General features: G+C 37.5%; 6 protein-coding genes across 55 annotated transcripts in view; 2 read left to right on the forward strand and 4 right to left on the reverse strand.

Moving 5' to 3' along the window:
- Window positions 1–1,128: 1,128 nt before the first annotated feature.
- Window positions 1,129–73,838, reverse strand: LOC139140420 (catenin delta-2-like). Of its 50 annotated transcripts, none has more exons than XM_070709651.1 (23): window positions 73,721–73,838; window positions 68,929–69,027; window positions 34,126–34,315; window positions 32,692–32,804; window positions 31,992–32,105; window positions 31,441–31,505; window positions 30,492–30,539; window positions 25,356–25,516; window positions 22,071–22,187; window positions 20,056–20,539; window positions 19,445–19,588; window positions 16,658–16,675; window positions 15,897–16,035; window positions 14,713–14,950; window positions 13,448–13,602; window positions 12,592–12,709; window positions 10,179–10,360; window positions 9,252–9,432; window positions 8,760–8,910; window positions 8,008–8,240; window positions 6,095–6,386; window positions 5,492–5,667; window positions 1,129–4,106 (listed from the first exon to the last, which is right to left on the reverse strand). In XM_070709651.1, exons 3-23 carry the CDS (start codon window positions 34,243–34,245, stop codon window positions 3,936–3,938), a joined length of 3,420 nt encoding a protein of 1,139 aa, XP_070565752.1. In that variant the 5' UTR covers window positions 34,246–34,315; window positions 68,929–69,027; window positions 73,721–73,838; the 3' UTR covers window positions 1,129–3,935. The 50 variants fall into 50 exon arrangements, with proteins under 50 accessions (XP_070565752.1, XP_070565745.1, XP_070565757.1 ...); XM_070709644.1 differs by lacking the exon at window positions 16,658–16,675 and adding an exon at window positions 16,987–17,109; XM_070709656.1 differs by lacking the exons at window positions 16,658–16,675; window positions 31,992–32,105 and adding exons at window positions 16,987–17,109; window positions 33,875–33,963.
- An 8,344-nt stretch (window positions 73,839–82,182) lies between these two features.
- LOC139141231 (catenin delta-2-like) lies at window positions 82,183–98,499 on the reverse strand. Its single transcript, XM_070710855.1, has 10 exons — window positions 98,308–98,499; window positions 94,090–94,237; window positions 90,566–90,841; window positions 89,353–89,502; window positions 87,683–87,809; window positions 86,345–86,505; window positions 86,037–86,229; window positions 85,591–85,741; window positions 84,931–85,160; window positions 82,183–83,684 (listed from the first exon to the last, which is right to left on the reverse strand). The coding sequence occupies exons 1-10, from the start codon at window positions 98,324–98,326 to the stop codon at window positions 83,145–83,147; spliced, it is 1,995 nt and encodes a 664-aa protein (XP_070566956.1). The 5' UTR covers window positions 98,327–98,499; the 3' UTR covers window positions 82,183–83,144.
- An 806-nt stretch (window positions 98,500–99,305) lies between these two features.
- On the reverse strand, window positions 99,306–108,902 carry LOC139140427 (tRNA (cytosine(38)-C(5))-methyltransferase-like). Its single transcript, XM_070709702.1, has 11 exons — window positions 108,753–108,902; window positions 108,466–108,575; window positions 107,160–107,236; window positions 106,173–106,244; window positions 105,652–105,717; window positions 105,454–105,499; window positions 104,784–104,891; window positions 103,821–104,320; window positions 102,950–103,007; window positions 102,273–102,408; window positions 99,306–99,854 (listed from the first exon to the last, which is right to left on the reverse strand). Exons 1-11 carry the CDS (start codon window positions 108,811–108,813, stop codon window positions 99,736–99,738), a joined length of 1,353 nt encoding a protein of 450 aa, XP_070565803.1. The 5' UTR covers window positions 108,814–108,902; the 3' UTR covers window positions 99,306–99,735.
- Window positions 108,903–108,924: 22 nt separating this feature from the next.
- Window positions 108,925–118,536, forward strand: LOC139140428 (glucose-6-phosphate exchanger SLC37A4-like). Its single transcript, XM_070709703.1, has 9 exons — window positions 108,925–109,298; window positions 110,845–111,077; window positions 111,434–111,569; window positions 112,397–112,513; window positions 113,337–113,492; window positions 114,185–114,270; window positions 115,074–115,187; window positions 115,634–115,772; window positions 116,829–118,536. Exons 1-9 carry the CDS (start codon window positions 109,145–109,147, stop codon window positions 116,993–116,995), a joined length of 1,302 nt encoding a protein of 433 aa, XP_070565804.1. The 5' UTR covers window positions 108,925–109,144; the 3' UTR covers window positions 116,996–118,536.
- On the reverse strand, window positions 118,533–128,967 carry LOC139140425 (nucleolar MIF4G domain-containing protein 1-like). The gene is made up of 16 exons (XM_070709700.1): window positions 128,829–128,967; window positions 126,358–126,618; window positions 125,875–126,003; window positions 125,422–125,566; window positions 124,163–124,958; window positions 123,839–123,909; window positions 123,373–123,501; window positions 122,820–122,944; window positions 122,408–122,501; window positions 122,071–122,173; window positions 121,752–121,876; window positions 121,338–121,469; window positions 120,998–121,116; window positions 120,361–120,525; window positions 119,862–119,993; window positions 118,533–119,283 (listed from the first exon to the last, which is right to left on the reverse strand). The coding sequence occupies exons 2-16, from the start codon at window positions 126,568–126,570 to the stop codon at window positions 118,999–119,001; spliced, it is 2,763 nt and encodes a 920-aa protein (XP_070565801.1). The 5' UTR covers window positions 126,571–126,618; window positions 128,829–128,967; the 3' UTR covers window positions 118,533–118,998.
- A 20-nt stretch (window positions 128,968–128,987) lies between these two features.
- LOC139140426 (general transcription and DNA repair factor IIH helicase/translocase subunit XPB-like) overlaps window positions 128,988–130,033 on the forward strand; it is a 20,077-nt gene continuing 19,031 nt past the window's right edge. The window contains exon 1 of the mRNA XM_070709701.1: window positions 128,988–129,289. Within this exon, the coding sequence (XP_070565802.1) occupies window positions 129,259–129,289 (31 nt within the window). The 5' untranslated portion in view covers window positions 128,988–129,258. The remainder of the gene's footprint in view (window positions 129,290–130,033) is intronic.

Raw genomic sequence — 130,033 nt, forward strand, 5'->3', positions numbered from 1 at the left:
CAATTTACCAATTTTTGTCATAAAGTTATGACAATCGTTGTAAACCACGCGCCTCTTTGCGGCAACAGCTTAGCGCTACCCGTTAAGTTATGTAGGTCAGCGGAGCGGAAATCATGGTCTAGCTCACGAGAATGGTTGTGACAAGCTGAATACATGATAGTGGCCTGCTAGCTGTAGGGGGTGAAAACTAAAGGCTAGTGAATCCAGCTGATAGAATTTCCAATTGACGCATTAATGGAACAAATAACAGCTCAGATGTATAGAGTTTGTCTTAGATCAATTTTTAGCTACTATAGACGCCACAGAAGCTATTGGGATGGGCATCTGTCCGGTGTCAGTCTGTATGTATGTATGTCCGTTTGTGAGGATGTCCGTCCACTAAAATATCTTGAGAACTGCATTACTTACAGATTTGATATTTGTTTGTGTGGATGCAAAATATGATTATGAGAAACTGTCTTATTTTATTTTTTGATATTGTTGAAAATATGCAAATTGGCCAAAAAAAGGCATTTTTGGTAAAGAAAACTTCATAACCGCTGGTCAGACAGCTTTGATATTTGGTATACAGGTCCCTACAGATGACTAAACTTAGATTTTTCAATTGTGATTGAATATGCAAATTTGTATTTTTAAGGAATTTTTTTGTCATTTTTGGTCAAAAATTTATTTCATCAAAACTGTTTGTCTGACGGCTTTGATATTTGGTATACAGGTTCATAGTAATGATCAAAATATGTTATATTCAAATGATGATATATGCAATTTTGTATTTTGGGGCAATTTTTGCCTTATATGGTCAAAAAAATTATTTCTCAAAAAGTACTCATCTGATAGCTTTGATATTTAGAATACAGGTTCCTACAGATGAACTAAATATGATATATTGAAACTTTGATGAAATCTGCAATTTTGTATTTTTGGCGCAATTTTTAGCCATTTTTGGGAAATTGAGAAAAGAAGAGAAAATGAACACGTATCTATGTTTTCGGCTGCATGTGAAAGGTTAGAGTTCCCTAGCAGCTCTAGTTGACATATACGGGTGGGGAAGGCAGTGATGTGGACTTTGGACAAATCAACACTGTAAAACCAGTAACCAAGATGGCGATAAACGTGATTCACACACAATTTTTTTACTAATCTCAAGAAGCATTTTTAATTGAAAACACACAAATAATCTTGACTTTAGTTTACATGATGTTGAATCTAGCATTGGAACCAAAAAATCTCACAAAGATAACAAGTACTTAAAAGACAACTTGGAGAGAAAATATAACAATAAAACTGATATAAGGAATATTTTCAAATAAAATGAGGAAAACAAAGCAGCCATTTACACAAGACAATAATCGGTTTGTTGGTAAAAAAATCTCACAGGCAACTATAGTAGTTGGAATATAATAATAAACTGTCGAACGTTGAACATCAAGAATTTTCTTAATGTAAAAATAAACTTACAGTACTATGATTCTGCTAAATTATTATAAGTTCTGTAGTCTAAATGCACGTATCAATAACAGCTGATTGAGCTGCAGTAGTATTTAAAACACTTTTTTTAAGACTTGGTCTTTGACAAGCGTGTGTAAAATTTGTCAAAAAACTACAAAGTTTATAAATCTTCAGATAACACCCTTAAAAATGCAATTTTCCAGAACATTTAATTTATTTGACGCTTGTACTACCATATTTTTTTTTAAAAAAACTTTGTGTGCAGTATTTAACAGAAGTGTTGTTAACAAGTGAAAATTATCTATTGCTCTTGGGTTCCTTTTTAATGCAGAATTCTATACAACTTTCCCCCTTTTTTTTGATTTGATTGAATCCAATAAAAGAAAATAAGAGTGAATTCCGTAAAAAGAGTTCAAAATGTTGCTACATCTCACTCGCTAGCTTTCCAAGGTGTCCCCATGAACATACACATGGCCATGTCTTCAGAGTGCTGTTGAAATCTGCATCTGTCAGTTATCTGGCACAGTTCAATGAAGATGTATTTGGTGAAGTCATTTTTTTTTAATAGAGTAAAAGTAGTGTCATTTTCTACACAGGTCAAAAGGCTTTTATTGTTAGGTATATGATCTCCTTATTCAGTCAATATCCTTGTTGTTCAAAGTCTCCCCATGACGGCAAACAACCTATCATTCTTGTGAAAATCCCACACTCCGTATCCACAGGTCTTTCCAACAGCATAACCACACGGTTTGGTCATTTCCTGGTTGGAAATTTTCTTCCGCTGAATATTAAAGACCTTCTTTGTTAAGTCTGTCTCTCCGGGGTCTATCGAAGAAAAATCTGCCTGTCTACAGATCGATGTCACACACAGTCACTGTCCTGCTGTTTATCCTGTGATGCGTACCACACCATCACACTATCTTTGACCGAACATGAATAAGCAGTCTTCCTTTCTGTGTACATTCCCCGCTATAAGGATTACCGGTATATTCCTCATCATAGGTACTAGGTAAGGTCCAGTTTGAATGAACTGAAGAACTCTAGATGTTTGGAAAGGTCTCTCCTCCATCATAGCAAAGTAGACACAGAATGTGTGTAATGTATCACACATCATTTAGAAACAGCAAGTTTTTATATACTGTAAGTTATCGTAATCCATGGCATGGTCAGAGGCACATTTTCAAGACGTCAGCAGGATCCCATGATTCACAAACACACAGCATATGCTTCTACATGACAACACACATTTTCCTTGGAGCAGCTATGTTTAGCAAGACTCATGGGTGCCTCACACAAAGTTCACAGCAAGACTGATTGCATGGTCTTCGTCATCTTCTCAAAGCATGGCTGCAAAGAACAGTGCATTCACTGGCACGAAATGTCCAAAAGCATACTAAAATTGCAGAGAAATACGATGGTTATTGTACGCCAAAGTATGGCTCACCAGCCATCTGCAGCAGTATAACTGTGACTGACAGCCTGGATAGAAACACTTTGATATGGCCAGGTCAGAGAACAGAGCATGCTCACTACGGTTTCACCAAAATGTCCTCAATTGACCTTTGCACGGGTGTGTCAACTGGAGGTCAAAAAATGGGAACATTGCTCTGATCTGGTCGGGCAAAGGCCGTTGAACAATCCATACTGAGTCAAGCAGAGGAAGGAAAAATTAAAGGCAGTGCCAAGGTGACAACAGTGATGAATGTACTAAAAATGTAAAAGAAGAAATATCAAAACTCGGTATACTTGTTGATACTACGAAACACCCTCTCAACATGCAACAAAATGTCAACATGCAATGAAAGTAGTCAAGTTACAATACTGATATGTCTTGCCTATGTTTTCATTTGTGCTTTTTAAATTTGAATCTTCGTTTGACTTTGTTTGTTTGTTCACTGTGTGGTGACTGACAATTTTTTAAATCTGCCTAACAAAATTGTTGTTTGGTTCAGTTGGCAAAATGCAACTCAGAACTTTTAAAGGCACAACTCGGAAACTCAATCCCCCATATTTCACTATGCCCTATACACTGCCATGTAAATTATTACAAACGGTTTGATTTGTGACTTTAAGCTGAACAAGTTTATGGCACAGACAAGAGAAGAATGTACTCCATTTAAACTAACGAAGAGAAACAAAAATATTTGCACGACTCTGTTTACATGTGGACATGTTTTGTGTAGCTGATAACAAGTAACTTGGAAAAAGCCATCCAAAATAGCCTTTTTTTAAGAAATGTACAAAATTTGAAATATTACGACCTAAGTCGTGCTAAAACCTTTCATTTGATTTCATTTGATTTGATTTGCCCAAAAATCATTGCTTTTCTACGTTTTTGGTTTCCTTTCTAACAGATAAAATTTTCCTTTCTGGTTCACAAGTGGTTTTGAACATAGGTACAGAGCCATCTTTTTTTTTGCAGGTTTTTTCTGTTGTTTCTTCAAGCTACAACGATCGCGCATTTGGTCGATATTTGTAAGATAATTTTACACCCAAGAATCGGCTGCTTGTTGTCCACTGTCGTCTAGCGCTATCCCCTGCGATGTATTTTGACTGTCGTGGGGATCTTCGTAATCTCGACGCCTCCTGGTGCTTTTCTTGTCACGATCTACTTGGGCATACACTGGTTCACGGCTATCAACTTGTTGCTGTGGTTCCTGGTGGGAAAATGATAGAAAAAAATATATTATACCTTAAATGGTTGTGGACTTGTGGACTAGTATCTAATATTGTACAGTAAACCTCATTCACATTGAACTTGGAGCTAACTTTGAATCATAAATGCAGCTAAAGGAAAGTTAGTCAGACTCCAAGAGTCTTTCAACTCTTGGCCAGTCTATAGCTGATGTGTACAAATTGTGAACCTTGCGGAGAAAATTGAATTTGTTCTGGCTTATTGGAATCCATTTCTCACTAAGGTAAACACAGGAAATGGTTACCGTTTGGAATTAAAAATATCTGAAAAGTTAAGTTTGTTTGCTTTGATTACCTGTGATTTTGATATTTTGATTACGAAAAATGAATAGTGTTATGATTTCTTGAGCAGACTGCAGGCGAAACTTTCAGACTTTCAATTTTTGTATCATCAGGGTTTGTTATAACCCTAGGGCAAATACTGACAGATACGGGCAGATACCAGCTCTCAAAGCTATGTAAATTTGTTGAACTGGGTTGGACTACGACAGACATTATATATCAGAATCTGTTGATATCTGGTTGACCTTGTCTATACAACAGTTTGGGTTTTGCAGAACACTCATGTGTCTCTGTTGAAATCAAGACTGGTCCTTGTAAACCTCCTCACTGGGTGCTGAGTGATGCTTTCTTCAAAGAAGACAGACCTTGGATACACTGATGCATCTTAGCTGTAAACTAGAAGATGTTTTAAGGTAGAACAGGCCTCAAAGACCGATATTTAGACTCTCAAATTTGTACCATCTTTTCTAATTTACCACTTGTGGGAGCTAAATTTAAAGTTCTTGGAGTAAGAAAGCTCTTCAGCATCTTAGCCTTTTTTGAAGATCAAAAATAATATTTTCCCCTCATAGAGTTAACACAGGGATGGCAGCCCTTTTGAATTTCACACATCAGTAAATGTTAGGTAATTTGTTTCTCTAGTACCAAGCTTTACACGGTGATCCCTGATTATCATTGCCAATTTGGTGGGAGAATGGTTGAAAGTGTCATGGAGTTTGAGCAAACGTTTACATCTCTCACTTTCGAGGCGTCTACTACCTTAAACCTGGTTTTTGTTCAAATCAAACAAATTTTGATATATTGGTGCAAGTCTGTTGACCTATGTATGGTAGGTACTCTCAAACTGACTTTGTTGATAACTTGCCGATCCTTTTCCAAAATAATTTGGTTTAGCAGAACAGTGACAGGTACCAGGGATTTGATTTGTTGATGTTATGATAATCCGTTAATACTGGAAAATTTAGGGTTTATTTATGTCTGTTTACTGAAAATACAGTCACTGGATCTAGCATTTTGCAGCAAGTGATATGAACTGTCTGTGCGTAGCTGGGTATCATCAACTCACCCTTGACATTCCGTGCATGGGTACAGCGCCTGGTGGGGGACGTCTGCTGTAGCTCGCATTACTAGCCTGGCTGTCCAATGTAGAGTACGGTCCAGGACTGGCAAGACTGACTTCAGTCATGGGGATGTCATCCCGGTATAAACCTTGACCTTGGTCACCATAGCGATCCCTCTCAGCTGTACCAACACAAAGAGGAAACAATATGGATGTATGCCCTGTTATGCCAAACATTACAAAGTCATTCTGTAGCCAGTATGAAGTTGCCAGTTGGTCTGATCTGTACCTTGAATTAAAATGATCTTGATCTGTACAATCTGGCTGTTCAATTTGAAACAAACCAACAGTATATGACTGGAGCACCCATTCATTTCAAGAATTTGGGCAAAAGTCTGCAATGACAGATAAATCATACTCTGTGTTTAAATCTTCATGATTCGTCGTGGTTACATACTGTTGTTTTCAAAAAAACTTTCTAAACCTGGCAAATGGGCATTTCTTTCCCATTTGGATATTCTATGAATTCATATATGTCAGAGGTGATCAGTTACACATGTCAAGCCCTATTCCATCAATTCCTTCAAGAAACTGTAACAAAATACTTACCTGTGCCATATCTACCGTCATCGTAAGTCTGCGGACTTTGACCCGTATAGACTGACCCCTGACCTTCTGACCTCTTTGGCAGTGTAGTGTCATCATATTCTAAGCCATGTCCTGGTGATGTGGGTGAAGTGAATGACTGGCTGGGGCCAGTGGTGCTGCCAGGAGTGCCTGATGCCGGATGTGGTGTTGGTCGTGTTGAGGTCTTGACACTGGGTGTAAAATGCCCAGCGTTCCAACCGTCCTTCTTGTACAGCACTCTTAAGTCTTTAAAAGCCCACATCGTTACAAGCACCTGTTGATGAGAGAAAATTTCAAAGTCAGAAGAGAATGAGATACAAAAGGATGAATGCCACTTGTCATTGCTTTATATTGAGATATTAAAAGACACCTAGTTTCCTCGTATCAATGAAGAAATCAATGTTCACTCAAAACTGTCTAAAACACTGCATTGATAAAGTTTACCTTTTCCCAACATCAATATACCTAATTTTGCTGCATACAGGTCAAAACAGCCAATTGAAAACATTTTGGATGTATCAGAAGGGTTAGGGCAACTCATTGATATTCAACATGTTCCATGGAACCATTGTAATTTCAAAGGTGAATAATAAAAACACAGCGTGTTCAAATTCCATTGTTCTCTATTATTATTCACAAGCGACCTAGCGGCCGATATAGCTCCGCTGTGTTTATGTAGAGAATAACTATTTTTGACACATGTTGATGAAGAGGTGGAAAATCTTTGATAGCTCAATGCAGTGGCCACAGAAAGTGGCTAAAATAAGCTGCAAAAATACACATTGAAGATTTCATCATACTTTGAATATATCACATCGGATCATCCCTAAGAACATGTCAACCAAAGCTATCTGATGAGTAGATTTGTGAGAATAAAATTTTCTGACCAAAAATGGCAACAATTGCCCCAAAAAATAAAAATTGCAGATTTCATCATAATTTCAAAAGATCAAATTTAGTTCATCTGTAGGAACCTGTATACCAAATTTCAAAGCTATCAGATGAGTAGTTTTGGAAATACACATTTTTTGACCAAAAATGGCAAAAATTGCCCCAAAAGTACAAAATTACAGATTTCATCAGAAATTCAATATATATTACTTAGTTCATCTATAGAAACCTGTATACCAAATTTCAAAACTATCAGACCAGTACTTTTTGATAAATACATTTTTTGACCAAAAATGGCAAAAATTGCCTTAAAAATGCAAATTTACATATTTCTGCACAATTTGAACAAATCTGAAATAGATCATCCCTAGGGACATATGTACCAAATATCAAAGCTATCTGACCGGTACTTTTAAAGAAGAAGATTTTTAAAGATTTTTTTACCAAAAATGACAAAAATTGCCTTAAAAATACAAATATGCAAATTTCACCATGATTTGAACAAATCTGACTCAAGTCACCCTAAGTAAACTGCATATCAAATTTCAAAGCAATCGTTCAAGCGGTTTGAGAGAAGAAGATTTTTTTACCAAAAACACCAAAAAATGCCCCAAAAATACAAATATGCAAATTTCACCGCGATTTGAACAAACTTAAGTGAGGTCACCCCAAGTGAACTGCATATCAAATTTCAAAGCAATCGGACTTGCGCTTTCAGAGAAGAAGGCAATTGTTGACAGACGACGGACGACGACGGACGACGACGACGGACGACGACGGAGAATCAGCCTATTTGATAAGCTCCGCGTCGCTGACAGCGGAGCTAAAAATGAAACTACACTTGTACATATGTATGTGTGTGTATGTGTGTGTGTCTCTGTATGTGTATGTATATATGTATGTATACATGTACACACACATTATAAAGGCTAAAAAACTGTGGCTATACAGGAGTTGTAAATTTTTAAAAATGTTTTTGAGTGATGGAGGGACAGACTGCTTACTTGATTAGCTGCACGGACAATTTTCATTTCATATTTGTCTCTTGACTTGGACATGGTGACTAATTTTTCAATGCCACTGGCATCACGTAATGACTTGGCGTTTTCCATGTTTCTGAGAATGACTTCATGCAGACAGTTCAACACTGCCACAATGGTGCTAGGGGAATACTTGGTCGCTTGCTCTCCTGGTCCGCCGGGTAAACAGAACACCAGGTCACGCATGGCATACTTGCCTGGGTTTTTGGAAAAAAGTCAATAGGAAAGATTGATGAGAGCATGCACGCAGCAAAATTTTACAAACAACAACAAGAATCATAATTTACATTACAGTTTCTATTTAGTAGCTGAGAAAGTGCTATAATATTGCAAGAAATATGCAGTGCATAATTCACCAAATTTTTAAAACTTTCAGTCTTGCACAGGTCATACTTCAGTAGCATTTAAGATTTTTGATGATCTCTGATAAAAATTCTGGTTCAAATAGCAACCAACGGCGTAAAAACTGATACAAATTGAGTTTTGAAGTGGCTAATTCATCACAGGCACTCTGAAACTAAAGAAAATTGTGTTGTACGGAAGCATGCACTTTTCTCATTTTTGTTGGCAATAACCTGTTAACTTCCATACAAGTACACACTGCATCTCCCTTTACCATGTTTGTCAATTCCTTTACCAAGGAAAGTTTCAAACGAAGGTAGAACAAACAGTCATACTAAAACAATTACAAGCCTCAAAATACACGTGACTCTTACCTATAAGTTCCTTATTTCTTGGGTCAATGGAAAGATTCCGGAGTGCCTTTGACACGGCACATACCACTCTATCATTATCCATTCGTAGTAATTCCACTAATACTGGCAGTCCTTTATCCTTCCGGACATTAGCACGGATGTACACTGACCACTGCATGGAAAGAGAATACCTATTACTTATACATATCATTTACTGCAGTTTTCATTCATATCAAGAGAAATTAGTCCTCTAATTGGTTAATTAGATGAGGAGCTCTAAACTTCTATGTTCTTGTGTCTTTTCTTAATAAGATATCTCAACTATTTCAATGTCTGCACACTGTCCTTAAGTGACCTTTTCCAATGGTTCAATGTCCCTATGCCTTGTCCTTACGTGACCTTGCCCCATTTCATTTCCAAAATGGTGGACACATTGGTCGATTGCACTGCAGTGGATGCAATCATAACTTTTAAAACACTATTCTGGTGTACAATATAGAGCGATTGCCTCACCTTCCAATCTGCAGCTGCTAAGTTCTGTATCGTACCCGCTGCTGACTCTAAGGTGTCAGGGTTGGAACATTCTGACAGCAGAGATAGGTAAGGCCTGCACACATCTGGTTGCCACAGCAACTCCATGCCAACAGCAGGTTCTGTCCTCTGTGGGGGATTGTTGGGATCCACAGCTATTTTGCTGTTGAATGAACACACAAGAAAGCCATCAAGCATACACACAAAAAAGTGCAAGAAAAGTTCAACTCTGGTGTGGTCAATTTCAAAGATACATGTGAAAGTTAATTATTGTAAATCACCAGGGAACCCTTTTGTGTTTTGAAAATCACTTAACCAGATCAGAAATTAGTGCTGCTAGTGTTGATGTACAACCGCCTAACCATGAATATTTAGCATCCCTGGCATTATAAAGAATACACGGAAGAGCAGGAAGATTTTAATCAGGCCCCTAAAGGGTCAAAAGCTGTAACTTTTGCTACATTTTACAATTTCATTCTGTGTATCTACCCATTACACACCATATATCTGCCTATCACAACACATCTGTATCCAAAATGGTGTGGGAAAAAATGTTCTCACAAGCATATGGCTTTACTTTCGCACCCTATGCTTCACTTCCGAAACAAATGTTACTTCTAAAACAAATGTATTACTTCTAAGTTTAGCATTATGTAAGTATGCATATCAACTGATGGGTCATTATCAATGGAAAATATTGCCACTGACCAAAATCATGCACTATCTTGTATACAATTTCTGGTAATAATTTGCATATTTCCATATGTTGACAAGTTGAGCACTTCCCATTACACCATGTTTGAAGTAGAACAAGAAACTGCATTCAACAAATTCAGCAAAGACGATGGAAATACAGCTGCAAGAGATTTAAATGTCCCGTTGATGAAAGTAATCAGTAAAAATATCTACCCTGCATATTGGTCCTTCTTTTTCTTGCTGCCGCCGCCTCCAAAACATGATGTGTCATTTGGTTTCTTGTTTTGCTGTTTGGGTTGGTTGGCTTTGCCCTGGAGTTCATTGTCTGGGTGCCTCACTTCAACAGGCATACGGTATGAAAGATTCCTCAGTATACACATACAGTTTTCAACAGCCTAGAAATTCAAAAACAGCACAGATCAGTAGTTTTTCTCCATGAAAAATTCACCAGTAAGTGTGATCATGGGTAAAGTTTTATGAATGTATCATGCTGAAATAAGTTGAAATGTGAATATTGATTATGTTGATTATTTATCTATAACAATGTCTTGAGAAGACATACATTCTGATCTTTGGTGTTTATTAACATTGTGTTGTGTGTGTTTACATATATTTATATTAATGTGTACATGAACACACATGCATAATATATATATATATATATATATATATATATATATATATATATATATAATATATAATATATATATATATATATATATATATATATATATATATATATGAATGTGTGTGTGTGTGTGTGCGTGCATACAGTAATTATGTAGTTATATATATCCATAAATCAATACAAAATTTCTATATCTGTAAAACCCTGAAAACATACATCACACTTTACATAAAGATTTTATATCTAACTTACAAGTATCAGTGTAATAATAAAGTACACACAATACTTCTGCTTTGAATTGTTTCACAAATATAACAGGAAGCTATATCAAAGAGCATAGCATATAAAAGCTTCCGGATCCAATAATCTGTGTGGAGCATGATAAACATATCATGCCCACAACAAAAGTATGATTGAAACTAAATATGAACATCAAAGAACACTCAATTATCGTGTTTTCATTTTATGACAAGAAAAGGAAATGTCCAATGATAGAAATTTTAAATTGTTGTGAGCATTATATAAACACCAGGCAGCTTTATGTGGTGATCTGGTTGAGGGTAAGCAGAACTGTTCTGTTCAGACATGTAGAAATGAAATTCCATTTTAATTCAAGGTCAAAGGAAAATGCCATACATTTTACTGAGCAACAAGACAGGTCAACCTTTTGCAGGCCAGGGTTGATGGGCTCGGTCAATGTATCAAAGGCCAATGCTGTAGACATAGCATATTGTCACATAGACCACATACAGCCACCACACTATTTCTCTGTTGCTATGGCTGATCATGATGACGATAAATTTTGTACCACTACCTCCTACTCGGTTCTCAGGAAACTCTTGATGTAACTCTTACATATAGGTTTCATATTGTATTGCGTGAAGACCCTACAAAGTGCAGAGCATGCTACAGGAGGCGGCCTGATAACTCCATGGGTTTGTGATTACTTTGATGATAAAATTTCAAACCCTAAATACTTTCATATCAAATTCCAAATCTGAACTAGGTCAACAACAGGTTAACAATGTGATTCCATTGATGACAGAGAGATAAACTGATGTCTTTTCTTTCAACTCACTGACAAACATATTAACACAGTTGACACCAGAGCAGAGAACTTGAATTTTTTGTGGTGCATGATGCATGGAGAAAAATTCTGAACAGTGTTCACAATTGTGTAGCAGAGTACATCTATAGAATCCAGAGTCAAGTTATATATCAGTTCAAGGAAACAAAACAGTGCCAATGTGTGGGCACACATATACATCCAACTCTTTCTGTTTATCGATATAGTGTTGCAACCATTGAACCTATTTGAGTATTACAAGCACATTTTCTCAGGTCATACCAACAATGGGGTAGGTACATCTGATGACTGAGATTCAGAAAACTTCTCAATGTTTTTTTAATGACAGCTGCAAATGTTTCTTAATAATGCTTTCTTAGGTATGTCCCCTTATCTTAAAATGCTGACATTGTGAAATTGCGTTACTTTCAATCAAGTTTCACACACACATTCTCTACATACAAGCTTGAAATAAGGGTATAATCATCTCATTTGCATTCCATAATAACCTGATACACCTAAAACTCAATATCTGAAACAATCTGCGCTATGCCGGGTCATGGAATAGGTTCATCACACAAGTTATGTGAATTCTTAGGCTAACTGCAATGGCAGGCAGTGGTGTTGATTACATTGACTGTAAACAATGTGTGTTCCAGCAGTTTGATAACCTTTGACCTCAGCAAACCAATACAAAATAACACACCCTAACCCTAGCAGCTGTCAATCACTGGACTGAACACCTGCCAGACGCGACCTGACCAACAACCAAAACCTTCAGTCTGCAATTTTATTGGCCAAAGTTGATACCACAAGCGGGGTCAAAACTCTTGCTTCACAGTTTCTTGACCTGATGCAACATCGTTACATCTGAGAAATACTGGTGTTAAGACACAGCTGGTAGGTATAAATAAATCTTGTATGACGCCTACCTTATTATCCATATCATTTTTGCCGATGGCGGATCGGATAACAAACATAAGAGAGTCCACAAGGCCTTCACATTCCCTCATCTTGGTTCTTGCTTCAGGCCCAGCTGAACTCACATTCCTACAAGTGGACGCAAACACAGATCATATATTACAAGTGTATAAATATACGGTGTCTGCTACCGCTGTGATGGACTATCTGCCTTCTCAATGTGACAATGTTTTGATTCTCCCCGGATGTAAATACAGGATAAAATGAGCATTTAAAGCTATGAATCTAAAACTTTTTTCCACTTTTCTGAGTAACAACTAGATGTATATTTTAGCATAAAGCTACATATCTCAGGCGCCAGTAGAATAACTACTAACTGCTATCTGTCAGATGAATATTTGACTTTTCCAAGGCTGTCTGACCTGTTTATCAATTCTGATCTGTTTGCCATGCAAAAGTTTTTTGATGAAATCAAGGAAATAAGACAGGTTTGTGAGATGGTTTTGAGAATTGAAAATGTAATTTGCATGGGACAGTTAATTCTTAAAAATTTAATTTGCATGGGACAGTGAAGTAGAGGAAGTATTCCATATCTACACACTGTACCACATTACAATATGACGACAGCTATGTCACAACACTACACAAAATAATGGTTTATTCCATAATGCAAGCTTATAACACAAAGGAACAGATGGGAGACTGCACAAAATGAAAAAAAAAAAATCCACATATACAAGATACTCTGCTGATAATTTTTGTGCCTCAAAGCGGTAAACAGCTTTCACAATTTGTACTTGCATAGGTGTTCAGATAGATAGATGCAACCACGTACTAACATTACATTGCATTGATCTTCTGACTTACCTAAGACAGCCTGTAGTGTTTCTAAATACAGTGGACAGTGGTACATCTCTAGCTTTGGTGTCCTCATCCACATTTCTATCCCAGCCTGATTCTGGTATGATCACCACGTTTGTCATCACAGCCAACCCATCGTCTATAATTGGCTTCTTTAGAGACTATGGATCAAGACAAAGAATACAGAGATCAAAAAACGGCCTCTGAGTACATTGGGTCTAAGGTCAAATTTTTCAACACTGAGGAAATGGACAAACAGTAATTATGTGATAGGTCAGTCAAATTCCAGAGTTGGTCAAAACAGCAATTATTCACAAATTTATTTACTATTTGGGTTGGGTCAGAATGGAGTGGGAATAATCCCATTCTTTCAGTCTTGCACAGACGTGCTCTGAACAGACTTATTGTACATAGTTGGAATGAAAGGTGGACAGCTCTAATATCTTTTGAACGTGAAGACTGAATGTCTGTACTGTGCCAACCACTGACATGTCTGCTTGAACTGAAAGCAGAGTCAAAATTTTGAGGACGTCTCTCTTTAGATGTAAGCGTTTACCAAACACTGTATTTGCCCAGTTCGTATCAGACTGATATGCGAAGAATTCAGTATTCAAGTTTCAACAGAGTACTGTACAGTGCTGTTATCATTGTTTTGACCAAAAAGTACTCTGGTATCTTCTCTGTTGTTATTAGTGAGTTACGCTCATAGATAAACATATGATGTTAGTTGTATATATACTACACCACAAAATTCATTCCGACTATATGTTACAGGCGTTTGTTTTTTGCATTTTATATATTTTTTGCTTTTTATTTTTATTGCAAAGCCATGGAAAAAGTCACAATTTAAAAGTAAATACACATGCGATGATCTAAACTTTTGTCTTAAATAATGGGTGTTTGTTCACTGTCATTCTTTTTTAAACTTTTAATTCCCAAAACAAAAATAGAAGACTTTTTAATATTATTACTGTGCAACATTAAAAATCCAAATTTACCGTTTGCTGATACGTACACAACAACCCAAATAATAAATCACATCGGACAACTCTTGAGATCACAAGAAGCTTGTAACAAAATAAAACCAAACACTTGCGTTTTTGATGGCAGATAAGCATAACCTTATCACTCCTCTGATTTTTTTCTTTACAGATGTCAAACTCTGCCACAGAAATAACGACTGCACCAAAATACGGTGATGCAGAGGTTAACAAGGACACAATAAATAATACAAGTTGTTTTCACACCTGGCTTAAACTTGCATAACCTACCTCCGCCGACGACAAATTCCAAAGTACCCCGGTAACGAGTTCCCTAACATCGACGTCTGGAGTGCTTCGCAGCAGCCTGATGAGGGCAGGTATGCCGCCTGCATTCTTGATAGCCACTTTGTTTTCTTCGTTCTGTTTTCCATAGGAAATATTCCGCAGTGCGCCGCAGGCACTGCGATGAATTTCTGGTATAGGGTGTGAGAGGAGCTCCACAAGTGGAGGAATGCCATCAAGACCCCTGTATCAAATCATAAATGTGAGAGCACTGTATCAGTTGCCAGGTGACATCACGTCAGTTCTGAGAATAATTTTCGACATGAGTTTCCCCCTTTTTTTACAATCTGTTGATTATTTTTATGGATACAAATAAATCAGTCTGACATGCTCCTGGTAGCAATCAAAATTTAACTGAATTACGTTTCTAAATTGACCCAAACCACAAACAAACAGAACAGACTGCTGAATTTATTACTGTTTGGTACAATGATGTAAAGCTACATGTAGATGACTGTCCGTTAAACTTACACACTTATTACGAAAGAAAAATTCACGGCAAATGATTCTCACGCACTGAAAACATAACCAGTGCAAATTATATGAATATATCAAAAATCTAACATATAGAAGAAGATACACGGGACACTATTGTATGTTCTAACCTTCCTCATTAGCAAGCTTTGGTTTCTTCATCCAATATCACATGTTAATTTACCTTGCATAATATTTTGCAACTATCAAAATCCAACACTTTCAAAACTTTGCTGTAATGTGGAGAAATGTTCACTGACGACAAAAATTGTGAAGAATAATTTATCCATTTGGTAAGGGCTAATTGTCTCAGTGACTAACGATCTTTAGATTCACTTTGGTTTCTTTTCCTACATAACCAAACAGTGTATTTTTCACTTTGCCTATGCTCAAGTTTTCCTAATCCCAGCATGTCAATTCACCATGTATCATGAGAGACTTTATCTCATTTTTTTTTTCTCAAATTCAAGATTTTATCTCATTTTTTGTTTTTCCCAAATTCAATATTTGCATCAAAGAATGTCAATTCACTGTACCACGCAAAGATTTTGATTTCATTTCTGTTACAGACAGTGAATTCATTTCTTCATCCTGTGAGCAGTAAATATACCAACATTCACTGTCAAGAAAGCAAATGAATGTACGGCACTACTTACCTTGTCTTGTTTTTGATAGGATCATCCTTGAATGTGAGATGCTGCAGGTAGGCTGCCGCATTGGCAACAATAGCATTGTTATTGTGGCCTAGATAATCAATAACTTCTTGGAGATCAGGGGAACGCCATTTCATGTCTCCTAAAAATGAACGACAAAAATAGAAACTGGTGATCGCGGGTACAAGGGCTATCATTGTTGGCCCGGAATGTGAATACCCACTTGTCTACCTACAAGGGAATTTTCTTAAGGATCAAAGACTTCTCAGAACTTCTATTGATGATGACCACAAAAAACCCACAACCAGTGAGTGAAATAAACACCATAACATGCTATGTGAATGAGATGTGCATAGGGCAGCACTGTTTTCCTGCAAAGCTTTCATATCTCATTTGCTTATCAAACTCATGCATTTTTCACACCGCTGAAAAGCAATTGAACACTCAACTGTTTAATTGGAATCACTTTAGTCATTTGAATGTTTTGTCTACCCTTTAGCCAGACTTGGAGCAAGCTTGGCAGGAACACCAACACAACCCTTTCAATGCTTTGTCAGACCAAAACCTTTCATACACCATGAAAACTAACAAAATTATACCATGCTTTTGTTGCTTTTGTTCTATTTAAGAAGTTAATCATATTATCCTTCTGACTGAAACATGAATTGTTGACAGATATAAACAAGTCTTATCAAACCTTCATTTCATAATGAGAGCATAAACATTTCAATGGTATAATATCTGGTTTAACACCAAGGCATTACCTGGCCAAGATACTGGTACTGCAGCATGGAAGAAACAGCATTTTAATAGCTGATGGATAATGTACATATCACCCAGTGAAAATTAATAACTTTTCACATGCAACAGAGGAAACCCAAGTAATGTTTGGTTATGGAAAGACCATTCCCTTCAATTATTTTGACTGAAGTTGATGAAAATGATCAGAATGCCATGAATTCAGTCAATGATTTCATTCCATTCTACCACAACCAAGTGTACGTGATCTGAAACACCACATTTTCCCATGACAAGACATAAATGTGTCTTAACAGTGAGCGTCATGGTTGCATGATCCTTTTTTTTTTTGTACCTCTGTTTCTACTGTCCATGCTGGACGGCCCGGAGGCATAAGAATCTCTCCTTGCTGGGGGCTCGTCAAATTCTGAGCCTGGTAACACTGGCGCACGTTGCCTTGGCTGACTTCTGCTCAGCTCTAATAGTAATGCCACCCAAATCAGAAGGTTCAGTCACATCAGCCATAGGAGAGAAGGGTGGGAGAAGGTGAACCAGTTGAAGATATCATTGGGGTTGATAGAAAGAGCATATAAAGAGAAGGAAAATTATTGGGAGGGAAAAAGATAAGCATGAGAATAATACCGATGACATGGAGCAGAGACAGGTATGCTTTATTTCTCTTGGAAGGAGAAATTTTCATGTAAGAGTGATTAATTTAGAAAGAAGATTGCTAAAAGATTGCTACAGGCTGAGATGAACCACATGCCCATACTTACAGAGACACACACAGACACACAGACACACACACACACACCTAAATCCAACTGATACACATACGCAACACATCAGTGGTTACACATCACAGCACACACTTTTGGAATATCTGGCCTCACTCATATCACTGCCTCAGCACAAAGATGAACACTTTCAGCCACAATACATACACACAGCACCATTAGAATATGGAATGCAAACTATGTGCAACTAGTCATCGTTGATGACACAGTCCCCACTTGTTAATGGGTACTTTGATTACAGGTCCTCAGAGAGGATAGAGTCCTCTTCATTGGGTCTGTGATAAAATACTTTTGAATAAATTCGCTTGATACATGTCTGAGCTGTAGTTCAGGACATGAAAAAATCGTAATAAATGGCCACATGGCGGCCTTATTGGATCGTATCACAGAACAAATCTATGTGCATATGTATGACAGACATTCAGCTCTATGGGTTTGCTCAGAATTAGATATACGCATAATTAATGAGGTACAGTATGAAGCATCATAAGGTGTCCCATCATACCATACCGTATATGAGTTATGGACAAATATGTATATTTGAGGTCAAAGGTCATCGAGGTCATGTGACATTTTGTCAAAATAATCGTAGTGCTAAGTTATCCCTATATACCAAAAATCAGACCTCTAGCTCTATTGACTTGCTCAAAATTAGATATGCACATAATTAATGAGGTACAATATGTGGCGTCACAAGGTGTCCCATCATACCATATATGAAGGGTGTAGCACTTGTGGTTACTGAGTTATGGACAAATATGTATATTTGAGGTCAAAGGTCACCAAGGTCACATGACATTTTGAAAAAAAAATTGTATTGCTAAGTTATCCCTATATACCAAAAATCAGACCTCTAGCTCTATTGGCTCGCTCAAAATTAGATATGCGCATAATTGATGAGGTACAATATGTGGCATCATAAGCTGTCCCATCATACCATATATGAAGGGTGTAGCACTTGTGGTTACTGAGTTATAGACAAATATGTATATTTGAGGTCAAAGGTCACCAAGGTCACATGACATTTTGTCAAAAAAATTGTATTGCTAAGTTATCGCTATATACCAAAATTAGACCTCTAGCTCTACTGGCTTGCTCAAATTAGATATGTGCATAATTAATGAGGTACAATATGTGGCTTCATAAGCTGTCCCATCATACCATATATGAAGGGTGTAGCACTTGTGGTTACCGAGTTATGGACATATATATATATTTGAGGTCAAAGGTCACCAAGGTCACGTGACATTTTGTCAAAATATCTGAGATATCTGCGTGAACGGATGGACTCACGGACGGACATGACCCAATCTATAAGCCCCCTGGACTTCATCCGTGGGGACTAAAAACTCTGTCACTGCATCCTTTTTGCAATATGAATACGATGAGAAACTAAATTTTTATTTTTCTTGGCCTTATACATGGGAGTCTATGGACTGCCTTATACATGGGAGTCTATGGAGACTGCCTTATACATGGGAGTCTATGGAGGTGAAAACTAAAAAGTCCTCTAACACGGCCAAATTTGATCGCATTGTGAAACAAATCGGCGTGCATCTGTATGGGGTAGGGTACTATCCTTGTGCAAAGTTTGAAAGAAATTGACCTGGGCATCTCTGAGATATCTGCGTGAACGGACGGACGGACGGACGCACACACGGACGGACGCACGCACGGACGCACGCACGGACATGACCAAACCTATAAGTCCCCCCGGACGGTGTCCGTGGGGACTAACTACTTCACATGATACTTTCATCATTTTCTTTCCCTTTACCATCTTCTGACTGCCAGGTTCATCTCCCTCATCCCTATTGAGAACTCACTGAGCAACTAGAAAGAGAGCAGTGCTGTTGATGTTGGGAATGATACTTTGAAGAATAATCTTTCTATGCAGATATACAGTGAATCTCACAATATATGTCCATACACTCTTATAATGACCTGTCCACAGAGCCACCACAAGTCACCATTGTTTTCATATACAGTCTCTGAGGAACACCTGATGATTCTTACCAGATTCAGTTGGAGTTGCAGGTCTCCTCAGAGGGTCCTGACTACCTGGAGTGTCAATTGAAGCCATAGGTGCTCTCTGCATTGGCGGTGTCTCATGTGCAGGTTGATACCTCTGCTGTTGATAAGGCTCACTCTCAGGCGACCCTACAGGAACAGAAATAAAACAATGAGATATTGGTACCAGGTCATATTAGAGAAGCACACTTTGCTATTTCGTGAGTTAAGCTGATACATAGTCCCTACAGTACAACTACCAGTAGTACATATAAATTTACATTTGAAAATATAACTGAATGTTTAAAACTTTTCAAGTACCTCAAAAACATTAAGACGTGCGTCTGAAGAGATTAGTCACTGAACCCGCAGTTTCATTTCATGTACACAGGTCACTCTATGGTATACAGTGTAAAAGTACAGGGTGCTAAACGGCATTCCAGCAGATTTGGTATTGGTAATATTAATATAACAGGAGTGAGGAATTTGATTTTATGAATATTAACTGAAATAGAGAATGATGAGAGTAATGATGTCACGTGAAAGATTTAATGTGATTAACAACATTGAATGAGAAAGAAATGATCGTTTACTGTTTAAAATGCATACAAACTTACTGTATCGGTCATCGTTTGGTGGCTGCCCATAAGGCTGTGAACCATATCTGTCAGCACTTGGCATGGTACCATAACGGTCACTGCTTTGCGGAGACGGCTGGTCTCTGTACCTATCATCTGGGTACCCATACCGGTCACTTCCATGGGGTGAGGCTTGGGGCGGCTCATGTTGAGGTCCTAAGTACCCACTGCCGTGAGGGGAATGCGGTGACGGCTGCCCGTACCCATAGCCACCTGAAGGTGGCGGTTCATCACCGTACCTGCCATCATTTGCAGGAGGTGGGTTGCGATACTCTGGGTGGGAAACATCATCGTAATCCCTCAGGTCTTCATATGGCTGATAGTTTGTGGGTTGGGGCGGACGCGCCGGGGAATACGGTTGCGATGCCGGAGAAGCAGGGTATCTGTCTATGCTTCTGGGGATGGATCCTGTAGACCCGGGATGTGGTTGCCTTGTTGAGTGAACCGTTTTGGTTACGGTGATCTAAAATTTAACATTACATGGTAAAAGATCATCATTATTTGCACTATTGCAGACGCCACACAGTTTTACAGAAATATACTCAACAGTGGCTTACAATAGATGCTTATTGTTTCAAATGATGTCAAAAGGATATTAAACAGCAATCAATCATGTTGGAAACTTCATAAACATCTGTTAATACTTTGGGAATGGAAAGTGTATTTTGTGTGTGTGTGTGTGTGTGTGTGTGTGTGTGTGTATATATATATATTCATATTATGTATATGTGTGTATATGTGTGTATCTCTGTGTGTGTTCATGTGTTCATTGTATAATATAAACAAGTAGCGCTGATAGAGAAGTATGAAAATATGGAAAAGCACAGTGAATGTGAAATGACAAATACAACATTAATTTTGACCGGGAAAATCTTCAAAGTAACATATTGAAAATTGTTATGAGACATACGAGGCGCACCTTTAAAATTACAAGAACAGACAGTTACTAAGTACTAATTGTACTGATACAGGATGTTTTTTAACACCTTCATTAATCCCATCGAGTACCCTTATGAAAATGATAGTGGCCTTTCCATCCTGATGTCACCTGCTTACCAAATGACTACAATGCTGAAATGTGTGTTGGAATGTATGTTGCTCCAATTGGTTAATGAGTGATGATATCACACACCATGTGACTACCATGTGACTACACTGGTCATTGGCCAGCCAGTGTTGGAAATGATATGGCCTTATGTTTCATACTGCAAAGCTTGGTTAGATATGTTACTGAAAGCAAAGGAAAGACTGCAAAGGGAGGGTGTGCAAACCTATACTATGTGGAAAAGCCACCTACTTGAACTCTGTTGGTTAGCTTTGGATTCAATACTGGAAGTTATTTACATCATTAAGGTTCCTGAACCATGCCACTTCTTTGTCAACATAGCACTGCTCTCTCTCTCTCTCTCTATTTCATACACTATGTACAATTAATTTCTTAATAATCCTTTCATAATTTACCTTAAATATACAATCACTGCGTATTGTGGGCCATGCATGTATGTTGAGAGCAGTGCTTTGTGAAATTGAGACGTGAAAAAAGCAAAAGTTGTCATCTTTCAACCTCCTTCTCTATCTACTCAAACCTGTGCATACTTTGTTCATATAATTCATACTATAAATTATATCATAAATATATTAATGGTAGTTTTATTTTCACATTTATTTATAGCTACATGCTGGTATAGACAAAATACAATTACAACTGATGACTCAGCGAGTTTCATTTGGCCAGAGGAGATTACATTATTTTCAACATATTATTAAATATCTAAAATTATGCTAAAAGATGACAACTTTGTTTTGTGGAAAATAACTTCCAGTCTGAAACCAAAATCAAAACTCAGCAGCTCGGGAAAGTACCTTCACCAGAAAACCAGAAAAAGCAGACGACAGGAAAAGACAAGTGATATTAGCAGGCCATGAAATGCTATGGCAATCTGGCAAGGAGACAGTTTCTTGAAAGGGAGGGAGGGGCAGATAAGTTTCCCAACCTGCGGATCGTCAGAACGACCTGAGTCACTGTATGATGGGGCTCCCTCTGCCATATCACCGGAATCAGCAAAATCAAAACTGTCAGCAAAAGTCGGAGAGTAAGGTTCCGGCTGGGCCTGCTCATCATGACATTGTGCATTGGTCATGGAGACAACAAAATTGACATGCAAACAAAAGAGAATCAAATTAACAGCATGCAATGTTTTCTCTTTTTTTCCTGTTTGGTTTCTTGAGGGAATGGTTTTCTGGGCATATTGTATGGCTTAATCTTTTCAAATAAGATTAAATTGTTGTTCATGTGGCTGTACAAGTCCCTGAATTCCATGTAATTTATTTTCACATGTAAAATGGATCTTCTCATTCAGAGTATCACTTTTGCAGGTTTCCACTTTCAATTTTTAATATTTCATTTTCCATTTCAGAGTTTCAATGAAGGATGGTTTTGTTTTGTTAAAGTCCTGTATCATTTCAGTACAAAAAACCTGCACAGGCAACTTCCCGATGGAATACCATCCCAACGCAAGTACCGCATCCATCCAGCAGATTTCCTGAGATGATATGGAATACTCAGGGTGAGCCTTCTTCTCAGAGGTGTTCACTGACAAACAAATCACACTTAGTTTCAACATGTGTCTGACAAAGCAGAGCTCATCCATTTTTGATCCGTTTTGGTTTTCTATACCCAGGCCTATGCTACAGTGGAGTCAAATTCAATATGTGTTCATTTTTCACGCCAAGGGTTAAAAATTTTTGTGTAGTCATTTCCCAGTACAGGATCCAAAATCTTACTCCTGGTAACCTAATAATTTTGTAAACTTGCAGATGTGAACTGCCTTAACCCCTCTATATCTGTCCACCCACACGGTGACTAAAAGGCCTCTGCCCACAACGAGGTGAACTCATTCTGTTTATTGATTTGATGGCCAAGAGTTGAGATTTTGTCATCGAAATTTCCATGAACTGATATAAAACTATATTCTTGGCAACTCAACAATGTGAAACACTCGCAAAAAATGACCTGGTTTAACCTTTAAATGAGTCCTCCTACATCCACTGAAAACAAAAGAATTACAGAAAACTAAAGCGTTTGCAATTTGAAGAGTTAGAATAGCCACCAATGTGAACATTGAATATTTTGGAAAAGATACTTTTAGTCATCGATATATTCACAGTAGCCTTGCATTTTGGCTTTTAGGATGCAAAATTGCTTTTTGCCAATTAAGCCACACAAATATGCAGAGAAAACCCTCCCTTAGAAGTTAAATTCTTGCATCTCATTATATTTAAGTGTGCACATTCAATGATAACATTTGGTAATATCTGTAATACAAGGTGTTACAGCAGTATCATTCATTAAATTTATAGTATACATGCCATGTGTGCATAGTTGGGCAGGGATGGCAGGGAGAAAAAAGCAAGCTGATTTACTATCATAATGCCGTTCTCTCTTCTCTGAAAATCAAACTATTTATCAAAGCAGCTAGCTTTTCTTTATTGATCGATTCTTCGTCTGCTGTCTGTTAAAAATATCAGTTCTTTTCGATACAAACTTATGCTACCAAAACATTCAAACAAGAAAATACACTTTATTTTCCTATAACAACATTCTCATATCTTTGTGCATCCATGTTTGGCATCAAGAGATCACTGAGGTGAAAAACTTAACCCTTTGAGTGCTGTATTTTTTCCCACCAAAATTTTAGTGCAACATTTTACCAACTTTTATGAACTTTTCTCTCATTTTTTTGATAATTTTGGGCCAAATGAACACAACATTTCATTGGCCACAGTTTTTTATCAAAATTTTGGCAAAAATCTGACAAAAATTGACTGAGGTATATCTTTATAAGGGCGACAAAATTAGACTTTGGCACTCAAAGGGTTAATAGTTTGAATTTGAAGTGCGTTGCTTTCATCTCAAAACACTTCCCATTACCTGACAGAAACTATTTTTTCATTTCTATGGAATCAAAATTCCTGGAAATATATCCTTGATCAATATCATTGGATTACGTTCAGACAATGAATTAAGTTCTTTGACTTTACACTGCAATGAACTCTTGATGCTGTGCATAGCACATGGTCTGTAGTAACTCAAAATGATAAATCTGTGAATGGTTTCCTTTTTCATGTATTTCCTTATAACTGTGCAGAACAAGCCACACTTTTTACATATTGTGCAAATATTCATCTGTTCTGGAGTTTTACGCTCAGACCACTTGACTTCTTGTAATATTGTAACATCAAGTTCCAAACACATGCTGCCACTCTACTTTTGTGAAATTTTAGCTACTAGTAGAAAAGTACCAGCAATATCATCGTTGGAAATATATCAATCAGCAATTCATGTACGCTTACAAAGTAAAACTTAGAGTTATGTAAAAAAATAACCTTTATAACCTTGTTACACAGCTATGTGTAAATAGATATAATGCTAAAAAGACCCACTGTTGGACGCTTTTTGGAGGTTGAAAAGTGTGTACGTGCTAATAATGTAGGATTTGCATAAATCAAAATGAAAAATGCCTACAGGGTCAGATGATTTTGTCTTATACAAACAAAGTATGACAGCTGAATGTAGCTGCCTTTTCTCTAGGGCCTACGAGGACATGTGATGAATAGTGTATTTCTGTATTTTCAACACTGTACACGTAGCCTGTTTTACTACAGTCAGTCTTTGTTATTGGCTTCACAATTTCACTTTGGCATATTGCTACCAAAATAGAGAATCACAAAAAAGAAATTTCACAGAAATACATCAAGGTCCAGCTTGACATCAGCAACCTATGCAAAACAACCATCTTAGTTTTTGAGAAATGTAATATTCCAGTGGAAAATTTCTTCTAAAATCCTGCTGGCATGTATATTTGTATATGAAAACTAGTTTGGTGAAGTACATATGAAGATTTGAAAGTCTAGCTAAGTAGGTATTTCACACACAACAAAATAGGAACATATTATTCAGGGATAGTTAAAGCACAAGAACATGTTATAAAAGATACATTTACTTCAGCTTTTTGTTTTTTGTTTTTGATTTTAGTTTGATATTTTTTTCCAAGTCTTAGGTAAAAAAACAATTATTGCAACATTTCTCCTGCGAGAATTCTTTACACAAAAAAATAATATTCTCTATCCTGTTATCTACAGTATGATAAAATGATCTGAACTTGCCATTCATTCTTTCACATCAGATGGCATCGAGTTTAAAACAACTTCTTTGAAATCTTGTTTCACTGAACTCACACAAGCTGAGAACTGCCAGAACATTGCAATCTTCCACATACCTGTGTTCTTGTAGCCGGCCTGGGTCCCGCTAAGGGCGGGTTGTTACTGTGTGTACTGTGAATGGACATGTGGGATGAGTGGGGGGAATGGGTATGGTTGACTGTGGGTCCGTTTGTTGCTGGAGAATAACTGCGTGCGTAACTCCCTCCGTGACCTGGATCTGAAGCAACAAATACAGCAAACCCTAATGTCAGTGAGCTTTCAACACCAGGGCATAATCTATATTTTTTACCCCAATGAACATACTGTTTATCTGATTGGACAGAAAAGGTTGAAATCACACTGTAAATGGACTTGTATCATGTAATTTCTATAAATATTTTTCATATTTTTTCATATAGTTATATTAGTAATAGTTATGGGACATAAAACATGGAGATAGTGATAAGCTAACATAATCTATTATTCTGTAACCATAAACCCAAACACAATATTTTATGTACTGCAAAGACTTCAAATATATTTTTATTCTTCTTTGGCTTCACATCTTGTCAAACTTATCATTTACACGCGAGAATATCACGAATCCTGGTTCCTAAGAAAAGTGAAAAGGTCACAATAATAGTACATGAGTGTTCCTGGTGTAGACTGACAGCATCATGTAACCATAGATACCGGTATTTCTAACATTGTGGGCTTCAGAACACCACAACATCCCCTAGAATTCCTCCCATGTTGATATCTATAATTTGAAACTCAGGTGAAACACTCAGCAAGGAGTAGTGTACAGAAAATAATGCATGCATGGATAAAAACACGGGTTCCACTGAGAAATACGACAGCAACTTGATAAACGTGTAATCCATATCTTGTTGTGACAGGTGCAACATTTTACATGCATCATGGTTACTGCTGGACAACAATGATGCTAGCAGCAAACTGGCTGTCTAGCTGTCTCTAAGTTGGACTGGCCATCCATCCAGATTACCGTTACACATATACTGCATGAAACGGTTGACATATTAACACAGTAATCAAGGACAGTGAAAGTCCCTCCTGTTAAGGAAGACAGAATGTCAGGAAACTATTTGGAGAAAGAAAGAGTGTCAGGAAACTATTTGGAGAAACCTAAACTCTACATCTTTCATGGTTTATCACATCACAGCTTGTGTGCTTAAAAGGTTGGCTATTTATCATCAAAGTTTCCTTAGAAATTACGCACACTGGTATGTACACTTAATTAGAAGCCGTGATTTATGACTATCGTTTTCAAGGCATCCCTTATCACAACTCCACATCACATGACATGATGAATCACTGAACTGACTTTTTACATTACATTTTCAAATCAATCTTAAACATAGACTTTAAGTGAAAATGTCTGAGACACGATATTTGAGTTGGGCGGACTATATACTGCCTTGAAATGTTAAAAAAGAGTAAATATACTATGAATGAACAGTTACTTATGTAAACTGAAACAATCAAATTACACAGCTGACTGGATATAAGGAAAGAACACACAGGAAGATTGCTTAGTGGCTGTCTGTGTACAAACTTCTGCCATAGACAATGAAGCCGAACACCAATGTCTATGTTTCTGCAAATTCAACTGTCTTATCACCATACATCCACATTAGATCATTTCCTACCGTAGTCTAAAAATATGATACTTTCAATCATTCAATTCAATAAAGTCTGGTCTCACTTCCATTTTTCTTTCAGAACATTGTCACTCAAAGTTTCACTTTCTGAGATGCACTGATATCAAAGTTTCATGGTGAAATCTGTGATGTTTGGTGAAGACGGAGCAAGTTGAAACTGCTACAGTTATAGTAGGCACGTCAGCAGAAATGACAGATACACGATGAGACAGAACACAGAATACTGGAGGAAAGAATAGCCGTACAGAAACCATGCAGAGAGAAATCTTATATGGTAGACTAGAGTTACACAAAACATTTTGTTAGTACATACACAGACACAGAACACAGGGTTTACTGGTTTTATTAGAAACTATTACATGGTAACAATTTCCATTATCACAACTATTACAGCCTATGATGAACATGTTTGATGTTCATTGTCATGAACAAAAGAACTGTTGTCTTCGGCCATGACGTAAGATGTATCTTGAGATACTGTTCACATGAAAATTGATGAGGAATTTTTTGAGCTAGTCTGAAAAGTCAAATTTATGCTCAGCGGATGTATGCAGCCAATCATGAAACGGTGAATCTAAGGTTTTGCCGCTGGTCTTTTTTTTCTCAGAAACATGAATGTGCTTGAGCACATGCATTTTATTTGTACAAGCACAAGCAACGTTTTCCAATTATTTTTAATCTAAATTTTTGAAGTACATGTATTAATGTCTAAAGCTCTCGTTGCATCAGAATTCCAAGATACATTTTGAGGGCCAGTAGCTGTAACTTTTGATTTGTTTCTCTATTTTTTGTACTGTACATCCATTTGCAAGTTCATGTTCTACTCCCCAAAGCATTTGAAACACCGACTATTTAGCTTGTCAGAACAGCGTCTATGCACGTATTAGTGCACTGTTGTCATTTACATTGGATTTCCAGTCTTGGCAGAATTCACTTGTCAACAAGAACAATGCAGTTTATATAAGTACAGGCTGAGATCACAAGCAAAATACTGTAATTTTTTTTATGTTATCATTCTTTGGCGAGTAGAACGAGAAACTATAATTGATATTGGAAAAAAAGCGACCTAGCGGCCGATATAGCTCCGCTGTGTTTATGTACAGAATAACTATTTTTGACACATGTTGATGAAGGTGGAAATCTTTGATAACTCAATGCAGTGGCCAGAAAAAAGTGGCTAAAATAAGCTGCAAAAATACAAAATTGAAGATTTCATCATACTTTGAATATATCACATCCGATCATCCCTAAGAACATGTCAACCAAAGCTATCTGATGAGTAGTTTTTTGAGAATAAAATATTCTGACCAAAATGGCAACAATTGCCCCCAAAAATAAAATTGCAGATTTCATCATAATTTCAAATATCACACTTAGTTCATATATAGAAACCTGTATACCAAATTTCAAAGCTGTTAGACCAGTACTTTTTGAGAAACGCATTTTTTGACCAAAAATGGGAAAAATTGCCCCAAAAATTCAAAATTGCAGATGTCATCATTATTTCTATAAATATCATTTAGTTCATCTATGGAAACTTGTATACCAAATTTCAAAGCTATCAGATAAGTAGTTTTGGAAATACACATTTTTTGACCAAAAATGGCAAAAATTGCCCAAAAAATACAAAATTACAGATCTCATCAGAAATTCAATATATATTACTAAGCTTATCTGTAGAAACCTGTATACCAAATTTCAAAGCTATCAGACCAGTACTTTTTGAGAAACACATTTTTTGACCAAAAATGGCAAAAATTGCCCCAAAAATTCAAAATTGCAGATGTCATCATTATTTCAACAAATATCATTTAGTTCATCTATGGAAACCTGTATACCAAATTTCAAAGCTATCAGATAAGTATTTTTGGAAATACACATTTTTTGACCAAAAATGGCAAAAATTGCCCAAAAAATACAAAATTACAGATTTCATCAGAAATTCAATATATATTACTAACTTATCTGTAGAAACCTGTATACCAAATTTCAAAGCTATCAGACCAGTACTTTTTGAGAAACACATTTTTTGACCAAAAATGGCAAAAATTGCCCCAAAATTACAAAATTGCAGATTTCATCATTATTTCAATAAATATCATTTAGTTCATCTGTAGAAACCTGTATACCAAATTTCAAAGCTATCAGATGAGTATTTTTGGAAATACACATTTTTTGACCAAAAATGGCAAAAATTGCCCCAAAAATACAAAATTACAGATTTCATCAGAAATTCAATATATATTACTAAGCTTATCTGTAGAAACCTGTATACCAAATTTCAAAGCTATCAGACCAGTACTTTTTGAGAAACACATTTTTTGACCAAAAATGGCAAAAATTGCCCCAAAATTACAAAATTGCAGATTTCATCAGAAATTCAATATATATTACTTAGTTCATCTATAGAAACCTGTTTACCAAATTTCAAAACTATCAGACCAGTACTTTTTGAGAAATACATTTTTTGACCAAAAATGGCAAAAATTGCCTTAAAAATGCAAATTTGCATATTTCTGCACAATTTGAACAAATCTGAAATAGATCATCCCTAGGGACATATGTACCAAATATAAAAGCTATCTGACCAGTAGTTTTGAAGAAGAAGATTTTTAAAGATTTTTTACAAAAATGACAAAAATTGCCTTAAAAATACAAATATGCAAATTTCACCACCATTTGAACAAATCTGATTTAAGTCACCCTAAGCAAACTGCATATCAAATTTCAAAGCAATCGGACAAGCGGTTTCAGAGAAGAAGATTTTTTTACCAAAAACACCAAAAAATGCCCCAAAAATACAAATATGCAAATTTCACCATGATTTGAACAAACTGAAGTGAGGTCACCCCAAGTGAACTGCATATAAAATTTCAAAGCAATTGGACTGGTGGTTTCAGAGGAGAAGGCAATTGTTGACGGACGACGACGGACGACGACGACGGACGATGACGGATAATCAACCTATTTGATAAGCTCCGCGTCGCTGACAGCGGAGCTAAAAAAATAGTGAAAAAATTACAAAAAGGTTCCGCTACTGGCCCTGAAAGAACCTAAATCTGTTTTCCAAGTTGACGCCTACATCTTACAATTTATCATGTAGTTGGTCATAATTTTCAGTCAAGTACTCATGGTTTGAAAAGTGCTTGAGAGTTGTACAGAAAAGTATACAAAATGTTGACAGTTCACTCAACCATAGGAGTGCAAAAGCTAAACAAGGCACAAGTATGCTTGAAAGTAGCCATTTTGTATCTCACACTGGACTTCCACCAAGAATAAACCTCTAGAATGTTATATATTTTGAAAATGGTAGTTTTGTTCACTATTACTTTGAATAGTATACAAATGCCATACAACCCTCAAATACACTGAAAACCAGTACTTTGTCATTAAGTCATTCCTGAGAAGTCCATACAGAGACATCTTCACACGAACACATCCATGACATTACTTTTACTTTTACTATAACTTCTGTTGTACACTGAGGATACCACCTTGAGGAGTTTTGTTGAAGATAATATTCTAGCTCACCTGCATAATAAGGGTTACTGTAAGGGTCCTGGTACATTCTGTAATTTTCTATAGTGTAATAATAACAGTAGAAGGGACATCGGAGGTTCAGTTAACTTTTTCTTGCACATTTTGGATCAATCACTTACAATTTACTTTGGTGTTCTCCTTTATTTGGCTACACGTAACATGCATTGTCTGTGACTGATGTGAGAGATGCTGGTAATGATGTCACAGCAACAGTTGACTGGTGAACTTTGAACTCCTTTTTGTCACCGATAGTTTGTGTCTCAATACACTGGTTGGAACACTGATTGGATAAGGGTTGAATGCAGGGTAAACACTGATGTGCCATGTGTGAGCAAAATTTATATACAGGTTTGGGTGATCAAAAAACCAACTGTTGCTAAGTGTGGACAAACTAGCAGCATTCTCTCTGTACAGATATCGCCTTACCTCTCACCAGGTGTGCAACCTTGCTAAATCAGGGATTTGACACACATGACAAGAGGGAAGGTTTCATACAAGGACAAGCGTGAAGAGAAAGACTTGGGGGCAACATTTTACAATTTACTGAATACTGATACCACTGAAAACAACACATCATGCATGACACTTTATCATTGTTACAGTAATTCTGTTCCAGTCCTTGGATACAGGGTTTCTACCATTTCATCAGCTTCTCATGGCGGGGGAAACTAAGTCATGCTATACACCAACTCCAGAAAACAGTGCTGTTAGATTTACCAATCACCAGGAAGGAAAGACGGCAAGTCAAAACCTTTTCCCTTCGAGGGAAAAGCAGTCAAAGTACAATTTCAAGCCCAAACAACGATATGAGTGCCTCTTTTTTTTTTCAAAAGGTGGAGGGACAGAAACAAGCAAGGTAGAAACATAGTATCCGGAAAGGAACTGAAAATTACACTGAACATGCATTTCCTGCAGAGTGGGGGAAAACCGTTCCACTTACCGTGCTGAAGTGTTTGTAAAGGATCTTCAGCGTGGTCCATCAGCGCCCTGTCTTGAAGTACTTTACTGCAACACAATGTGAGAAATATAAAACTCCTTAGTTTACTGCTGGACAGTGTAATACCCTGGCTCTGTATTAGTTGATGTTACATGCAAGGACGAAAAAACATGAATCATTAATTTGGAAGTTACTCTTGCCTGTAAGTTGGAAAAGAAAGTCTATAAGTTTGTTACAGACTGATCACCCCTTAAGACCATCATGGAATGAGCCCTGACAATTGGAAGGCTATACTTATTCCATGTGATGAGGGGTGTGAAGGTCCTTGTTTTAATGGAATTAATGATGACAGTTTAGGCCGGTGCTCTATGGTGCAGGGTTATAGGTGCTGGAGAGTATCAGGAAGGAAGGAAGCAGCTTAGGGGGGACGGGATCCACTCTGAGCAAAAAGGACGATGAGCTAAAGTTTTTTGAAGGTATCCTGACTGAGGCTGAAAAAAAGGAGAAACGACAGACGTTGAAATCACAGAAGCAAAATGAACAACTGGACTTACAGGCAAGAGTCTACCAGTTGAGATCCACTCATTTTGCTGTCTGTATCACTCTCATCAGCTAAGTGACTCTCATTCTGGGCAGAGTGACGCCATTGAAAAGACTCATCGGTCGAACTGTAGCCAAGGTGCACAAACACACAGATGGGGGAAAATATACAAAACAATTATAATGAATGACAGGGGGAGAATTGAAGGCAAAAAGAAACTAAAAAAAGGCTCCTGTCACAGCCTCAGCATTCTGAAACCCTCAAAGCTCAGGCAAACAGGAAGAAAAGCAAGTTTTTAAACACTGGCACGGTCACATGCATTTTGGTATACTATTAGCAAAACTATGGTACGGTAATTATTTTTTTGACAAAAACATAACATGCTTGATTAGATAATGTAGCCACATATTAGGCACATGAAACTGAATCCTTCCTTAACAAACATCCAAAACTCAACTGCTGAACAAAGTTCACTCACAAAATAATAATACATTGCACAATAGGACGACCTAACATATCTATTAGTATTACCCACACTGGTAATGTCACAGTCACGTCACGTGTAACAGGACACATGTTTACATACACACTACATTTTACATCTTATAGTCACATTGGTACACATCAGCCTTCCATGTACAGACAGAATTGAGGACGGGATCACCAGGCTGAAACCCTGGGACAGCTATTTTTTGATTCTCTGTCTTTCTTACCTAATACTGCTCATACTAGCCGTCTCAGAACCTAATTTGACCTTCTCCAGCTGGTTGGCGACACTCTGCCGCTCTGCCTCTAATTCCCGAGTTAGCTTCTCAAATTGTGCCTCCTGAAGTTGAAATTATCTTGTCAAATATGCAATCTTGCTCTCACATCTAAAAACCCATCACACAAAAAATGACCATTTATGACTGGAAAACCTAGTGTTTGATAAGATTAGTTCTTCACCATTCATTTATAACAAGTTTCACAAATTTGGAAACCAAACATTTTTTATAAATTACAGCCACATTCAAAATATTTGTATTGGATACTTTCGTTGATACAGGTCACTTTTGTTGATGGGTTACAATCTCCTACACAATTCAACTCTGCATGGTTGGGTTCAGACACATTCACAGCCACTTAGCCATGTCAGTCAGTGTTAACAACTGCAAAATGAGTGGATTTCCCTTTCTATAAAACAACACAATCCAGGCATGGAATCGATGATCATCGTGTTCTCCAGCCCAGGCACGGCTGTTCACACCAGGCAGCCATGCATATTTACAAAGTTAGAATCGCTTTATAGCTAGAAACTTCCCCAAAAACAAGTCAATGAGTTATGAGTTATTCGATGAATTTCAAGTTTCCATATCTCTGAATGATAAAAATGTCAGCCTAAAGTTAGAAAGTTAAAAATAATTTTATTCGCCGTGGTCAAGATCACACTGTTAAAGAAAGCTTGATTATGCTTCCTATGTGACATACAAATCTAGAATTAGGGGTTAGTGATAAAAAGAATAGGAACTGAACACTAAGATAGGTTCTTTCACTAATATCTGCAAGTTCTAAGTATGCAAGCGCTTGTCATCACTTCCAACACTGGATTATTCCAAAGAAAACATGCCAGTTTGCCGTCAGTCAGTCGTAGTTTTCAATAGCAGTGTTCTGATCACATCTGCTGGGAATGATTACCAGTGCTTGCATGCCTTGCGAAAATCTACGAGACAACGTTTAAGATTAAAGATCATCATCTGTGTCCAACGACACCATCCTCTTTCAGGGAATGCACAGGCTCTTGCAGCATGGCAGGTATCGTGCGGTGAGGTAGCAAGTTTTTTGGGGGGGCATGCAGTGCACGATGATGACGGCTCTGGTGTAGATAAGCATAGGTATAAAGGACAGTGAGATACTGACCACGTTGTATGGCTGTCTCTTGTGTGAGCTATAGACAAGGAGAGGTCGCGTTGTTTCAGTGGTGTAGTAACGTGTTTCAGAAGTCATGGCTAAGTGAAAGCAAAGACACTGAAAATCAATGACTGCACCAAAGAAAGAGACGTCATTTATGTCAACAAGTGAAAGCGACAGAAAAAGCAGAGAAAAATAACGTGATGAGGACTCAATGGCACTTACAACAGGAGAAGGAAGATAAATTTTCAGTAACACACCTGCTCTTTCACCGACTGCAGGATACTGGCGGCACTTTCGGGATCGGAATTGATGTCGTGACTGGCTTGCCTGAAGGCGTACATTAATGTGCGATCTTCGCCATTATGTCCTTCTGGCATTATAATGGGATAATCTGAACGGTGACCCGCACCCTACAATCACACAGAACGTTGACCCACGGACAGCTATCTGCAAGAGACAAAAGGTCATTTAAGGTCAATGTTTCTGAAATCACAGTCAATACAAAGTGTTAGCCTGTTGCTTCAATGATATATTAGTCCTCTTTCTCAAAGGGGTTTACTCGTCACAACTGTGACCCAAATTTAGTCAGAAATGAACTCATAAAGCAATGAAGTGCTATCTCCCACAAGTTCCACATGATTTCCCGTTATCCATCCATTCTTCTCAGAACTCTCAATATGGATGAATATTGGTAATCCATCGGCAGCAACAATACATCACAACAGTACAGCACCAGACAATGTGTATTATTTTGAGCTTTGTGGTATTTTTGGAGACGTCTTGGACAGAAAATAGATGTGTTGAACAAGATTCAACCAGGTTAAAAGAGGATCTACCAGCCCATAACTCCATTGACCCATGCTTCATGATTTTACCCCCACATGCTTTTTCTGTAAATTTATAAAACCGCACTATTATCAACAGTGGGTTTGTTCCAACCGTGGGTGGTAGAAATGGTTAGGCCACGACATACTGACCACTTCTTTGCAACGCTTCTCATGTTATCTGCTGGCAGAAGGTACTCCATAACACTCTGCTCTGAAACTAGATTGTATGACTTAACCATGGGGACAAAGAACTGTTTGTTTAAAAACATGTCACCCCTTCATTTATCATAAGCATCGTTTGAGCATTTCCAGATGATGATGTCATCCATATGTAACTAAGGTATACCATAATCCGCGACAAATGCCACATGTTGTATATCCAATGTACCAATTTAATGAGTCAGAGAACTAAATTAAACTTTTAAATCGCTGACAATCAGGAATCTAAGTTTGCAAGCCTACAGCCTAGTTGTAGATCAGATGTATATCAAAATGTTACAATAGAGAAAAAATATAAAGAGTGAAAATGAGCAGGAACATGAAAAAGAAAGGGAGTGTGTCAGTCTGATGTAAGGACAATGAGTTGCAAATCAAAGTTTATACCTTTAGAAACAAACAATGTCTTTCAACAGCTGTCTATCACATGTACTCAATACGACTTCACTAGACTGTCTCACTTCCGACTGACACCAGGTCAAAACACACATGCTGCTCTGCGAACTTTCCACATCATCATCAACAGCGTACTGACAACAAACTTTGTAACACAGAAAAGTTTCTCAAGCAAGGATGGGCCCATGTTGAACCATTTCTGGTCAGGAGGGCAAAGCTTTGATTGAACTCTAAATATATTCAGTGTTTGTCCATGGATAAGAATTTCTCCTCTCAGTCACTGTACCATGAATAAACATAGCTGATTGCAAGTTGTAATAGCAACAACAGTTTCCAGATGCATACCTTTCTGTATTTACAAACTACTCTTCATAAGGCCCTCTATACTCTTGCCATAAATTTCCCCTTCATCTATTTTCAGCCTGGTGAATAAGCACCATCTCATTTAACTTCAGTTGGATGGACGAGCCTCCATACCGTAGCACAAACAGATAAGCAAATCAGCTAGTGAGTGTGGTCACTTATCATCCTATATATCACCATGACCTTTGACCATTGTGACCTCAAAAAGGACACACAGAATTGACCAGGTGGTCATTGTCCTGTTTATTCAAACACAAGCATCATCAGTACTTGCGTCCCCTTGTAAATCTTTCATGACAAAAGTTTTAGCTTGGCATTAATATGTATGCACACCTATGCGTTGGAATTCACACCAAATAGCTCTTAACCCAGGGTCAGCCATAAACATACCTTTGGCTGATATTTGTTTACCTGGTAATGCCCACCAAAGATGCCAAGATCATATTCCACAACAGTCACGGTCAATATTAATAGATAATCTGAAGATTTCAGAACATGACAAACGTAATCAGTTTTTGTTCATTCCATTTCAATAAGACACCTCTGAGGACAACACCAGAACAAGAAACAGAGCTTGCTGCACAGACTACCTCACAAAGATCTGACCAAGCCATGCACACACACACAAACACACACAACAAAGGATGTGCTGTGCTCTGCTCTGCTGAACTGAAAAGAAACCGTTTCAAGTCTAAAGTACGCTGCCTTACCTCTAATCTGTTGCTGCAGCAATGTCCACAGTGTAAAACTTCAAATCTTTACAACAAAATTTCCCTCAAGTTAACTAGGTTCAGACCATCGTTAGACAGAGAAATATTTAGAAATTCACAGGGCAGTTACTACCTGTGGACTCTGCGGACAACTACAGCTGGTATTGTATATTGAGTTGAAAAAGAGGCATTGCCCACATAGTTTTGGGATGACTCATCAACAATGGCTGCGCCCAGACAAAACAAGTTGAACAGGTAACCCACGCTTTCCATTCACACAGCGCCAACCTAGCCTACTTAGAATTCAGCAACAGCAACCTGTATTTGAGTTTAGACAGCATGTCATAAATAACAACACTATACATGTTAACAAAATGCAGGCAGTGAACAAATATCGACTGGTACTGATATCACAACAGACGTTTTGATCACTCCAATGGGTAAATGCCCGCAGTGCACAGTTGGAAGAATCTATTATTGAGGGCGGGGGTTACCGTGTAGAGTTGTGGGGGCTGACATACTTTATCAACTAAAACATGAATAACTTAGATCAAAAACAGGAAATATAGAATGAATGTTTGCTTTTTATAATAAGATGCATAAAATTGGATGTAATTTGGACATAACATGGTTATAACATCCTACTGGACACTTGACAGATATGGTTTTGATTGAAAGGTATCTAATGATGAAGCAATGACCAACTATGATAAACAGGCATGGGTCATGTCCTTCCCTAGGGTCAAGTCACCTTAATACAAAACTTCCTGACTATTACAAGGTTACATCAATGCCTGGACATCTCCATTTGTCCAAAACCACCACAACAATTAATGTCATACCCTGTGGGGGTGGGCTGCTACCCAGTCCCACTCACTGAAATGACATCATAACATGTGTATGCACACATACACACAAATCATGACATGGTGGGCGTGTGTACCTATGACCTCCCTGCCATTCATGTCATTTGAATATTGTGTCAAAATGGCATTGACTAATCTTTCACTTTTGTTCAGCAATTTGTAATCTCTCTTTCAAGTTGCATGTTTGATAAAATGAAATTATTTCAGTATCATAACATGTCGGAAGTACGTGTATTTAGAAATAACTGAACGATGAAAGTCGTTGACAACAAGTGTCATTTTTTCTTTTTGACAAACACATGAATCTATGACAAACAACTGTTTAACAGACTTTTCACTCAAAAACTAAGAAGCTGCAACACAATTTTCAGGAATGAGTTATGGAGAACATGTCTCTGCCTAGCATAAAATTTGTGGCATGATAATTTTGGACTTTTGAAATAAACACTAATTGGTTCACGTTTGTGTTAGAAATGATTCCACACATTGTGTAACTTATATACATGCTGTCATTGACACTTGTATATCACAGTGGTTTCACCTTTCACAATGATACATCCTACGATTGTGAAACAATACCCTTGTAGTACTTGTTCCACATTCAATTTCATGTCATCACACAGCGTGATTTTACCAAATATATAAATGTCGCTCATCAAACACAGCAAACAAATTTTGATGTGGTCTGATTACAACATGGCAATTTAACAAATGCAGTTGTAAACATAATTGTCAATGTCACACTAATCACGGTCAATTGTTGATTTGAAAGTCGGCATAGGTCACCAGTCGGCATATAGTCACTCAATAAATCTAGATTCACAATGCCAGCTTTAACACTGAAACATTGATTCCATTGTATCTTGCAGGAAGCAACACTATTAAACCACTGACATAGACCTCAAACAAAACTTCCGACTATGTTTCCACTCAAGATTTCCACATTGCACTTAAGTGACCCAAACTGTTGGGAGTCAAGGCAAACGTTATTAAAAATAGCCCTGTGTTTGGTATTTTGCACTCCAGAAACATGGCATTCTCTTTAAATGCAATATAAATGGATCCAGAATGCCAGATGTCATCTATTGAATTCATGGAAGACATGCAGAGTTTCCACCCTGCGGGATGTCCTTGCAAATAGCTGGTTATTTTCACTCCATTGAAGTATACTGGTATGTACAGAAGTACACAGTACATGCATAGTAATATGCCACCAAGACCTGAATCTAGTGTTCAAGTCACACAAAGTCCACCTCAGCAGTCGTAAAGACGAGTGGTTGATGTCTGATAGAATGCATCTACTCCATAATTCCTTGTTTCGGAGACAGAGTCAACATGGATTATCCCAGACAAAATTGGAACAGCACTAACCTTTGGTTGATGAGAGGTCACCTTCACACTACAGGCTGCAGATAAACTTTATAAAGTACCTAATATTCACTTGTTGACGTAATACTTGCTATGCCTGGTATGCATCAATGGAATTCCAACAAGACAATACAGCAATCAGGATTCACTGCAAATCACTTTACATTCTTTATCTTATCACAGGAGACCAGAAATATCATCAATTTTTCTCAGTTTTCCTTCAACAATCTAGGCTGTTAGCAAAAGATCTGCTTCAATGACACCAGTTTGGCAAAAGCACTCTGACATATCCTGTGTGGCTTGTGACAAAGCAATAACTTTCATGATCATTTCCACCTCCCACACGCAAATCCTTCCTGGGCAGTAGTCCATTGAGCACACACTATGACGACAGAAACACACAACACACTCAGGTGCTGCACATCTACCTAGAGCTATCTGTAATCCACCGGGTGTGGCATTAATGAGTAACTTGCCCAACCTCTGTGCAACGCCCTCACCTTGCTGAACACTACCACTGCGCCAAATGATTAATGCCCAGTTAGACATAATTGCCTGGCTAAAAATAGCGTTGCATCTACCATCAGTTGTTCCAGAGAGAACTGTTGACAAAAGTGACTGTATTATCTAGGTGCATTAGTTGTAAGCTATGGAGTCTGGTGAGTTCATGTTGTATTTCAGTGGAGAGCCTTGGCCCTTCTTTGCCTCAATTTCCATATCTATAGTACTGTAGATTCGATCCCAGTATCAAAGCAAAGGCACGTCCTAACAACACCTACACAGGCCAACCCAATTGTTTTCAATTCTTGGGTCTGATTTATCTCTCCAGACACACACTCTGGTATGAGCGCCAAGGACTAATCAAGGTAAAATTTCACACAATAACAGGAAACTAACGTAGGTGAATTGGAATTTATAACAGTCGAAAATAGAAATATGATGAATTTCCATACAATCTACATTTTGCAGTAAATATTACAATTCATCACATATGCTATCAAACAGGTAGCTGAAATATATATTTACAAATCACATTGAATTATTGCGTTCAGTTTTGTTTGTTTGTTTACTTGTTTATGAAATTTGGGCACATTATGCAGAGGGAATCTCGTGAAACATTTACAAGTTACATTCTTGACGATACATGACTACGTTACCTTCAGCACTTGTTGACATATGCAATATGTAATATTGGTTATTTAGCAATCAACATCTACCTGTAAAATTTTTCACACACACATGTATTTCTATATCATACAGGCAAGCAATGCACATCTACCAACAGGTTCCGAGAAGAGTTCCATTTGACCTTTGACCTTACAGCAGAAGAATGACCAGCATATCATAAATACATGTCAATTAATCACACAGAAATGTTAGTCAGCATAAATAGAATTGAAATGATACAATGACTACTGCATGAAATCCAACCAATGCAACCATACACCCTGTGAAACTTACATTGTAGCAAAGAATATGAGACGTAACACTTGTTCTTAATATCAACGTATGTGAGCTAATTCCTTGTTGTAGTTCAGTTTTCCCAAATGCAGCCCAAGACAGTGAAAATTGAAACCTAAATATGTAAAACTGAACTCGATTGAAATTTTTACATCAACTCACTTATGTATTGCATGCTTGATTTATTGATGACCAAATGATCACTTGAAAAGTACATGACTTACACTGTCAGTTGCAAAATGACCCCCTGTACAGTACAAGGGTACAAAAACACCTATCACTTTTCAATTTGTTTTCAACCAACAATGACAACAGCAGGAAGGACAATTACCATACATGAAAAAATATGCTATGGAATCTGTTGTTCATTAACAGAACTAAGAACCATGGCACTGGACACGTACAGATGTGACATATACATATTTGAAATTCTATTTCTGTTGGTTTATAATGCAAGGCCTTACTCCCAAACTATGGACTTTGCACTACAAATACAGAAAACAGCTTACGTATACTAAAATACACATATATTAACTATTCCATGTCAGTGGTATAAATCACTATGGAAAATGAAGATATGAATAATATTGTCTGTAAAAAAATATTATTGAATTATTTTTGATATATCATCAAGATAAGTTTCAAGTTATAAATTATAAACATATTTACAGTAAGGGACAAAACACAACAAGAATCTGTTTAAAACTACTTGACATACATATCGATATCATTATATCTTATTATTGCATCATATTATGACATTGAAACACATGGACTTGAGAATGTCAGCATAACCCATGTGTACATGATTCAGCATTTATAACAGTATTTGATTTCTGATGATAACACTCCTTCACAAGACTTGAATGTGATGGCAAAGATATGCTGCATACTTCCACTTTCTTTTTATATTGCTGTTCTTGAAGGCAAAGTATTTCAAAAAGAAAAACGTGCGATAATACTCGAAGCAACACTGGTTAGCCTTCAAAATGCTTTTGCTACCTCCTTCAAACTTGCAAACTCCACCTGTGTTTAAAATCAATATATTCCACAAAGACTTGAACATGTTATTATGCCTTGATAATTACTATTTGGGCAAAAACAAAGGCGATAGATAGACCTTTTAGTTGCCATAATGCCATCAGGCTTGTACACTGTTTTGCCTTACTGTAAAACACAAAATAAGCACAAATGTTAGACTTTCATTATGAGACCCTTGCATGTAATTTGATCACTTTACTAGGAAAACCTATAAAAGTATTTTATGTGATAGGGCATGTCATATATTACCACTCAATTGCCTGTTGACTTCATCTGTTCTCAGTATTCAAACGTTACATTTATGATTGCTTTCACATAAATGACATAATTCCATGTAACATCAACATCATGTCAGACAAACCTAAGAAAAGGCTACATAATCTTCACAGCTGTAATAAACAATGGCACATACTTGGATGATGACACACTCTGAACAAGATACGTTTCAAGGAATGATAGCGGGAAATCAGTACGAGAACAACAATTAATTCGGACTCAATAGAATGTAAATCAATAGAAAATCTCAGCTGGGGAAATCCTTGTGCAATATCTTGGTTCTACTTCTTCTAGAATTACAATAACATTTTAGATTTACTTTTGTCAACAAGATTCACTTGCGTATAGTTGCAAATATTTCAAATTATCTGTCTTTTGGTTGTACAATTCACAGCACTCTGGTGCTATACCAAATGTTGGCAACATTACATTCAAACCCTCTTTCAAAACTCTTTCCCATCCAAACAAAAGCTCATTATCTACATGGTTTAGGAAGTTTTGCTTCAACATTGGAGTGAGGAACACTGAAGGGTGTACGCTACATATGCGAGGATTATTGTCTCCATGGGAATTACTGGATGAGAAAGATTTGTATGGCTTGATCCAGAGCTGAGATACTGTTGTACGAACCTGCACTCCGTGCCTACCTAACCTGACTCAGAGACTTAAGTTAATCCTAAAGGAGAATGAAATAGTCTAGTATCTACACATTTTACTTGGGGGCCCCATCATTTGAGTTTTCAGCAGACATATAAATACAAGATTTTCATGGAGACAAGGCTTGGCAGGTGCATGAATCTGACAGATGGCAGGGCAGATCTGAGAACACACAGTTGGTTAAAAACAACCCTAAAACAGGCTAAATGGGCTATGAATGGGCACATCTCCTTGAAACACATAAATCAGACAACGGAATGTTCAGTTTTCTAGATACTAAATTCCATGCCTTCACACAGAGCTTGGCTTCTTTCATCTTCCTAAGTCGTAAAAAATTCCATAAATTATATTTATGACATTTTCCTCACATCAACTCATCTGATACATTCGGTCTCTCCTAGACAGTAAAAGTGAAAGCATCTTGCATTTACCATTGGATTTCAAACTATAAAACCGAATGACCACGTCTAAGATCCCTCCAAGCTACAAATTATGGTCGTTCAAGCAGGACTTCATGACAGAAGTGGAAATTTACACAACTTTTGTTTCACTCTCATATTTAGTATTATTTCATAATTGTCAGGAATCAAAACTCACATTCTGAATCTTTTTCATCAAATGTCATGGGACACTGACAAAGCTACTGCAGTGACATACAAAATTTTGTTTACAAAGTCAAACTTGCTACATACAGGTACTTAACACTGAAATATTTTTTTCTCTTGATATTGAACAAAGCATACCAAATAAAATTCAGCAAACCAAATTGAACAACTCCAACATTTTGTGACAAATAAAACTCATATATAAATTTCTATAATTCTAATATCACAGTAATCTGCACTACAAGTTGCATTACTACCTATGACTTTCATGTACATTTTATTTGAAGGAGTACACTTACACGACTTGTCTACTGACACAAAATTTTCAGGATGATGGCAAACTGGCTGATCTACAGCTGCAACACACTCAACTCTATCCATGTTGCCATGCTAAAGACTACAAAAATAATATTTGTAGCTGTCTGGCACCACAGAACAAATCCCTATTATAGCTGTATGATGCATAATTGCATGCTTTATGAAATGTATTGTACGATCACCATTCTATATTTCACATTTGCAAAACGTGTATTGTGACCCACAACATAACAGGTTATATTCCAGTTATATCTGCATTTATATTTGCATTTTTTATGAACATATTGTATTCAATATTGTATCTACAAAATATGTCAATAATTTGCTTTTGTAATACATGTTTATTCTGTATTCACAAAATATGCTTGAAATAGATTTATCATTTTGCTTGACATACATTTCATATTTGGTAGAGCCGTCACAGGTCATTGATTCTATCTTCACATGTCATACCTGAATCAATTATGGTAATCAAGCTGGCAGATTTCTGAATGCAAACATCATTGTACCTGTGCTGCAGCAATTAATTAGTCGACTAATGATGTGAATATAATATTCCTAATGCACAACATATTTCACCCCATCAAGCATGATATTACTGCAGCACTTGCTGTCTTGTCTAGTGTACGAATTATATAATGCAGGTTTCAACATCAGAAATGCTGGTCACATATTGAGGCAAGTATTTAGGCGTTTCATGTACACAGATGAGTTTCTAATGCACATAATTTGATTAAGAAATGCATTTCAAGTGACAGGTCGAATTATTACGTATTCTGGGTGCATCTCATCAGTCACTTTTGAGATATCACCAGCGGTGCTCTCTTTGAAGTTTCTGCATAACTGCACAAGGACTTTTTTTTAAATTAAATTAATATTATCAATTAAATCATCCAAAATTTGCTGCGATAAAAATTATAAATTGAAGCAACTTCAGTCACTGGTTTTAATGTTGGCAATAAAAACATAATGACTGGATTACTCCTGCAAATGCAATATTCATGTTTCTCACTGAAGCGGAAATATTGCTCTTGTTGTAGATACAGAGACAAGTAAGACTGGATAATCCTTGTATTGGCTGTTCAGCAGAAACCAAGATTGAAAGTTTGACCATTTTCTCAGACGGTAAACATCAACTAACTGTGCGTATCACTCAAGGGAAACTCTGTCACAAACCAGATAATGTTGATGGGTGTGCTAGTTTCTGTCATGAGATATACATATGTTACTTGAAGAGCTGAGTCAGATTCTTGACAGGAGGACCCTAGACGACCTGAGACATGTCTTGTAAGGCAGCTTTGGGTTATGAATAATTTACCAAAAGCAGGTGTTCTCAGGTGCTCATGTAAGAAGATGAGCTGTCATTCAGATTTCCAGATCTCTACCTACGGAACATCTATCCCTTGACAGAATACAGCAAGTTGAGAAAACATCTGAGTTTACCTTCTGGCTAAATTCTGACAAAAATCGACATTTCTTTTAACAATACAGTATAGCTGGGACTGGAAGAAAAATGAAATTAACCTTTTGCCAGTGATCCTTATCTTAATTCTGTAGATTGCTATACCTTCTGATTGATTCATTTTGGTATCAAACTCACAGCGATTACCAATATCCTGTCACTTCTAGGTGATGGGTATGGCAGTGATAATTACAATAACAAACACATTTTCCACTTGAGTTTTCTGATGATTTCGAAACAGAACATCACAATCAAGTGTTTGTGTTATTGTGATGATATTTACAGTACAACAAAGTACACACAGTAAATAAGAAATGTATGGTCAAAAAATAATATTCATTTTGCCGTACTGTTCTGAAATGAATATTATTTTTTAATCACACATTTCTGATTTACTTTGAATGTGTACTTTATGGTACTGCAAATATCATCACAATAATACAAACACTTGATTACCCTCCAAGCAAAGGAATATAAATCATAGACAGATCACTGAGCTTGGTAAATAGCTTGTGGAGAGGCAGATTTGATCAGAGGGAACAGGCACATAAACGTGATACAAAATCAATATTTATTCAAACTGCTAAAATGGAGTCTAAGCCCTGTTATGCCAAAGTCTGGTGACTGGAACTGAGAATGCATCATCTGTCCCATGACAAATGTGAGTAAATAATGACATTTACCAATGCGTGTACTTTTACAGAACATGTAGCTTTCATTTCCACCAACACAAGTTTCCATTACAAGACACAGCTGAAAATATCTTGTTAATAATTCCATGTATAATTGAAAGATTTTACATTGTAGATACTACACAAGACATACAACATAGTGAGTTAACTACAACATTTGCTTTGAAAACATTTCACATTTTATTTTTGTTTACTTCACAGGAATCTACAACTTCACAGTTCTCTGAATAGAGAAAACTTTGGATTATTCTGAAGACAGAAATCTGAAAACATTTTAGCACACAGTTTTTTTAATGCGTCAAAAACCGGATAGCTACGAAAGAAAGATCAATTATTATAAAAAGCCGCACAAACCTTGTTTTAAGAAAGAGAAGTTTGCTACACTAAATGACTGACTTAAGCTTTTTTCAGTTTAGTTGTTGTTTGTTAAAACTACCGGAAATCAAGCCTCAGAGTCAAAGGTCTAGCACCAACAATAGCACTTCCATAACTGTTCCATCCCTCTTCAAAGTGCAAAAGTCCAACATTCTTATTGTACAATACCTAGATTGGAACAAACTAACTTATAATGCTAGAATATAGGTAGGATTGGTTCATGACAGAGTCACCTGTTCGAAATATACACAATTTTTTTGGCCAGGGTTTCTTACTGCTACATGCAAATAGTAAATAAACCTTGCTAACAGGCATATAGCTGGAGGCATATTTGATGAATACATGTGTGTGGGAGACTTCCTTCAATCATCACTTCCACTTAGTAAAAACATTATCCGGTGCACTGCTTCAACGAATTTCAAAGACAGACTTGTACTACAGCTTTATGCTTTTAACTGTAATTCTTTGTATCTCATTTGATTTCTTTTGACACTGCCCCCTGTCACTTGAATGATAATGTATGACAACTACTCCAGGTTTGCCTATGTGTCCAATAGTCATTTTCTGTCAGCTATTGTTTCCCCTTTGACAAAAAAGTTCATCAGGGCATTCCAGTGCCTTTGTGGATTGTCTTCCAGTTTGTCTAAAGCATTCTGCTTGTATAAAGGTCAGTTTACCGTGGCCACTGGTTATTTGAAATTCACATAACTTCAACCTCTGCTACTATCCTCTGTTACATACCGCAAAAGTTTTTATTCTCTGCATCACCTTGTTAAAATCGTGGGGATTTATTTTATCAATCTCAAACACACCTTGCTATTTCATGTAACACACAAACATGACATACCGTCTGTCTTTCCAACTAGAGTTTTCTGATGAAGACCCCTTTTTAAACAGAACTTCAACCACACAAAACATTCCCACTGAATCTGTCTTGCAGCTGATTACCTCATCAACCACAGTTTACAGTCGATTCCAATCAGGATCACTGTCAGTTTGGAGAGTGTCCTGGATTCAGTAATGTACCAGGAACATGACCAACACACCTGATTTTATCAAGACTCTCAAAAAGACACTTTTTCTATAATTGCATTGGTTGGATGCCTTTACAGGTAGAATAGATCAGTAATGGCATTAGATTCTGTATCTCCATCCATGCAACATTGGAATATGTAAACAGTTTAGCCAGACAATTGTCTTGTCTGTGAACTAAACCACCGGAACTAATGACTGGCTATTTCTGTCTTTTGTATCAGAGATCTTGAATATTTGTGCAGACAAGTAGCTAGCCACTTTTATCCCATTCCAAGGCTTTTTTCCTTAACTTGTACATCAAACCCAATCCTTAAAGACATCAAAATAACAATTCGACTTGCAGCTACTGATGACATCTAACTGCTAAACAACTCAAGTAGTGATTACTTTTCTTGACTAATTGAAGCAGAAGCATCTATCACAGCTAAGAAGTCTGAAACCCTTTGGACTGTCAATCGCTTGTTACCATGACTACTACGACTGGACATTTGCCTTTGAACTTTAGCTTAAATTTCGATCTTTGATCATAAGAACTGTATTTTTCCAAATGTTCTGAGTGAAATTGGCTTGTTTTGAAAACCTTATAGCAAAGCTGATAACCTGGTGTTAACCTATACTCGACATAACACCATAATTTATGCAGCCAGATCTTATCCCAAGACTATGAATTATCAATGCCATTAATCTGATGACATTCTTTTACATACATTTTCGCATTTTTGATATCTGATATTGGGAACTGAGTTTGTACGGTACCATGCTTTCAAATGTCAAAGTGTTCCCAGAGGTTTTCTATCAAAATCAGTATCAGTATCATTTTTGTTGAAGACGTCATGGCATAAAAATATCCAAACTACCGCTTTGGATGCTGGGTGTTTTGAAGTCAACATATTTCTCAAAGTCTGAAGATTTTTATCACTTCTGAAAATATTGAAGCACTGTGTTTCCAAATCTCCAAAAGTAAGTTTACCTGTCAATAACGTTGACGTGGGTAAGCAGAGAAAGAAAGCATGATATATTTGTAGTCAAAAACCAAATTTACATCTACATGTGAAAACAGCGGTAAAACAAAGTTTTTATTTGACTGTACCTTGAAAACAGGTATTATGGGCACTTATACAGACTGATATTCACTAGATACAATTGCAGTATTTCTCTTCTCTCTCTCTCTACAAAAACAGTAAATTGGTTTTTGGTATCTCTCAGTATGCATATTATAGGGATTACTGAATCTTCAAGTGCAGCTAGTCAAAGTATCTGTAATACACATCCATTTTGAACTCAAAACAGCTCGTATAAATTGTATACATATGATACAATGTATGGCAGAACATACTACATGACTAAGCATATAAGACAGACAAAAGTTAAGTCACATCCCTCCACTCTAAACTTGAAATAAGGAAACGTACCTAGTAATTCTAACGTTCTTTCACTCTTGTTTAGGTTGGTCTATTTTTGTTTAGGGCTCTACATAGAACTATTGAATTATTTCAGGAATGTTGACTACCAAAGTTTAACGACAAGTAATTGAGGTTGTTAAGAAAACATGATAACAATGACACTCTGAAAGGCTGGCATCAGCGGAAATAATTGTAAAGGTAAATTAACCAAATGGTATACTTAACTCCATAAGATAGCATCACTATTTAATCAGGATGGAGTTACTGTAAAAAGAGTTGCTCTACTCTGAAGAATCTGAAATAGCCCCGTTAACTTACTATGTAAAGAGTTACCCTACAAACTGACAGATGACGCTTCCAATGATAAGACAGTCTGGTAGTCCAGAATTGTCCATCCAGCTGCTCATTCCTGGCTCTGGAACCTTAACCCTTTTCCTGCCAAGTCGGTGAAAATCCGCTTGAAATTCGGTGTAGCTAGAATCTGAGCAGCCACGGCCGTTATCCTGCCAAGGCGGTGGAAATCGGGCTACTTTTTGGTACCCCCTTTCCTGCCTAGTCGACGGAACTACGTGTAGCAAACCCTTGCTCGCGCTAGGGGTCGTTCGAGGACAGGTTTTGGGCGAGGAACGGCGTTTGCTCTCGAAATGGGTTCACAGAGAGTCCAACGACAGGGAAAGGTGCGGAAGCTACCCAGCCAGTCCCCCACCCCGGTGGGGGACTGGTTTTTTTGGGGGGGACGAGTAGCGTACTTGGCAGGTTAGCACGTTGACGTATTCTAGCGGAGTTTTGGGTAACTTGGCTCTGAGGCACTACATAGATTGCGGCCGAAATTGACCGTCTCGGCAACGCTAATCTGTAAGGCAACCGCCTAAGACCGCCTCAGCTGGCGGTGCAATTTTTTGCCAATGGTGCGAGACGAAAATCACGGACTTGGTCCTGATTGACGGAAGTGCGGACGGATTTGACGGACTCGGCTTTCTGTAAGGCAACCGCCTAAGACCGCCTCAGCTGGCGGTGCAATTTTTTGCCAATGGTGCGAGACGAAAATCACGGACTTGGTCCTGATTGACGGGAAGTGCGGACGGATTTGACGGACTCGGCTTGATTAGTCCCTGACATGGAACTGATCCGAACGGACTTGAGCGACATTTGTGAAGGGTAACCACCGCTTTTAACCGACTTGTTACCTTCTCGAAAAGACTACCCACTCAGATGTCGGACGTTGTCGGCTGCACTTGGCTCTAGACGTTCAAGCCGTGCAACAAACCGCAACACACCGCCTCAGCCTTGCCATTCACGAACATGGCCTCAAAATTTGATACCATTGTTCACCGACTTGGCGGCTGCGGTTAGGTGCGTGAACCGTTGTTCACCGACTTGTTACGCCTATGTTGTCCCTGTGAAGTTCGGCTAACGGCCGAGTCTAACGGGAGTTGGCAGACCTGTGTTTGGTTTATACCGTAGTATGACCGACTCAGGTAGAGGTACCTGTCGGTATATTCCGAGTTTTACGCACTCGGGAGTCAATAACGGGTCGTCATCACCGCTGATGACGTAGACGTGCTGGCCACGTTATTTGAAGGAGCCATGTTTGCCCAACGGACGAGGCCGAGACAGCCGTTGACAATTTTGGCATCCTTCATCTTTGACCGCCTTAGTTGGTAAGCCGCTCGGCAGGCGACGGTTATGACCTAAACAAGCCGCTGAAGCACTGTTCGTTGCCGTACAAGAACGAGACGGCCAGTCCATTACTGCTTAATGGGCGATCTGTCGGGTTGGCTTGTCACCGACTTGGATGACAATACGCCCTGCGCAGGCGTACTTAGAAGGGACATGAGGTTAAAGATACGGGTTTCCCACCCGTACTAAACATGGGCTTGGGCCAACGTCCTTGGGTGGCAGGTGCGCATGCCACGTACCCGCTGGACGGAATGTCAAGTTGAGATGCTAATGACATTGACTATGTTATGCTAAGTGCTCGAGGGATTTGCATCGCAAATGAGTATTATTAGCATATCAAATGGTGCGGACAGGCAATTTACATGACGGGTAGGAATGTCAGCGCCGGTTGGTGGACTGATTGCCGTAGGTCCATTATAATAACAGGTGGATGCATATATTAACACCCCTGCGTCCAATCATGTCCAGGGCTTTGTTTCCCTGTGGCTTTAAAAGGGAGGGACCTGCTAGTCTGTCGACACTGTTCCAGACATGAGCTTGACGGACCGCAAAAGTTTTCTGAAGGCGAGCAGACGACTGAAGCTCAAAGATGCAGAGTCTCCGGGCGGTAGTGGTAGCGATCGTTGTGATGTCCCTAGTAAACGTTCTAAGAAGTCGGGCAAGAAACGCTCCCGTAAGGCAAAGCTATCTCCGGCTGAAAAACCCAGTGGTAAGCGTAAACGTAAGAGCGATCGTTCTGCCGATGAGGATGATGACGGGTCACCGGTCGCCAGTGGTTCTCACCCGGCTGCTCCGGGAGAGACTACTTCACCTGCAGAGACTACATCTGCTCTTGTGGGAGATACTTCACCTGCACAGACTACGTCTGCTGCTGCTAGTGAGACAGTGAGTAACGAGACGGCTGATGCCATTGGTTCTCCCCCGGCTGCTCCGGGAGAGACACCACCTGTTGCTACTATGAGCCCTCATCCTGCGTCAGGAGAGGTTCCTGTGCCCAGTGCGAAAGAGCTTGAGTCCTCGTCATCAGCAGAGGCTGCCGAGCCCGCTCCTGCCATAGTTTCGTGTGCTGCGATGTCCCCGCCGAAAAAGATAGTGCGGAGGGTTTGTTATCAGGATAGCCCACCTGATTTTGAGCCAGATATGATCCTTGATGCCGCTACGGGCGAGTTCAGGCCCAGACGCCCAGACGACGGTGATATCACCGCTGAGTCCGACTCGGAGGTTGACGAGGATGCGGCAGAGGACGATGACTTTTATGACAGGCAGTATGTAGGTGAGGCAAGCTCTGACGACGATGATGACGTTGCTGCTGTGTTGGCGGAGGACGACACCCCTCCTGTCTGGCGTATGTCGGAGACTACCGATGCTAATATATTTGAGGAGACCGATTTTGACCATGAGAGAGGACCGACTTTCACCTTGCCCAGCCACTCCCGTGAGCTCGATTACTTTTTTAAGTTTATTCCAGCTACACTGATCAGATTGGCCAAGGACGAGACTAATAAATACGGCAAATTCCACCAGCGATATATCGCTAGGAAAATAGATAAATACTGGCGTAACGCTGACTACCGAGAGGTGCAGGCGTTCATTGGCGTCTTAGTCTGTATGGGTGTCGACCGTAAATCATCAGTGGAGGATTATTGGTCTAGCGATCCCTTTCTGAGAAACCAGGGTATTTCTACTGTGATTACCCGCAGTCGCTTTCAGCAGCTTATGCGATACTTTCATCTGGCAGACCCAGAGAACGATCCACTTCGTGATCCTGATGAGGCACGCCGCCGACGTCGGTGTCAGGAGGATCCCCTGTATAAAATCAATCCATGGATGGAGCCCATAGTTGACCGGTGCGTAAATAATTATAAGATGGGTAGAGAGATCTCCATCGACGAGGGCATGGTGCGATTTAAGGGCCGTTCTAAATTTAAGCAGAGATTACCGCATAAGCCTGATCGAGACGGTTTCAAGATATGGCAGCTGTGCGACTCCACCACTGCATACATTGCTAACTTTGCACCGTACCTAGGTGTGAAATTTCGGGATCGGACTGATGGGAGACGGCAGGAGCGAGGTGTGGTGAAAAGAATTACGATGGAGCTGGTCCAGCCATTCTGTGGATATAATCACAGCCTATTCTGTGATAGCCTGTTTAGCACGGTCGTTACTGCTAGAGAGCTGATGGAGACCGGGATCTACATGGTCGGGAGTTTTAACCGCCGTAATCGTCGCACCATGCCCCCTCAATTAATTCCGCCGGGTAAGAGGAAGCACCTTCCTCTGTCTGTTGGGGATATGAAAGCCACGACCAGAACGGACTCTCGTCTTAACATCACTGCTTATCAGGATAGTAACGCTCAGGTGCTGATCTTGAATACGGTCTATCCACCCTTGGAGTGCGTGCCAGTGGGGGAGGGAGACGAGCGGCGACAAGTGCCTCTGTCGCTGTATAATTATCGCCGGTACATGGGAGGCGTCGACCGAGCCAACCAGAAGCGCAAGTACTTTCACACTGGGCGCAAGAACCACAGATGGTGGACATATCTGGCATGTTACCTGATTGATGTTGCCCTGGTAAATGCATATATATGCTTCAAGCATGTACACCCTGATAGTAAGCTGACCCATAAGATGTAACATCTGCGTGTCGGGAAACAACTCATTGGCCGTTATTGTGGGCGATCGCAGCCCAGTGTGAGAGAGGTCGAGGCCACTGTTTCTCTTGCCTCGTACATCAATCCACAAAATCAGCCGATGCACGTTGTCAGCCGTTTGGAGGGGCGGCAGAAATGCTGTAAAGTATGCAGCAGAGAGGGTAAGACCACTGCGAGCGGACGACTGTCTGAGACGTCCAAAGGATGTAGTCTGTGCGGGGTTCATCTTCACGAGGGCGAGTGTTTTGCGGCTTTTCATCATCGCATGATGCTACGAGGTAAGAGGAGCATTGGCGTGCAGACCTCTACTCACACAGCCCCGACGACACCCATCAGCAAGAGAACCCGACGTAAATAACGGACAGGGGACAGCTTCGCCTAACAGTGGCTTGACTGTATTCTGAACACGGACCATGATCACATTTTGAGCACGGTTGTGCCGTTTGTTTGTGCTTTACGATCCCGCTGATTGTAAATTGAAACACGGATTATTTTGTACAATCCCCCGATTGTAATTTTTGTAACACGGACCATGCACTCGGACGTCGAGACAGACTCTGAGATTTATTATTCGGCATAATGTAAATTATTCCCGAATAAAATACTATCTATGGATCGCATATTTTCGTTTGTTTTGTTTAGACGGATTATTTTGTACAATTCCCCCTATTATAATTTTTGAAACACGGATCTGCCACCCCGATTGTAATTTTTGAAACACGGACCATGCACTCGGACGTCGAGACAGACTCCGAGATTTATTGTTCGGCATAATGTAAATTATTCCCGAATAAAATACTATCTATGATCGCATATTTTCGTTTGTTTTGTTTTTACCCCCACTTTCGTTTTTGGCAGATCCGTAAGGACGCTATAGTAATGGATGAACGTGCGTTGTATCACGTGGGAGGGGCACAGCCCAACGGAGGCTGTGCTCGTGCGACGTAGACGTTGTACCAACCATCTGTCGTTGGGGTTAGTGCATAGAGCAGTTGCACTGTCCAGAGCTAAGGTGGTACAAAACTGCACCTTAGTAACAACTGCACAACTAACCTGTTAGGAAACGGTAACACTAACGAGCTAAGTGTTCACTGAACTGGCCAAACTACGAACACGCCTTCCTTCAATGGCGGAACTATGTCGTTGACACTACGTCAAAGCAGACTGCACTGTGCGACTCTTCCAAGTCGTTCAAAGTACGTGGCCAAGTGACACAACCCAGGGGAAACAGGACAGGTTTGAGGGTGCTCCCGCACCCATAGCACTAACCCCTGGGTCTTCTACTAACCCACGAGAGAGGTGACGTTTCCCCGGTGTGGCCGTGCGTGCCGGCGAACGAGCTTTACTTCCGCGAAAGTAAGCTAGAAAAGGGCATAAAAGTGCACGTCCCCCGGGGCAAACAACGCCCGTGACCTCGTCATTTTCTGGACACAACCTCATCAGCGGTTGCCCCTCTATACGGGCATGCAAAAATTTTTGAAGTCTAACACGTATATGGTCGGTAATCGTACCCCGAAAATGCGGTATTTTCCCGCCAAATGCCTGGCAGGAAAGCGTGCAGGAGAGCCTATCTTCTGTAGACACGGAAAAGGGGGCCGGTTTTGACCGACTTGGCAGGATAACGGACAGGGGCGCTCGGCAGGAAAAGGGTTAAACAACAGCTGTGATTCTGGGAGCCAGAAATTGATAGGCTAGACTCAAGACTTGAGCAAAATCACTTTGAGAGAAAACATGAAGCAATTAGTATTCACTGCACATGAATCCTTGATAACCTGCTCTTCACTTCTACTTGCCATAAAATTAAGTTTCAAATCCCGCCATCTGTATCTGACTGATCCACTACATGTAGCACTATGAACAAATTAACAGGGGATCTGTTCAAAGAGAACGCTGCCTTGTATAGTATCCATGGACTGCGATATCAATCTATAGAGGAAAATGTAAGAGTGTCTGTGGGAAACAGGGACTTCACCTGCTCTAGTACAGTTCTTGAAATGATGAATAAAATATTGATTTCATCGATTAGATTAGCTTACAATGGGTCATTGACTTTGCAATTTAGTTTCTTTTCAAAGAAAGTGTTGGCAGCTTATATGCAAACTGAAGTAGACACGGGTCTATCCTGAACTGGATATTAGCATTCTGACATGCAAGGTGCACTCATGCAAGGCGCGTCACTTACGATTTGTCTGCTAATGTGTGATGAACAAGAAACGGAATTCATCCATCTTAAGATGCAAGGGATTACTCATAATGAGTTAAAACTGAACGATCAGCACTGATGCAGTGACAATCTGGAGCGATTCCACCTTGGTGAATATTTTGGTTAGGCTGTCTCTGGTCAATAAGTCTGTAAGCATGAGACAAGCAATCTTGATAACTGAAGCTGGTAAGTAAAGGACTCTCATAATTACAGGTACTTTTTACCGCCATGTATACCTGATACACATACTGGCAGTACAACTATGCTAGCATATCAATATTTCAAAACAGTATGACAATACTGGGGTAAATTCATAAAATACGTGCCACGCACTTTGTTCAATTTGCATATATCTGAATAATAATCCCCTTTCTGTTTGATATTTTATAAGTATACTGTAGTTGGGTATTGTATTCTGCAACACTGAAATTCCCAGACGTCAAATTTGCATTATTTACACCGGCAGGAAAGTTAGCCTTGTGCTATACCCAAGGTTCTCACAAAAACACCCAACTATTCAAATGTGATATTCATAGATTCAATGTGAAAATGCAAAAAAAGGGATTTTAGCTTTTATTTGTCTAGACATAATACTACTTCACAAGGACTCCTGTTTTTTTGTTTTTTTTCCTTTCTCACAACATTACCACTTTCATCAGCTGGCTGAGCTGTGCTTTGTTCCTGTTTTTTCTGCTCTATTAACAGGTCAATGCCCAGACAAAAGTGGCTATCGATCTACAGTTTTTCAACATGCACTATTGTTTGCCACTATGACAGATTTCACACCCATGATCGAACTCCCCTCCCCCCCCTAAAAAAAACACACAATCCTTTCACCTGCCAAGCACAGGCATCTCTTATGACTAACAGAGAAACACTGCAAGCAGAAAAAAGTTGTACACAGAGAAACATAAGTCAACTATGAAATTGCAGCAACACCAATCCATTTCCAACTGACTGTAGACATGGCCAAGGGGCGAAACAGTGGAAAACGTCTGAGTTAAAATAGAAACAAACAATGCAAAATGGCAGTGGTCTGGCAAAGAATAGTTGTAAAAGAAACAATGATTATTCATGAAAATAATACGCAGGATGCAAAAACATCCTTCTGAAAACATTCGATGAAAACTTGAAATCATACACTGCAGAATTACCGGTAACTCTAAAAAATTACATTATTTTGCAACCATTGAAGCTGAAAAACAGAAACTAGCTTTCGCATATAGCCTTACACACAAGACTGGATACAAATCTAATAGCTTTTTGTCCTGATTAAACCACTATACAACCAGAGATATCCATTTTAGAAGAAGAATTTACATAATTCTTTTTATTGAGAATGTCACTGTACTTCTAAGACCACTGTAAATATGTGATTATAATAACACTGCCTCCTCCATGTACCCTGGATCAAGACACTCCTAGATTCTACAGTACTGTGCTTTTTTTTTTCCAACCAGTGAACTCTGCAAGCCCTAAATTATCTCCATTTACTACAATTACACATCAACCTTGCACTTTCCGAAATCCTTATTTTTTCACATTCTATTAATCTATTTGTATAAAGCGGGGTGAAGTAGGGCATTTACAGCACACAGCATGGACAACGGTCTTTCATCTCCCAGACAGCTAGCATCATGATCAACACCCTGGCATTTCACACACCCTCTCTTGTGTGAGCTACCTACTGCTATCAAACCATGAAATGGACGGAGTGAACTATGACCTTAAGCATAAACTATAATTTAAGTATTGCCAAACACTAAGAGTGAATTTCTCGGCCTATGAAAACCATTGCTGTAACATATATAAAGCACAGTGGCTCTGTGCCAAGGATTTAAGTGACTTTATCAAAACCCAAAGCCTGTTAGCCTTCAGTGACCAGTCTGTTTTAGTATTGCACCACTGTCGAAGAGCAATATTTATAGCAAACCCACGAAGGTCAAAGAGAAAGCTCTTTACAAAACAAACATACAACAACACAAATCTAGACTAATTGAAGGACAAAAATTAAAGTGAGTCATGAATATGGCAGTAACTGCATGATGTATTGTCTACTTTACACATATTACAGCGGCTTTATGTATTGGATGAATGTAGTGATCGGTGTTTATGAACTGCTTATTTTGCAGCCGAATATTTTATGGGCAAATGTGATTATTGTGTTCATGGACCAAGCAGCAAAACACAATTGAGCCAATTATTGAAATATTATGCAAATGAAGACAGTTTGCAATATAAACATGGTCACTGTTTTCCAAGGCGGTCACTGTTCGAATTTCATTCAGATATGAAATTTATATATTTCAATTTTTACAAATGAATCTAAAGGTGCCTCATCTGTATTGATTAGATTTACAATTACAATTACTTTCACTCTGTAAAAGATGTCACCATATCTCAGACTCAGTCTGGACCACAGCAACGCTATATCAGATTATGTGTGATAAAATTACTGTGTACATTTTACATCTACCCTGATGCTTTCAAACAACAGATGGTTAATATTCATAGCACTTTAAACTTTGCTCCAAGCAGAGTTTTTTGACACAAACACTCCATTATTTGCTATACCTCTGTGTGCAGATAGTACAAAGCAATGTAACCCTCCTGCTTTGATCTGCCAAATCAATTAGTGTACAGCAATATATTGTAAATAAATTAATTTTAATTTACGAATAAATGAAAGCAGTTCACACTTTCTGTAACCTCTTTTGACCTTGGTGTTAAAGCAATCATTGGCATATTTTTCTCAACTGTTGACAGTAAAGCCATGGTCTGTGTGGTTAATTATTTAATTTGTCCATATTTAACAACATTACAGGCATACCTACATTTCAATCGATAAGTAACCTTCACTGTAGCAGGGTAGACAATCATGGAAGCATTAATTTACAACGATGTCAAACATGAAATGACCTTCCCTCCCACACTGACAGGGTCAAACGTTAAACATCTGTTGATGCCTACCTATCTATTCGTACTCCAAATCAAATGTATCCTCCATTAATAGACAATCAAATTCCTTTTACAACATATTATACAGAAAGTGGTATAACAGTTCCTTGGTAATCGGGAAAGCAAACAGTCTATACAAATAGTCAAACAGTACAAATGTGATGTAAATATTCTTATCATAAAACAATCAAAATTTATATGGATACCAGTAAATCCGCTTTAACTACATATATGTAAATTTATGGTTGCCCATCGGCTTTCATACAGAAAGATAAACAATTCTCAAGGTGAAACAACTACAAAACCATGAGGATGAGGTATAATTAAATTTCGATTCAACAGTTTATTTGGGGATTACAACGGCTTGGCAAATAAATTGAACAGCTCTCAGAGATGCAGCTGATCAATGATCTTGAGGGAAACATTTCTATCATCTGAAAATACCAGGAAGGTTTCAACCTTCTCATCCTATACTACATACACATGCAGGGATGTGAATTCCTGTTATTCATATTGTAATTAGCTGAAAACTGGGGTTCAAAGAAGCAAATATTAAAACAGCTCTCCTCATATTACCCTGAGAAAAAGGCACAGCTATCACCTGTATAAATATTTATGATTGCGGTTGGATAAGTTTAATTGGCACTTTAAGGTGGTTGGAAATGCTAGAGCGTCAGTTATAAATTTCAACAAAACTATTAAAATATAAGAGTAGTCAACATTCTCTGTGGAATAAAAAAAACTAGACATTTGGGCACAAAGGCATTGCAGAGTTATAGCCTGTTCAAACTTCTGAAAAACTGACCAAATAAGAAGAAGTTGGGGAGTCCTTAGTGTATTAACTATGGTAGAGGTCCCCTAGCTTTTCATAAAATGTTTGAAAAGGGAAAGTCATTATTTGCTGTTTTTCAGGAAAGTTTGACAAGGCGGTGCTGGCATTCAGAGTGAGTGACTGCTATTGTAAATGCATTTTTAGATTCTTTGAGTGTCAAAGAGGTGTCAAAAGTGAGATTAACCAAAAAAACTGCTCTATGACTTCAAAAGAGGGGTGCAAATATGGCTTGTTTTCAACATTTTTGACAGAATAACAGTTTTCCTACATAATTGTATACCAATTTAATCCAACTTTGAAATGAGATATGGACATTGAAATTTTACAGCCTATTAACAAGGTTACAGATAAGATTTGTACGGCACAATTTTCCCGTATTTGGAGTACCTTTTGAAAAATCACATTTTGAAATTCGAAAGAATTTTTAATTATTTTTTGATATATAAACCCATGTAAAATCATAAAAACAAATTTTATTTACAAATCCTGCCGTACAAATCTTAAAATAAATAGTGTCAACATATTTATAACTAATTTGGTAATATTAATACTATGCAATTATTATTAAATTCAAATATGTAAAAAAAATATGAAAAATTAAATTTCAATATTTACTGGTGTCATATTTCAAAATCATCGCTGCAAATATACAATTTTTATATTCTTTGGAGAAAATATTGACTAAGGGACTTTTGCTGAAAATTTGAACTAAATATCTTGATTCTAACACTTGAAATTTGACATTAACTCTGAGAAAAGAAGTAGTGCAAAAATAGCCTTTCCAACCACCTTAATGCATATCAAGTATTGAAATTATTCTTCTTGAAAATATCTTAGTTGTTTTTATTCATCTCATTACATTTTTACTTATTATTTTTTTTTTCAAAACAAAAAACAATGTACAAAAAACCTGATGTCTCTTCCACAAAAGTTGCAAAATCTTAGCAACATGTGAGACATTCAGTCTTGGAGATTATGCTTTCCTAATCCCCTGTGGGTTGTCACAGCTGACGTTGTACCATGAACCTGTCATTGACTGATTACCCACTTGTTCAAGTTGGATACAGAAATCAGACGACTGCATTAATCTAACCACAAACCCATGAGAAAGTGCTAAGCCAAAACACATTTCATGGGAAACCTCAGCCGGTAATTATTGTCCTAGCTCTGAAGGCAGACACTCCCAAATTTCACTGACGCTTTTGATGCCTGTTTCACTTGAACCCTTTTTATCCCCAGGTCACCGTAATCCTTGGGAGCTTTTTCTTTTATTGCCACAAGGGTGACTTCATGCACGCATACAACAGAGACAAAACATTCTGCATTCATGACTGCCCCATTCACGTTAACAAGGACTTTCTTCAGGACAACCTATGGGATGTCTTTTCACCCTCCAGGCTTGCTAGAATCAAAAACATCCGAGATGACCTCGCTGTGGAAAAAAACCTACCTAAATATTTGATTTTCAATGTGACAAGCAGTACAAAGCAAGCTGATTGGTCTCAATGCTTTACTTCAAAATAGTCTGTTACAATGTTAAATTCAGTATTTGTTTTCTTATTTTGCTGAGATTCACACTAATAAAGTACAAGAACTACAATCATTGACAGCAATATTCAAATTAAAACTGCCACAAGCCACAAGGTGAACATCACAAAGCATGACAAGGTCATTGTCATGAAATAACAAACAAACAAACAATTCTTTCTGATTTCTGATGACCAGACTGTATTTTTTTGTCAGTTTCCAAGGAAGCTATTAATCAGTCACTGTTATGCCACATAGCAGCAGGGGTTACCCTGCAACACCCTGAAGTCTTTCCTTTGTCCAGACAGCTCAGGATATGAACCAACAGCTGCTTTTGTTATGATTTTCATTTATGCAACAGTACACATCACTCAGTCCTGTCTCAGTTCTTCGGTTGTTTGTGTTACAGTGTGTCTGTCAGACACGAAATGGGCCATGGGCAGCATTTCCACTGATGTTCATTCTTGAGATGGCGTCTATGTTAAGTTTGCACCTTCATAGAACATGTCTACGACAAGTGCATGGCTATTTAGCAGTATTACAACTTTGTGGAGACAGTCAGAAACCTGGTAAAGTGCTGTGTGTGTATCTCCATAACGAGTGTGTACATCAAGCAAAGGGTGTGTAGGGACAGTCTAGGCTGATCACATACACACAATATACAAGCTATAGAGAAAGTGCCCAATACAAGTACAGGGCTGAGCCTGTCCTGTATAATCACACATACACATTATGACATGTACCTCTACAAATCTTAAAAGAAAGTGTCAAATCAGTACAGGGCTGAGTCTGTCCAATATAAACGGTCACTATATCAAGTACAGGGCTGGGATGGGCTGAGTCTGCACCTATGTAAACAGTCTACAGCAAGTACAGGGCTGCTCATGGCCTTCTCCATGGGTGTACTTGTTCCCATTTGGAAGCAATCAGTCAATGACAGATGTCTTCTATCAGGTTTAATGAACTCTCTAGATAACCGCAGAAAGCTTGGCAATTTGGAGCCATACAATGGACAATTGTTTCAGACACCGGAACACTCCCTGTGCAAACAACGTCCACCCATTCATCAAGCAACAAAAGACGAATTGATCTTTCCATTCATGGGATCATGTATGTTTATACTTATGCATAACAAAAACAAATTTGTTATTGTATGGGGTGATTACCATGAAATGGTGCCCAATAATCAAGATATTCATACTGAGTTGTCTGTGTTCTGATCTGAAGTGAACAGGCGAATCATTCTTTAGAGCTCTCAACATGCATAAAATAAATCTGGCTCTGTCATCACCGGATACAACCTTCTGGTATTCACCAAGTACCAACGCTGTGTGGTACAAGCCGACAGTTTACTTCTGTGTGGGTGGATCTTAATATATAAATATGGGGGTGAATGGTTTCAATATTCATCAATGTTCCAAGCTTCCAGTTTCAATAATGTCAATTTTGACTGACATTACATCATCGTTATAATCAGTAAATATCAGAAGCAGAAAAAAAAAATTTTGAATTACTGATGTGGAATGTATTTTTATGTGACAATGCATAATATGCACAGTCTTACCAACCACATTGGTATCGAACTTGAGGTATGACTAGTCTTTTTCACTATCAAAATGTCAAGGACACTGGGAAAGTTCCAGTCAATTATTATCACCTTCACTGTCAATGCTAAAATTTTGGAAAAATCAATAATAAATGGTTGGTGACAAAAACTGAACTTTCTTTCCTTTGAGATGTTACTAAAAGAAGATGAGAATATCCAAGTAAGTAATTGCCCATATATGATAAGGATCAACATTCAGAAGGCACCGGGATTTGCTTCTCAAGATGCGTAATGGACATTTACCCTTCAATTTATAAAGCATACTTCAAATGAGAATTCTGTCAGTAACAAATGGCTTTGCAGGAATGATGGTAACGCTTGACTGGCTCCTGCATTCTTGTTTTGAATCTTTTGCATGGATTATCAGTTTATCAAATTGGAATCTAAATTCCGGTATCAAATGCTATCTGCGATACCGACTAGGATGCTGCTTTGACTTTGAACTTACTCAACATGACTGCGTTGTATAGAAATAAGTGTTAATGTGACGGCACCAACACTAATTACGGACGTACCTTAACAGTGAAGTCACCATTATTGCTAGAAAAATTCAACATTTTCGCAAACTTTACTGGATACAGATTTACATTCCTGAACGTACCATTGAAATTCCAGTCTTTCTTTGCTTTGGTAAACAAGTGTTATTTCCCATTGCACATGGAACTCTACCCTTTGGTAAATGGAATTTCTTTTTTTCAGTTTCAGGACAGATAAATATCCCACTCACACCACTGTAATTGATGTGAACTGTTGACCTCACAATTGTCCTCACTCTAAAGGGATCTACACAGAAGATGCAGCAAGCCATGCCGAATGGATGGAACGGTAGATTTGTCACAATGGGGAGGGTGATTAATGAATGGAACAGCCATCTCTGCTCCAACCAGTTCACAGAGAGCCTCTCACTCAGTCTATCCAGTAGTTGGGTGCTACTCACACCTTCAATTGTCGAAAGATAAAGACACAATAGTGTTCCTGGGTTGGTATGTTGTCAGAAATTTCAATACAGCTCACAGAAAGAGTAGTGCCTTTGTGCTCATGCCCATGGCCAGTGCGGTTTTGGTGTGCATGGCCTTACATTCCACAGTGCTTTGTGCAACAGGTGAACAATGCAAACACTTTGCATCCAATACTATAAAAGTCCCAACGGCAAATTACAGCTTTCTTCTCAATCTCAGTCCCTATTTTATAAGGTATGGGTTGCAACATTCTTCCACAAGGGCAATGTCCCATAGCTCTTGAAGGAAGCAATGGACTCTGTAGAGATTCCCGGCAGTTTCTACAATTCACTAAAGTAATGGCAGTAACACCACCAGTTAGTTTCACTTCATAGTTCACTTCATAGTACAACATCAGATTTCCTTGAAGGACAAAACAACTTAGGAAAATCTCTGTCAGCGGAGGTACGAACTGATCATGGCCATCTTCGCTTTCCACTACATTTGTTGCCCGAGATTTCACTCTTCACTCACTTTGAAAACAATTTGCTGGATCATCCATCACAGACACAATTCAAAGCAGCGCTAGTTTTTCCAGAAAAGCGTACACAGCTCCATCTCAGGATAATCTGGTCATATTTGCATGTCCGTCTGCAGCCAATGATAGTCAAATATTTGCGCCATGAAATCTTAGGAACACATCAAAGTGTTAATGTGCTCGAGTGATGATGTCACAAGATGACTTGGTGGTACCTTTGAACTGGCCCAAATACCACTACAGGTAAATGTTGAGCCAGATGGAGATGTGAGAAGGTCATCTGAAGACATACTGGCGCTGGCGTACTATTATTAGGACCCAGTGAGATGCATCAGCAACAGATACTAAACAATGTTAACAACCTGGCCACAAATATGGACACCACTTGTCTGGACTATTCCATATTTCAAAAGACGTCACAATTTCTCAACCCATAGTACACCACAACTGAAAGTAAAACTTCACATTCTCACAAAAAAATGTTTATTTGTCTTGTAATATACGTTTATTATATATTTATAAATGTTTGACTGTAATTGTTACAATTATATGATTGAACAGCCTAATGTCAACTGTGGGAAAATTAGCATACACACCTTGTTTGCAATAAATTTTACATCAATGATTAACTGGTCTAAATAATCCATTTTTCTGGGCTATAGAAATTTACAAATCCTACTTTCACCTACAGAATGCCTCAATCAAATTTTGTTACACAGGTTTGTAAAACAAAGTTTCTTTTTTTCCTCCTTCTATTCTAGAATTACCAAATGCTGTAAACAAACCCGTTCTGAAAACACAAGGTGTACTGAAGAAAAACAGCAACATGTACACATATCTACACAAAATATTTTGTTAGCGCGGACAATGGCTTTCGAAGTCACTGAAATCATCAATAATTTTCAAACCAGACGAATTAATTCACGCACTAAAATCAGTCATCAATGCACTGCATGTAGGCTTTTACGCATTAGGAAGGTACAACACTTCCAACGAAACAAAACAAATCAATGGGCAGAATTGTGAAGGTATGAAGGGTGAGAATGCGGTAGACACACCTGCCCATTACCTCAAGTCAGTGAAGTGTGCATACCAACGCGTGGATCAGTAACACAATACTTCAGACACCAACACAACTAAGTTGTTTGGCCGGGGAAAGCTTCAGTCCGTAGAATTAAAAAATATCTATAAGGTCACATTCCATCGTGATGTCTACACACCATGCTATCTCTGTGATTGTATCTGCATTAAATATCAGCCATTCAAATTCGATGCACTCGGTGCCATTATTCACAATCCCATATATTCCCTCTCGAAGCGACAGTAAAAGTGTAAATGAACAGTTAGTACAGAGCTGCTTTGTCTAGCGTCCCTCACTGTCTACTCACTGAGTGACTTCATGACAAAGTTTCAACTTTCCAGTAATACCTATGTCACGGTATACCACAGACCATAGTACCAGTTTGCTGCTGAAGGGGCACAAACCACATCACTGAATGCTGAGCTTGAACTTTGACCCCTGCCAGCATGCAGTCAACTTTACATGAATATTTAAGTGATGTTTTGACACTGTGGAGATAAAGACACATATGACTGACTCTGATCCTAAATATACAGTAGTATAGGGTACAACATCCACATAAAATGTTATACAAACCTCTGAATTATGTACAATGAACATAAATGACAGTTAAGTAGGACCCAGTGACGGAGTATGTTAAGTTTTTATGCCAGATAATATTTCCTATTTATGGCAGAGATTTGTTTGAATGTTGCAACCAGATACAGAATCAGACGTGATATAATTTGTCTTAACTTCAGGAAAACCAAAACAAATGCTCCAAAGTCTGTATGCCTGAATTACCTTAATAACAAACAGTATTTGTAAGGTTTCTGAGTGTACATCAGGGTTACATGGTGCATTTATATCTACTGAGCTGACATTGACAATTCTATGTACCTATTCAACTCTGAGACAGTTCATTGTACCGCAACAATACCTGGGGCTGGGTTCATGAACGGCTACCATCAATATCAATCCATCCTATATTGTGGACCCAAGTTCTACACGGAACCTCACAACATCAACAGCGGGCAATTTAAATAACAAGTCACTCTTCTCTTTTGAAGAAGTCACAAGGCCTAATGTGCAGCGAGTGACTGTCTGACCTGCCGAGACCTAGCCTGGATTGGGTTTCGTTCATTGCGCTATTAAAAGACCATGACACGAAGCACGCACACACTCTCCCATCTGAATGATCGTAGTGATATATGGGATCCAGGATGTCTTTCAGAATGTCTTTCTGGTTCTGAAAGACATCTTTGAAAAGACTCTGATTTCAGCAAAGGGCAGACGCAGACCCCGGTAGGAATTCAGAAGCAATATTTTTTTACCAATTGAAAATACGCCTGTAGCCCTGGAACCTCATTATGTCAGGTCACTTGCAGTTGGAAACATTTTTACCATAAAACGTGTACAGAGCAGTCTTTTCTCTCTGAAAAGTCAAATGCAGTGCACTTAAAACAAAATCAAATATTTTACCCTTTCATTAGTGTTCAGTGTCCTTACCATGGATTATGCCAGCATTGACAAATGTCAGTTACATGAAAAGAGTATATATCATACATATAAGAAAGGTTTGACATTGAAACTAGTAGATGTTTGTGTCCAGTGAGACATTTCTACCAAGGGCATCTTTGGGAACTGTAAAGTGTCCTTAGTGGAGGGGTAAAATTTATATCACTTGTCACTTTCGGCTTGTTAAAACCTGTCCTTATCGAGAAGTGTTGTTAATATAGAGGTGTCTGTAAGGACAGGTATCATTTTCGGGGGCAGCACTATCAACATTACATAGAAGTTGTGTCTTTCAAGTACATTATACATATACAATATACTGTAGATTTGATATAACAATTTCAACAACAAGACAGCGTGTCAGGCGTCACAGCTAGAACTTCTCACACAGAAAGATATTAATGTCATGTCTATCAGACAAGCAACCGAACTACAAGCTCAGATAATCTTGATCATCATGCAATTTGGCAAATACAATTACATGACGCATTACAAGTGTCATCCATTTGCAGCAAATAGGGCAATAAAATGGCATTACACAATTTTTGCTAGAAATCACATCAAGTGGTACTCTGAAGATTTCCACATATTGCATTTTGCAGACCTGAAAGGAATTCAAAGTGGTGGTGTTGTACAGACGTAAAATCGCTATGCGGTCTGGAGTCACATCAAAGTTATGCATTCGTATAAAATTACACCACAGCGGAAAATACAGACACTAGATGGGCTCCTTTTAATGAAGCAAGTCTTCACTTCCTGTGTACCAGACAAAACAGATGAATCTTGGTGGCAACAGGAGGGATTTGCTCAAGTCAGACGGATTACCACAGTACAAGAAGGAGACAAGTGTTAAGACCACTCATGCACAGGAAAGACCAAAAATAAAATCACCTTCCGTACAATATCAGCTCAACATTCATGAGTAAAATATACCCTGCTCGCAACATTCCTTGCTAGATTTCAACATTTTTTTTATCTTGGTGCAAAATCACCTGGAGCTTGCTGAAAAATGCACCACCTTGCCCAAGGCTGGTGCATAAAGATTGAACACTTGGTGCAGAAAATCTCTGTGATGTGTTACAAAATACCAGGATGACTCAAAGTTTTCTCCACACCCACACTTCCTAAGGTATGGCTGTGGTTATCCATATGCTGCCCCCTGGACAAATATCGATTTCTGGCAATTCCCAGTAATTTTGTGTTGATAATTTACACCCATTGACTTTTAAATATAGGACAGCTCCTGCCAAATACTACAGGGCAAAGGTCAAATTTATATTTGCAACGAATCCTCCTTCCAAGTCATGCATCAATAACGAACAAAAGTCATTTTCATGGATGAGTAACTGGTCTAAACTTTAACCCTTTCACTATTAATTGCAGCATTGTTGCTAGCACAAAAAAAAGTAAGTAATGTAACTCCTGATGGCGGTAATTTTGTTAGCACTCACATGGTTTCAATTTTTCCTATGCAATACAATGTACACCTTTCACCTTTCTGATCCCTTCATCACAGAATCAGACTACTAAACCCTGCTATCTCTTTCTGATAATTTGCTAAATTCTTACAGTGTGTGTGTGATTTTCAGTTTCTTGACCTAAAAAGTATGTTCAAATTTTCAACATATAGGTATTGTTGAAACGTTAATGTACTTTAAATCAAATTCATTGGAATGAAATTTGGACAAACTCTTTCCTATTGAACTCCTCGACTTATCAAACTCTATGCTAATGAATTGAAAAAAGTAACAGCCAGACACTCATATGCAGACATTCTTATCACTCATGTTACGAGAGCCAGGTCGTTGTAGATGGTTCCATTTGACATGGCAAAAAGGTCAAACCCTAACAAAGGCAGGGGTACAAATGCACACATCACTGGGTGCCGGAATGCATACTCTTAGGGTCTTGTTCTGACAATTAATAAATTTTACGACACACAACACATTAGTTGGACTGTATTTCAAAGTCTCCACATTCACAACACAATACAAAATTTAGGGCACGTACAAGAATGCATCAATTTTTATAATACATTTGCAAATTCCTTGGTCTAGAATCTATACATACATTTAATTGGTACTCTGTAAACCCTAACAGTAATCCTTAGTTTGAAACAGACATGGATACTAAGCTAAAAGTTCATGGATGAGGAAAAATATGAGGGCAATTGTTAAACTGCTTGACAAACGATAGTCTCTGGTGAAGTAGGCTAGCAAGTTAGATATTTTTACAGCCTTTCTTGTGGCTGTTATCGGTACTTCCCTTATCTGCCAAGACATTAGTTCTGGGAGGTCTGTCTCATATGTGGGAGAGAACAGAAGGCAACAATGTCTGAGTTTCCGCTGCATAAAGCTACAATTTCCTATTTGAAGATTTTCCATTCATGCTTACTTCCTTTGTAAAACATATTAAAACTGGCTACCAGTTTCCTCTGCTACTCCAGGGGTACCTGCCAAGACGGATGCAGCTACCCACTACAAACTTACCAACCTAATTAAGCTTTGTTTCAAAAGTTTATCTCTGTGCATCTCAGTGTCTGTTCCTCTGGTTGTCATGCTACCCTAGGGGCATGTAAATATCTTCCAAGTTCGTCATGCAACCCACTGATGTGTACCAAGGGACAAAACTAATCAACTTGAGATTGACAATCTTATCAGTGACCTTGAAAAACTTGATTCATCATTGGGATGCGCTGATGCCCTACTTCATGTCCTACTTCCGGTGTCCACTGGCAAATGTAATTCACATATTAAAGCCCCTCCCCTCCCGGAAAATCAAAATACAAGATAGCAGGATATACGATAGCATTTGGGAGCAAGATTTATCAGAATTACCTGACAGCTTCTTTACAAGTCTAGTATCTAGCCCACGTTTTAGACTCAAAACTATGTCGTTCTAAGTTTGAAATGATGGTAAGATACTGGACTACTTCTCAACAACCATATGCCATCATGACTGCTTGGGCAAAAGTTCGTTGTCATGCATAAATATGACTAGGCTAGTCAACAGCCCTGATCCCACTATTGAGTTGTGCTGTGACAAGGACATCTTTCATCCAGTACACACAAACGACAACTGAGACACTCCATGGCCTGACGGTTCAATCTGTTCACATGATACACGGTACGAAACCTGATCTGTGGACAGCATATCATTACTTAATGTAAAGTACACTATAATCAATAGACAGCAGTGATGTTTTCTTCTGTTGACATCCTTACACCCCTATTCTTCATGTAACCATGTCCGATTCTACCATTGTAAATAATAAGATCAGACCAGACTGGACACGAAAGGGTTCCAATGGCAGAACTGGATGGTTTTACTAATGGACAAGATGAGATGCAAAAGTGATGATAGACAATAATCCTCACTAGATCCATTTTTGTAACAGCGTGTCATCACTAAAACGCTGCAGGAATCCACACAGCTTGGGAGGGGTCCTCTTCAAAATTACTATGACTACACAGTGACTCACCTTAAAGTGACTGGGTTCCAAAAATATGATGAAGAAAATAAAATTGTTAGATGCTACAACTGGGATGATGACTACAGTCCTTCAGCTACAAACAGTGACCTGCAATTAAACAAAATGACAGATCAACATTATTCACTTATACTGGTATGAGTCCATGATGAAGAACAATACTTGGATGATGATGAAAATTTTCACTTTGGATCAAGCTGGTTCATTTGGGGTTGACCAAATCCAAAAACAGCCATCTGAGCAATATATTTTCTAAATGTTGTTATTCAATAATATTACAAACAGAAATGCCCTTTCATCTGTAAATAACTATACAATAAAAATATGTAAAGACTATTTCCATGTTTATTATAGAATTGATTTTTTGTCTCACAAGTAACGTTTACATCATGACGACAGATTTACTTTTCTCTCAGTGCCAATTTTATTAAACCACAGAAATACAATGTTTTGAGATTGTGGTTTTCCATCCCACGACTCCTGGCATCTATTCAAATAAAAAAACATCCCAACAGCTGCTACTGGGTTGAATCCTAAAGCAGAGCAGATACCAAGAGACATATGGAAAAGTCTAACAATATTTCAAATATTACTTTTTACTGCTTAATGCATTCACTTGAAATTTATATGTCCAGATTCTTGCTTTACGGGGGTAGATTGTTATTTTCACATGTATGTGAAAACCTAGATTTACCAATTCTTACGCCAGACTTCGATCTGTACATATTGATGTTCAGAGAGCATCCACAAGAACGTTGACTTCACTCTAATTGCACTCAGGAAACACATTTGTGACTTAAATTAGAAAGCGCGATTTAACTTGTCAAGTTTTCACATGATCCCGGGTGATTAAATGCTCAAGAGTCGACAAGTAAAGTGGAATACATTTGCATCTACGATTCTAAAGTGCCTTCTTCTGCCGATTAGCATTTGCCTAACACGATTTAATCCTGCAATATCATTACCCAAGAATGATCTCACACTTGTACCACACCATCTATAATGTGTATTGCGTGATCTACAAGAGGAATCTTCACATCTACGCATAATCTATGAAACAGCTCTGCTTCACATAGTAAATAAAATGAGACGCCAAGCACAGATCTATGCTACCTTTCTGTGCTTTATGCAAAAGCAAACAATATTTAGATGGTGGCTCAAGGTGACATATTTTTAAACTTTAAAAGGTTTTTCTCTATATTTAGACCAGTTAGGATCCAACTGTGAGCGGTGAGGCATATTAACTGGTACTTCACACATACGACTATCTTGAATCCGGAACTAGCAATGAGCATTTGAAAATGCAAACATATTGATGTAAACATATTGATGTCATGTTTGTCATAGAGTACACACAGACGGCCATTCACATGCATGACTCTCCATGCAAATGAGTGAGCATTTGACAAAGAAATGTTAGCATAGTACGGTTGGGAGGGGGCATGTTCTCCAGAAGAAAGCCACTTTGCCAGTTATGAAGACTAGCTTTACTGCTTTTTAAGTGGGAAAATTTGTATCAAGATAACAGCATTATCATCATCATATTGAATCTCTGCAACAAGATGGAGAAATCTGCTTTTCATGAAGTCACCCATAAAGTTTGATGTTGTTGACAACTTCTGATACTTGACTTGTAGTAACTCTTTGACATCATGGAGTAAAGACAGAAAAGTAGTAGTGCCTTAAACATAATCTCTAGCTCCACACCTGATCAGCATACTGCCACATAAAATGACAGACACGGACAAACTTTGATAAGTTTGTGTGCCTTTCTTGGATTCTAAACTTGCTATATGAGCATTTTGGGGGAAAAATCAAAAATCAAGTTTATATGAATAATGTACATTGAATCATACTTTCGTTTTACTTTAAATCACAGTAACTTATACTTTCAGTGACTAAAACAAAGCAGTAACCCTCCACCCATTCATAAGGTAATCAAGGCATGCAATGTATTAGATTATCACCCTATTTGTCATGCAACAATGGCTTCCTATTCTATACTTTTTCAACTAGTACAGTGTGGACTGTGAAGTACTTGCATACCACTACCTTTCCCAAATAATCTTTTGTGACACAAAAAAGGTAATCCGTCAAGAGTAGTCCCTGACATAAAAACCTGCTAATCATTATACTCTGTTTTGACAGACACAAGGCATTTCTCATTTCAAAGTCATTGTAGATATTGGACGGCACATAAGAGGGCAAAGGTCACCAGTATCGCTTGGGAGTGACAGGCCCCCTACCTGGCCAACCAAAAATAATTGCAGATATTTCCCATGTTTGCGAGTTGCATACTTGACCTTTCCGCAAGTATTTAGTTACAACAAAATTAATACAATGTTTTATAATTTTATAATTTTCAGAGAAATCAGGTCAAGCTTTGGAATGATGAAGAAAATACTGTTTGCCTGACTGTGTTCGGCAGATTACCCATTGCTCTATGCAGGGTATACAAATTCCATGGCCCAATCTACTATTGTCATGGCTGTTACCTTGAAGGCAAAGGTTACAGTGAAATAAATGCTCACAAAAGACGGCTTACAGTGAAACACATAAAATATATTTATGGGTAAGACTAAAACTCATTTTGACACAAAAATAGGCATATGACCACTTTATGAAGAATACACATTGTTGTAATATTGGGAGAAAGAAAACTTCCACTAGTTTTTGACTTTATTAACCCCAAGTTAAATGCAAGATTTTCTGTGGGAAAAAAATGGGTGTGACCCTGTGCCTATCCTTACCTATGCACCTTTTATGGCTCCCCTGACAAGCCAAACAATACTATACACAGTGCAGTTCTCCTTGCATATCAATGAGACACTGAGATTTCTCAGCATAAACCCAACTTTTTAAAATTCAGTTCACTACCTTATGAGAAAAGTTCAACATAGCTTGTTAAATCAAAAAGAAAACATAAGCTGACTGCATTAATTATAAACTTTTGAGAATTCAATTCTACTTAAATCAGCAAATCCAGCTGTATTTGAGATGAAATGACTGGAATAAAGTTACAGAATAACTTCTTGTACTCCTAAGGGAATCGTGATGAACAACAACAGGGAATCAAGATTAATATCACCAACTCATCCTACAATTTCTGACGTAAGCGAAAGTGCAAATCTATGGCCTGTCGTATCTGTTGTACATGTTCAATATATCTGAGGTGATCATGTGTGACCCTGAAATCCAAAACACTCCTACTTTGCTCCAAACTTCAGAAAAAGCATACTTTGAATAAGTTTGATGGGTCTCATCATAGCAAACTTCAACAAATAACTAGTAAAAGTCGGTGTATGCACTGTATATAAAAAACTAAATAACACAAGTTGCAACTGTTGTCTTTTTTCTCACTTTTGTCCACTATCAAGGCAGGCACTACTTGTTTGTTTGGAATCTTGTTTTTTCCATTCAAAATTTAAGAGCTCTTCATGTAATATGGGGACATCCTTGGTGGCATTGGGAGTGAAAAAGGAAGCACTCTGAATAAGCTATATGGCCTGAATTTGATGTCCTCAAAAAATATTTTAGGATGGGACCTTAAATGTCAAAGAAAAAAATATTGTAAAAATGTTGATCCTCCAAAAAATGACCTTATAAGTCAATAAGTTTTCACACATTTGAGAAAGATTATTTTATTTTTCTTCCTAAAAATTTGAACGCAGAATAATAATCTAAAATCGAAACAACATCTCAGAGACTCTGATGGTCGTACGACTGCGAGAAGCATTACTTTTTCGAGTACTGTCAGTTCGAAAGTTGGCACAGGTACGCGACCGAAATCGATGGATTTTTTATTTATCATGAATTGCGCTAGTACTGTTGCCGTGAAACTGTGGCTGCAAGAACGCATCACTCCCTAACTGTACACCGATGGGACAACAGGATTGAAAGCTTCCACCAGGATTTATATTGATGAGAATGTCAACTATTTTTGAGTATCAACTATTTTTACAGTGTTGGCAGTCTTCGGGCCGGGTAAAAGTTTATAAGTCGCGAGTTGGCAGCAAACATTCTGTGACACGTTAAACAATAACTCGACAAGATGAACAAAATTTATTGGCTTTGTCTTGAGATAGCACTTGTTTTCAAATTTAGCTGGTACAAATCAATCGGTCCGAAATGAAAGGAGTGGCCTTCGACAACCAAAATGGCGACGGACACACAACATGGAGCAAATTTTGTGACCAGTAGGACGTTTCCTGGACATATGACTAATAAAGGTCATAATGTCAGCCCTCTAGGCCAACGAAACTACAAGAAGCGTGAATTGTAACTGTTTACAATAATTATTTTACGACAGACTGTCCATGCTATGAAGTCAACTCCTAAATTACACCAGATTGCCCAATGGATGCCCAACCGGCCGCTCGACCGTTCTTTTTTTGAGGTGACAGAAAATAGTGGCGTCCCGCATACGATCAGCGAAGCCCTAATTTCTATCAAAACTATGTTGAAGGGAAATATTGTGAAATGTCTGAGAGACGATCTCTCCAGCACATACCAATTTTCTGCAATATTTGTAATTGACAGATACAAAAAACAAATTGCACAAAATCAAAGTTGCAGCTGATTAGTCTGCGTGCTATCCGATCAAATACACACCGAGTATGCAAATAACCTAATATTCAAAAGTCGTTGTCCCTACCCAACCCTGGCCCTCACCTGAGAATTTACCAAACTCCCTCCAAAAAAACTTCTAAAATCTTAACCCTCACCTCTTCAACAAACAGTGTAGAAGACGGCAAGGCTAATGTCAAATTCTAGTTCTACTTACCGGCTGGGTTAGAAGCAGCTAAAAAAGCATACGATGCCGTGGACGTGTAAACCGTTCTGTACTACGGAGGCACGCCATTAGATGAATACGTTGCTGTCAATCAAACACTGACTACGCCCTGGCTGTTACAACAAGATTTCTCACTCCACCCGAAGATTAACCATGGCCGATGATCATAGATTCTTTTTTACTACCGTCAGTGGAGCAACATGGTCCTTGCATGAGTGTCTATTCCGTTTTTATTTAATATTATAACAATATTCTAGAATTAGCGCATTAATTTAGCACCAGGAATGCATGTTAGTTATGATTTTTAGCGTTGGTCCTAAGCTTACTGTTGTTGTTATTTTGTCGAAAATGTTGCGCTCGCAAGTGTTGTAAATATTTTCCCATTGTAGGAGGACAGAAGACAAGGTCCTTACTGTAATGATCGATAAATCACTCAATTGGCTTACATGTAGTAATACATGGGACGAGCGTCGCGTCAGATGACTGGTTCTGCTATTCAGAATGGTAAAAATCAAAACATTTATGGTCGTGTGAAGATAAGAATGGACAGTGAAATTGATCCAAATGTTATCACACTTGTGTAATTGGTTTGTAAAGTTGTTCCAAAACTTGCTGCAGTATCAGTACTTGTAATTAACTTGAGGCAAAGAACAGACGGATGATAGTGTTGTTTCACAGCAGGCTTCAGCTGTAATTGCTGAAGTAAAGCAATAAAACCTGTCGGCCGGTAGGAACTGATTAGTGTCTATGTGTGGGATAAATGTTTCCTACAAGTGAACACACACTTGTATTTCAGTAGTGGCCATGGCCGAGTATATGTTCAAAGTCGAGTTCTCGTACTATTCCCAAACACGGATAGTGCCCGTCTTCATTTCTGAGGATGACTTGCCAATGCTGTGGCTGTGACACTCAGGGCAGCGGTACGGAATGTAATATGATTCTGCATATGTGAAGTGCACCGCAAAGTGTACTCCCATGGTGTGTGTTTATTAGGGGTCCATAAAAGCTCTCTGATTTTCACCGCAATTATAACAAGTCAGTGCAACTTCTAAGGCAAGTTTTGAAACAACTTTACAAACCAATTACACAAGTGTGATAACATTTAGATCAATTTCACTGTCCATTCTTATCTTCACACAACAGTAATAATAAAACAAGACACCGCACTGCTCTCTCTCTCTCTCTCTCTCTCTCTCTCTCTCTCTCTCCGATATTGCTCTAAAACATTTGTTCCGCAAACGTCAACATCTCCATCTTCGCTGATTGTTTAGTATTCGCGATGCCAATTCTATTGTGACTATGGAATGGAAGGAAGCATGGTCACTCCGGTTAAATAATACTATTCTTTACGAACAAGGAAAATCATCAATGAAAAATGCTGATTCAGCTATTTTCATTCTCATTCTGAACTTGTTGCCTTTCCCAAAATAACTTCTTCGACCGTTTCTAAGTCTATGTATCAAGCCACTTTACAGTGAAATGAAGACACCATAATTCCAAGAATTTTGATGATTCCATATAAGAAAACAGACTGTCCGTTCCTGAAGAGTATGCCTCACCATGCAATACTAGTATTGTTTTCCCTTTAAATATCTCAGTGTTATAAGTAATGTTACCAGGACATCTGCGAGATGTTGCTACGATGTTTTTGTTTTTTGGTTTTGTTTGTTTGTTTGTTTGTTTGTCGGTTTCACGGGATATGTCAGTTGACGCTGGCCAAAAAAGATGGACAGGGCTGGTTCATGTTTTTTTAGGGGAAAATGAATTGACTCGTATGTGACTGCACTGGTATTTCAGAGTGAGGTCACGTGAATATTACCTGCCGATGCTTCTATACAGATACTGACCCTACTCTATACACGTGACCAAGGTCATTCCACAAAATGTAATGTAGGCATGAAAATTTGCTCCCAAGACCTGTCCGTAGTTTTCATCACATCAAAATTGTAGACATAGGCCTATCCTAGGCAAGGCAACATGCATCTCCATCGTTACGGTTGTTACTTTCAAATGCATTTTGTGACATTTACACCAATACACTGAGTTCCATATGACTCTATGAGAAGTCGTGAAAATTAAATCCAGCCGGAGAATCCTGGTCTCAAAAATCGTCAGACAGTAAATGTTGATTTATTACACATCCCCGAAACGTTGTTGGAAATTCGGCATCAGTTCTGACGGTCATGGTCACAATAATATTATAAAATTTTCAGTATTCAAAAGAAGAGAGATAAGATGTAAGATATTTAGATTTTTTTAAACGGTGAAGTTTCGTGAATTTCTAGTCTTCAAAAGGCAAACCTGAAACGTATATTTTAACGCCCAGGAAAACTCTATCGATGTGTTTTATAATGAAGTAGTGCATGCTTCTGATAATATCTCCATGGTTTGTTTCATTAAAGTGCAAAGTAATGCCAAAATGTGTCTTATTCACCAACCTTCGTTTTGGTAATTCTCTACTCAGACTAGTAGTGCGAGTTTCAGTTAGAACAAACAGCTGCTAAATGATGTACTGGATGTTTTACTCTTGGCGTAGAATAGGAAATCAACGATCAAGATATTTTGTCTGAGTCTTGTGCACATCATCGATGCAAACTTCCGTTTTCATCAACCTCTCTAACGATCACAGTATTCTGTTCACGTGCCCCGATGAAGACAAAACAAGATCGCTTTGCTTTGTCTTTAAACCAAGTCTGGTAGACGTTAGATATTTTATGTTCATTCCATCAATAAATTAATAAATCATCAAAACACATGTAAACGAATAAATGCAATATTTAATGGTTATTCTGGTGCCATTTCAATTGATTCACCGTTTTCCCAACCTTCATATAATACAAATATGTGAACAACAGTGTTGTCCGGGTGTGTTTTTGAGATTTCAGTTCACGAGGAATATATACACATTCTGGCACAGGTACATGTAAAAGATAATTACACGAGAGAGAGAGAGAGAGAGAGAGAGAGAGAGAGAGAGAGAGAGAGAGTCTGTGCAAACCAAGCGGATCTGTTTCTTGGAGTGGAGCGTCTTTCAGGTGTTTTGTGTAAACAATAAACAATGCACTTTTTGGCGACGGCATAATGGGACATGGTTTTAAACAACAGACAATTTCATCGGCAAAAGAAAAACAGGAAATGTCTTATTTTGGGAACAACGACCGTCTACAACCACATTCTTTCACACCTGAAATTCCTGAAATACCGACAATTTGCGTTCAACCGTCCGGGTGGTGGTGGGTGATCGGTGACTCAGATTTGACCAATGCCGAAGTACCAACTCGAGCAATTTTAATATATTCTCAGGCTGACCCCCAACTCCAGTGATCCGACCCACACGGTCATAAACATCACACTGACTTCTTACCGAGATGCCGGATTTAGGACAATGTGGCTGGAGTGTATATTGGTGATGTTTGTGAGACTGCCGATATTGCGTGATTTGTAGCTTATTACGTATAATATTAGTAGTAGTAATAAATTGCCATTCTAGTCACGCTTCACTGAAGTAATTTCCCGAAGTTTATATTATTAATATTTAACTTTGTTAGTATTAACAGTGTAATGTCATTTTTCCATACGACAAATAAAAGTCTATCTGACTTCCATCATGACATTATGGCTGACTTTAGCTTGAGTTTCAAACCAGTAACGACGTTGATGAATAATTACACCGATTCCCATAAAAAGTCTCAAGAAGTTTTTGAGTCTGTTTACGTAAGCTTAAGGGCCGAAAATCCACCGTAAGCAAGGTGAACGGATTATCTAGACTTTGTATTGGTTTTCATTTCTTCAATGTACACCTGTACGCAAACCATAGTGAGCTCCAGGAGAACTAAATTTCCCTGTTCATTTACAATCTAATGGAAGTTTTGAACCCGGAAAATGCCGCATATGACAAATTTTGATCACTTAGTCTTCGACGTTTAGAACAGTTATTATATCGGTTTGCTGGCAAACTTGGATATATCGAATAATCAACCACCTGATCGATAAGTACCTGCTGTGTTGGTATAGAATTTCGTATCTTTCTTTCGAATGTCAAGTACAGTCACAACAAATTTGATAATAAACGGTCACACATTTTGTATGTATATCCACAGTCTCTCGTGGGCTATTCAGCTCTGGGACTATTCGCCCCATAGACGAGTGTACATAAGCGAGGGTTGTTTCTCGCTTATGTACACTCGTCTATGGGGCGAATAGTCCCAGAGCTGAATAGCCCACGAGGGACTGTGGTATGTCATAGGGAAAGGAAACTCATTGCGGCGGACCTCAACCCTCCAACAAAACACTTTACTTGTATGCGTTCATTATGACACATCTGTGATTATGTAAATTGAAGTAAACTCATGAAAGTTCTCAATTGACAAGAATTCAAAGTCAGTGTCCAAGGTGCAACTCACGTGTCCGAGTCTTCAAATGAAAATTTTTTCAACTCAAAACGAATATAATGCGCAACTTTTCAAAAGAAAGTGTTAATCAATTAATTAATTTAATTAATTAATGGTGCTTTCGTCTCGAATTTAAACTGTACTTAAATTTAACTTGTCAAAACGAATGTGCAAATCTTCAAATGGAAAGTGTTTTACAAAAACATGACATAATTTCAAGCTAAAAGTGCTGTATCTAAAAAACGAATGCAAAGATTCAATTTTAGCATGGTTGCACACCATATCTTCGCCTGATTTTATTCAGATTAATCACTGCGTAGACAGAATAGATGTTACACTCATCGAATGAAAAGAAACGAAGTTTGTGAACAAATAATGTTTACAGATTTGGACGGCCGAATACCATCACCGAAAAAATATCAAAACAACAACCTTGTTTATCATGCATTTTTCTTTTCACTTTTATCGTCATTCCTTTACACCTTATTCGTTGGCACATTAGAAACATCGAGTAGAGATCGTTGACTTGTTGAATCCCACCAATATTTCCGACAATAACACCCCAAGAAGGATTTATGAAATTAGAGAGCTCTCTACTCACAAAATAAATCGGGCAGATGCGAAGACAAGTTTGATTGTACTAGCAGTAATTGGTTTAGCGTAAGGTTTTGTTACTCTTGTATTTGGGGTCTGATCCTATGACGCATCTCAGGTCTACAGCTTGTAACAATTCATGGGTTTTCCTTCAGGTAAGTTTAATCATAGACCCAGGTTTTCTCTACAGTCTATGGTTCAGCCTTGCGTACAGGGATCTGCTCATAGTAGACCCCATCAGATCTTGCAAGGAAGAATCTCGTTCCCAGTACCTCCACGGCCAGGTACAGACAGACCTGCCACAGGGCTACAATCTTACCCTGATCACGGGCGAAAACGCTGAAACAAAGGGATATATTCGTTTTGATTTGGGGGGAACACAAAGGTATCATACATACACAAAAAGTAAATAGCTTGGTGGTAAGAGACGATTATCATAGAAGTGAACAATTACAAGAAAATAACAATACAAGGAGTATAGTGCATATCGTAGCTTATCTCTATACCTCCTCTAAGATGCATTTCAAAATTGCCACATAGACCCCCGAGAAAAACTGTCGAGGGTCTATGGTTTGTCTCAATAGAAGGAATAACAGTAGCTGTTATTGGTAACTCAATGGAAGCCTAAACCCCCTGGATGGATTAGAGACAATGTAACCCAGGACAATAAAGGAAATCCCCTGGACGTGCTTTATCTTGATATTTCTGGTGTGCTTACGTAATATTTGTACTTTCTCTAGCAGTTGTGAAGTGTTTTCTTTGACAGTCTTGTTTCAGATGAGGCAATGCGAAAAAGTGCAGCAGATTACCATCTATCTGAGAACACATAAACGAAATGATTTGTAGAGGGCGCTAGGTTCGGTGCCACAACTCAGGTCAAACAGTTTAGCTGAGAAAGCATCTTCTCTCAGCTGTAATTGAAACAGCTACAATGCAGAGTAAGTGCAATTACATGTAACTGTTCAGCTGTCGTCCAGGCAGAGTTGCCCCATGCTGGTTTACTGTAACTAATCAATGAGTGGGTAACCCACTGTAATTACTGCCCAGATAAGTGCTATCTAAGCGCTATCAGAAAACAAAAAAATCTATCTATCTATCTATCTATCTATCTATCTATCTATCTATCTATCTATATCTATATCTATCTATCTATCTATCTATCTATCTATCTATCTATCTATCTATCTATCTATCTATCTATCTATCTATATATCTATATATATATATATATATATATATATATATATATATATATATATATATATATATATATATATTATATATATATAAATATATATATTATATATATATATAAGAGAGAGAGAGAAGACGAGCCAACTTTTTGGGCAAATTACCAGCTAAGATGTCTGTAAATAATGGGAAAATAACAACTACAGAAGAAGAGAAAATAATGTCAGGTATTGCATGTCAGGCTATAATCTTCACACAGTCCTAAAGATCACAGTCACCTGTGGTCTATTCCGCTCTGCGTTTATATATATGCGCCCCATAGACGTGTGTACGTATGCCTGATATGTACAAACGTCTGTGGGGCGCATATATATAGACGCAGAGCGGAATAGACCACAGGTGACTGTGCTAAAGATGTCTCTCTCCACCAAAGGTCGAACGAAAGTTGCTTTGCAAGCTTTTCATGTGCGCCTAATTCTAAAATCTTTTGAGCGGTTTAAAAGACAAAAAGGTCAAATTCAATGAAGGAAATCCCCTGAACATCTTTCGTCTCTGCCATCATATGATTATTTGACTTTTTGTAATATGCTTCCTCTCAAAGAAAAACATACAATGTGCGCTGCTGCCCTCTAATGTAATCGGTCATTGACCTGACAGCTACGACTGATAAACTTTTTCAGTACTACAGTTAGAGGGCGCTAGGTTAAATTGCGGTGAGGCTAGGACGTTTTCCCGTTGATCTTGGCAAGCTACAGATCTGGCGGGCTAATGTGTCTCTTTTATTATAAACCCTACACATTTTCCCATCAATATTAAGTTATGATCAAGTAGGAGAGTCCAATATTTCATGGCAAATGATGAAAATCGCTATTTCTCAAAGTTGATAGTATTATCAATTTTGGAGGAGAAATCAAAAGTTATTTGAGTTTTCACAGGAATGTATTGCGTTGGCACTGTTTGGTATTCAGGAACCGAACAGCCCTATAAATTTGTTATTAGATATTCGTGAAAGACAACACAAACTGAGTATTATGGTTAAAAAAAAATGGCACAACTTTCAAATTTGGGAAATATATGGTATTGACCATATTGCCTGCCTTTCAATGTAGTTATTAAAGAACTGTCTCAAAGAAACTTACAGCCCTGACTGTCAAAGGTGACAATGGTCTGATTACCAGATATATAATTTGCTGCTGTCTGTTTAGTGCATAAGCAAAAATGAGTAAATATCTGGATAGGCTTTAATAACAATGTTTACTTTTTTACCTGATATGAGGTTTGTTAAAGTCACACCTCTTTGTGTATAACACTGTTAAATATCTTTGAAGTGAATTTGTGTATGTAATTGGGTTTTGAAAAACGAAACGGATCTGCTGGGCAACATGAGTTATTAAATCAAGACAACAAAGTATACTAACCTCTTATATGAAAATTGCATGGCTCACTCGTGTGCTGTGTTAGGTCAAGGTCAAGGGCATGTTGTATGCACATTTTTTGCAGACTCATTGTCTTCATTTGACATACTAGTAATACCATGTGAACTGTATTGCTCTTTGAAGATGTCAGGATATAGAGAATATTTGCAAGTCAGTTTGCCTAGCCACAGCAATTGTCTGTCATCCATCCTTTATGGTAGAATGTGTCTCAGGGACAGATATTCACACTTTCTATTTTTTACAGGTCTTTTCTGATCTGCCTCTTGTTTGGCTCATTTTAAAGTTTTTGGAAAAGAAAATTTTCCAGTCTTAGTTTTTCGAAAAAAAAAAAAAAATTCCCCATAGAGTTAACACAGGGATGGCGGCCATTTTAAATTTCAAATGTTGGTAAATGTTAGGTAATTTGTTTCTCTGGTACAAAACTTAACTGGTGACCACTGATTTTTTTATTTGGTAAGAGAGTGGTTGCAAGTTCATTAAGAAAAGTTTTCATCAAAGTTTAAGTTTTTCACTTTCTGGGCACATACTACCTTAATGCCTGTGTAGGTCAGGTTAGGAAGACACATGTATGAATATGTCTACAGCGGTGTTTCTGTATCCTACCTACCATGCATTATATATATATATATATATATATATATATATATATATATATATATATATATATATATATATATATATATATATATATATATATATATATATATATATATATATATATATATATATATATATATATATATATATATATATATATATATAGGGGGGGACCAACCAATGCACATACAAGACAAATAAAATGCACTCACACTTTGCATAAAAAAATCTGAATTTTCAAGAATATGTACAATATATATTTATTAGTAAAGCTTTTGTATTACATAGATGGTATCATTTCTTTGGAAAATGATTACAAAGAAACTGAAAACGATGAAATAAGAATGAACCACACAGTGTAATGGAATTACTTGATGTCAGATACTTAGTTATATAGAATATATAAAGGGGAGATTTCAATGTAAGTGAGAGCTACTGGACATGTGTCACTTTATAGCTTCTGTTTGGAAGAATTTACATATTTTAATTAATGTGTGTTTGGGAGGGGGAGGGGATGGGGCTACATGGAGGTGGGTTAGATCAAAAGTGAAAGGATTAATGTATCGGCTGAGTTGTGGACGGTTAATAGAGATAATGGAATGAAGAGGCTGATCTAATACCTTGTGAATGTATCGTTTTTTAGTAAAACTGAAGTTCATGGACTCAAAGCATTTGTACACCCTTATTGTAAAAAGTGAGTTTGGTCAATGTTTGATTGGGTAACAAGTTCAAAGTTGGTGGACTGGAGCAACGGTAAAATTGAAAATTGAAAAAATTCGGGCATAAAATGGCAAGACGACCTTGTGCATCTGCAGAATACTGGAATAAATCTTCATTGCATCAACAATCACGTTTTCTTAGGGGGGCCTCTCTACTGTAACCCTTTGAGTGCTGTAATCTTTCCCATTAAAAATTTAGTGCAACATTTTGCCAATTTTTTATGAATTTTTCTGTAAATATTTTGATAGTTTTGGACCAAACGGACATTACGATTAATTAGCTAAATTTTTTAATCAAAATTTTGGCAAAAATAAAAAAAAAATTGACTGGGGTATATCTTATAAAGGTGACAAAAATTGACTTTGGCGCTCAAAGGGTAAAACAACTTGACCCCTTAGGATTGCTGTGATCTGAAAATTTATTTAGCATGGGTTCAGTATTCTTGTGTCTTGCCGATGATCGGTTCAATTGAACAGTTTCAAATCTTCACTTTGTTGGCAACGGTTGTCGGTGGAAAGAGGTCCCCTGGATTTCCTGCTGTCTCCTTTCAAGTTGTGACAGTTGTTGCATGAGTTCAACGTTGTGATACGAGACACGGTCCAGCTCCTTTCTAATGTGTTTCATCTGGACCCTGAAGTCCTGATTTTCATATTTAAGTCGCGAAAGCTGGTTCACGTACACAGACGGACCGGTCGTCTCCGTGTCAATAGTCTCTGTGTAATATTCGCTATCCCGCATTGCGGTCTCTGTAGTGGTCGTATCGTAAGTGCGGGCGTCGTCCTCGTCGTCTGTAATCCTATCTAGACCATGGATTCTTTGATAATGCGGCATCTCAATGGCACCTTCCTGTTCAATGCTGTCCTTGTTTGATTGGCAGGTGTTACATTTACTGCACTCGTCCTCAGCATTGGTGCCTGGCCTGGCCTGTGACTGGGTGTGGACATGTGGATGGAAGTACTGACTGTTCCAACCATCTTTCTTGAAAACTGGTCTCAGTTTCTTGAAACTCCACAAGGTTATCAAAACCTTTGAAAATTGAGAAAACAGACACTTAGTAATCAGTTTATTCTATTTCATATTACCGTAAGGGAGAATGCACCAAGGACACAGATGTTCGCACTCTCAAATTTTTTTAATACTTTTCTGATCCAACTTTTGTGGGGCTCATTTTAAAGCTCTTGGTGAAATAAAAATTTTCACCATCTTAGTTTTTCGAAAAATCAAAGTTTCATTTTTCCCCATGAAGTTAACATGGAGTGGCGGCCATTTCGAATTTCAAATATGGGTATATGTTAGGTGATTTGTTTCTCTAATCACGGTTTTTGCAGAGGGACCGTGCTCTAATATAGTACTTTGTGTGGTGACCCCTGATTTTTATTCTTGATTTGGTAAGAGAACGGTCGAAAGTTTCATTGAGTCTTACACTTTTGAGGCGGGTACTACCTTAAACATTGGGCTTTCATTTCCTAAAATAAAATCATTTGCATGTAGTTAAGCTACCAAGAGTTGTTCACAGTTAACTCAAATCAAATGATTTCCCATTTTTATGCAGCAGAGATCACACACAAAAGACAATTACTGTATATGTTCTGGGCTTGGTGCACCTTATTCAACTACCTCTTCTGATGTGTTCTGGTACCCAGAATTCCACATGATACTGTACTGTAGTTAGAACAGTAACTGGGCACTGGATCAAGGGAAATTATGACACATCTACTGAGTGAGGTAAACATAAAAGGTAAAGCAGCTGACTCTTGAAAAAGTGTCATCATGTAAATATTTCACAAACACGTAATATTTTTCTTTTTCTTTAGCTTATAACACAAAATCTTGCCTTTTCTCAATGTTACTGTAACAATTCTTGTGCTAACAATGGCATAAAAAAAGATTGTTAATTGCAAGAAATTTTTGTAAAATCACATATTATTCTCTCATTAATATACAATAATAAATATTTGATTACATTTTCTAATAACACTTTTGGAAATTACACATACAAGAACGACAAAAATACATCTTAGTTGGTGACTGTTAGTGTTACCATGAATACTAAAGGACACATTAATGGCTCACACTACAAGCTGCAGCAACAGCCACGAATGCAACACTGACAAAAATTGTTTGAATTGCGAGCAGCACTGTCCAATGTTGGGCACGTGCAGTAATTGCAAACAGCACTATTAGTTTAGCTCTCAATCAGACTTGCAGAGACGCAAATGATGAAATGGTCAAGTCAACACACAGGAATATGAAAAGAAATGTGGGACCTCACCTGAGATGCTGCAGCCACTTCAGCTACGCTATATTTCCGCCAAGTTGACGATATGTTTATGAGTTTATCAACTCCATTGAGATTTCGTAACTCCTTGGCATTTTCAAAGTCATTGATCACCAATCTATGAACGCAATGGATCACAGCTACAACCACGTCTGCTTTGTGTTGCACAGGTTTGCCAGCACCACCCGGCATACACATGATTAAGTCTCGCATTCCATATCTCCCTGTTTAGGTCAATCAAAAATACAGAAATCACAAAAAATCTGTCTATCATTCACAAAGAATAGCACTGATAACTCCAAATTGCATGAGGTTTTTATTGATTTACAAAACACATTTTCTCACAATATTATCAACTGTTTCACTTTGGTATAGTGTGATAGATGTTTTATGTACTTTTAAAAGAGCGCCACCAAGTGGTCAATCTCACTGATGCCACAAGATGTTTTCACAGATTTGATTATACATGTACACCCAGTTGTCAGGTAACACTGACACAGACTGTAAGAGGAGTTACCTTTTGAACTGATAATATTAAAATTATTGACACCGCTGACATATCAGCTATTTTAACATTTGTTCCTTGCTTACTTTATTGTGTTCACATTTTATCAACAAACATGAGATAGTTAAGAACAAAAAGTGCTCACTTACCAACTAGTTCTTTGTTTCTTGGATCTTGGCTGAGATTATGAAGTGCTTTGGCAACTGAATTTACCACAGCATCATCATCCATCTTGAGAAGTTCCACTAGGATAGGGAGGCCCTTGGATTTCCGCACATCAGCACGTATATCAATTGACCACTGTGTTTGTAGGTTGTAAAAACATATCCACAAAAGAAAACGGAAAAAAAATCACTCTTTGTGTAGAAATGACAGAAGGCAGATAAAAGATGTGAGACTGACGATCTACTTTACATAACAACAGAAAAAAATATTTTCAAATGTCAAGATTTTTTGTTAGTGTTCGACAACAACTTTAAAACAAACTAGATGCTGGTGAGCTTCTTGGTACAGCATAAAGAGCGCCCTCATAAGACAAGTCTGGGAATATATCATCCACTTGCACTGGAACCAAAAAACCAGCAGAACTACTCACCTTGAAATTGGGGGCAGTAAGATTTTGAATAGTACCAGCTGTAGCTGCTAAAGTTCCTATGTTTGAAGATACAGAGAGAAGAGACAAATATGGCTGACACACATCCACTTGCCATAGCAACGACTTGCCCTTTTTCTCCTGCTCACGCCTCTGCCTTGGTTCCTGAGAAGTAGGATCCTCTCGTGGGGGCGCCCTACAAGTCACAATGAAGTCCACAGAAAAAAGTATGTGTATGTTCTAAAACAATAAAATCCTGTGTTTGTAAGCATACAAAACGGACACAAACGATTTTGACTGTGAGTTCCTACCTCCGTCGGGGGGTTGTCTGCTTTCCAAATGAGAAACATCCTATTTTAAATTCTTGGCTTTCGTTTTTCGGATGCATTGCGGGTGGACTTTCCCTGTGGAACACTTCAGATCCAATATGGTAGGATAGGTTCTGAAGGATACACATGCAATTTTCAACAGCCTGTGAAAAGAGATCATCAGACAATCAATGAAATGTCACATCCTCTTTTGGCATTTCTAAATGTGATGTCAAAAGTTCCCCTACATTTCATTTTAAAGCTTTGTTCTATTGTATGAGAAAAGACTCAATAAATCTAAGGACATTATCAAACTGTTTATTTTGTGCGATTTTCAGATCAACATTTAGATCAAGTTTCACCATTGGCTTGTGAAATGTTTTGGGAACAAATTTTCTGGTTGTGATGAAAGGAATGAATGTGTATTCTAAATAGCTCCATTTTCTCTTAATTCTGATTACACTGTATTTCCAAACATTCCAGATGTTCTTGCTGTGTTTATTTAATATGATTCCTAGTCCTATCAATTGTCTATTCTCTGTTAAAAAGCAAGTACATACCTTTCACTGGTTACAAATCTACAATGTTCAGTTCAATTGAGATTTTCATGCTGATCTTATATCAACCAATGACCACTAAATGCATAGGGCATTAAGGCTGTAATTTTTATGTCTGTTTTTTTAGACGCCCATACTTTTACTTTTCATTCACAAAGCTGTGTTTGAGATAACTACTTGTATGTTTTAGCCTAAGATAAACATTGCGTAGCAACTATTTGAACTTCTATTAAAACAAATGTACAAATGTAATTTCTTCCTTGAGGTTGAAGGAAGCACTACAATAGGGTTAAATGTTGGCTGATTTTGTGCTGCTGTATTTCAAGCTGCTAAGTTTATTTGCAACATTTAGTGTGTCTGTTTCTATACAGACACTTAGAACCTTTCTCTTTGCATCATAAAGATTTCCTCTGCTACTCTCTGTAAACATGGATGGATTTTTGACATGATGTTCAGTTTACATACCATTGGACGTACTTATGTATTTTTTTCATGATTGTAATAAATTTGAAGTACATGTCACAAACATACAATAAAATTTTCAAGTCATATTTCAGGCCTACACTGGTGATTGGTTTCCAAAGAAAGCAGCACCTGACACTGGAATTTCTATTGACAGGCACAACATATGGAAACTGTGTCACTGTGACAGTTGCCCCTCTGGTGCCATTTAACCTGCCACCCCTGTCTCCCTTATTCATGGCTCCATCTCCAATTAAAAACAACTCAGTTAGACTGAAAAGAGGTGGCGAAGTGGCTAAGTAAAAGCTAAATTGTAACTTACGTTGCTGTCAAGTAAAGCATTGGACTTGCTGTCACTGACAGATCTCATCAAATAAATGAGAGAATCCACAAGCCCTTCACACTCCCTCATCTTTTTACGAGCTTCTGGACCAGCAGAACTTAAATTCCTACAAATGAAAGGCAAAGTAGAAATATGATATTATTAAGTATACACAAGTATGAAAGAATTCAAATTTCTGAGAAATTATTATATATAATCATATTATCAAGTATATTTAACCCTTTGAGTGCAGTCATTTTCTCTCTCAAGTTTCAGTGCAATGATTTGCAAACTTTTATGATTTTTTCTGTATATTATTTCGACAATTTTTGACCAAATGGACATCACTTTTCATTGGCTTCAGATTTTGATCAAAATTTTTGGAAAAAATTTGATAAAGGTGACAAAAATTGACTTTGGCACTCGAAGGGTTACATGTACAAAGATAGCAGCTGCACTTTCATTGCTTATTTCTTTGAAATTTGGATGAGCCATTTGACAATAAAAGGACATTATAGCATCAAATGTATTCCTCAGACACTTTGAAGCTATTCAGAGCTGTATTAGCTTATGATGAACTTTGCAACTTTGTATCTCATATTTCAAGGTTAAGGTTTAAAATTCCTAAAGTCAAGGGTTCACAAGAATCAACGTACAATATAGTAATTATACTTTAATTTTGCATTAAGCACAATGATAACCTTATTTGAATGTTGTATGCTACATGAAATATCAAGTTCATATTATTTAGCAATGGAGATTGAGATGTAATCTCACTCTTGAAGAAATAACTATATCACATGTATCAAGGCTGAAGATTTGATACAAGTATGTACAGTATATGTATTGGAATTCGGACAGGATATTGTAGTTCATACATCATGCTGAATATAGAGACAAAAAAACACCTCAAAACTTTCAAAATTTACAGCTAGAATTCCTGTAAAACTGCAAGTATAATTTTAAGTTTAATATTTACATTGTCCTCATTTACATTTTTTTTTAAATCTGCATGTAAATGAAATGTTACAGGAAGAAGTTTGAGTGTCTGGTATTTAACATTCAACAAATTGTCATTTTCTGATAATAAATATCACAGTTTAATAAATATCACAGTTTTTAAATTGATTTCTATCAAATGACGAAGAATTCAGTAAACTGCTTAAAAATCACTTTGACTTCTGATATATTTATATTTCTCGATTGGTGACCAAGGAAACCGACCATACACTCCCTTTTCATTATTGACAATTTACTCTCTTTTGGTTCAATTTTGTATCTGTAGCAAAAAATTAGAAAAACCCGAACACCCAGTGCATGTGCAAATTGGTATATAACACAGGCTGTGTAAAGATTATGTAATACAGCCACAACTCAGCTGCTTTCTGGCCACCATTGCTGGTAACCCACTTTAGATGTCAGAACTTCTGAACACATTATGCACTCTATACAAACAGATTCCGTTATGTAAAGGTAGCTTGGGAGACAAACACTCAGGCGTAATCCTAGCCTCAGAGAATACAGCTCCTTACACATACAATTAAGCTTAGGGTGCTTGTGAGCTGTAACAAGCGTAAGCTTGGGCTTGTGCAAATGCAGACAGGAAGACAGTATGCAAACATGGCTGACAACGATTTGCAGGAATGTACATCAGTGGGTTTTAATCTCACCTGAGGCATCCCGTTGAGTTTGTAAATGTCACTGATAAAGGCGTGTTCCTGATTCTAAGATTGCTGCCGTCTTTGTTTCTCTCCCAGCCTGACTCCGAAATCAGGACTGTTTTGACTAAAATGGTGAGACTGTCTTCTAAGATTGGTATTTTTCAATCTCTGCAGAGGAAATACAAATATTTTGAAAAAACAGAAGTAAGCATATTAGTAAAACATGCAGCTTTACAATAATAATCTTCTATTGAACCAAAATGAATGCGCCATCCCATGAATCAGATCCACAGACTCTTTGATGGTATGAATGACCAGTATCAAGATGTATCTGTGATCCTGTATTAAAATCTTATTTGGTAGCATTAGTCTGTATTCATTCTTTCCATGTACATGGTTGCATTGGTATTCAAATCCTCCATCACAAGCAAAATACCGATGGTCTTCTCTTGGCCCACCAACTGATCAACTTGCTCAGCACATGAAATCCATGAATTTTTTTTCTTTTGCCCTCTCTCTACCCTTCCCCAAAACAAGTAGTGCAAGCCCACCAACATATAGTGCAATACTGAATCTACTTCAACAGATACTTGTGTAACAGAAATTGTAAGTCTTAGTCTAGAAGAAGAATGGTTTTCACTTTGTAACTTTCCCACAGTTAGTCATTAGCAAGAATGTTTCCCTGCTGGTTTCATTTGAATTTCATTTCAAATCCTGAACACAAACAGATGTGAGTGTCTAAAAGCTGGGCAAAACCGGCTCCTACTTTGTAAGTTCATTTCTTTCTTTCATGTCTTAAGATCGCTTTTTTGAGATTCTCTTGTCTACCCTGTCTTTTATTTGGAAACACACTGCAATTGAGTTCATCATTCTGGTTATTTACAATTCAACTTACAACAAAGTTGACAAATCTCTGACAAATCTGTGCAAAGTTACACGTTATTTTTGCTGAATTAATAGACTCTGTGATAGTACAAATCATTATTATTCATCAAAACGGCATCAAACTATGCAGTGTGACACACATTCTGATGAGCAGTCCCTGATAAATACTGACACCATTTCTGACACACTTGTCATAAAACAATGCAATCAGAAGACTGAATAAATGTCTGCTATACAAGGAGGAGGGGCAGACATACTATGAAACTCGATATACATCAATGGCATCAATGTGGCACTTCAGTTTAAACATTATCGTTTGTACAGTCCAGGTGTTCACCTCCCGCCCTTTGCTGAGCAAAAAAAAAAATGACCCACCTCATCAGACGAGAGATTCCATAGCGTTCCCGTGGTGATCTCTCTGATATCTTCATCTGAGGTAGTTCTGAGCAGTCTAGCTAAAGCTTGGATGCCACCCGAGTTCTTGACGGCTAGATTGTTGTCTTCGTTTGGCTGTCTGAATGCTATGTTCCGTAGTATATTGGCCGCACTGTGATGGATGTCTGGGATTGGATGACCTAAGAGATCCACAATGGCTGGTATTCCACCATATTCCCTACAAAAAGAAAGAACAAATTTAACAATGTCAGAATTTCACCTCCCCCTAAAAAGATTGAAAGTAATCTCTCAGTAAATAGTGTAAGAGTAGCAGATTTATAAGAATACAATCAGTGTGTTTGAACAAATGTCCTTTGAAAATTGATGGTGCGATTTTATTAAATATTTATTAAAATTTGACGCATTGACAGCGCAATGAATCCTTCCTTTAGTCTTATCCCAGAACAATTTATAGCAGTGAAAATGAAAGACTATTTGTCTTTCAATAAACTTTACATTCCTGAATTTTGTACTGAGCAAATAACTCATTCGAATGATTAAAGTCACCGATTATGTACATCAATAATTGATGAATTTTTTATTCAATAACATTATTTAATTAGTGTCTAATTTTTCTACTTTACAACTATCTGAATGTTTTGGTTAACTGTGTAGTTTTTACCGGACCATACTCAATGGTGTTCTTTTAATATATATATATATATATATATATATATATATATATATATATATATATATATATATCTGTATATATATGTGTGTGTGTGTGTGTGTGTGTGTGTGTGTGTGTATTTAACATCAGTATGTACTGTACACAAATCAATGAGGGAAAACCATGATGTGTTAAATGTTACTTCTAAAAAACATGAAAATTATGTTGTTGGTAAAAAACTGCTTTTTTTGGTAGTTTTTAATGAAACAAATTTTTTTTTCATTGTTTCCAATACTAGTAATTTTATTGGTAAACCCTACAATAAATAGCATAAACAGATTAACAACATGCATTTCTTCGTTTATACTGAAAAATATGAAAAAAAACTGAGTGTTTTGGTACAAAATTCAATTATTGCCCCAGATCTTGCAATAGAAGTTGAACTTATATGATTTCCACACAGGTGTGTTATACACTGCCATTTCACATCATATCAACATGCACAGACGCCTGGAGATAAAAAATCACCTTCTAGAGCCTTTTTATGGAGTTTGGCCCAAAGACTACATGTTTTCACACTTTAAACCTATAATTAGTGATATAAATTACAAAACTGTATGTAAATCATCAGCTGCCAGGCTATGACCCAAAGAAACTTCTCGCCAAGCTTCCTGTTCATTCACGTCCCTTCCTGCGGGTGTTTTCACCACAACGAAATCCAAAACGCTCTCCGACAAACCATACACTTGTACAATTACTTTTGTGTAAATTTTGCTTGAGGTAACACAATCCCTTGGGTTACTGCCACTTTGAATCCGGTACATTTCAGGGTCAGTGGGGTCACTTCAACTATTTGAGGTCAATACAGTTATTTAGTCCGGAGACTAGAAGTCCAATGACTAATCAATGATCAAACACCGTGTGTTGGAAAACTCATTGGTTCTGACCAATTTGGCACAAATAATCAACAGCATTACAATTTTCCCACATTTTTGAGCATTTTAGTTTCCATGACAGTAAATATTCGACCCAGTAGACCATTCTAGGACACCCAAAAACAGCTATTTGAACACACTATGGTTTCTGGTTTAAGCTTCTGTGCCACCATGTGTAAACATATTCTGGTGTTACACCACCTACCAAAGTGTAATCTGGATGTACATTCTCAAACTGTTGTCCCGGTGAGCACAACAGACTTCTCCCCATTTGACCCTTGACACACAGCCATAACTTTAGCCACATACGCAGTTGGGTTTGTGTTGTAGCTCTATTAAACAGACTAAATTGTTTGAAAGGAACATTGACAGAAGGTGTCTGTGTTTGCTGTCCGACAAAAACAACCTCCCTGATTTATATACCTAGTTGTTTAATTATACAGGCGAGTGAGGTGCCACATATCATATTGAATTGTTGATTTTCACATGACTTCAAACACACATAAACACACAATATAAATCTGTCAACAGGTTGTCACATTAAACTTTGGAAGTTTTGTTTACGAATTCAGACATCATTTTATCACAATGAGATTGGAAGTGAGAGCTCACAGTTGTAATCTGCCGACCAGACTTTAAGACTATTACAACTTCTTTGACTTTTTGTAGATTTACAATACTTTCAAGATTCAATATGGTGAAGTGCACCTCCTTAAAAATCAGACAACAACAGACCTTGATATGCTATCTGATTCCATTGTTAAAGTTTGACCGAACAAATTTGAAAAAACTCCATTAAACAAAGGTACACATACCTGATAATACTAGAGATATAAATGTAAATATGTGTATAACACATGTTTTGTATGTAATATGTCTCGGTCTACGCATTTAATAAACATATGTTTGTGTGTACTAGTGCAGATGTGAGGCAGTAACCAGATCCGATTGATTCATTTTGGAACATACTTGGATTAGGACGTTGAATCACTATGGCAGGTCCATTAGAAACTATTCATGCAAGAAGCATCTATTGGGGCTTGAGTGACCGACAGTAATGGCGGGAGACCATGCGCTTAACACGCAGGTGGCCACAACCTGTTTGTGCATGACCTTTGACCTAAGTGGAGCAAGGGGAATATTTATAGCACTGCATTTGAGTGGAATATCTCAGACAACAAAATAAACAAATGTGAAAAGTGTCGACATGAGATGGGTTCCGTCAGAAGGTATTCTCCTTTTAGAAAAATCAGTTTCTCTCTCAAGTGTGAAATAGGAGGGATATTGGGGTTTACTTTATAGGCAAGTGCGAGACTGGTCAAATTCAAACACATCATACTTTATTGACTGTTATCCGATTTTATGCCATAAACACTGTAATTCATGTATTACTACTGCACACATTAAGCTGGGGTAGGGGAGTTTAACTACATTGGATACTCCCTTGACATGAAACAAAATAGCCTACTTGGCTTGACTTTAACACTGCATGTCTTGAATTAATAAATACGGAAATGTCAAATGTACATTGCACATGTCAGAATCTGTTACCTGGATTGCATCACCATGGTAATTGCTGATAACGTGATGACCTTTCTGGTCAATCATGGCTCAGCTCTCTGTCAGACTATTATAAGTATCAAGGCACATGGCTACAGTTGTACATTTACGGTGAATAAGCAATTACGACATGGACTGATTCACCGACCACACTTCTGCGGCTGTTAAACAATGGCATATGCTCAATTCACAAAGTAACATCACGACATAACAATTATCACTTAAACTTGGCTGCCTTGGGATTAAACTTCTTGTATGAGGGGGTCAAAGACTGTCGGGGGGGGGGAGGAAGGGGAGAACTCAGTGGGGGGGTCTTACCTGATGTCAGCGATTATCCGACTGTCCTTTCCCTCAGTGACTCTTTCGAGGTAAGCGACCATACTTGCCACCACAGTGTAGTCTTGATCGCAGAGTTTCCTGACAACCTCAACCAGAGACATCTCATCTGGGTTTGGTAAATAATGTCCTGTAACAACAAAAAAAAACAGAAAAGAAATACCAACATAAAAATCTGCTATCAAAACATTTGAATTGAAGATAACACGGTTGCAGACAAATTTTTCTCTGGAGAACTTCACCTTCAAATAGTATATATTTTCAATTTTATAATGTTACCATAGGTGATCCTCAATGCTCATTAGAAATGTGCAATGAACTTTCACATATGCTGATGTGTGCATGGTTTAGGGCTGAAGGTTAGGAGAGCGATACACACTAGAAAGACCAGAGATATCCAATGAACTGAACACCTAAGTTTGTATTTGCAGTGTAGAAGTAATAAATTATCTTTGAAAGTTACACTGCTTCACTTCAACACACTACTAATACTTATCCTTGGTATCCTGACCTCATTGAAAGTTGCTCGGGTTATGGCAAGGCCAGGCAACCAAGACATACATTAACTCTTAGCCAGTAGAATTGCCAAAGGCTGACAATGTTTAATGCTGACTGTGAATAACATTGCAAAGGGAAATTTATAGAACCATGGAGCTACCAAAAAGTTTTGGTAGCTCCACTGTAGAACCTACAAGCGGGTCTATCATCATCTATTTTTTAGGTTCATGATCATATCAACGTCTTCTCTGTACCTAATTGAAATACCTGGCTCGCTGATGCAGAAATTAAAGACATCATTTTGAAAACATAAAAAAAGTATGTGTATGTGTACAGAGAATGGTTGTTCAATGTTGTGGGTATTGGATGCTTTAAACGTTACCAACACACTGGAGGTTTTTTCGTCACAGCATTATTATTATGCAGACACAAGAACCATGGTTCATGGATCTGAGCACCAGATAAAACCCTGTACAATGTCAGCCTGAATAGGTTTCATATGCCTGGCACACTGCAAAAATCCATTTCCTTTCAACAAGCCAGATAACAAGTGGTCAACCAACTGATTATAATGAAGACTTTTAGGTTGCAACAAGACAATGGGGAAGACAATGGATGAACCAAGCATGAATAAAACAAATACCAAACACCCTTATGATAACAATATATTGCTGACCATTGTCAAAATAGAATGCAGATGACAGTTGGCCCAATTATGTGACTGACTATACAATTGATTTTGTTCTGATAGGACATTCACACTGTACATCTAAACAATTCACGAAATCAGAATAGTAGGTTTAAGGCTGGTTGTTATCTTTCAGCAGAGTGTGTCGTTTTCACGCGTAGAATTGGCTGAAGCCCTTCACACAATATATCCATGGATCTCTGTCTGGAGGGTCTATGGTTTAACTATACCCAGGTAATTCACACAGTAAGGTGATTACTAAGGGCATTGATGTAAGACTATATGACTTGTTATTTCCATGATATGCCCTGTCTCACATATGTCCCCCCCCCACATGGACCCATGCACCTCCTCCAAAACCCCAAACAGTGTAGGGTATTGTCTGTACATGCCTGTATACTACCTCCACAGTCACAAAATGTACGTAAAGCTGACATAAATAAAACCTGGATATACAGATTTCTGATGGCTGTTGCTGTACACAAACCTAGGACACATCTTTTGAAGTCAACATTCACACAAATCCGATGTCTATGCATTTAAGCAGTGGAAAATGAACAAGCTGTAAAGATGTCTCTGTCACACTTTCATAACATGAAGTCAGAATTTATGACGGGATTAAAATTCCACCGGCATGCAGCCACTGATAAAAAGTACTAGTTGTGAACAATACCTCTTTAGCCTGTGTCCTTGTGCATAAAGTGTGCAGGCAATCAAGCAATATGAAAGCAGTCACTTGATACTGCTGAGCTATAGAGTGTCACAAAAACCACTACAGACTTTCTGACTTCATGAGCCGTTGAGTAGGCAGACCAAACATCAAAACAGTGGTACTGAAGGCTGTCTTATAGTCAGCAAGCCCACTGCTGTCCTGAAAAAGCTGTCCGCTGTCTCAGTCTTGGGACCTATCCACACTTGCTGGCTTCTCTGTTGGGGCAATGGGAACAGCAGAAGCTGGCTCACGCCGCCACCAATGCATACATTAGCATGTGTACAGAGGTAGAGCACAATACAAAGGCAGCAACTGCAGCCTAAGGGTGTTCTACAAAATCCGCACACACATTTGGCAGAAAATGAAATATGCATGAGCAGGGGCAGTACACACTGGTACCATGGTGATGAAGGGGGGGAATATCATGTTACCCATTATGTAACAGGAAATGAAAGCTATCCTTGTAATTATGGGTTATGTGTTAATTACCCTATCTTGCCATAATTACAGTTTTAAATTAACTATTTATTGACACTTGTAAAGAATAACAGCCACTAATTAGCAGCTTGCCCTTACTAGCAAAGGTACACAGAATACTAGTAATCCAGTTTTGCATTTTGTTTTTGTAGGTATTTGACCTTAGTGTCAACATGATTTTATAAAATCTGAAAATACATTGCTGAAAATACTTTGGGGTCTTTTTTTAGTGATACTACCATTACTATGAAATGGCCATTGTTTTCCAAAGTATTTACCATTTTGTCTGATTTTTTTTTCCATTTGGTGAAGAGCACAGAGATGACACTTGACATATTGTTTTTCTGTATGTTGTAATTCAAGAAAGCATTTTGTAAATACAGTTGTTTTGCAAATAAATTACATATAAGTTGCTTTAGATGTTGAATGGGAATTTAACCTATTACACACAGTTCTCTTTGAACAGCTTACCCCCTTGTTCATTCTTCTGGGCAGAGTACATATAGATATGTTGAATTCAATTTATCCAAACCAAAGAATTACACACCACAATGGAAGCAGACAGGGAAAATAAAAAGTCTATGGGTGAATTCTTCCTAGAGGGGGTTGGGTACAACAATAGGTCAACTATGTCCAAATATTTAGATGGGATAATTTATGCCTGGGTGCGATGAATAGTCCGTGCATCTACACATGCTAACACGCGTCATGCCCTCACCAATCACAAAAGCCGGTGGGGTGGCGCCCAAAAGAATGCATGGCCTTCGGAGAAAGCAGACGCATTTTAATACTTTTGTACCGTCCCTGAAGTTCACTTTCAGGCATTTCCTCAAGGAAGAATGAATTCCTGCCAATTTGTCTGTCTTGTTGTGTGTTTAGCGTCCGGTATTACATGTGAATGGGATGGCTGCGTTGAATTGGTGGGTAATCATAGTTTAAAAGGAAGCTGCCTCTGCGTCCGATCTGCCATTCAGTAGCTATTTGCACACTGTCAGCCATGGTCTTTTGTTTCTATGCACATGCAAACACGCATTGACGCAATGAATCAGTGTCAAATTTCAATCTCCAAGTCAAAACTCAAGGCCATATAGATCAAAGCGACACACTCTCTTCAGGAATTACAACAACATTTACTTTAAGAGGGGGAAAAATGACAATGTTTTCTGAACAGGGAAGTGATTATCAATAATATAAACATGCATGGAAATATGTCATATCGTAACTTTGAACAATTAATGTTTTGAAGAAATGCATAAACAAAACCATATAAATACTGTTGTACATTCATAAAATAATTATCTTATCATCAAAGAAACCCATATAAATGAATAAAAATTTGAAGAAAGCAATAACGTCTTTCCCTTCCACTCAAGTGGAGAAATCATGACAAAAGTTCAGTCACCATTAATAATTGAGAAGTATCCGGTGGACGTCCACAAGTTACACAGTCTTTCCCTGCTGAAAAGACTAATTGTATTCACACCGCCTGAATTGTATTTAAAGTTAATTGAACATGGCGGTTACACCTCACATGACACATGTGACCATTATACCTGCTACTTTTTATGGATGCGTGACAAAAATAAACAACAACTGCATATCAGATTATTTCAAGTCACTGGAAACACAGATTAGTTTTTTCCTCTGTTCCAGCCAAGATTACTGTGTGTCAACCTTTGACCCAAGAATACCTCCACGTCCAGCCCTCAACCAGTACTACAATCATCGAGACGACTTTATGGTCTTTAAATAAAAAGCCAGCCGTTAAATTTTACACATGTTTGTTCAAGAAGGGTGAATTTCTAGGTTTCAAGCCGATACTCACCACTCAACGGATGATCCATGCCTCCTGGTGTCTATTTCACTCCCACAGTTATCGGCAAATGAAAAATAACAGCTCTCTCAGAAATGTGCATTTATATACACACACTTGTGCTGGGTTGGCCGCCAATTGACAGACGCCCCATTAAAAAGGTTACAGGGAACCTGTGGGTATACTCTCGACCGTTGACACCACTACTGAAGGTCCTTAGCTTAGCTCCGATATCTCCAGCATCTTAGTTCTTTGAGGTAGATGGTTGAAAACTTGTATGTTTAGCCTCAGCTACGTCTCAGCTTACACCAAACCTACACACACGTCTATGTTATGTACGGCCATGTTTGATAGTTAATTATTGACCCACAGCAGACTATAACCCTTGATTATCATTATTTTTTATACTCTATCATTGATTAACATGTCAAGTCAGCTGCGTGTACACCTTGAAGTAGCAAAGATTTCAGCTGCGATGTTTGTCAATTTTACAAAGGTTTATGGTTTTTAACTGCCTTTGTCCCTGAACGCTAGTCCAATTTTAACAGTATCATTATTCAAAGTAACAAAAAATATGAAAAATGCTTCACTATTGATTCTGGCTATTTCTAAAAAATTGAAGTTGTAATCCATTTCTTGGCACTTAAAATTTTCTACTTGCACTGTAATTAGGAATTCAATAATTCATTCCTAGGTTTAGAAGAAAAATGTAATGATAACATTATTATAACAAAATGTCTGAAACTTACATAACCACTCTTCTATCCGTCCTGTGCCTAATAAGTATGCTTGGAATGTCCAGGTGCTCCTCCTGTTTTTGAAATACTTAGCTATCATAGATAACAAGTTGATGACACTTGATTCTTGATGATCAACACAGACAAAACAGTAACCAAGACAAAACACTATCCTAACATTCCATCCAAAGTTGTGTTACTACTTGAGACAATCAATTTGGTCAAGTATGTCAGAGAATGATACAACTGGAGTTGTCTTTAATGTTTTTTTTTCCACATCTTTAATGTTAATCACAGATTGAAACGTTTAAAGCCAAGGTTCAGGCAACCACTGTTCTATTGAAAGGCATTTCTTTTTTAAAAATTTCTTTGCATTCATTATACCTTATCTTTGTCTCACTGTCACGCAAAAATTCCAACACATTCTTTCTGTGAGTTTTTGCTTTGGAAATTGTAATGTTTCTGACAAGTATTTTGCACTGACAGATTTTTGTTTAATTTGCAGACATATCAGTTCACGGCCATTGTACTATTCAGTCTGTACACTCAACAGAATATCTAACTATCACTTTAAAAACAATAGCTTTAAAATAAAGGGCACTACATTCCAACATACCGGTATGTTGGATTAAAAATTTAGGTTTCTATAGATATCTTCCTCTTGTATAAATTGATGAATGTATAACTTATCATAGAAATTGTATTACATTGGAGAAAGACTGTCTAACAGATAATCTCTCAGTAAGACAGTTACAACATGAACATTGAGACTGTTTCCAAGGAGACGATATCTTTGTTTCAGGGATGTAGATTCTGGAAAACCTGAAAATCAAATGAGAAAGACGTAATTTCACTTTGTAACTTAAATTCCCACTCTGTAAGGACGAAAGTAAGCAATTCCTAAATCAAGGGATATTTTTGCAAAGAATTTGTTGGATAACAATGCCAGGATATCATTATGCACAGAAATAAAAAGTGGTGACTTTGATTCATGGACATGTTTTGAAAACTGTCCCTGTAGAAGTCTCCCTATTCAAGAGTTTTCTGAAAAGCAAATGTTACTCACTTGTCTAACTCAGACACCTGTCTACTACAGATATTGTTAGCTGTTCCCAAATGTGTCATTGGACATGTTTGACTGAAGATCGTTTTGATTTTATAGCCAATGAGTTAGCAATATGGCTTTGACCAAACACCCCATCACATGCATCACATGCACAGTTTCAATAATAATAAAGTTGCATGATAAGATTGAACTTCATCATAATGGGAATTAATTTTATCACCTGAGTTGCTCTTTTGGTTTTCTCATATCAAAATTTACCCATGAATCCCAGGACTGGAATATTCATACACTCACAGTGGCACTTCTATGCCACTCAACACAAAGTGGTCTGCCTTGTATGTGTGTTTGCAGAGTGACTCATTCACTTATGTTGCATAAATTTATCTACGCCTAAAATTGATATGAATAACACTTTAATGAGTTGATGCTGACGATGAAGGCATTTGTTGACTGACTAGGTGACTTTAAGTTATTTACTCTTCACAGAATCTGGTAATTCTGGGGGTTTACATCGCTGATCATCGTCACGAAATATTTAACATCTTTGAATGATCATCTTATAAACACCTGATAATCACTTGAGTGTTGTGAAGTTTGTTTGTACATTCCACAAGTGTATTTACTCGATAAAGTGATGGATTTTGTAATTATGGCAATGGTGAGATTTCCGTAGGATTACAGATAGAAACACTTCCACACAAAATCTGGACAAAAAATGTTTGAAGTGCCAGGCAACTTGGACATACTTTATGACACTGTGACCATGACCCACTTGCATAGATAACCTTCGGCGATTAATCTTTAAGTTGCATGGCCCTGGAACATGCATATCGATATATATGGCCCTGGAACATGCATATTTTACATGTACTCCTAATGTCATGCCAAATGTGCTGTGAGGCTACTGGTATGCAGATTTCAGGGCTTGAGAAAGATCCATGTTTGCAATATAAGCAGGTATTTTTATCCAAATAATGTGATATATCTCGACCTGTAGAAATGTATTCATTTTGGGTCATTTTGGCTTTTAGCCAAAATATGGAATTTTAAAGTATTTACTGAGTGTTAAGTGCATTACACAAAATTAATTGATTCTTTTCCCTTGAGTTGTAAAAATATGATTACTTTCAGTTAAAAACAAGAAACAATGCTCACTCAATGCTCACTTTGATGTTACAAACTGGACAACTGCACAGTAATTATCAATAGGCGTCAGTAGGTTCACTTGTAAGTCAAATAAAAATTGTGGCAGACACTTTAGGCTGCAACAAAAAATTGGGCTTACTTTCAACTTAACTCAACATGGCTATTGTGAGCTGTACCTTCTCATGAGGAATTAACTCTCACAATTGACTATCAAGCAAAAAAATTGCACAGGTATTAAGGGATTTGAAATTCATTTGCTTAGTCATCCCTTTGCAGCAAACATACCAACATTTCAGTTTCCATTGAAATACCAAATATCATCAGTTTTGAATATTATAATGAGATAAAAGATACAGCTAATATGTTTTTGTTACACTGCCATTAACTTCATTAAATATTCATATATACTTCGTTATTTAAAATGCCTTCTCGTCTTTTATATTTCTTAACTAAAAACAGTTTACATAGACGCCAATATATTCTTTGCCCCCATTTAATAATACCCTTATATACCCATAGGCATTTGATGTTATTCATAGTTTATCAACTATAAATTTTTATGTGTCTCTGTGAATACAATCAATGTAAGAAATACAGTAATATAATAGTACAGAATTTACCTTGGTAGATTGCAGTTAATATGACATATCTTAAATTATTAATTCTATCTTGTCTAGCGACAAAACATAATGTATTTGTAATATTTAGGTTTATCAACTATTCATATTGCTGTAGAGGCTCCAGGTAATATGCAATAGCTTGAATGAGATAAACAGAATGACCGTCGTAAAATTAATAGCTCTATCAGTAGTTGAGCATACTTATTTATCAGCTAGACATACAGACTATAATTTTATCATATCTAGAACAAGAAACCTGGTATTGTTATAGTCAATGATACACTCGCTCCTTTTCATGATGACATCAAAATTACAAAGGTTAATTTGTTATTCACTTGAAAAGTACTGGTGCTGTCTGTAACTTCACACATGATGAAAACAAAGTTGCACACTGTATTTTGGACTTACAGAACTCTGGTGGGAAACACATCAAGTTAGCAACTTCCCTCGGTGTAAAATATCTGAGCTGTAGCTGTTTTAATATCGATACCTTCTCTGTATCATCGTCAGGCAAGGATAAAAATTTCTTGAAAGTTTCAGCAGTCTGCAAAGAGATGTGGAACAAAAAGATGAGATAGGATTTTCAGTCAGGGATTCCATACATGAGGGAATATTGAAGGCATTTTTTCCATCTTGTGCTTGAAGTGTGTTCTTGAGAGATATATTCATGGGTATTGTTTATATATAAATCAAGCGATAATGGAAGCCCATCAATATTAAATGTATATCTATGATATATCATGTACTTTATAACTCCACACCAGCAAATCTACAACATTTTACATGCACGAGTGATGAATTTCATTCTCGTAAATCCTTACCCGTATGCACCCAATAATACCTAATTTAAATGGCACTTCTGAAATTCAGATTTAATTTATAATGGAATCAATTATGTGAATATAATGGATGTCACGGTGTACATGCAGCCAAAGTTAAAATTTGACAACAGAAATACAAGAGTTCAAAATTAATGCATTCAGCCTCACAGCCTAATGTTTGTCTGACCCTTGACATGTTGATATTACCCAGAATGCACTGGTATGCTATAAAAGTAGGATGCATGAAGCTATCAAAAGACTCACATTGGCAGTTGAGTTCATTTGGAAGACTGACCCTGTGCCCTCTACATAGTGATAATACCTGTGAGAAGAAAAAAAATGATAAGAAATGGAGACCAAAAACCGTGCCAGCCTGTCAATAGGTACACTTAAACATTGACCCTGTTTACACACACTGTCTTTTAATGGGTGTTTTGTTTGACAAATTGCAAAGGAAACGGTTGATAGATATTTAATTTGATAAGCACACCTGTTCAACAGTGGCAGAATAGCGTCTGACCCTTGACAGAGTACAGTGGGTCAAGTTATTTGTGGTGTACTGACAATTGATTCCCTTGCAAACACACCAAAAACATGAAATTGTTGTCATAAAAATGAGTTGAACTATAGTCATTTACCGCATGACCAAAAAAATTTCTTTTGACATACTGCTTTAATAGCAGTATTACATTTCCTAAATTTTTTGACAGAAAAATGAGTTTGATTGCTTTTAAGAGATTTTTGAGATCCTATCATAGGCATTTCCAAAAGACTTTATTGTATTGATACCATTGGTGCATTTGACCCAAGAAAACAAAAGCCAATGTTTTCCTATGCTTTGAACATCTAACAAATATTTTGGTTGAAAATATAAACTATTTCATGCATGAAAAAACATTCACCATGTAGGGATCGTGTCAATACCATTTTTTGCTTCTTACAGTACTTATTTTTGAGATAGACACTTTTTACAGGGAGTCTTATCTCTTATATGAAAACAAAAGTTGGAATTTCTTATCTTAAATTCCTTCTCACAGGGAATTGCCTGTGGCAATCAACAGTGCAATTGCAGTCACATAACTTCCATTTACGTGATCTTTAAGAATAACAACCAGCAAGGATTGTGATTACTTACGCTTTAGTGAAGCAACAGGATCTCTGAGTGCTTGGCTTTACAATATCCATCAACCTGCCAAATCTCAAAAGAATTTTGTCTACTATCAGGTACTGGGAAAAATCGGTGTTATTTTCTTCTATGAATTCCCCGATACACTTTATTCCATCACTCTGTTCGTTATTTGTTTCCTCTGAAAGTTCAGTTTCTCCTTCAATGGATTCCACTGCCATGCAATTTGTTTCGCGCTGAGAAGTCATTTCTTGACTGTCCATATTATGCCTGACATTTTCCTCTGAATGCATGGTCCTTTCTGATGTACATGTTGTGTGATCCCCAGCTCTACTTTGAGTTTCTGCCAGTGAGGGCGCACTCACAGCTACTGCTCCATCTACAGTGAGTTCAGTTATTCTGTCAGTAACTTCATCCATTTGAGTAGTTTTGCCATCTTCCCCTTCTGCAATAGGTGACTCATCTTTACTAGTACTGTCTGCTGAACATCTTGGAAGTCTTTCCAAAATCTGTTCAATGATAAAATGTTGTTCAACAATGATAAATAAAATATGAATCTCTACTGAAATGAGGTAAATTGCTCTTCAGGCCTGACTTTCTGATAAATTACCAGAGCTACCCATATATATAGATATTTAGGTGTGAAAGTGTTCGCAACTTTTCCTGTAGTGAGAATATACGGTTCAACACACATGCAAAGCATGTAAGAAAGTTTGGATGTAAAAATGTTGAAAGCATGGCTGAACCAAGGAACTGCAATGATAAAGTTGTAATTTGCTTATGTGGGATCTTGGGCCTTCTTTTGTCTGCTACAGTATTGCTAATTTAAGATCGGACATTCACTAACCAGACTATATTTCACTCTAAACAACAGAATAGTAAGCATTATCTTGATGATATCTTCATCACGTTTTTGCATCTTCACGCGAACCACACACAGTTTTTGTCAGTGTTTGTATGACTATAAATTACCTTTTCTGAAATTGTAAAATGAAACCTGTGTGGATGTCTCTTGGCCAGGAGAAAGTACCTCAGTCTTGAGTTTGGGATTCCAAATTGATTTGGTGATAACAGGAACTCCTAATGAGAAGCAGAATGAAAAGATATTTCCTGACAATAAATGCGACAAAAATTGCAGAATGGTGTCTTCAGTAAAAGAAATACAGCAGGTTCTGATGAGCTGCTTCTGTAGACTGAAAGCTCCGTTGGTCAAGGATGCTCCATACGGTGAGGAAGGAGTGTACAGAGCGCCCTCGAGTGACGGATCTTCAAGTCTACTGCTTCTTTAGCAAGGTCATAAATGTTTGTGATTGTACAGATATAATATAACTGTTTCAGTATCGTCATTCCCCATAAAACAGGTTGTTCAAGAGATCACAGCGACAGACACTGCCATTACCTAAAGTGTCACTTTCAGATCAAGCGAGCACAACATTCTATGTTAAGTCAACGTGAAATCTCACTGAAAACCAGTGCTCATACAGGTTGTGTTTTTAGGAGTATTCAAATATTCACAGTCAAAAATATAGTATATGAGACATGTTTTGCATTATCGGGATTTCATAAATTTGATTTGACAGTAACAGAGTAACCTAGCTGGTAAGAGGTTAAAGTAAAATGTAAATTCAGAGATGCCACTTACCTGGAATTGATATTTACATGATTTCAACGACTCAATTAAAGCATTCCTGGAAATGAGTGACAAAATCATAATTTAGCAATGGCTTAAAAAGTTGGTTTTCAAAAGCAAAAAAATGTAATCATGTGAAACGCAAAATTGGCAAAAAAAAGGGAGTCTCTGGCAAGCACTCATTGATCTCACAAAAAATAACACACTTACCTAGTATCAGAATTTTCAAAGCCTTTAACATTTTCAACAAGGATAAAATTTGGGGGATTCTGAGAGCTGAAACCAAAAAAGATTTGTTTAGGAATGGACAAACAGACCTTTAGAAAGAAGATAATCACAGTGTTTGATTCAGAATACAATGGAGGGAACAATTCTCATGGCGTATACTTTAAAACAAAAAGAAATTTGGATTTTTGTATGGCAACTTTGTTTAATTAAAAATTGCATTAGTAATGTCTTTTATTGACAAATTGCTCGAATCTTTTTACCTCCCCTTCAGCTATTTCTGCTTCATGTAATTTGTCCTGTAATGTATGTTCGCTTTAAAATTGTCTACAACAATGCAGGTGATATTCTTGACCACGCTACTTTCAAATACAAAGATAACAACTAAACATTCTACAGAGAGTGTCGTTGGCTTCTACATTTGGCAAATTCACAATGTGGACGTGATAAATGTTGACAATATTTTACCATGTCCCTATATTGAGAACATCTTAGGTTTACGTTACCTTTGAATGAGTTTCAAGACATGAAAGAAACTTCTAGTTCTGGGATCAGCGGAGTCTGCCTGTAAACCAACCCTGTGAACAAACAAAATTGCAAAAAATTCTAATGGACGCAATTGATGTTATTTGCTATGTTTTCCATGAGTTCCAACATTATCATTGCAAAACATTGATTTTTTATTTTAAAAAGTTACATCAGTGTATACTGTTTGCATAGAATTATTAAAACATATTTGAAATATTTCTTTGATGATTGGTACTAAAAAGAACAAAAGTACGAGACTTCTGGGCAATGTTAAGTAAAAACAAGAACAAAATAAGGGAAGTTTGAAGCAACCATGAAATGAAAGAGAGATTAATCTGTTCACCCCTATTCCTTGTGAACAGGTCACACCTACACCAATGACATCAATGGTCTTGGACCAAACCATGGTGGTAAAAGGGTTAAGACTGTCAACTATAACCTTGTACAATGATCCTTGAGGGACTGTGGCTGTACTTGTTGGTCAAGCTTTCACTTTGCTTGAGCCACTGTTATTTCATCAATATGTATTTCTGGTGAAATTATGGCACTGCTTTCTTTCCCTGTTCTCAGAGTATGAGAATGTGTCGTGTAGAAAGTTTGGCTGAACCAGATGCTCTGATTTTTCAATCTACCCATAGGACCACGGTGGAAATAAGTTTTTAACTATTCAGTGTTATCCTGGTACAATTATTCTTGTTAGTTTTCTGTAATAGCTTTTCTGTATTTTGATATATACTATGCTAACGTTCAAAACTCAACATTTTTGATGTCATGTAGGCTACCACCATCAGAGAAATATTGCAGTTGGAAAGTACAATTAAAAGAACGGCAACATTTCCTCTAGATCACTCTTCACTTCAGTTGTCTCTCTTAAAACCAGAAGGATGGTACTTGTCAACAAAATTTCATAGAGTCATTTGTATCACAGGAATACTGTTTAGCTTGAATGTGTTCACAAAACACACCTTGTGAATGGCTGGCATGGAGGACTCATCAGTAAGACATCAGATTTCCATTTGTCAAAGTCTTTGGTCGTGACTCCCTGAAAAGTGTCAAAAACAATTTATGTTGTATGTATGTGTGTATTGACCCTATTACTCCTCATTTCTCCAGTAGCAGTCCAACTTTTCAATTGCATTAGCAATGGGGTTAAAAAAAAATAGAGATTGGCTTGGATGGATCTCCTGTCAATCGTACACGATTTCTGCTTCCCCATGATTAGAAAAAACCCCAGAGAAATTGTCTTTATATCAGAAATAAGCAAATCTAGTGGTCCAGGATCACTGATTTCTTTGTCCATGGTGACACTAATATTCATAGGGTTCTGAATATTAATTGATGTACCTATTAAACTTAACTGAATCACTGACGTAACATTTGTTCATTTTAGCACTGACTTGAAGGCTTTACTGAGAACTTTATGATGTATAAGATTTGATCCTTTACTGTGAACTGTCTAATCAATGATAATATCACACCAGGATTAAGCCCATAAGCTCGCACAGCTATGTAATTTCAATGAAGTGGCAGTTCACAGTTCATAGTAGATAAAGACATCTTGTAGATATTCCTCATCATCACAGGTGTTGACAGCATTGCAGCCTCACTGACGATGCATACTGCAGCATACTTTATGCCATGCCAAGGTGGTGACCCTTGACACAAAAAAAACACAAGACAGCTGCCAGCATGCAGCACACACATGGCTGATGCTATCGAACATTGTGATATGTTTATCCGAAACCAAAATATATCGATGCTTTTTATTTTCAATTTTCTATTAAATTGATTTAGTAGTTGTATAACTCTATTGCTTGCAAATCTTGCTCAAAGTAAAAACTATTGAAGTTAGGCAGTGACATACAATGATTCTTGTGGTGGTGACTATGCAGTCAAGAATTTTATTCTTATTGTTCTACAGTGACGCATGAGTATCAGTGACGAACTTGCGGCTACATTTGGCAGCCCTGTGCACAAGCTATAAAGGGTCAATATGTATGTGCAGTTAGAAGGATCTAACAAAAATTCTTTAAGATCTGAGGATTATGATAAGGGTGGTTATGGTTATGATGCTGATGATGATGATGATGATGATGAGCTGATGATGTGGTTCTCCATGCAGGCTACAAAAAAGTGGTTTGGGGCATGGCCGGTGGCAACACACAGACCTGCAAGCAGGTAATGATAATACTGATGGATAACGGTGAAGGTGTTGGGGTACAGCTGTCTGTTTAATAGTTTGGTAAATCTATCTACAAATATTGACACTACCTCTATACTCCTCTGCATAAGGTTAGAGTGGGGAAAGTTGTGCCGATAGACTTCATTGGCGATGGTGTTGATATCAATTGCTGCGACCACTTCAACCTGTACACCAATGTCTGTGGATAAATCAATCATAATATCATGAAAGAGTGTGGGGACGACCATACTTTGTCAATGAAAACAAGATTATTCTTGTTGCCTGAACATAACGATACATATGTGATGTCTTGTACAGTACATATGAAGTTATGTATCGCTATTTTCGTATGTTAAAATAAACGGGCAATACGTACTTTTTACTGCATAATGCATTCCTCCGATTCCACTGTACAATTCTAAAACTTTCAGCGCCATTCTGGTACACTTTTTATTGAATATGGTCCACTAAAGCCTTCAGCTACGCGTTCTTCCATCTGCCCATCAGCTGTTTTCATACAGACCGCCAACTAGCGGCGTGTTGGTGATATGCTGAACAGCAAAGGTCAAAGGTTACATTAAAAATTCTGCTCCGCCCGGTTAAGTGGACAGCTGCCATGGATATTGAGGCGGAAATTTTGAACTCGGATCACACAATCTGATGGACACACCCACTATTTCTTAACATTTTAGGATCTGCAATTAGCATCTGCTCAGAAGACCGAAAAAGCAGGACCGAGAGCTGTAGACGAACGGCTACACTGGCGACATGGCAACTAAGTCGTCGTCGTTCGGCCGGTATCTGGCTGGCGTTTACGCAGCTATGTATGTCGGTTATATGGGCTACGTGTCAACGCGAAAATCATTTTCCAATGTTATGCCATTTGTTGTTGAAGAGAAAGATGTCAGTAAGAGTGACCTCGGTAAGTAGTCGATGAGAGAGAGAGAGAGAGAGAGAGGGGGGGGGGAGGGGGTCAACAGGAAGAATTACAATTGTTCGTGTTGTATTAAAGATCGTACCGTATATGAACCAAGGCATCTGCAAGAACCGAGAATAAAGCTAAGCATGAAAGTTATTTAAAGAATGGATTAACCCATCTCTGGCATAAGCCAAACGCATAGCAGACGTGTTTGCTAGATATTATCCACTGAAGACGATATCACAATGCTTCTCACGTACATTTTGTTACGTACTCCAATGACAACTACTATCATTTCATTCATGACAGAGCATGTTATACTAGATCGTTTGTAGAGTAAGAACTTTTGAGGATACGGCAGTCTCAGCTGTAATTGCTTTGTGGTACATGTTGCTTGGCATTTCATTTTGTATATTTGTGTTTAACTCTTTCACTTCGTCCGAGAAAGAATTTGTCATCTGATTGAGGGACAAACCCGGGGGACAAACCATTTTCCGTAAATTCTCCAATAACAGAAAATGATGAATTTTTATTCAGCTGAAGCAAATGAAATTATAAGTTAATTGATTATTTATTACCAGTTCTGTTCATAATAAATTTGAAAATGTGCAACATCATTAATTTTTACATTTATTCATTTTAACGCTATCACAAAATATTCAATAATTCATTTTATTTACACATCAAAAGTCACCCAGTGTGTTGATAAACTATTTCCCCAGTAATGCGTGCATCCTTTCCTACTATACAACGATTAGGAATATTACAAATCTAAGTTCTTTTCCAAAATGTTGCTTACAAGTTGATTTCCTGTAAAGAGAAAAGTAATTGGCAATGGAAGATACTAGAATGGTGCAAACAGTTTCACCGGTTCTTTACTGAAATGTTTTGAAAAACTGCCTCTGTACATTCCCAGTGTAGAGATGTACAGGTAGAAGAGTATTGTTCACTTTTGACGGTACTAGTAATTTTTTCTTTCATTTCTAATCAGACAAACCAGATGTTCATTCATACATTGTCCCAGTCATACTGACCTCACTGCTAACTGCACATGTAGAAATAACAGTTTCCATTCCCATATTCTATCATCTTCCCAGAAAACAGAATCAACCATTGACCCTGGAGATTGCAAGGTCCATATATCAGTGCTCTAATTGCACTCTGGAAATCTCAATAGATGTTGTCAGAAACACTCAATGTGTATCAATTTTTTAATCTTTAATAGTTTTTTATTTGTCAAAGAGGAACAAATGATTTTCAGATCAATTAGCTCATGCTGGTTGGCAAATATAATTGCTACTTCATCCCCGTTTACCCCAACCCGCAAGTCAATATTTTATTTACCACCTGAATAACTCTCTATACTAATCCATTAGGCTAGTGGAAGCAAAAGACTACCGGTACTTGCCCATGAGCTTGGGCAAGTAGATTTACATACCCTGATTATGAATCATATGAAGGTAAAGGAATACTTTTGTCATGAATTTAATTGTTTATAATTTTAGTATTATTTATTTATTTATTTATTTATTTATTTATTTATTCACAGGTTTCATTGTCAGCAGTCAGATGGTTGCCTATGGCATCAGCAAATTCTCAAGTGGAATCTTTGTGGACAGAATGAGTCCAAGAATCATGATTGCAGTGGGCCTCTTCTGTTGTGGCATTTTAAATCTTGTCTTCCCTCTCTTTGAATCCACAACAGTCTATGCCATTCTATGGTTCATCAATGGACTTACACAGGGTTTTGGTTGGCCAGCCTGTGCCAAGATAATGAAACAGGTAATGGCCATATTCACACTTTATTGAATCATATGTAGAGACACAGATTGGAAAGATCTTCAATTTAACATCACATAGTTAATCTATATGCTATCCATGATAAATATATGCAATAATTGTATTCAGAAATTCATAAAATATGAAAGACAGTGTCTAGTTTAGACTGAAATATTCAGTCATATATTGGTCTCCACAAACTGAGACCCGTAGACCATTGAATCTTTCAGTCGCTGTCTTGCTTAATCAAAAATATTTTACTTTTAAAATTTTAAATACAATTACGATTTTCGTTGTAATTGTACTTGAAATACCAGGGCATAACATTCTACTGAACAGCATTTTCTCTGATCTGACAGTGGGTGACTCCAGCACAGTTTGGTACCTATTGGAGTATACTGTCAACCAGTATGAATGTGGCTGGAGTGCTTGGACCTCCTCTCTCAATATTCATAGCTTCATCCTATGGATGGGAATATTGCCTGCAAATACAAGGTATGGATCAAGTCAAAGACGTTGGATCTTGAGATCAGTATTTCATGTGTGTTGCTGTATTTGTCACACTTCCTGTACAAATCATAGAGAGTGGAGCGGTATCTATGATAGAATGCATGACATTTTCTCAGCGCTAGGCATGTCTTTGTGGAAATAGATTCCTGAGATAAAGAAGCTACATGAATGTAGGTGGGAAAATGCAGATGTAATAAAGCAGTTTATCATATGATGAAATAATGGTCATATGTTGTGACATGTTGATAGTGTATACACGTAGATTGAAGTACAATGTTTTGTATTTTGTTAATGTCATTATGCCCATGTGGTTCAATTATACAAGGAGGTTATAAGGAATGAATCCAGGTGTATGATGGTGAGCTAGAAATTTGCCACACAAAAGCTAATCAGGCTCCAGCTGCCTTAAGGCAATAAATAACCCTGACCATCAATCATAGTGAAAATTTATCAAACTGTTAAAAAACATGGTTGCTATAAATTCTGGTTGGATATTTTAAAAAAATATATCGGTGATCTGTCTAAGAAACTACTCACTAATGATAACATGTTTGTGTGATCCATATTGTGATGCATATGTGGTTCTTACTCCAACGATGTTCTTGTAACGGTCATCCAGCAGAAAGCATCTAACAGTATTCAAATATTCCTTGTCATCTAATCTGCCAAACAAAGTTTGATATTTATCTTAAACAGCAGCTTTGCTGAAACAGCATTGGTATTCAATGTAGAATATGAACATCCAATCTGTGAAAAGGGAGAGGTAGTAGCTCTGAAGATGTCACTGGATGAGTGTCTGTTTGTCTCTTCAGGTTCTGCAGCCATTGTCATATCAGTTATATGTTTTTTGGTGATAAGGAATTCGCCCAGTGACGTCGGCTTAGAAAAAATATCTACAGACACAGGTGGCAAGGTCAAAACAGATAAAGGTATGTAATGTAACTTTGAAATAACAATTTATCATTAAAAATATATTCGAGAAAGTATTTATAAGCCAACTCTTTGTTTAGCTTTAATAGGTACATGATTCAAGATTTGTCAGAATTTGTTGGGATACGTAAGAATTGCATTTTCATATGTAAACAAAATATTTTGTCTGAAAGGTTTGGCAAGACTCTGGGAAATTAATCTTACAGGAATCCTGAAAATGGTATATCGATTTTAACAAATCTGAATGAAACTGTAAAAATTGTATACCCAAGGATATGAATTTTTGTTGCTAGTAGTAAATGTCTTGTGCATCTTACTATATTTAGTAACAAACCTACCAGTGTGCTAAGCAGAAGTTATGTTTTCTTTTGAACTTTTTGTGCGTGGTGTTTAATTTATAACAACACTAAAACAAAGTAAATGTTCTTAATGTTTAGTTTTACGACCAATCAACATGGAGTATGAAATTCAGTAACAATAATCTCAGGCATATTTTTATTTACAATCACTTCTCTATGTTGAGGAAATAAATTTTAACGACTGCCAATTTGTATGTTTATGTTGAGAATTAGCCTGCAATTTTTAATGAATACAGTGAAAATTTCACAGAACAATCTTCTGAATGCTCTCAACTTCAAAATAAATACATATAGATATAACTTCCCAGGGTTAAATTCAGGGTTAAATTCATTTCAAATTGTGATATGGATTTTATTTAGGTGTATTGTAATTGCAATCTGTCTTGTTCAGTGATTTTTATATTGTATTTTCCCCAAAAATCTCAGCAGAAAATGTTTCTGTTTTTCTTGCATATTGTTGTAGAAGTAACAGGGGAAGACACAGTATGGGATATAGTGACCAGTCCTTTCATCTGGGTCATCTTTGTCGTCGACTGTGTGGCATTTGGTGTGGCTAGTGGTTGTATAGACTGGTCTCAACTCTACCTTATCCAGGAAATAGGTCTCAGTCCTGAACTCTGTAAGTTTTATCTACCACCCTAACCAAAATTGTACCCAATATGAAATATTTGATTAAGTATGTAGAAAAAACATTCAGCTTTGCCAAAATTTCTGCTTTGAATTCGTTGCAATAGTTTTACAATTGGAAGGCATATACTGTATAAGACGGTATTTTGTTGAAGGTATTATATAAACTCAAAATCATCTTATTTTCATTAAAAATTTAGATTTGTGGTTCAACTTTTAGCAAAAGTGAAGACAGGTGCCCAGGAACAGACGTTAATAGCTTTTTCTCGTTGACCTTTGGAGTCCAGTCGTGTTGGAGATTATTGAGTTAGTTTACAGTAAATTGTGAACCAGTGCCCTTGTAATTAACTTCTGTGTACCAACACCATTGTTCTGTTCTTAAATTTGTCTAATTTAATCCTATCACCACCGTGGATTGGCCCAAACTCATTGTTATAAATGGTGATTGTGAACCTATTCACAGGGAGTTAGGGTGAGCAAAGTAACGGCCGATGACAAAACTGAGGAAATATTATGCAATTCATCTACCTATGCTTTTGTAGTTGTCCATCTTTTTACTTTCCTCATATCAAAAATGTTTTTCCCTCAAACAGGACCTGCGTACAAATTTCAATACAACTGTCAACATTGTGTGATCTGTGATATTGACCAGAAATTCTTTGCTTTCTTTGTTGTACTTTGAAGCGAGTACATTTGTCAGTGCCTTACAGCTTGGTGCTACAATAGGAAGTATAGCAGCAGGCTACATCACTGACAGACAAATAGCAAAGGTGAGAAACAGTCAAATTGTTGTTGACCCTTCTGTTATCTGAGCTTTTAGTTATCATGTACTGTATACACCAAATATTTATGATTAATTTTTGTTCATTGTTATCAAAGTAATGTGAGCCAGACTTTTTTTCCAGTAAGTTCAAAGGTCAAACTTTTGCAGCCATCATTTGATTCAATTGTCATTGTTCTCAAAAAAAAGACTATTAAATTCTATAGATATCTATACTTTATAGATATTCTGTAGATATCTATAGAAATTTTGTTACTGAAAGTTTATAGAGTATATTGCCCCATTTCCATAGAATTGTATAGAAAAACAAGAATTCATAGAAAGGAACATTTTTCAAAAGGGTGCTTTAATTGCAATGCGTGTCCAGATCATCATTCTTTCATCCACAGTATTCCATGTCACTGTGTACTTGTCAAGGATCCAGGGCATCCTTCAAAATGTAATAGAGCTGAAACCAATTTTGGTGATGAGAGTGAGAAAATGACAAGATGGCATTGTTTTGTTTTGCATCCTATACATAACTGGTATGGATGAAAGTTGAAACAAGGTCCCAAAAGAATGAAGCTCAAAAATAGCTATTTATCAGATGCCGCCAACAGAGACAGCAGCAAAGTAAACTGCATGAGGGAATGACAGACACTCATTTATAATTATGATGTTCCAGTGTATTGAATTAATTCACTCAAATGAATTTCAAAGATGCACAGTCTTAATCTTCATATACGTTTTAACAAAACACAATTATTGTAACTTGACAATATTGAACTTTTCCAACCCATTTTGTTTCTTCAGCACGGTATACAGGCACGGGGTAGTGCAAGGTATCCTGCACTGATGGTCTTCATGTTTCTACTGACACTTGCTCTGCATCTTCTGGTCTTCTGGACAGACAAGGAATCACCGAGGGTAAGAGTTAAGGCACACCTGGTCCGCATCCTTCTTATGATGTAGAAATCAGTGCTTGTTATAGAGTGCTTGTATGGTTAACATACTAGTACCTTGAAAGATGTTGAATTGTGCTATAGCATACCCCCTAAGATAATGTTGAATTGTGCTATAGCATACCCCCTAAGATAATGTTGAATTGTGCAACAGCGTAGCATGGGCCCAGTGTTCTTCAATATTGCATGATTTTGTTGTCTCTTCATTTTGTTACCATAGTTACCATAGTTTTGTATTCATTCATCTCTTTGGCCAATGCAGTGGTAAATGAAACGGTCTGAGCCAGACCAGTGGATTTTGCTCACTTCCTGTACTTGAAACTAATCCAAATTTATTCCATTGCACAAAGATTCAAAACCTGAATAGTTCATTCTGTGTCATAGTGATTTTCTTTATCCTTCCGATGATAGCTCTGGATTCTTTTAATTGGTTTTGTGATTGGTGGCGGCACCTTTGGACCAGTTGCTCTGCTAGGGGTGGTAGCCATAGAACACTCACCAGCTCATCTCTCTGGAACAGCTCATGCAATAGCTGCACTTGGACCCAATGGTATGAACCACCCTTCTGTGTAACTTAGAACTCAATATACCTGTAATACACTTGTATTATTCTCTGGCTGATTTAACAGTACCTGTGTGTAGTAGAGTGTGGGGTTTCAAGTTCAGCATTTGTAGCAGACAACAAGACAGTGGCAGTCATGGACTTATGTGTATATGTGTGACCTACTTTTTTTTCCGTGTTGTCATCTAAAGCACCACAGAAATTCAAAAGTGTGTGATTATTTTGCCTATATTCCTTCAGAACAAAAAATGCTGGGCAATCATAAGACCCATCAAAGTGATAGAAAGTATATAAAGTCTTCAACAAATATTTTGACAACTTTCACACAGCTAGATTATTTGACATTGATATTGGATGTAAACTCACGTTATCTGTCATTTAGCAACTGTAAATAGCCAATAACAATCCTTGTAGCATGTGTGAGTTATGCATCATAGGTCAAGTCTTGCGTAAATTTCGTACATCATTATATCTTGAAGCTTTAATCTACAACACAGTTGCTGTTAGGCTTCAGTTACATTGTAAGAACATGCAACTGTTCTAAACCGACAATATCAGAATATGTTAATTGTTGAAATCTCTGCCAGCTGTCTACAAATCGAAAATGCAATATTTGCTGTCCAAAATCCATATTGTAGAAAGAGTATTCAATGTGTATCATCAATAAAATATTTCAATGTAAAACAAAAACTTTTAAATTGAGTCAGCATCATCAAAACTCTAAAACAAACACAGCTTGCCAGGAGTACTTTACATATGTATATTCAGTTTATGAATGAACCTGCTCCAACTTGAAGATTATTCAGCATGAATTTATTTCTGTGTCTTCCACTGTGCAGACATTCCATTTTGAACCACAATTTCCGGATGGTTGCAAACACATCTGTAAAAAGCAAGCATTTTCCATGGAAGCATATGGTTGAATATAATTAAATTTCAGTTCTACTGCATTAACCAAACATGAAATGATCAGTGTAGCTTGTATTGATTTGAATATTACAGTTTCACAGATACTATGGTTTCATTTTTTCTCTCTCTCTGCAGTCGGCGCTGTATTGGCTGGCCTGCCACTCACTGCCATAGCAAACAGCTACAACTGGGCCGGTGCGTTCATCGCCATGGAGATCTGCTCCGCCATCGCCATAGTGATTATCGGTCTGACATGGAACATTCCCAGCAAAATAGGCAGGAAAGACATCAAGACGGAATAAAAAAGAAGCTCAATTCTAAAATGAACTGTTATTAAGATGATAATTTAATACTAATCACAGAAGACATTGGAGTTTTTGCCAAGCCGTGCATATCCTATCAGAACTCGCTGATATTAGGTGAAAACTGTCATGACTCTTTTGGAAATTGGTGCTTCCAAATTGAAAATTTTTGTACTAATTTTTACGTGGGAGAAGTTTTTAAAAAATTGATTTACAATTTTTAGTAGAAAGAGTACAATGTAACTTGCATATTTTCATAAATATATTTTCAGAAATCAGTGCTATAGAAGCTTGGCTGTTGATGAAAAGAGGTGAAAGGGAATTACATTGAAAAAATATTGCCTCTTTATGTATTGTCATTTGATCAGACAATGGACCGTGACACATGATTTCCATTCAGATACAGGACCATCAAAATCCAACAGTTGACCTTAGATGTATCTGTGACTCCATCTGAACATGGAGTATGGCAGTCTTATTCCAGTGTCCATACTCCAAGTCTCCATTGGGAACAGATGTAGTCAAATGTACACATGAAATGCAAACATCTGATTTCAGATCTTCAATGTCTGAGTGCTTCCATTAAACACTTTCCATCCACAGAAACACAGCAATCATTATTCAGGGTTCTCCGTGAGGGGATTCTTAGGGGTGGGCTACCCCTCTGCTTCTGAAGCCTTCTATTCATATGTCAATAACAATACAAAAGAATCAATTTCAATAACAAAAGAATATTCAAATTAAACATTGTTATGTAAATTGTCATCCCTCTGTTTTCCCAAGCTGTGGAGAACTCTGTAATATTAATGTGATATAAATGATATCTGAATGTTACTGAGATGTGTATCAAACAAGATTCAACAAAACAGATACTCATATCTTACTCTTAGCATATGTTAACAGTAATTCGTTAACAGTAACTCTTCCATGCCATCATCACTATTAAAAGGAAGTACAGTTGGATATTTCATATCCAGGTGGTTTCATTCAAAGGAAATTTTTTTCATCAAAATTTTTTCATCAAAAAATTACAAGTAATTTCTGATTGTCACTGAAGCTGTGCATCGTTCAAACTCAATTTTTCCGATTCTAATTTTTTCACATCAGAGTTGTTAGTCCAGGAATTCTCTTTTCATGATTTGAATTGTAAAGGTAAGACTTATCACTGTGTGTGTTCTGTAACACTTCTGACAAAACAGAATATCTTGTTTTTGCCAAAAGAGCTGAGTTTTTGCAAACATTCCTCATTGGTATTTACAGGTATTCAAAGTCAGGGAAGCTAAAAAACTAAGACAGATACATTAAACAGATCCAAGATGTTCAACTCAGGGACAGGCATACATGACACTCAGGGCCTGGTAATGTCATAAACACAGTGGTTACTGAATGAGACAACTGACAGGTTGAGCTGTGATATTGTGATATGATATTTTCATTATCACAAACAAGTGTACCAAGCTAGTTGGTGATGATTGTAAAACAGATGAATGTTTATTCTCTGTGTGACAGTGAAGTCAAATAAATGCAAGTATTTCACTCAAGTTTATAAGATTCACCTTTATTGACCTCCAACGCCTGACCTTTGCACCTAGCCATGCGGGCTACAGTGACTTGCAATGATGGAGAAAGTCTGTGGGCAAACAATATACCATATACCATACATAAGATATGGCACTTAAAAAAACCAATTCATTTCCAAACTTCTCTGCAGCGTCTCATGAACTGTTACCTTTTCGTGCAAGCCGTTATCTGCCAGATGACAAAAACCATTAACTCAGAAACTACTGAGAAACCATGGCATTGCTAATGATCAGTAAGCTGGTTTGCATGACAACCAATTTTGACTTGTTCTGACAGTCAGTAGAAAGTGGAGTTATATATGTGACATGGTATCTTTATCTTTTGGACAACAAGTGACATGTGGCAAGTTACTACAAGCCAAGAATTATTTTTCCAGCGGCTGTTTTCTTGTTCTTCAAGTCCTCTCCACAAGAAAACACAGTTTACATCATCATGGATGCATCCTGCCCTTGGAGGGCCTCCTCTGCCATTTTCACCATCTCTTGGAATTTCTCCTGTTTCTCATCTGGCAGTTTACGCTTCTGTTTCAGCATGAAATGATGCATGAACAGCCGGAGTCCATCACGAAGTGATTGCAGCTTGGGATTTATGGCAATTTTACCGAACACCATCCGACTTGTATCCTTGGGGGTTTCCAGTAGAAGATGCAACAGCACCTGGCGTAACCATGCCAACATGGCCTTGTTGAGTTCAGCAAAGTCAATGACCTGTGTTAAAACAAACGCAAATCATCAAAGTTGATGAAACTGGAGGACTTATAATAATGAATGCATGCATGCTTGCCTATGATTGCAGAGTTCTCCATAAGGGGATTTTTTAGGGGTGGTCACCCCTCTGTTTTTGTAGCCATCTATTCATATGTTAATAACTATACAAAAGAATACATTTTCACTACAATAGAATATGCAAATTATTCATTGTTATGTAAATTGGTCACACATGTTATTCTAAGCTATGGAGAACACGTACTGGATTGTCAACCACTGTCTGCCCTTTGTATAATTCTCTTTGAGGCGTAAACCCAGTCTTTGGACTTTGAGATGCTTTTGTGATAATTTCAAGAGAATCTGAAAGCAAAGCTGCCATTTTTAAATGATAGGGGGAGCAGAAGTAAACATTGAATCATGTGGCACAACCATCTATAGACTTTGACAATGAATTACCCCAAGATCAAGTCTTTTTTATCGTCATTAAATGATTCTTTGTCATATGGGCTAACAAAAGTAATTTTACCGTCACATTTACCTGATAAAAAATTCTCTGGGAATAAGTTTAGAAGACTTACCTTGAGGACTGCCAAAGTCACTGATTTGGAGAGTAGAAGATGGACAAACAATTTGGCAAGGTTGGAGGACTGCTGAGTTGTTAATGTGTCCATGACTTTGAATTTATCCCACAATGCAAACTGAAATGCAATCTGCAGAGCAAAAGCATCGGAATATTACGTTCCATCACCACTGTATAAATCACACCATTGTCACTGTCTTTACATTTTAAATGCTGATGATTATAAGTATTCTGTCAATGTTGCTGAATTCAAGAGTAACTATCTGGAATTTTGTTTTTAACCTTTTTGAAAACAATTTCACTGAATTTTATAATAAATTGACCTCAAAAATTAAAGGATTTGTCTTTTGTGTCAAGGAGAACTTTCCCGATAAATAGGCTGCAATCAAACAATCCCCTACCACACAATCTCACTAGTTGTACGTTCATCCGATGGTCTAAACTCTAGAACAGAGCATGCATAGCGAGTTTCCTGAAGACAACGGAAATGTTCTTACCTGGAATCTTCTGTCAAACTGGCAGAACTTGCCAGCCAGGAAAGCATAGTATGGATTGAAGATTTTCTCCTGAAGGCAGCAATCCAAGACTACGTACACTATCTCTCTCTCTTGTCTGTCTTTCAGATTCAGGTGAAGTAACTTATTGAAGGCATCAATGTAATCCTGTGATCAAACAGTGAGAAAAATTACAATGAAATCTGTTACTTTGCCTTACTTGAAATCGAATCAAATGTGAAATCAATTTGTCAAACAGCACTCATTGATCAAAAAACATCTAAAATAATAAACAAGTATAATATTAAAATATATATTTCTCTTGGCCACTGAAAGAATTGACTTGTTTGTCATATTGGCCACTTCTCTGTTAACTATCTCATGCTGTTGTTTTATCATTCTTCATACTATGGCAGGCAGCCAGTTGATTTCTCATGAAAACATTTTTGTGTGAGGATTGCAAAATTTCTCTAATTGATTCAAATCAACAAACTTGGCAAAACAATTCATGCCCCATATTAAACAGGTCTTGTACAGTCCACATCACAATTCTGTGGTGAAAATATGTTGAAATGCTTAATCCATTGACAAACTCTGTCCTAGTAGATAATCTTTTCACAGAAGAAGAGGTTGAACTTACTTCACTGGTAACAATTATTGTGAAGATATTCCTCCTGACATCAGTGTTCATTCTCTGTTTCCTTGATAAATCTAATATCTTTTGACTGATTTTATCATGAACAATCACAGTCTCCTTATCTGGAAATAAAACAATGAATTACTTTGAGTAACTACTCGTGGCTCATAAATATTCTCCTTTTTGTCCATTCAAACACAAAGAAGTTGAAAAACTTTCATATAAATGATTTTATCAAGAACAGTAAATTGATTTCAATTGAGTTTTTGTATGAGAATATCATCACATATATTGAAGAGAGATCCTATTAGCTATGTGATGGCCAATATGGTACTGTACTTACTTTCTGCCTGTGATGGCGCACTTCGTTGTTGCCCTTCCCAAGCTGACCCAACAACCCACCACCTTCCCTTCTCTTCAGCCAATAGTAAATCACTGAGAGATATGCGCAGCTGACCTTCTTGTCCGGAATGATCTGTACAGTATTGAGTGTTTGAATAAATATCAAGAATTAGCCAACTGATGGGACACTTCATGGAGACAGACTTGAGTGATCTGGGATGTTGATGAAGGAACAAACATAGTAACAGTGAAACTGACCAGTCGATACATAAGTTCAAGTTCACACTTGATCAATGTCTTTTTATCACACAAATGATCAGTCAGGGCTGAGTAACATTTTATTCTACTGTGGCAGGAATCTTTGATTGACAAGGAATGCAGAGTCTGATGGAATATCCCAAAGACACACACTCACCTTTCAGTACTGCTCTCAGAATCTTCTTCAAATGTTCCAGATGGGATGGGTCATAGTTAGGAATCTTTCTCAAGTTGTTGTTTCTTAGAGCACAGATTGTGTCCAGCATGAATGTCACTCGTGTTCTGTTGATAGTAAAAAGAACAATACAGACATAATAAATGTGATGTTAAAACAATGCTATGCCAGGTCGTAAAAATATCCACCCCTTCAATACGGTACTGTGGTACATTCCTATATTTTTGACTGGTAGTGTTGGACTCATATACTAAAATATGGGAGTGACAACATCTATGAAGACGGTGTACTCAATACTTACTGGTCTTTGAATTTGTCTTTGGCACTGCTGGCTTTGCTCTGAATCTGTAAAATGACATCTTTTAGTGACAATGGGTCATCCTTCCTCAGTGATAATCCAACATCTGAAAGACAAGGATGAATTTATAGATATGCTAAAGATATTTCAATATTTCTGCATTAAGGGGGTACAAGAGTATGTGATAACAAACAAAAGTTGATCTTCAGCACATCATTTTTGCAAAGGCATATATAGGATAGGTATAGGCTTGTGTATTTCGGCATAACAAGAATATCCATCACAGCTACTAGGGGAGCTTTTCATGGATGCCATTGCACAGAATAACAGATTAACTTACTTTTCAGAAGCAGTAGAAGCATTTCAATGTCCTTTTCTGTAAAATTTTCAATAAACTTTCTGATGATGTCATAGATGAGCACACAGTGTATTACCTGTAAGAGAATTCAAATGAAAATCAGAAATGCCATGGTGGAAATGATGACCTTATGAGGACTGATACAAATTATATCTCTCAAAGCCTTGAAGTATGTCTGTATTTGTCATCCTTATCACCATCATCATCATCATCATCATCATCTTTATCAAGTATGTAACATTTGGTTATTACAGTTGTCAGTGTGTAAGAGAAATTTGAATGAATCTACACACGCTTTGGGGAAAAAATTTACCATTCCTACCAAGAGGTCAGCTGATCTTTAGTTGGTGTGCTGCACAAACAAATGCTACATGGAACAAAGAAAAAGACAAACCTTAAAATTGTAGAGGTGAGCAAAGAGAAGAACCATATTGTCACATTCCTTGCCATCACCATGGCAATCATTTCTATCAAACTGCTCATCAAATCTTTTAGCAAGGACCTGCAGAAAGTGGGCACCTAAAATGAAAACAAAATATCATTGAAGAAAGGAAGGAAACGACTATATCATGACAAGATTTCCAGACGATATGCAAATGTATCAAAATAGTAACTGATGGACATTTGTTTATGATATAGCAGGGACTGTACATATATATCCAGCTCCCCTATTAAGAACCTTTGCAAGCACATGCACACCCGCGGAAGCAAAGATACCACTAACATTGACAAAATAATCTTAAACTATCAAAAGGTAACGGTAGCTCATTTGAGACAAAGTAGACTCTTTGCTTCACATTTTTCCCCTAATTTCATTGTGCACTGGTCCAACTTTACCATAGAAAACAATGGGATTGGAACAAACCATTGTGGTACAAGGGTTAAACATCAAAATTCAATCATAGGGTCAATCTTCCAAAGTTCTTGAATAGTGTAAAGCAACTCACCGACTTCATTACCAATGTTGACATGCAGCACAGATAGTAACATCATATGTTCCATGGCTAGCCTTTCTGGGGTTGCTATGGGTGATATGCATGCCTCAAACATTGAACTTGTCAATGTTTCACTCATATCTGTGAGGAGAAAACCATAAGCAAAAGCTGTTGTCTCTGGACCAGATATCTTATCCTGAGCACACAATATATAGCCTAATATACATAGATACAATATTCTAGTTGAGGTTGACATGCATCTCATGATTCGTCTAATTTGATGTCTATATGTGTTGAGATAATGTCAAAAGGACTTTGGTGAAGCCAGCATTTATATTCAATTCTAATTCAATGGGATACTATTTTCCTAGAAGTACTTTGAAATTCAACTTGAAAACAGGTACTATTTATATGAAAGGCTGCAAAAAGGTGGAAAGAAACTAATGGCCAATGAAGAACTAAAAAATCTTTGCCTTACCATTCCTGCTGTGTTTCAAATACAGCTCTTCCATTTGTGTACTGATTGACTGCATGTTGGATTCGCTAAGTCTGTTGTGGAGAGAGGTGGACGATATGTTATGTTTCCACACAGTTATTCTGACAGGTGTTTCTCGCTGAAAACTTGCAGGATTACACAAAAACTCTACACTAGTTTTTTGTTTCCATCCTATACCGCAATTTTAAAACTACTTTCTGGGAAAACACTTCAGAATCACAGTTTTTGACTCCCATGAAACACTACAGGCGATGATATGATTGATTTCTGTCAGCTGACTGTTAAAAGGACAGCCAATCACACTACCTGTTCAGAAGACCTTTGACCTGTCTTCTAAGCCTCTCTAACTTTCCTTTGTTATCATCTTTTGCCATCAGTTTAGCTCTCTGTTGTGGTGGTATGTATGTCTCAGCAGGCGTCTCTCCTCCTCCGATAACTCTGCCATAGATATCATATTTCACTTTTTCCTTTTTGTTCTTTTTCCTCTTTTTCTTCTTGGGAACATCTTCTTCCACATTGTCTTCATCTTCCGTAGTCACGATTTCTTCAAGTTCATCAATATCATCAGATTTCTCACTTTTCCTTTTAGTCCTTTCCTCATCCGCTTGTTTAATCTTTTTCCTGATTTGCTGTCCCTCTTTGTCCCTCCCTTCAAAGTCTTTCCTCTTCCTGCTGAGCACTTCGCCTTTCTTTCCTGATTTTTGTTCTGTCTGATTTTCATCACTGGAATCAGAATCCCCTGAGAAATCACCCTGCTCTTCCTTATCTTCTGAGATCTCTCCTCCATCACTGAAATCCTCATCTTCTGAGGAATGGTCACCTTGACTACCATCATCCTCAAAGCCTTCACCTGCTACATCATCTTCATCAACAGCATCACTATCATCGTCATCATCATCATCATCATCATCATCATCATCACTGCCATCACCTTCATGTCCCCTCCCATCCATTTTCTCTGTCCTCAGTTCTCCTGAAGTTATAGCCTTGTCAAGGTCATCTAGCTCCTGATCACTTCCACTGCTGTCCTCGTCAAAGATATTTTCACCTCCATAATCAACCAGGGATGTTCTGTTTTCAGAGTCACAGAATTCAAGCAAATCTAGAACACTGGTTAAGAACTATCAAACATCTTTATGGCATTGGGAAAATACAATACAAATTTGACGACCTTAACATTACTATGTTTCACTGTTGAACTACAGGAAATGCAGAGCTAGAGGGGATAGCTAAGCTGTTGACCAAACCTTTTCTTGTCAATCTTTCCTTTACATTTTGAAAATTTTGATTTCACTACATTGCACATCAAAAGGAAAGAGCTGGTGTTAATCTTAGTTAACATTCAACAGATTTCAAAGGCTTCATGAAAACAAAGAAAGCAGCAGACTACAATTCCCCTTCACCCCCACTGTCCTAGTAGATCAGTCTGACATAACCAAACCACTATTGAGTGATGAGACTGGACCACTGTTAGAGCAAGAGTGACAGGGTTTAACAGGAAGATCAAGAATTAAAACATATTTCATGAACATGAACGTTGAGCTGGTCTGGATATTCAAGGATACCATCTAAGCCGTCATCTCTGAATGCTGCGGCCAATTTGTTTCCTTTCCTCTTGTCCAGTTTCAGTTTCTTCCCCAACTGGTTGATGACACGGTCCTCTTCTTCATTGGCCTTCTGTAACTTCTCAATCTCCATTTGTTTTGCAGACTGATGTACACGAACAGACATGAAGTTATTGATACAAGCATACTTGGTTTTTTTTGGTCATTCAATTACTCAAAAAGACAATGTTGTCAAAGATGTAATTTGGTACACATAATTTATTTCCTTTTTCCATCAATTATCCTGCCTTCTCATTACACAAAAAGATTATTTATTTTTTACTTATTTTTTGCATGATGAATTGCAGTAATTACAATGATGGCTACCATTGGCTGTTAATGCTTCATAACAATGAGCTGATGAACCATATTGTGATGTGAAATAAATATCTCATGGAAGAAAAACCTCATCACCTGTTTTGCTTTCTTCTTCTTTGGCTTTGATGTTTTCTTCTCTGAAGATTCTTTCCTTTGCTCTTTGCCCTTTTCTTTAACATCAGCTGCAGCTTCTTTTGGATTTGTCTCTTTTGCTGCAGTATTTCCCTGTTATCAATAATGGACAAAAGATACACTCTTAAGAATGTTCATTGTCTCGCCACTGTTTTCTTTGCCAGACATACCAAACAGCAATTTTCAAAGAACTGTACATTCAGAGAAAGGATTTTTGAAGAGAAATTATATTAAAATTTAACATGGTAAGTTTTGATGTTCTCAACAGAAGGTGAAATAAGTTACACCTTGTATATACAACATAGCTGACTATTTGACATACAAGGACTTTTTTCCGTATAATGAATATGCAGTTATTGTTATAATCGACTTAAAATCAGTATTTTATGAAAATATGCAGTCCAAGCTCATATCTTGACTTGGTATGTTTTTATTTCCAACACTAACCTTCCTCCTGTTATAAAATTCAAATTTCTTTGCCTTCTTCAGTTTCCTGGCTTCTTTCCTTCGTTGCTTCCTTGACTTCTGCTTTTTACCTCTGCCTGCCATGGAATCTCCATCGTCTTTGATTCCGTGTCTTTCACTCCACTTTTCAACTTCCAAACTCACTTTCTTCAAGTGTGACAGCCCCTTTTTCTTGGTTTGCTGTTTTCGCTTCATTTTAGTATTCAGATTGGACAATACTCACAGAAATTTGTTGTGACTACACTGCAAAAATAAAAATAGGTTAGAGATTACAGAATCTCCAACTCAGATGTGTGGGCTGTTTCAGTTGATGCCACCACTCCTGCACATTTGCAGGATTTCCCCTTTTTCTTACCTCATTTACAGATTTTTGACACTAACAAGTTCAATTGAACAACGTCACATCTCAACCCCTGGGTCTACCTGTACACCAAATACCGTGATGGTAGGTGCGGCGGTTTGGGAGCTTTTGTGTGTGACGGACATACATACAGACAGACATACAGACGCCACCGACTCACCATATAAGCTCTTTTTTGTATTTATATACACACCAAATATGAGCTAAAAATAAGTTGCGAAGTGACTTCAAGATGATGAATATGATGGAAAAGATGACAACACCTGTATAAGTGTGCAAGTTTTGTCATTTTATCCTTTGAGTAGGCAATGTTTTTTTTTCAACTTAAAGGAACAATTAATGTAAGACGGTGGGTGACAAATATATTTGTTTCCTTTAGTGACTATAATCATTTAGTATCATCTTCCTTTTTAAACTATACTCGTCCAGGATAATCATCCAATGATGTACGACTTTTAAAACCAGATGAAATGTTAAAAATCCTAATTTACTACTGACAATGTCCAACATAAGAAGAACAAGAACACCTGAGGATATCAGATACAGCCAGCAGTATTTGCCTTACATCATCGACTTTTCAATTGTAGACATCAACAGTAAAAGTAGATGGTCTCATTTACAGTATCTGAAACAATCAAGCATTTTTAACCAGTGATATTGTATACTAACATCCCAGGTGAATCAAAATAAAAACTTTAATGGCTCCGTGTGATATGGGTGTGCTGATGAAAACAGAAGACAATTTCATCAACAAGACTTTTTCCCGAGCAGAACCAGAACACTGCACCTAAAACCTGTATATATGGAAATTACCACAACAGATATTTATTGACTTTTTTGATGAAAAATAAGAAAGTAATGTGCAAAGCGCAATATCCTTTACGCGAAACAGAAGGTAATCAGCCCTGCTTCCAACCTAAATTTGAAGCTATAGGATCAGCACTGAATGAAAATATGATATTGTGAAAGAAAAATGAGAAAATTGCCCTAAATTACATGTGTAAATTTCATAACAACTTTCACAAATCAAAATAAGTCATCCCTATGAACTTACCAATCACCTTGGACACCTAAAACAAGTGACTATAATTGAAGAGAAGACTTTTGACAAAAAAAGACAAAAAATTTCTCAAAATACAAATATGAAAAAAATTTTTGCTAATTTCAAAAAATGACATATATTTGCTGTGCAAGCATAAATACCAAATATCAAGGTAATAACTCTGATATTTAAGGAAGTCTTGAACGTTATAAAAAATTATAGTTACATAATTTTTCTTAAATTATGTAAGTAACATCTATAATCATCCAAATGTTCCACATGCCTAAAGTTGTCACATTTTGTGTTGTAATATTTGATTTACATGCCCTATAAACTTGGTCTACAGACAGACCGAGAGAAACATACATGCATGTATGCATTTGCACTGACAGAGTGATGACACTGCTCAATAGTACCTTTGGCACACAGGGACAAAAAATTAATTTTGTCAGGGCAGGTTCCCACACAGCATGCATTACATTCGGGAAATTCCGAGGAAAGTTTTACCTTTTAAAGTTGGAGTTCTCTTCAAAATATTATCAACGAAAGGGGAGGAGGCTGGGAAAAATGTAAGGGTTCACTATCTCTGAACATGCACATTGTAACAATACTCAAACACAGACTTTCCATGAATCGACAGTAAGCCATCGCCCGAGCACTTTAAATGCCAAAAGCACTCCAGACCCCACCCCCCCCCCCCCCCCGGCCAATATTTTGTGAACGCACCCTGACGCCATTAAATGGAGTTTTAAGCCATCCCAGAAACCTGTACACATAGCTGTAAAACAAACGTGAGTTGCAGCTAATCCAAAGAACTTCAAAAGGGATACACTCCACAAACATATGAACATTCCCATGTGATAGACAGAAGAGTAGACAGTACATAACATCAAAGTCGCAGACCACATGGCCTCACACATCTTGCTCAATTCCTGCACCCCGGAAATGTGAACCATAATAACTGATTTTACATCGCTCAAATCACGTGATGATCTTGAAATAAAACGGAAACCTTAGATACACTAATGGAGAATAAATTAAAATGCGTACTTCATTATTTTTGCCGATACTTCCAACTTGGATCTCACATATATCGTGTGCGTGCGGCATTTGTATGTTGATGTCAATGGGAAAGAAATCAGAATCACAATGAAGTTACAGATCCACGGATTGAAAGATCCGAAACAACACCTAAATCCAAAGTAGCTGTACTTGTTTCTGTTTCCTGTTTCCGGTCACCGTGTTGAATCACACTCGAGGTCTTTACGCTTATAATGCTGACTGCGCAAAACCACCTCCTGACTCACAGCTCGAATTTTACGACAATGGAAGAGCACACGAAGTGAGACAGCAATACAGTGTCCCAGGGAGGTATTGTAGGGACTGCTGCTCGTCGTTACACTTCCAACAGAAAACATTTACACCTCTTCGTCGAATAACGTCACCTTCAAAGTCAGGCTGTAATTTACATGTAAAAGTCATGCCGAAGAGAAACAGGGGCAATGAAAAAGGTGAAGTTATATTGTTAATGGTGAAAATGGGGGAGGGGGAATCATTTATACCCCTGGTAGTTGGAAATATTTTCATTTGTTGAAAAGGAGAAGAGAGAAGTTTGATTGTGATTGTTCTTTCACGAAAAATCCATTCCATGAAATACTACAATATTTGGAATTGTCAATTGGACCATAGTGTAACAAAATTACCTCTATGGCTTGACCATGAAGGTCTTTTTTTACATCTAAGATATGCAATGCAGGTAGAAATATGGGCAGTAGAGGGGAATATTTACCCCTCTACTGTCCATGGTAGAAGGGAACACACGTACACAGACCCAGCCTCCACAGACCTGCACCTCTCCTTTCACTGAGACTCAAATCACTTCATCCCAATGCTATCTCTTCCCAATGTGCTGGCTATACTATCCCCATTAAATTTCCCCGCAAAGAACTTGTCCCAAACTATGTTTGTATGATAAAGTTGTAAATGATACACCACAAATTTGTTGTGCTTTCATGCAACTTTATCCATTCATGAAGCCAAAGTCAATGTTGGAAATAGCAGTGATAACATACATGCATAGTTTCAAGGAGGCAGCGTTGCCAAGCTTCTTGCACCAATCACAATTATTGCAAATATGATAAGATTTTATCAGTAATAGTTTATTTCAAGATGAATATTTTTCCTGGTCAGGAAGAATAATTTATTTTGGAAAGAGGTGTGAATTATTAGTTCTTTAATGAGAGATGAAAGAAAAA

This window comes from Ptychodera flava, chromosome 9, assembly GCF_041260155.1.
Source record: "Ptychodera flava strain L36383 chromosome 9, AS_Pfla_20210202, whole genome shotgun sequence".
Taxonomy (NCBI): Eukaryota; Metazoa; Hemichordata; class Enteropneusta; family Ptychoderidae; genus Ptychodera; species Ptychodera flava.

Excerpts from the sequence above, each read along its gene's own strand:
- LOC139140420 (XM_070709644.1), bottom strand. The coding sequence starts at position 34,245 with ATGCCAGAAGGACATAATGGCGAAGATCGCACATTAATGTACGCCTTC. Across the intron at positions 17,110-19,444 it reads TGCAACTCCAACTGAATCTG|AGCTGAGCAGAAGTCAGCCA; the intron begins GTAAGAATCATC and ends CATTACTATTAG. Across the intron at positions 8,241-8,759 it reads AAGAAATAAGGAACTTATAG|GCAAGTATGCCATGCGTGAC; the intron begins GTAAGAGTCACG and ends CCAAAAACCCAG.
- LOC139141231 (XM_070710855.1), bottom strand. Across the intron at positions 90,842-94,089 it reads CGGATAATCGCTGACATCAG|GGAATATGGTGGAATACCAG; the intron begins GTAAGACCCCCC and ends TTCTTTTTGTAG. Across the intron at positions 85,161-85,590 it reads AAGAAACAAAGAACTAGTTG|GGAGATATGGAATGCGAGAC; the intron begins GTAAGTGAGCAC and ends TGACCTAAACAG.
- LOC139140427 (XM_070709702.1), bottom strand. The coding sequence starts at position 108,813 with ATGGCGCTGAAAGTTTTAGAATTGTACAGTGGAATCGGAGGAATGCAT. Across the intron at positions 108,576-108,752 it reads AATGCATTATGCAGTAAAAA|ACATTGGTGTACAGGTTGAA; the intron begins GTACGTATTGCC and ends ATTTATCCACAG. Across the intron at positions 107,237-108,465 it reads TTATGCAGAGGAGTATAGAG|GGAGTCACGACCAAAGACTT; the intron begins GTAGTGTCAATA and ends GACACTTTTCAG.
- LOC139140428 (XM_070709703.1), top strand. The coding sequence starts at position 109,145 with ATGGCAACTAAGTCGTCGTCGTTCGGCCGGTATCTGGCTGGCGTTTAC. Across the intron at positions 115,188-115,633 it reads CAGACAAGGAATCACCGAGG|CTCTGGATTCTTTTAATTGG; the intron begins GTAAGAGTTAAG and ends TTCCGATGATAG. Across the intron at positions 115,773-116,828 it reads AGCTGCACTTGGACCCAATG|TCGGCGCTGTATTGGCTGGC; the intron begins GTATGAACCACC and ends CTCTCTCTGCAG.
- LOC139140425 (XM_070709700.1), bottom strand. The coding sequence starts at position 126,570 with ATGAAGCGAAAACAGCAAACCAAGAAAAAGGGGCTGTCACACTTGAAG. Across the intron at positions 122,174-122,407 it reads GCTTCTACTGCTTCTGAAAA|ATGTTGGATTATCACTGAGG; the intron begins GTAAGTTAATCT and ends CTTGTCTTTCAG. Across the intron at positions 121,470-121,751 it reads TCTGAGAGCAGTACTGAAAG|ATCATTCCGGACAAGAAGGT; the intron begins GTGAGTGTGTGT and ends AATACTGTACAG.